Consider the following 144179-nt stretch of genomic DNA (forward strand, 5'->3'; position numbering starts at 1 on the left):
TGTCTTACAAATAAAAGAGGCTATTTATCAAATTAGTAATGCACACCAAATGACAACATTAATGCCAAGCCTAATGTCCGCACAATTCTTTTCGACATTACTGACTGTGCATAAAACTCCTTTTATATATTAATGATCTCCTAATTATCTGAATTACATTCTAGTGTCAATGTCTTTCAATATTAATCACTATATATCTAAATATCTATATATATCTATATATATCTATATCTATATCTATATATATATATAATATAGAGAGCGAGAGAGAGTTAAAAAGAGTATAATAAAATTTGTATGTTAATGATCTCTGGTGTCCGTGTATTTCATTATGAATCAGTATAATAAAAAATGATTTACAACAACTACTACTGTTAACAAATAAGCATTTAAGAATCACATCCATTCTAACAAAATCTGGACACCTTATACTATTTACTAGGTCTATGTATGGTATCCAATGTAAGGTAACTAAATGAATATGATTTATATCTCCAAATATTATTTGTATTCTGGAAATGTCCCTAGAAGCTTTTTAGGCATGAATTATCTTTGAAATGTAACTGGGAACTTTTTTCCACTGGAATTCATAATAGAAACCTAACCTAATCAAGGCCATTAAAAAAAATGTTTTTGTAACATTTAATTCAATATGACTCTAATGACATATGAGATATATGGTAATTATGTAAAATTACATATTTCCATATAGTGTCCATTGTTCCAATTAGATTAAGTAGTATTCATGTTTTGACTTTAAACATATGGTCATAAACGATATACTCCATTATATAATTTTATTTAACCCTGGTGTTTTAGACCATACTTCCACTTTATAAACTGAAAAGCCCTCCCTTCGCTTTATATACACATCATCAATATGTGCGATTCCCATTGTAAAGTGCTACAGAAATGTTTTGCACTGTAAATAATTAATAAATAATAATATAATTTATTGAAAAGCTTTTTGATTGAAGTTTCAAAATTTTATTAAACAACATTAAACAACCCAATCACACAAACCAACAGCTAAAAGGCATGTAAAAAATGTGTACATTGATATGACAAAACATTGATTATAATGAAAATAATGGTCGCAAAAAACAGAAATGCAGAATTGTAATAATATAACTTCAAGTTTAACAAGTATTGCTAAAAAAAAGGCAAAATGCTGGAATACCTTTCATGGAGACTGGTGAAAAGTAAGCACTAATTATCAATGTCCCACAGAGCTTACAGTCTAGTTTTTGGGACAGGTCAAGAGATTTTTGTACGATTGCAAGTAATTGAAAATAGCTTTTATCCACCAAACTAGATGAGTTACTAAAGGAACTGCCTTGTCTCTCTGTGTCAAAGTTACTGGTATTGATATCATGCCATAGACTACAAGTTTGGTTACTGTGCAGAATTATAGTTGAACTGATCTAACGTCTCCACTGACAGCTATCATTACAAGTGGGAAATCATATTCGCCTAGGTATTTCATGCTACACATGAGCTCCTATCTAATTTATTTCAATGACGCTGGGTCACGATAACATTTGTCTTAAAATTCAGAAGCTGTATGTCGTATGTATGTTTTTAAGAACATTCAACGAAGCAAGGGATCAACGCGCACCCAGAAAATATCTTATAATAATAATATATTATATAGTGGTGGCTAAGCAATATATGGCCATATAGTGTGTGGGAATCCATAATATTCATGCCTCAGATAAGTGCATGTATGTACATATTGGTAATTTCAGCAGCACCCTAAAACATGAATTTATGTGGATTTTTAGGATGTGTTTCACTTTTTGTATTTTTATTTCTAGTTTTCTAGAAATCCAGTTACATGTACATAATATTAAATTATCAAAAACGTTAATACCAGGGCCATAAGTTTTGCCTATTTTATCCCATTGATAAAAGGGTGTGTCTCCAGTACCCCTATCCTGCATAAATTTGGTTGCTAACAAAGGAAAAAACATCATAGCGGCCAGAGCCGGCCTTAGGTGTTCTGGCGCCCTGTGCGAACTACTCCTCTGGCGCCCCCCCTCACTACCCCCCTCTGCCCCTTCAAACTATCCCCCCCTCTGCCCCTTCAAACTACCCCCCCTCTGTCCCTTCAAACTACCCCCCCCGCCCCTTCAAACTACCCCCCTGCCCCTTCAAACTAGCCCCCCTCTGCCCCTTCAAACTACCCCCCCCCTCTGCCCCTTCAAACTACCCCCCCTCTGCCCCTTCAAACTACCCCCCCATCTGCCCCTTCAAACTACCCCCCCATCTGCTCCTTCAAACTACCCCCCCGCCCCTTCAAACTAGCCCCCCTCTGCCCCTTCAAACAAAGGCCGGCCCTGATAGCGGCACCCCCTACCAGCTCAGGGCCAAGCTAGACAGGTATGTATAGCCAAAATCAGTGTATTAAACTAAATTTGCATTCTATGTTCATTTATACTATCCAAAACATTATAATATAGCCCTTAATAAATGGTACTTATATCCATATTAAACATCTAATAAAAGCCTGATGGGACACAGTCATACCTGTACTGCATATGCCACAGATCATATGAACACTGAGATTGTTTTTCCTGATTTTGATTGCAGATTTGTTCTACAACCTCATTAATCTAGTTAGTAAATCAGTACAGACTGATTTTTAATCATTAAGTGATCTCCTCGGTTACAATATGGATGGTCAGGCTGCAGTACAGAGGGTATCAAAGGGTTATATCTGCCAAAAACCAGTAACAAATTCTCCTCATCCTTTTAAATAGCAACATGCTATTTTCTGTTGTTTTGGACACTACGCTTCACATATTTGTGGGAGGACTGTGATGATGACCATTAATTTCCTATGTCCGAGAATCTATACTCCCGAAAATGACAAAATAGAAAACAATTTCTATATTGCAAGACATAACCATGAAAAAAAAATCAGTGGCAGCTACAGAGTGGAAGTTAACAACTGGTTTGAAATGCTATTAGCATACTAGAAGGAGAAAATAGATGAAATGAACTGTGGAATGAAGCAAAAGATATCATCCTGAAATCAGCATGATGCATCTGGGACTGGGAAATAGGACAAAAAAGCAGGAATTATGACAAATAAGCTGTTGGACGTTATAAAAAAGGGTTGAGATGCTGTACCGCTGCATTCCAATAACATTGATTGAGGTGCATAACAGTTGGTGAGATAACACAAAGACATTATGCAGAACGCTTTATAGAGAAAAAGAAGAAATGAAGAACATTTACTTATTTATGCTTATTTCAAACTAAGCTTTACAGCTCCAACCGATATATTATTAAAAATAAAAAAGGTAAATTATAGACAACATCAAGCCTTCTGAAGTTTTCGAGAGAAAGGCCATCCACGTATTTTGCTTTTTTTCATGCAAGATTTTTTTGTATCCTTATTATGTGAAGATGCAGAACATGCTGTTGCTTTATAGAGTTGCATGATAATTATAGACACCAATTTAACACAATCGCGGCTTCAGCTTTAATGTCAAAATGCTATTTATTATAGTTCAGCGTGATATAATTACTGTTTGTTTCCTTTAATAATGTAACAAATTATGTATATTTATAAAAGAGTACAATGTATTCATTTGATAGAGCAATGTGGACGATAGTCATTATCATAAACCCTGTCCTACTTTTCTGTTATACTCTGTAAGGTAGACGTAAGTATGATTACCACAAACTTAAGTTTCGTTCCTTAGACCCAAATCAGTTTACTGGGAAGCGTAGCAGGCAACTTAAGACAAGGCGTTTGTGGCTGAGACTTTAAAATAAGACTGCCCGTTTTCATGATTAGTGGATGTCTGGTGCTAAAGAAGGGATTTTAGGAAAATCTGCATCTAGCAGTTGACTATATGTGTTGAAAAGACAAATCTGGAAATAAATTTGAGGACATACAAGCTTATTTTACATCTCTTTGTTGACAGGTCTTGTGGAAGTTCCTGATGCCCACCGCAAGGTTTAGCTGCCATCCTTTCTTTTCAAGAACCATGTATGTTTAATGTGTGTCCGTGTCCCAAAATACATATATATATATATCCACAACCTATTTTCCCGGAGATCTATTATAAGACTTAACCTGCTGTTCTTCAGTAGGGTCTGCGGAGCACTGCAAGAAGCCACTCTGATAGAGGTCCCCATGGTCCATTAAACTGGGCCAACTGACAAATAATCACATTTTCACAGTAAAACATCAAATAAATTGCAATATGTTTTTTCAGGTATTTACAGCCAAAGGTTTATAGCAAGATGAACATATTTACTAGCTATATCACCATTAGTATAAATAATTTAAGTCAACATTTAGTGGATCTCATTTTAATGTGTGGTAACACATAGACAGCCTATGTCGGACAGAGCATATGACACATATTTATACAACATATTTCATAATGTTAACTCACAATGTATTTATTTTCAAAACAATTGTGTAAACATGTTTTCTGTTATTCATTTTTGCATAAAAAATCTAATTAATCAACAAATTAGAAACAATTGAGACCTTTAAATAATTTTGTGAGGTGCTCCCAAAGATGGCCTAAAGTTTAAAAGCCTAAAATTGTAGAGTCCTAAAGAATTAAATGTCTCTTGCAGTGCTTTTGTCTTCTTCAAATTAAGTGTGTGTAATTTTCTAGGGGTTATGTTCTATAAGATATTGGACTATACTTCAGTGAAGCTGAAATCTATGGCAAAAAGTGGCAAAAACAGCATAATTTTATATTCTGAAACACTGTCTTCTCACCTCAATAAAACAAAGGCAACAAAAATTGTCTTCTACTACGAGAGGAATAATTTAATAAGAAAGTAGAATGCATTTAACGAGGAGTAATAATCATGCAGACGCTGAGAAAAAGATGTTTAGATGACTGCTTAAGATGTTTTTTTTATATGCCTTTTCCATTTTGCAAACCCATTACAAGGGTTCATTCAGAATGCTGAACTGGAAACTGCAGTATATGGCAAAGTGACAGATCTGTTTTTTTTTGTTTTTTTTGAATAGTCTTTATTTCCCATCTTTTTTAAAACAAAGTGACAGATCTGTTTTAAAGTTTCAGTTAAGTATGAAGAAGGCGCAAATGCAAAGGTTTATGTTCTTAGAAATCATTTGGACATTTGGCTGATTTCAGTTACCTATATATGAAAAGTTTTTTCTTTTTTTTTTTTTTACTCATATGCAGTATTTTAGATATATATATCATATTATTATTATATATATTATATATTATATTATATATATCATATTACACATTTGCATTTAAGCAGCTATCACATCTCCTACAGAATTTGATACAATGCACTTTCCTTTTTTATTTTTTTATTACCTTTTAATGTGTATGTCAATATTACAATGACTCTGGATCTCTCTGGTGTCAGTATTCTTCAGCTTAATTACCTGGTAATTTATCTTCATCATTAAGACTGAATATCCACGCAATTAAACACATTAGCTGTCTAAGTCATTATCATTTTTATGAAAGAGTTGAAATTACTCCTCACAAACTGATCGCTATTTGACCCTTTGTTATTTGTTTAATGTCTGTACTGATCATCAGCTTAACCTTGTCATTAAAACAAACGCAGCCTATTTTTGGTTTTGGAAATGAATCTCCTGCAGCCAGTACACAAATGTATATCTGCATCGCTATATATATAAAACAATAAATAATAATAATAGTCATAATACATTTATATAAAGCATCTTTTTCTGCAGTAAATATGTTAATTGAACCAACTTTTAGGATAGTCTAGCAAAAGTCCCACCAAAGACTTCTTCAGGGTGTCGAAGAGTACATTCTGCCTATGCCCAACCAAGGACATGTCATGAATAGGAAGATGCCATGAGCATACGGCAGAAACAAAAGCGTATTTCTATAGGTTTGTTCCTGCCTCTCCCTCATGGTCAGTGCTGACAATTGTAAATGTTTTATATTCAATTATATTCAAATAGAAACCCCTATATTACCCCGCCACTCCAAAGCTCAGACATGAGACCATTCTTCCATCTCTGTATGACCCCCATTGACTTTCATGTCACGCCTGAAACTAGAAAATGTATTCATCTGCCTTCCAGCGTGCGGTAGAGACCAGAAATGTTATTAAAAATAACCTCTGTTGCCTCCCATGAAAAAGCAAATATTTTGAATATCTTCAAATATCTTTGAATGTTAGATACAGTGCTGTACACCGTATTTTTGTAGGCACAATAGGCTACTGACTTGGCTAGGGTGTCCATCTCAAACATTGGGCAGACAATGGAGATATTATGCATAAGGTAAGGAGGGCTCCAATAATTTCATCGGTTACGTTACATAAATTAAAATGTTTAGGGAAACTTGTTCCTTACTAGACTTGTGCAAATGAAACAACAAAATGATTGGGACAAATTTTGTCGATGTTGGTCCATTTGTTTTCACACAATGAATTTGGTGGCCTTTCTCCATTCGGAAATTAAATTTGTTGTCACTCACACTCTTGGTTTTGTAAATTTGTATAGATTAACAAAATGGCAAATATCGCTAAAGTTAAAATATGTACAAATCCGAAAGCACCACTCTATTACTTACCTATAATAATACAATAAGACATACAGATAGCTAATGGTAGTTGTCTGTAAACATTCTCATAGTATTTAATCCCGCTACAAGTACTTTGCCCTTGTCTACTACACAGGATAACTGTCTAACTTTATAAATTAAAGATTTCAGAGAAGATTAAGGGCTGTAGTGAGTACAATGGAGGCAAATATTATTGCTTTAGTTGGCTTCTCTGTAATTTATTGGGCTGGATTCAATGCCAGAAATAAATCACAAGAAATTCTACAGTAATCCCCCGTAGACTGCAATGGGAAAATGTAGAATTAAAAACAGGTTTGTTGAGCCTTATTCGTTACCTGAGATGAAGTGTATCACAGTTTTATCTCATTATTTCCATTGTAGTCTATCGAAAGATTGTTATTCAATTAAATGTGTTAGATTTATTTCCAACATAAATCCACCATATTGTCTTTACTATTCTTCATTAGTTCAATTGTCCTACATCTTATAAATGGGAAAATAAGGGAAATGCTTTCCCTTACCAGTTATCAAACTCACCACTTATTTAATCATACCTTTATGAGGGTGGTGAATAAATCAAACAGCCTCTTAGCAAATACTATAAGCTAAAACAGTGTATTTACAGTGTTTGGGACCGACATATGGCTATCCTGAAAATACAATTAGACCAAGGACTGATTAAGGTTTGAGTCTCTACATCAGGAAAAATGCTCAGACTAGATGGGCCGAATGGTTCTTATGTGAGGTCAAATTCTATCTTTCTAAGCTGCAACCAAAGTCCTACTACAAGTAAAAGGTTGATTTGACTACTGTCATGGTGGGACTGCTTATCCTTACTCATCATTCATCCAATATCACCACTTTTGACCAGTCCAGACATTGACTGCCAATATCTGCAAGAGGAAATGAAAAATCATCACATTCGCTTGCAAAGCCTTCACCAATACTATTTCCAGATATGTCTCAAACCATTCCCTTCACACTACTTGTGATTTACTCCATTCTGCATCACCAAATACCCTTCCGCAAAACTGTAGCTATGTTGCTAACAACTTATGGAATCTTGTACATCTTTTACATTTAAGCATTCCATAAAACACCAACTTTTAGGGGAGTCTATCATATCACTAATCCTTAACCTTATTACCAATTCTATATAAGGTTCCAATTTCCCTTTAGATTTTAAAGGCCCTTTGTACTTTATGTCTCCGTTAATAACATAGTTTAGAGCTGCTTCGTCTGTTGGCACTATATAAATAATTGTACCTAGAACAAAGTTTTAGGGAGAAAGTAATCACATGAGTCAATTATAAGGACAAGGAAAGAGGGCATCCCAAAATTATATAGATACAAAGACAGAAATGGACAGAATAAGTAAAGTGGGCCACAATGCAGTCTGTACTATATAAGTATTATTGAAGGAACTGTAGTTTTCTGAAGGATGATGCTCTTTGTACCTATACAAACACTGCTCTAAGTTGTTGTAAGGCAAATGACACTTTCCCAGTAGATAGCACAGATAGAACAACCTTCTGGGCAAACAAAGATTTGTTGTTGTCTCCATACAATCATGCCACTGAAAAAAACTAAATATATATATAAAAAAGATGCCAAAATCCCAGAGTATTGCAGTATGCAGTGATACCTTTTTTTATTGGATTAACATAATAATAAAAAAGACAAGCTTATATATTATACATATACATATATATATATATATATATATATATATATATATATGTGTGTGTAATATTGTGTAGAATACGCAGTGACAGACCTCGCGCTCCCTAATGTTGGGGCGGCTAGAGGGGGATTTTGGTCTCCCAACTGCTCATTGGGCACCCGCTGAGCAGGGCTGGTGGGGAGATCACACTCTTGAAGCTGATAATTCAAGCATGCATGGCGATAAAAGCGTATCTAGATACACATGACATATGATTAAATAAGGCAGACAATATGGACCAAATGGTTCTTATTTGCTGACAAATTCCGTTTCTGCGATTCTAAGTTATTCACTTTAGCAGCTGCCTCCTGAGGTAAAATATGTTGTGTTTAAGGATAGTGACTCTGTGATAGGTACAACCTTCATTCATGCACAAAGTCAAGGAAAGTTTGAGTAAAAAACAGCTATAACCTCCATGCCTGATGATAAAACAGGACAATAGTATCCAATAAAGAAAACAAAAGAAAACAAAAGAAACAAAATGTACTCAAACATTATCTCAGCAATAGACTGATAGTTTGTGAATAGTTAATTGTGATGAAATGTTTCATGTCCCTAATTCAATTTCACAATGTAATCTAAATGACATTATGTGATGGGGTTATTCTCGTTTGCTTGTTTTGTACAAGATGCAGATTACAAAACATGACTTTATACAACCTTTCCAGGTCTTATGAGGTTAAATTATTTCTCAAATTATCTGCATTAGAAATAAGGTAATTTTATCATCACCAATTAAAAATCTTTATAAATTAGGACTGTTATAAAACAATTAAGCATCACAAATGTAATGTCTCGGGGAGGGAAATCCTAAAGGAAAATCTTCTTATTAAAACTGAAATTTTAATTTCCATTAAATAGAGAATAAGACTTTAACAGAAGATAGGTTGACAAATTATTCCTTAATGTCAGGTGAGCTTATTTGAAATGAGATAATATATCTGCATCATGCCTAGATCAGTAAATGCACATCTCTTCTCACTAATTAATCTAATCCAGTCATCTTGATTATTACCTCGCGGACTACATTTTTCAAGAAAAGCCTATTCTAGCAGCCTACACTCTACGTTTATTACTGCGCAGCAAAGGATAATTAGCCTGTGTATAAAAAAAAGATACAGAAGATACAAATTACTATTTTGGATATTTACTAAATAAGGTAATATATGTGTAAATATTGGAGGAGCGTAAGTCCTGTAAGATTCTAAAGATTATCAACAATTAACTTAACCCTCCAGCCTATACTTACATCCTACCACCTTCTGAAAGTAAAGATCCAACATAGTAAATACAGTAAGGGAATTTAAACAATCATGAGACAAGCATATGGCTATCCATATGGCTATGCTGGATCTAAGACAAGACCAAGCACTGATTAAGGTTTGAGCCTTTAGAGGAATTACAAATCGGCAGACTCGATGGACTGAATGGTTCATATCTGCTGTCAAAGTCTGTTTCAACAGGCTAAATACACAAAATAAGTTTATGAAGTTCGGGAATAAGATGACACATGGATTAAATAAAAATAAATGTATGTTAAGTAACATGTTTTTCTTTCCTTAACACCCATGTGATGCACAACAGCAGGGTTGAGTAGAGTTGATTTACCAAGTAAGGGTAATATCTTCCTAGTGGCGTGGAGGACCTTACTGCCAAATACAATGTTACCAGAAGCATCAAGATTTAATGTATAATATATGATGAAAGTGTACAGATTCACCCAGGTGGTTGTTTGACAAATTTGACTCCCCATGACTGAGTTTTTTTTATAATGAAGCTAACATACAACCAATGAGGAAATAGGCACCCCTCTCTTCTTTTAATGATGCTATTCAGTCTTAACTGATAATATTCTGAGATAATATTCTACCTTCGGGACAGTAGATGGCACAAGCACCTGCAGTTGGGTAATGAGCAGGTTTGGCTCATGGTTAAAAAAGTGTCAAAAAACGGGCAATACAAAGTGAAATGCTAACTGTGCGGTCTGCTGCTGTTTTATGGTTCTTGTGCTGGACCCAAGTATCCCATAGGCCTGAGGCTGGTAAAAAATTTGGAGCTGGCCTTGGGTTGAGGATATGTCTGGAAGCGCCACCAATTTGCTGGAGTTCACCGGAGGTCATGTCTCTGTCATGTTGTCCACAGAGAAGCAGATGAATGAGGGTGTGAGAAAGCATAAAAGAGCATGAATGAGGGTAAATGACAACTAATTTTGTTTCCGGATGTAAAAAGCCCCCTCCATCTTCATCTGAAATTAACGGGGTGGAAATGGAATATGTTGTACGAAAACTAATGGACCGAAAAATCAAATGGAAAACCTGTTTGTTTTTGGTCTACTGTCCACTTTTGAGATTGAATGTAATGGACGGATGAATCAAAAAAGAGCACTGGAGACAATGTTCAGTGACCAGGTACAAGGTTGAAAATGTGGTTTCCACCATTGAGGCAATGTCCTCAAAGGAACAGAGTGTCAAGTGAAGCAGGGATAAAAAAAAAAAAAAGGACTTCGTTTTCAAAGTGGACAAATACAGAAAGGGACATGTCATATTAGGTCCTGGTCAGAGGGGACTATCATGATGTTCAAGCCCACAACTGGAAATACTTGCCAGAAGGACTGGAAACATGTTCTACCCTGGGGGATGTGCCTGCGGGTATGTCCAAGTTGAGTGCTGTGCCCTGTATTTAGATGATGTACTGCCATCTTTGCCCCCAAACAGCTTATCAATGCTAGATTTGCCCCCCAAACAGCCTGCCTGTGCTACCTTTGCCCTATACAGCTTGTTTGTGCCATTGTTGTCCCCAAACACCGTGCCTGCTCAATCTTTGCTAAACAGCTTGTTAGCACCCCAAAGCAGCCTGTCTGTGCCAAATGTGCCCTCCAAACAGCCTGCCTGTAAAAAAACTTTTTAGCAGAACACCATGAGGAGAACAGATTCCAGATCTTTAGGTACCTAGTAAGAGTGGCTATTTTTTCTACATTGAAGCAGGGTAGATGCAACCTTCGTTGACAGCCCCATAGAATTAGAAGGTCTCCTTTAGAAGCCACACCATCAGTTACAAGTTCTGAGGATCAGAAGGTCCGGACACACAGGCAGAGGGAAGGGTGGCGCTTAAGATACTATGACCAGGTCCAAGTACCAGACTCTCCTTGGCTAGCTTGGGGTGATGAAGATTACTGAAGTCCAGAGTGTCATTGCCAGTCTCAGAAAAGGCATCTATCATAACCAGGAACAATCAAATCCTTGTTCACAAGTTCTTGAACTTGAAAAGCAGAAACCACAAATTGAGGAGAGGGGTCTCATCTGAAGATCCATACCTTGTCACCTTGGGCAGGAATTCTGGAGGAAGAGAAAAGGAGACTCAAAATGTGCTCGCTAATAGATAGGGTTTACAGTTCAGTAGGCGACTGCTACAAGGACCTTGGTGATGACGTAGGGAGCTGATGCAGGAACAAATGGTAGTGCCTGAAATTGAAAATGTCTCAGTTCCTGAGGAGCAGGAATGGGCCACTCTGAGAAACTGCAGGTGGTCTTGATGAAAAGGGATAAGGAGAAAGGCATTTGAAATGTCTAACAGAGCCACGTAGACGTCTGAAAACAGCATAAGCAGGGTAGATTTCACCGTCCCCATCTTGTGTAAGAGAAGCAGTGATTCAGAAACCTAGAGGTCTACGAAGAGCCTGCTTCCCTGAATCCTTTGGAACCTCGAAGGCCTGGGAATGCAACCCCCCCCTTGATTTTTCTTGCTCTTTTGGATATATTTACCTCCCTCTCTGGATTCTTCCACTCCTTAATGACTTTTGCCAGCATCTCATGAACTGGAAAGGACTCTGGGATTATCCTCTTTTGCTTCCATTTTAGAGTCACTAGTCTCTGCACAGATTAACTTGCCCACATCTTTCACAGGAAAGTAAGATCGTTCAACAATTTCACCTTCTTTGTCAGATGAGAGATCCTCATAAGACAGCAACTTGAGGATGGTTCCCTGACATAGGCCTCAAAGTTTTACCAGGAACCTTACCAGCATTTAAATTTGATACCAGATTGAGACTGGCTCTGAACATAAGAACAGGGAAAGTCAGCATTGGCAGGAAAGTAAAATGGACTTTATACACTTAACCCTTGATTATTTGGGATATAAACATTGTATAACATTTTCGTTGAATGAGTGATAAAGTATCTTTTATAATAAATACAGCAGAAAAAAAGGAACTTCACTCAAGAAGAGGTTTGATTGCTTTATTGATATTAAAATATTATCTAGATATTAAACATTGAAACTGTACTGTTGGAAATAACACCTATTAAGGAATAAATCCCATAAATATTATGAAACAAAATGAGACTTTAAAGTCACATATAACTTATTCTCCCAAAGCACACATTAAATAGAAATGCAAGTACACTGGTGTAAGTTTGGCACAGAACCATCAAAACAGATGACCATAATACTGCCCGACTAAAATTTAAATTTTTGCTTATACTAAAGAAAAAAAAAGAAAAAAAAAAAAAAAAACACAAAACAAATCTTATGGGAAGATATTAATACAAATTTTAACATTTAATCCTCTATTTTCACAACCCTACCACCCTCATTAAAAAAAGTAAAAGATGTGAACTACAGTATAGTTGTATTGCATAATTTTTAATGAGAATCTTAGTACTGGTATATTGCATCTTGTGTTCCAGAGTATTTATACAGGATGGTGTACCAGTAAATATGTAGAGAAATGCAAGAAAAACTGCATCCCTGCTTAAAAATGCTCCATGTACGATTCTGGAGTTCCGCTTAAAAAATACACACGGTCAATATATGCAACAAAATTGCTCCGTCTACGCAGCCTTGCTCAATAAATAAAAATGGTGTCAATATTGTTTTATAAACTTGTATATAACTGTTATGTCTTTTTTATTCAAACCAAAGAACATGTCGCGGAGAGTAGACAAAGTGAATTTTGTTTTATTTCTTTCAATGATAATCAGATTGGAGAAACAGGGAGGTTCATCATCAACTGGATAAACGTTGACTCTGTCATTAGGGCTTGCATATTTCACTTACAATAAAATCCTTTTCATTACTACCTTGGTCAGAAAAAAAAAAAATACATTCTAAACCTTTAATGAAAGGCCAAACTGTTCATGATGTAATTGTCTACTTCCAAAGCGTAGCATTGTCATGCTAGTTATTAATGCAACAGTGCCATCTAGAGTATAAGATGTGAATAAGCATTGGCGTGTCAATAAATGCATCCTTTAACTAAAGCTGTGTGAACAGCCAAAGTGTTCGTTTAAGTCACATGGTTTTCAAAGTGTGAAATGAATATAACACGAGCAGGCTCTTTCCAGCATGTCCCGGGAAACAATATAACAAGCTACAGGAATCGGCTACAGGAATGCATATGCTCCTCACTGTTGGTAGTTTCCGTACTGACCCTTAAATGAAACAAAGCGAAGGTTACAGATGTGCCACACACCAAAATGTAAAACGGACTCACACTGGATTTAAAACTAACAGCATTGAGGTGGACATTACTGAAAAACAATCTTGTGATTAATCACTAACGGAATAAAAAAATCAAAAAAAAAAAAATCAGAATTTGACAGCTAAGAACGATTCTGCTCATCTAATCTACCTGTTTTTCCACGCTTGGACTTCGATTCAGTATAGGTTTTTCCCATGCATGATTAAATGCCCGTAAAGAAACCAATTAAAACCTCCACTAAGGAAAGATAGTGTACTGACTGGATACATAATTTCACAGAAGGGACTGGAAATTAAGCACAAATCTTTTAAAGCAAATACACTATAAACTGCGATAAATGTGTTAAATATTAAAAGCACAATTTTTTTTTCCATTAAAGTCTGTATTAAATATCTTTGGGTGTGTATGGATTAGTGTTTCGACAGTATGATCTAACTCAATCTTGTCCAGCTTCTAGAAAACTTAATATGTAAAGGTATTCAAAAGGTTGAAGGAGGGTGTATAAGCCCGTAAGTCATACACAGGTCCTTTGGGCTTTCTGTTAAAGCAGAAGGGACCTCTATGCAACCCTACTTCAAGCTAATCAGTTATGTAAACCACCATTGTTCTTGGTCTGACTTCCCAGATTATTATAGTAAAAGACTAATTAACTAAGAAAGACACACTGGCTTTACCTGATCATATCCATAAGGTCTCTGTTGTTGCGGCTGTGGAGGTCCTGGCTGTGTAGGTCTGTACTGCACATACTGCTGACCCTGTCCCTGTGGGTAGTTTGGGTATTGAGGCCCTGGACCACTCTGAGAAGGGCCTAAAACACAGACCAAAGTGGTAAATGTAAGCTTCAAAAACGAAAATAGCATTGTGACTAAACCAGACTGCGACATGCTACTGCAAAGTAAATCTAGATGTAAATATTTAATCAATAACCATCTTGAGTGGTCCAGTCAACAGGAACATTTAACTGATGGCTACATCCCACTTTTCAAGAGTTTGTTATGCAATTATACAGCCACTACAGCACAAAAAATTACTATCGTGCATTGTGAGTAATAGTAACATTTGACGCTTCACACAGACTGATTATTAACTCCAGCAGTGACGGTTGCAGTCTACCAACACCAAAAATTCCATAGTCTTGCTGTGAAGAAGAACCTTTCATGGGACTCGTCATGCCCCACATGACTAATGGCTACAAGTGATCTGGTTTTGAGATTATCTAAATTGAGCAAAGCTGACTTGGTCTTACCATAACCTTGCTGTTGACTTGGATATCCTTGTTGACCACTGTATTGTTGCTGTTGTGGTGGGTACGCTTGCTGCTGTGGAGGACCCTGATAAGTTTCTTGCTGCTGACCATACTGTGCATTTCCTGAAGATAACGGAGAATATATATTAATCTAATGATTACTTACCTATATAGTAACAACCAACACCAAAACAGAAAATAAAAAACAAGCAGAAAAATAAAGCTTAATAAGCAGAACAAAAACAGAAAAAAAACCAACAAGGAATTCAGCTCGCAAACTTCAAGCTAGTTTTAGGAGTTTGAAAGTCTGAAGTGCAGCTCTGTAACCTCAGCGTACCCAGCAAATGAGCAATACGTTTATTGGAACCACAGTCCAACGACCATGGTTTGTAAATTAAAGAGAATTGAGACAGAAGTTTAAAGACAGATGGAAAAGCACAGACTAGCTACAAAATATCAGCAAGCTGGTTTCTTCAGACAAAATTGTGTGCATGTAACTCAGTGGAATAAGGGGATCTGTTGGCTGGAGTTATTTTCTGCTGAAAACGATAAAACAAATAATCAAAATAGGTTGAAGCATCTGTGAGCGATATCTTATGTCTGAGCCCTGCTTCTAAAAGCATAAAAGGAGAAATAAAACACCTATAGTTATGTATGGATTTATTTTTTAAAGCCTTTATTAGGGTTGCAAGGAAGGAAATAAAAAAAGCCTGATATGTGAGTGTGTGTGAATGTGTGTGAGTGTGTGAATGTGTGTGTGAATGTGTGTGTGAATATGTGTGAAGGTATATAGATACCTCCTTCGTAGTAATGTTGTGAGGAATCCTCATAAGGCCTATCGTAGCCTTGTTCAGGATACGACGGTTGCTGATAACCGTAATCATTATGACCTACATCAATTTGACAAGAAACAGGAAGAAATGTTAATGGCCTTTTGACGGAGATGCATAGAACTAGTTTTAATTCTCTCAGCATTAAGCGTTAAGAATTGCACATCTGATCGATTTAGAAGCAGCAGCATACAGCAATTTGTGAAGCAAATTACAGATGATAACCACTTCCTGCCTCCATATAAAACTAGATTAAGTTCTAGTACATACAGGGATATCGAGCGCTATAATGGGCCTTTACACAAAAAAAAAGAAGAAAAGAGGAACCCTGTTTTTTTCCCCCCCTTTTCTTTTAATACATACAGCCCCAAGGAGTCCGATATCTATATTTAAAAGAAATGTATTTTAAGACACTCTAAAACTACATTGTATCCTTTCAACACAGACACTTAGAACACATTTTATCTGCTGTGTGTTGGGTCTGTAGAAGTAAAGCCGATACAGACCTTTTAGTTACCCATTTTCTGTGCGACACCCAACTCAGCGCTGTTTTACTAAACAATCTCACAAATCAGACCCCCTACTCGGCTTAGCGGAAGCCAATTAAACAAGTTAGTGTACAAAGGCTGCAAACTATCTAAACAATGGTTCTCTTAACCGATATCTGATTTAAGAAACATTTTGTGACTTTTGAACGGGCACGCATGCTCTTTTTTTTTTTTATTAATTGGCAAAGGAAAGTTTGCTTATAGGATCCAGACTTTAAAAAAAACAAAGCAGCGACTCCTGGACATCTACCTTAGTGTCAAGAGTGTTTGTTATCTATAACTCCCATTGTTCCATATTGCTATGGAATTTGATAGCGCTATATAAAAATAAATAATTACAGCTGCTGAAAAGAATGGATTGACTAGAGACTCAGGTTATTTTTCAAGATGCGGGTCTAGGGTAAACAGTGATTATCCCTTTAATGAAAACCACTTAGGGCACAGCACACACACACACGTCATAAATTTGCAATATTCTTATATGAACAATATCACACTTTGACACCTGACACGAAGCAGGACAGGCTTCTGTAACAGGCATGTCACCTTGGCAATTATCAGTCACGCCAAGTGGGTCTTTAGGCGAACATGCAACCATAGCCAACAATGGCACTACGATTGGACCTTTGCCTTAAGCCCTACAGAGCATGACTGTCACGTCGATCATGTATACAGAGAATGAGTGCAACAAATCTTTTCATGCACTACCTAATGTCACGGAAGCCAGCAAGTGACCCCAGAAAGGAAAAGTAGGTTACTGGATTGCCATACATATTTTATTCAAAATGTGGGAATTTTAACATTGAAAATGAATACACATTACTGCACTCGTAGTAATATCCTATCTCGATTTGAGCTAAAGCTGTATTTTCAAATGTTTTAGTTATGTTCACATGCGTAGTTAAAAGGCCATAATAATCCTAAGCACAGCATCACAACCTGAAGAACGATCAGAACTTGCAATTACAAAACATCACGCCATTGGAAAAAATTACCAAACCCTGGGTGCACAGGAATCTTTGATGATGGTGTCTATGATTTTTTACACAGATTACCTTCTAGGTCTTAGATTACAGAAACATTCCTATAATGATTTAAGCGAAACAGAAGACCCTTTCACTCATACATGCTTTTAAAACCACAGGCTAACGTTCTGATCACAGGAAGAACTCAAACGTATCTCTCAAGAAGTATCAAGGAAACGATTTGAGGTGATGGATGGAATCTATTCTTCGTTTTACCCAAATATCCCTGTAGCACCCTGGCATATCAGAGGTCTGCCATACCATTAAAAGGGGGAAAAGGGATGCTATGGATGGGCCCAGACATTGTTCGGTTATGGCAGCGGACCGCTGCCCATCTTTGTCCTGTGAAAACATCCTGGAGCATATAAACTTGTGGTGCGACCTCAGACCTTTCTTGATCACCAGCCATATGTAAATGTGGTGAAATTGTTCTTTGTTGATGAGTGGCTGTATAGCTAGATTTGCATCTTGTTCAAACTGACATTATATGGCACGCATCACAAGAACAGCTATTTTTGAGTGAGGATGTCAGATTACGATCTACAAAATATCAATATTATAAAATGGTTTATTAAAAGGTGTAAAGTTTCAAAACAGAAGCTGCCCAAGCAACAAATGAATGGAAACCAGTAGATTAGAAGTAAAAATTGGTGTAATGCAAGGCTTAACACCAGAAAGTAATTCATGGGTGTCTGCTTCAAGTAATGATTTAGATTGCTAGTTACTTCAAATCTTACATTAAAAACAATGAATCTGGGCTGTATGTTTTAAATAACTGAGCCGCTGTTTCCCTGTGAAGACCATAGAGATGAGTCTAAGGAAACAAACATTTACATCAAGATCCTTAATACAAAGCTTGCATACGGGTATAAGTAAAACAGTTAACATTCTATAACAGACACTAAGCATGATATCAAGATGTTGATGAATGTAACTGAATTAAGCAGCAGGTCTTCTGCCTGTAGGAAAATGAGCTCTCTCATACTCTTTCTGGTTGCCAGCTTCTGGAAGGAGTATCAACCCGCTAAATCCTATCCCTAATCTCGACTGCTGTATTTCCCGAATACCGAGCCACTCTCCTCCTCAGAGGATTGAATATATTCAATACTATTACCTTATGTTTAAACTTTAAGCTACCAATAGTGATTTGGAGTCACTGGCGCTGCCGTTTTTACCGAAAGGTAAAGACTCATATTTCCTTTTGCTTGATTCGGTTCATGTGTTATGGAAACATTTGAAATTTACCATCAGGGTAGTACTGCTGATTCATGCCTTCTGGAGGACCTTGCCCACCATGACTGTACTGCTCACCATAATAGTCATCTTGGCCAGAGTACTGCTGGGGTGGACCTGAAAAACCACAACCGAGGAAGACATTTTTTTCTTTTATTGTCCAGGTCTGATGAAGCGGAAGCTGATGAAGTTTAGTTAGCCATGAATTTAAGCCCTCAACCCTAATTTAATTTAATATATGTCAGTGTGTTTATAAGTTAAAGTATTTCCATAGGAAATAATTTAGAAATTTTAATTCAGGCACAAATTACTGCAGATTATACAGTTAAAGAACCACTACAATTCAGCCTTTACTACACCTGAAATATAAAGAAATACAAAAGCTTGTTTTAAATACCTTGCTGTGGTGGTCTGTATGGAGGAATTTGTCTTTGAGCCATCATGTGATTTCCTTGATTCACTTGCCCCATCATTGCCATCGGTGGCTGTTGTCCCTGGTAATGTGGTCCAGCACCTTGAGGCATGTTATATTGCTGTGATGGAGGCTGTTGGTGCATTATTGGACCTAAAATTTTTAGAAACAAACTGTTAAGATCGTTTAAAATCATCCAAGAAGAAGGAACATGAACACAAAGAAGGTATCAATTCATCTTACCATTAATGCTCACTTGTAAAATGTACTGACCTTGATTTGGCTGCATGTTCATACTAGGCCTTGGCCCATAATTGCCCATTGACTGGCCTTGACTCATGGTCATTTGGTTCTGGACTGGCATATTCTGGGAAGATGGTACTGAGTGGTTGTAGCCTCCCATTGAGCCATGATTATTAGGTGGTATGGGCATTGAGCTGTTTGTCATACTGTGTTGATTTGGTCCAGGCCCTTGCATAGGAATGTGGTTTGGTCCTAGAATTAAAAATTAGGAAAAGGTATAAACCTAAGAAAAAATATTTTACGTTACCATAATGTGAATGGATCTCCAATTAAAGGTAAAACTAATTGATGAAAAGGTGGTTGTGTAGGAATGGAATTGGGGATCACTGACTAAGCCAAGGTCCTCAAACGGGAAATCCCTTCAAATTTTATTTTTTGAGCATTGAATACAGTATAAATCTGTAGATCTGGACACTGCCATCGTAGGCAGTCACGTGATATTTTGAAACACTTTTCACTCTCAAACAACGGAAGTTGTAACGAAGCTATGCTTAACCAATTAAATCCTTGCCTTCGTAGATTTTTCAGCGTACATCTGGAAGATTAAAGGGGAACCCCCACTGTACTTATATATGCATTTGTCATAGCCCTGAGGTTTTAAGGAATATCTTTGTAATCGTTGTCTCAAAAAAGCCACATACATATAGTAATTATAATTCATTTCTCTCTCCCGTGAGTACTCATCGACCTATAAACCTCTGTTTGAGAAGCATCTTAGAAATCGGAATACTCTGGCTTCATGTGTGCTGCTACCATGATCAGCTCAAGAAATACTACCCTTTTCTATATTGTTTACTACAAGGCAGTATGTCTTTTTATGATATTAACACTACAATATTGGAAGATATATTACATAAAGAAATCATTAGGCTATAAAAAAACCTTTATATTAGATTGCACCTTATCACTACTTTTACGATAAGGAGTCAGGGTGTCTGTCTAGTAGACTGGAGTAAGAATCAATATTTGTGAAAACATATTTTTAATGATACAGGCAAACATTGTGGGAGCTTCTCTTTTAAAATGTACAGAATTCAATTTAGAAGGTTGTGGGGAAATACAAGTTACACAAAGTAGATTGGCCTGTCCCTCCCTCCATAGTCTGGGGGTGCTGGTGGTACCGGCTTATTGCACCCGAAACAATATATGATTTTGAGATGTTTTTTTCCGTGTTCACCGAGAACGGCAGGTATTCATTGCAGCCATTATTGCAACTCGGGCATCAGAACCAAGCCCTTATAATCTGGCAGCGAAAGAGTGAGGAGGAAATAAAACCCATACCTCTGTGCCCTTAAGGATTAGTTTTCCTTGAGCTAAGGGCCAGTCTCTCTACAAAAGGGCTTTTGAAAGCCAGCTGTACTATGCGGCTTCACACAGGCTAAATTTAGACAGTTCTGTTCATCACGGCAATGCTGTGTGTCAGCCACGTCAAAGCCCAAGGGTGGAAAGATAAACACTGAATACAGGTCACATATCCGAGAAGCTAACAAACTGTAAGAGAGCTCGCACTCCAGGGTATTCAAGGCAGTTTTGTCATCAACAATCTAGTATCCCCTGAGCCTTCATTTTGCTTGGTTGCTAAGCAACGTTAGCGTTAATACCTTAGAGAAGGAAATCTTACCAGGCATCTGGCCGTTCATCTGGCTCTGCATGTGTGGTGCAGACGGACCCCCTCCTACCATCCCTTCCGAAGGCATGTTGTGAGCTCGAGGAGCTTGCGGAGGGCCGCTCTGGTTCATACCTGCCGGACCCATAGGCATATTCTGTGTGGGTAGCTGAAGGACAATCATAATAATACATTTAGTGGCGAGAATAAAACTCAAAATCAATACCTCGGCGGTGTTAAAATCGAAGGATAAAAAATGTGTCTTTGCAGACTTGGCTCACTTCCCACAATCTTAAAAAGTAACCATAGTTGCGTTGCTTAGTGTGACAACACTTCTTTGTTTTTAATTCAACTTACGTCGGCTTCACAGATGCCTAAATGTTATAAAATATTTACTGACCAAATAATGTACTAGTCTAAACTACAGAGCAGGCGATCCAACAGATAGATCACAGCAGCTACAGAACTACAATTCCCATGATCAACAGCCCCTTTAAGGTGACTATTATTGTAGCATTGTGTTACTTGCAGCCCCAGGGCATATTCCATTATCAGCGCCGCCCCGACTGATCTGCCCTGCATTGTTATCACCTCAATCCCCCCCCCCCAAACCTTCATGACACCACCTTTTTGGCTCTTCTCTCTGTCTCTACCATTTACTTATCTTAGCCTTTTAATCCATTTGATCTTGGATGGGTCCCTATCCTACTCTTCCCTTCACCTTAAATTGTACACATCCTAAGTGCAAACCACTTTCCTCCTCACTAGCCGGAAAACATGGTTGGATATGGTTACATTTATTGTGTTTAGATAGCTGGATGGCTACAAACACTGGAACTCCACTTGGCTGCTACTTCCACCATCTTTCTCAGACATTCAACCCCCATGTGCAAGAAGCGATAGACCCGCTGTGGCTGTAATAACCCAAATTCCCAGGTTTGTTGTGAAATACTATTCCTATCACACACAGCTAGTTAATGAAGATCTTAATAAACCACAAATGTTGACGTCACCCTTCGTGCTCCACATCAAAAGCATGCGTACCAATGCTAGTATATGCATATTACACATGGTGGAAACTAAACATTTGCTAGGGGTCAATAGGGGTCATGATACACAACATAGCAAACTCTATTATGTGCTTTGAAAGTATGTGGAATGCTAAATTACACTATATTTGGGTATTGTTTAAAAATTAAGAGTGCAGAGGTTTTTTTTCCCATATGTTGAAGCAGAATAATAAAAAAAAATAGTAGTATTTCATTAAAAGGTGCTGCCCCAAATACCAATAAAACATCACATACAATAGTGGGAATCAGAAAGAAAATCATGACAATGCAAATCCGGTTTGTTCCCACTAGACATAACTCACAATGTCCCATTAAATATTTACTCACTGCTGGTAATAAAGGCTGCATATTTTGATTGGAGTCGGCTATTGTGGCCAAGTAAACCAGGTTTGTGTGTAACATCTGTTGATACCTATGAAGGAAAAAGAAAAATGCTTATCACTGGATGACAATTTCATATTACGAAAGCAACCATTCCAAAAGCATTTAACCTTTTAAGTATTACACACAAATACTATAAAAATCATAGATTTGGGATAGCTTTATGCCTGTCCTATGCATTTTTAAATTCCATCACTGTATTAGCCTTTACCACTTCTGATATGAGCCAGTTCCATTTATCTACTACCCTCTCTGAGTAATAAAAAAAAAAAAAACAACAAAAAAAACCCAACAACTTATGAGACAGCATTTTGTCCATAAACAGAATATAGTTCAAACTTTGAAAATTGTATTGTTTATATACCACCAGCGATTTACACATTGCATCTTGCAATGCACATAAACAAGGGGTATGACAAAACTAGAATTGACAGACTAAGACAAACCGCTACAATAGGTAAAGAGGGCTCTGCTCGTAGGCTTACAATCCTGATAGAATTGGGTTAGGAGAAACATAAGGTGTGGAGAAAGGCGAGAGGTGGTGTGGGGGTTGTATTAGCAGGACAAAGTTCTAGATACATAGATGGTATGCTTCTCTGAAGAAGTGGGTTCTGGAAGTGAGTTCCAGAGCTATGGGGCAGCACGTGTGAAGTCTCGTAAGAGGCTATGAGTGAGGAGGGCCTTAGCCCATGGTTAAAACGTAAAGATCAAGTAGGGGAGTATTTTGTTATGAGGGCAGAAATGTATGGAGGAGAAGTGTTATGGAGGGATTTATGTTGGTAAGGATTTAAAATGTAATTCTTAAGGTAATAAAGAGCTAGTGGAGGGCTTCACAAAGTGGGGAAGCAGATGAAGAGCACTGTGTAGATTGCAGAGGAGAGAGAGGGCTTCTTCGGTGAGGAATGTGCGGATGCGAGAGATTAAAAAAAAAAAATTGAAAGCAGCAGGATGTGGTGAGGGACTGAATATGAGGGATGAAGGAGAGATTTGAGTCAATGACCCCAAAGCATCAGGCCTGGTTAGCAGGAGAGATACTCAGTCGTGTTGCTAATGGCGATAGAGAATTCAGGTACTGGGGTGGAGATGGGAGGGAAGAGAACGATGTCAGTTTTAGAATTTTAGATTTGAGTATCATCTGCATATAGATGATAATGGAAGCCAAATGCGTTGATTTGTTTTCCCAGCAATTGAAGTATAATTAATTGAAGTATGATCTCCTTCTATCCGCTCCTCTGATTTCTAGCTCTTACACACGCTTACAAGATTTCTCCAGGGCTGCCCCTATCCTTTAGAATGCCCTCCCCTGGTCCATCCTTCTCTCCCCCTGCCTTCGGTCCTTCAAAAAATCCCTCAAGACCCACTTCATTAAGGACTCTTGTAATATTGCACAATAACACCCCCCCATATTCCTTTAGCTCACCTCTCCTAGACCCTCTTACGCAATACTTTTACTAGTGTGTTTGGTCCATCCCTTACACCGGCACTTTTACCTATTGTGTAATACAACCCTAACGCCCTCTAGATTGTAAGCTCGTTTGAGCAGGGCCCTCCTCACCTGTTGCCTCTGTAATTCAAACTGTGATGTTACATACTACTTGTTATGTCCTGTCTACCCATTGTACAGCACTACGGAATTTGATGGCGCTATATAAAACAATAAATAATAATAGAGACCAGCAGAGGATCAAGGACTGATCCTTGGTGGACACCAACAGAAAGTAGAAGAGATGAAGATGTCTTGCCATAGAAGAAACAGTTAGACAGATATGAGGAGATTCAGGAGAGAGCTGTATCTTTTATACCTATAGAAAAAAGTGAGTCATGATGAAGGGTGTTATGGACAGTATCAAAAGTAGCAGAAAGATCCAGGAGTATTCTGAAGGGAGAAACAACCTTTGGCAGAGAGCAAGCCATTGGATATTTTGTTTTCGGTAGTGTTATGGGGTCTGGGAACAGACTTTAGAGGGTCAAGAAGGGAGTTTGATGAGAGAAAGTTAGTACACAATCCGTTCAAGCAACTTATAGGTAAAAGGAAGAAGAGCGATAGGGTAGTTAGTCAGCCAGGTGAGATTTTTTTTTAGAATTGTGAAGGTTGTAGGTAAATGTGGTGAAGCGTGGTCTTACCACCACAGCAACCAAACCATAGAACTGGTGCACTGCTGCACCAGAATCGTTTTTTTGAACATAACCACCAATAAAGGTACTGCAAAAGCCCAATATTGAAAACTGTTGCTGTTTCGTGGGGCAAATTCCCATCAAATATTTATACATGAGATACATTACTATACATAGAGTGATTGGATGTTTTGTTTTTTTGACCAATCTAATTAGCGGGATTCAAACATTTTGTTGCAAACTCATTTGTTACCGCAATCCTAGTTTTGCACATGTTATCCCCTGTTTGCTCCCCCAAAAGTGCTCCTGAGCATGTTGGTAGAACTGTGCAAGTAAATAATAAATCACAAAGCTACTTTTCATTGGAATATTTAATTCAAACATTTGAGAAAAATTACACTTCGACCACTATATTTTAGCCGGTACTTACTGTGAACATTCAGAGGTTTTTCCTTTGTTCTGGTAATCCATTATACACTGTATTAAATGATTATTTTCATCCAACATCTAAGGAAAAAATAATATTCATGTTAAATTAGGAAATGTGAGCAATCTTCTAGTTTATAAATGCTGAGTGGGATAGGTGCTACGTAATTTTTTTTAGTATTTAAGGAAATGGGTGTGAAATCCCTCTAAAAAACAAACGCTTGAAAAAAGGCAATTGCTTTGTTTTTCGGCAGCACGGCTCCTGATGGTCTGTTGCCCCCCTGAGATATTATATCCTCATTTCACAGGTGCACAAAGCCCTAGCTAGGGCTTCAAATTAGTACTGAGTGGCATCTGCTGAGGATACGGCCAAGACGTTATCAAAAGCAGTGTCCTATCTAATGGTGAGGAGCAATGGAGGCAAGTGGGATATCCTTAGCACAAAGAATACAAATAAGATAGGCCTAGGGTCAACAATTCAGACAATATGATAAGTGTATGCGTGAATAGTCGATTCCCTTTTGTGAGTTAAAGTATCTGACACTCTTCTGATCTGCAACATATGCAATGTGTAGATGTCCTGGAACAAAAATGGCCAGTGTGTTGAGCCTGAGCGACCTTGTGGCACTGAAGGTATGAGCAGTGCAGGCCTGTTACTGTGCTTTGGCACACGATAAGGATGGGGCACCTGGTTCTATGGGTTGGCAATAGGTGGGCGTCTCATAAGAAGATGAGCCTGATGACTTATGGCATTCCTGATGCACAAGGAAGGTGTGGACCATACCATTATGAATGCGGGATACAAGACCCGGGGGGTGGCGCGTATAGGGCAGGGGCACATAGCCTTGTACATGCGGGCAGCACCGATTTCCTAGTTTCCATTTCTTTGTATTACCTTCTGTATGGCGGCTGGCGTGATCTCGCCCTTCCCCCGCTGCCTTGGAGCCGCAAAAGCCACCGACATGATTCTGCACATAAACCTAAAGACTTGAATAGAAGAAGCAAATCACAAATAACTAAATGACTTGGTTAAAAGAACTGAAGCCTATCCGCGCGTACACACTGCGAGATTCTCGGGACAGACCAAGCTGACAAATAACGGGGGGGATATCGCAGGAAATCAGAAACCACCACTAAGTGAAATTATTTAGATTTGCTGTATTTTTTATTCACTGAGAGTTTCCTGTGATTTCATAGAATAAAGCGCTTTGTAAGAAACACCTATTATAAATAAAGCTACACAGACTTTCCATCTCTAAAACCACCCACCCCCGTAACAGCTGGACGTAGTTTCGCCCTATGACGATCCCATAATCCTTTGTGTAACGCGAGCGGCGGATAACTTGGTGCAGTTTACTACGGAGGTGTTGTTCGTGCGTAATGGTCGTGTTTGTTTTAATTTATATGTTAGCATTAGAGGTTAGTACAGTTACACGCTTCATCGACCTGCTGCCAAGCCGCTCTAGTAATATCACGTGTAAGTTAATGTAGCTTCCGTCTCTCTCTTCTAAAAGTGGTACAACCCACCGGTCATATCACGATGACTTTCGCGCACTTCATGTTTTAAGAAAAAGAGGGGGTTGAGCCATGGCATTTACAGCTCACCAAGCCTGAAAATGAATATAATTATTGTCTCCCTGTACATTTTCCATTACATTTCGTATTCGAACGTACGATACGGTATTATAGTAAGAAGTTGTTTCGCGTGATGCAAGAACACACCCACCCACACCTTTTTGAGGAAAGGAACAGTCCAAACAATAGGCACCCTCTCACATGAGGTCATTTATCACGTGCCTTAGAATGTTTTGTGATTTTTTTTTTTTATTTGTTTTGGGGTGGGGGGGGATTTGGTGATAAAAGTGTAATAAGTGAGTGTTGATATGTTAGCTTGCGATCGATCCATTGACTTTAACCTCTTAAGGACCGGGCTTATTTTTTCTTTTTGTACCCTGTGGGACTGAGGCTGTTGTAACACTTTTGCGGCGCTTGTGTTCAGCTTTAATTTTCTCCTCACCCATTTAGTGTACCCACACACGTTACATATTGTTTTTTTCAGAGCAAGATGGGCTTTCTTCAGATACCATTATTTTGATCATATCGTCTTATTTACTATTAAAAAAAAGAATAAAACATGGTGAAGTTTACTCAACTACAAAAGGAAGTAAAAAAAAAAAAAACTAGCTATATAGATCCTACTATTTGTCCTGAGTTTAGAAATACCCAATGTTTTAATGTTTTTTTTGCTGTTTTTTGTAAGTTATAGGGCAATAAGTACAAGTAGCGTTTTATGATTTCCAAAACTTTTTTTTTTCCAAATCTGGTCATTCTGCCTCCATTTCCTCTTTGGAACATCTTTGAAGCCGGTTAACTCAATTTAACCCAGTCAAACCATATATTTTTAAAAACTAGACACCCCAGGGTATTTCAAATGCTGTTATCTTAACCCTTTCCATGCACTAATTATACAACCACACTTTGTCAAACTTTGTAATAGTAATTTGTTTTTAATTATTTTCCTCACAAATTGTAATTTAGCTAAAATTATACAGGTCCTGGTATATGTCACTGTCAAACACCCCAATGTGTTCAGCAACATCTCCTGAGTACGGTGATACCCCACATGCATGGGTTTGTCAGATTGTTTGGCTGGTAAAAGGCTACTTTTGGGACATGCATAATGTATAGTTAAATCAATGAGATTTCCTGAGTTATATCCCTGATTAATATATGCAAAGTACAGGGCTACCTCAGCCCTCTATGAACAAGAAACCCCCTGAAGAGGTCTACATAATGTTCAACAATCTGCCACTAGGTGGCATTAAACTTCTCATGACCACATAGACATTCCAGTTTTTTTTAATTATCTTTTTAATTTTATTATTTTTTATACACAAAAAATGGTTAGAGGTCCTCTTAGGGACCTCCTGAACATGCCAGTGATATCACAATGACATCACAGCTCACATTATTATGTTTTATTATTTATATTATTTTAATGATTTTTTTACTATTATTTTTTAAATTAATAAACTTTTTTCCTGCTTTTCTGTTTCCTCCCCGTGATCCCCCTGCACCGATCACACTGTGATCTCTATGCAGGTACTCACAGACGTGCATAGAGATCGCAGCGTCTGTGCCTCATCGGAGGACAAGATATCCCCTGCAGGGGATATCCTGTCCTCCGATGACCTTCCGGGTTATGTCAGCAGTGACGCAACCCGGAAGGGAATGCCCGATCTTGTGATCAGGCATTTGAAATGTAACAGCTTCTTAATAGGCGATTTTTGGACGTCCCGGTACGTCTATAAGGGATCGAAGGGGTTAATGACAAAGCCCGTACGTGTACGGGCTCAAAATGCATTGTTTTCAATGGGTTTAGGGACTGCCCATTGTCCTTAAGGGGTTAAGTTCATAGAAGAAAAGGCAAGATGCCCTGTTGGACGTACCAATGTGTCCAAGGGAAAATACAGCGGTACTCAGCAATTCATGCCGTGACTGGCTGGTTCTCGCTTCAGGGGACCAATCAGGGGGCAGTAGTCATGTGATTGCTGTGCAGTTGCTCTCCCTCTTCCATCTTCGTAAAAAGGAGAGAGAGACAGATAGCTTTCAAGTGTGCTGTATAAAAGGAAATCTACCCCCATCTTTTAACTGCCATTTAACCCTTTAGGGATCCCACCTCTCCCAGATCCCTAAATAAAGAGTTTCAACCCTTTAGGGACCAGGCTGTAATTTTCTTCCTTCTGATTTAGTGTACCCACACAAATTATATATATATTGTTTCTTTCACGACAAGGGCTTTATTTAGATAACATTATTTTGATCATATCTTTTCATTTACTGTAAAAAATGTGATGAGAAACTGAAAAACTTTTTTTTGCAAGTAGAAGTAGCATAATGCTATTTCAATTTTCTTCTTCAAATATGGCCTATTTCAAGCATCTTTAAAACCACCTATTTAAATTACCTTCATATATTTTTGAAAGACCCCATGATATTACAAATTGTGGTATTACTTAGGCATAGCTCTCTCTCACTGTATCAAAACAATACAGAAGCTTGCACAAAGGGACACTTGTGTAGAAGTTATCTACATACAAGTGGCACAATTTGTTCATAAGGGGGGCTATTAGGTCCCAAACAATAGTGGCACTGGTTCCCAGAAGTTCTGGGCACCCTGAAGGGTCAAGGTGGCTATCCTTCCCCTCGTACACCCAGTCTTACTCTCACAAACATTGCTTTCTTCGCTCAAACTGTGTTGCTGTAATGCTTCGATGTCGTATACAGTTTACATTGGTACACTATTGACATTATAGGGGAATAATGAATGAACCAATATATGGCAAAGCTCTGGTATTTAGGCTATGAAAAAAGTGAATAGAATATGTAAAGTGCTGCGAACATAGCATTATTCATACACACAGCAAGATTAACAGACTATATATAACCAGATATGGTAATCAGCATCTTCAAGAACTGCAAAGGTAGGTTTCAGGATTAAACAGAACACACACACATATCATTTTCTTGTTGCTCGTTTAGGCAATACGACAAACTTTTAGTTGGTAAAATATATCAATCTATACTATACTAGAACACCCAGCAACTACCATCTTTATGAAATTCTATGGCTCAACAATTGAAGTCTGAAGCCTGTTGCTGAGTGATAGAGCCAGCCGGGTCCTGCGTGTAGTACAGCATGTCTTTCTGTCAGTGAAGTTGGTAAAGGTGGAAGAGGTCTCAGGATACGGAATGATAACAGTCCATAGCTTCATTCGAACAGTTCCTTCATCAACAGTATTAATGGATGATAAGCAGACAAAAAAAAAACCCTGACTCTTGAGGAAGGTTTTGGACGTCTCCAGCAATACCAAGGAGTAGCCTCTCAGGTGTATGGGCCAAGCATGGACGTTCCCGGGTGTTTCCCCTCACATCCGGGTATCACCCAGTCGGTGACCGGCTCACGCATATAAAGCACGCATACCGCAGGAGTCATTATCTCTGTGCGGTTGCTCCTCCCTCCCAGGTAAAATGTCATCCGTAGCCAATGGGAGATGCACACACATTAAAACTGTGCATGTGCTGCACTCGCATGGCTATATAAACATGGCTGCCAGCGTAGCACGTTGGGTTGCGACTAGTTCCTATCCGGTAGAAGGACCATGTCCTTTACAGGGATAGGAAATAGCTTGCTCAGTGTGTGTGAGCTATTTTCTATACACCAAAATGACCTTTTGCCCCCTAGTGGTCAGGTCCTGTACAGGGATAGGAACTATCCAACTCATGTAAAGAGAGCTAGTTTCTATCCCTGTAAAGGACCTTTTGCTCCATCGGGGCCAGGTCCTGTTAACGGATAGGAACTAGATGGTTCATGGTGAGCATTCTAGTTTCCATCCAGCTAAAGGACTTTTATACCTTCAGCTAACAATGGATAACAATCCCTAGGATACCCTATAACAATCCCTAGTTCCTATACTGCAAAGGGACTCATATCTCCAGCTCACGCAGGTCCCTTACAGGGATAGGAACTAGATGGTTCATAGTGAGAAATCTAGTTTCCATCCAGCTAAAGGACTTTCATACCAAGGATAACAATCCCTAGTTCTTATACTGCAAAGGAACTCATATCTCTTGCTCACGCAGGTCCCTTACAGGGATAGGAACTAGACGGTTTACGGTGAAACATCTAGTTTCTATCCAGCTAAATGACTTTCATACCTCCAGCTCACACAGGTCCCTTACAGGAATAGGAACTAGACAGTTCATAGTGAGAAATCTTGTTTCCATGGTCAAAAAGGCAAGAAACAAAAAGGCAGAAACATTGTCTATTAGATTTTATTTAATCTAACGCGGTTTCATAACACACCCATAGATATTCCTAATAATAATTGTTGTGTTAATGGGTACCGACGTGCCCTTTTTATAACTCCAATTGTCTTCCGTCTGTCCTGGATTCGCACCTTAACCCTGTGTGGTCCCTAATCACCTGAGCAGGAGAAAGACACAGCCAATGGAGCCTTTCTTGGATATTCTCCCTTGTGTATGGCAGTCCGACGCACACAGCTGAGCTGTTCCCACTACCTTTGCACTTGTCCGCTGCACAATACTCCGTGGGCAACAGTTTATGCCTGGCTCCTATTCCAAAAAGCCGCCACCATGAGGACGTAATCTATTAATCTACCCATGTCACTAAAAAGTTAATGTTTTGTGAGTGGTTGAGATAGACTGTAGAAGAAGAAAACAGTATAAACATCTAATTAAAGAAAACAAACAAACAAACAAACAAAAAAACTGGAACAGAGAGAGACAAAGCGAGACACAGTCACTGGCACAGAGAGAGACAGCAAGACACACTCACTGGCACAGAGAGAGAGAGAGAGAGAGAGATAGACTCACTGGCACAGAGAGAGAGAGACTCACTGGCACAGAGGGAGAGAGAGAGAGAGACACATACACTCACTGGCAGAGAGAGGCACATACACTCACTGGCACAGAGAGAGAGAGAGAGAGAGACACACTCACTCACTGGCACAGAGACAGAGACACACACACTGGCACAGAGAGAGACACTCGCTGGCACAGAGAGAGAGACACACATGCTGAGAGAGAGAGAGACTCACTGTGAATTATTTCACAGATTCAAGTTTTCTTCTGCCTCCATAATATTCTGTATTTTCAGGGGTTCTGTTAAAGCTTCATCCTCACATCCCATGTTATTGGAAAAAGAAACAACAGCACAGCCCATTTGAAGTCATTTGCAGTTTGCACGTCCCGCGCTGCTGCTTCTTCTTTTTCATGTAGTTCTTTGTACCATGTGACCAAACAGTCACATGGTCTGCTGACATCACCAGAGTCCTTCTACTGGGTAGGAACTAGCCGCTACCTAGCACGTTGGTGTTTTTAGGGTTGACTTGACGGTGTAAGTGGCTGGTAGTTTGTGTAAAGTGGCGGCTAAATGTTTACTGCATATATATTATACACAACCGGCCCGTGATGTGATTTATTTACGGTTACTCTGCGTTGCACCTTGCCTGACACTGTGAAGCACACACTATAATCACAGCCGCGTGCCCTCCTGGCTTCTGAGTCTTTCTTACTCAGCAGGCGTCAGATATGCCGGCCGAGTCGATAGTTATCTGCCGTTGTCCAGGATGCAAGCCAACCAAGCCACGTCTACAGCTCCGTCTGTGCTGAGCCAGACCCTGCCGGCGAACCATGGAGGTCCGGGGGGTTCAGCTGTGCTTCCCAAAGGCTGCCCAGCAGCGGCAAGCTCTGATCCCACTGCCGCAGCTGCTAAAGCGCCCGTGACTGTCAGCCTAGTCCCTGCATCCCAGCCAGTTGTGCCTTCAGCGCCTGTGGGCACCAAATTGACGCCTGTGACTAGTCACGCATCTATAGTGACTAGTGGTCCTAGGGTGACAGCGCCACAGCAAGTGCCCCCCCCTAAGGCATCCCAGACAGCGACAATACAGCTACCTGCCAATTTCCAGATCCCTCCAGGTAAGTACTGCGTGTTTTCTTTCAATCACTTCGTGCTCAATAAAATGGACTTACTTTATCATTTCATTTTGTTTCCTGAGCTTTTTTTGTTAATACAAATAACTTTATTGAAGGTGGAAGGCACCCCCTATATGTATGTGGTTTATATATATGCCTTTAGAAGTTATAATAGGAGGTAAGTATAGCAGATATTACAGTGCAGGTACCTGTATATGGTAACCGTTATATAGAGTATATCCAAGGAATACTTTCATTTCTTTGTGAACGCAATAAGCTTCTGCGGTAGAATGAGTTCAGCTGCCCTGCCTAATGTGTAATTAAATCAGTGAGATTTATTCAGTCTACTCGCACATTGAATTATGCATTATACAGGGCTGGTTTAGCCAATTGAAAGCGCTGCTTTAATGATAATATTAAAGAGTTGCTTTGGTGTCTCTGGCGGGATATTCAACAAATGCATATTAAGGTAGTTTGTAAGTACTTTAGGATGCATTCAGGAAACATAGGAGAAAAAAAAACAAATGACTGCTTACCTTCAGGAGAAGCTGCAGCAGAACACCACCTCCACAGTCTGACATTTCATTCTATTGGTTCCACCTAGCAACCCAGTAGTAGAACTGACTGGCGGTAAGTATGTCACCTGGCATCTTCTGCATGCAAAATGTAAATGTATTTGCAGACCGCGTGGAAATTTAAAGGGACCGTTCAGCTATCATGTACAATAAAGCATATACGTTGGCTGTCCGTTTAACTTTGCTCTTAATGTCTTGCAAATGCATGGATGGATGAAGCTGCAGCTTCTAAATGCATGTAATTAATTGCAGGAAACCGCTCTTTCTGTTGTAGAGGCAGCAGGGGACGATAAGCGGGACAGAATTCATTTTCTATGTCCAATAATTAATGCATGCAGGAAAAAAAAAAATACATGAGCCGCAGTGGTCCTTTAACCCCTTCAGTCCCCTTAGGATTTACCTGTATGGTCTTAAAACCTGTGGCAAGGAGCCCATTATGACGGACAGGTACGTCCTGACTTTGACACCTCCCTGCTGCTACATGGGAGGTCAGGATGTTTACCAACAGCCTGAACTCTCCTCTGTCTGCAGAAGCATCAATAGCTTCCTGCCAACTGATGGTGTGCAAGCGCCGGTATACTGTTGTTCAAGTGATGCCTGATCTCATGATTGGCCATTCCCTTTCCGGTAAGTGTCACTACTTCCACCACCAGACGTCCACTTATGGACAGGAGAGCCTCCCCCTGCTGGCTGATCACGATTATTGCAATCAGCCAATGAGGGATATGGAGACGTGCTTGCTGATCACATTGTGACCAGCACAAACAGATCAGGGGGAAAAGTGGGAGAAAAATAGTTATTGGGTTTGTTGTATTCATTTATATCATTCATTCAAATTGTTTCCATGCAGTTATGACATCATGAACTGCGGTGGTTTCTTTGTACATAAACACTCAGTACTGGTCGATCTGCTCATTTCTGAGTGTTTGAAATATCAGGAGGTTTACAGAAACAATCACACCTCAGCTTTGGTTTAGAGTTCTCTGTGCTGTATCATCTTGTTATGCTGCACTTCTCCTGGGTGAATGAATAAACCTTTAAAAAGGAGCCTATTACATCATTTACTACCAATTGCTTCATGTACCGTAAAGGCTTATCATCAGTTTGACATTTACTGTCACTGAAAAATCTCTTGAGCGTGACAGATTTAATTCGCATTATTCATGCTGTTTAAGTCAAAGGTTTATAATGCAGTGTCTGATGAGTAATGTCACCGATGTTGATTGTGACTTCCTTTATACTATAAGCCAAATATTGTTATCGTAAACAAGTGGTTTAACATTTAGTGTGTAGATTTGTATACATATCAAATTATATGGCTGTGAGCTGATGGAATGTGTGAAAGGAAGTCTCTTCTCATGCCTTTTCCCCACCCCAAACTCTTATTGGTTATTTGGCATGTTCTGCTATTGTTTATACTCTGTTTCCTTTACCCTGATTGGGGAGTTTATTTCCTTCTCTGTTTACTGGATTGGTTGTTTATTTGGAACCCTAAAACCGGTCATGATATCATTGTCCTGAACTGTATATATACTATACATTTTGGTCGATAAATGAAGTTCCTGGGTGTAATCCCCATAGATTAGTCGCGGATGCCTGCAAAAGCATTTTACTGTTGGGTGCTTTCAGCAGATCCAGAAAAAGAACTCGGGCTCCAGCTGCTATGATGGTTGAGGGACCGAAAAACCCAAAAGGGTCCGGTAAAACCTGGCAACCATCTTTACAGTGTGGTGGCAGAAAACATACATTGAATCATGTGATTTATATATAATATGGTATATATTTGATGAAATGCCTATTGCACCAAGGTGCCAGAAACAGTTGGAGTCCGTCAGTTTGAACGGCATATATTATTTATATACGAGGGACATTCGAAAAGTTTCCGCACTTTTTTTTAAACTCTTTATTTCAAAATCACTTTTCTACTTAGACACCTTCCTTTGTGATGCAATTTTTCCAATGTCGTACCAACTTTTTCCCAGAAGATGGTCAACATCAACTTTCCTGCCAACAGTTGCTTCTTGAATTTCTTTGCTACAGGAGATCATGGATGCTTCCACTGCATACTCTGCCACTTGCTTTCAGGTTCATAATGGTGAACCCACGTTTCATCACCAGTGACTATCTTCTGCAGAAAATCATCACCTTCTTCACGATAACGGGCCATGTGTCGGGCTCACAATAACGGGCTCCTCTGTCAGCTGCTTAGGCACCCACCTGGCACACACTTTACTGAACTTAATGCTGTCAGGAATCAGGGCAGAGGCAGATCCAACACTCACACTCAGCTTTCCTCCAACCTCTTCAACTGTTATTCTTTTATTTTCACGAATCAGTTCCAGGGTTCTTTCTTCATTCTTCGTGGTCCTGGCTGTAGCTGGACACCCGGAGCACTTTGCATCCATCACACCAGTACGGCCATTTTCAAACTTTTCAATCCACTCATAGACGACTCTACGAGAGAGAACTTTATCCCCATACTGAGCACACATGCGAAGATGAATTTGTGCTCCCGGCACACCTTCTGCCCACAAAAAGCGTAAAAAGTGTATGACAGAACACAGTTCCCCTTTGGTGCAATTTATAAGTTTCGCAGCCATCTTCACCCCATGGTGAAAACTCTCATACTAAACTGCAAGGGCAACTGGCTTGCCAGTCAGAACTAAGACACGACTAATTACTACTCCCCTCCGCCTTCACTGTTTCAAATGAAAATATAAAACTTTTTGAACGTCCCTCGTATTTTTTTATATATATATATTTACACACACTTTGGGGTTGTTGGAAATGGGAGACCAACCAATGCGTATTGGATAAAAAGTCACACAATTTTGATTTGGAATATATGGATATGAGTAACTTGGAAATAGCACTGCCTATTAATGCTGCATTTAATTATAATGTAATCATATATTATGCTAGATGAGATAAGTGTGTTTTAAGTCAGTTTGCCCCATGAGTAAACATTCTGAATAGCTGCAGTGATGTCATCAAATTGTAGTTACCGGAACTTCCTGTTTAAAAGGTAAAATGATCTGCACCAGATAATGTAAATGTTATTAAAATCGATAAACAGGCTTTATTTTTCACAGCTATGTAATACTACATATTTGTGTAAGCCATGTAGATATTCCCAAAAGCACGGACCACTCACTGTAGACATGGCAATGTCCAGATACTTAGTAAACTACCTGCTTTATTCCTCTGTTTGTTTGACAGAATAGTTTTTCTGCTTTTTTTTTTACACATTTTTTTATTTTCAAGAAAAAGAGAAGTTTACAGCATTGTGGTATATGGAGAGTAGACAGAGAAACGGAATTAGGGAGATAATGATTTACAATACCTTCATCAATGCATGCAATATTAGCTCAATACTCACTGAAACCCAGTCTGTGGCCTGTGAACGTACCCTGACAGAGTAGTTTTAACCAAAATGGAAGCTTATTGACTTAAAATTGGTTGGGCCCACTCAATGCCTGAAATTGAGAGCTATTTTCTTTACCGTAACATGAATTGCATTTGTTTGTAATGTCCTAAAATCAGTAACGATCTGGTAACTGTAGGGCAACTTTTCATATAAGGGTTGTATCAAAATCACGCGTTCACGTGCTAATATTTTTCATTGTACGTTTATTATAATATATATATATATATAATATAAAAAAAAGAACAAGATGGAGAATTTAGTTATGAGTGAACAGTTCTCCGAAATATTTCCCGGTTAGATTAACAATAAATTGTATGACACAGTGGAGCTGTTTGCTGATTGAGATGTCTTTCTAGATGGTTCTACTGCTACAGTTTATTTTGTTTAATCACAGGTACGGTCCTCATCAGGAGTGGAAATGGACAACTTATGCTGGTGTCTCAACAAGCATTGGCCCGAGCCCAAGCGCAAGTGCAAAATTCTAATGCAAAGAACGCCATACCTGCAAATACTCCAACTGTACAGATACGTGCCGTTCAGGTAACCTAACTCTGCTTTTCTCTGACTGAATGTTTGTGTATTTCCAAAGAGGCAGATTTTCCTGTAGTGTGTGGCATAATATGTGCATGGTTACTGTTCCCCTCAGTCAATAACTGACATACATATCAATGGAAACTATTCTTCATTAGTTTGAACTATTCTTCACTAGCCATGGAGGAAAGTTTAATAAACAAACCTTCTTGTCATCCCCATCTGTCTAAGTGTTGTGAATGTTTTATTTTTTTTTACAAGAATTCCAAGCCTCAGCTGCTATCAAACACCACAGTGAAATCTATACCGACTCCAGTCCCTACCGCCTCCCTGACTCTGACCACTGTTCAAAGAAGTTCTGCTTCACAGGTATGTTTCTTTAACGTTGGCAGGTTATATATAATACAGGAAAACTACTGTAAAATAATAGTCGTTTTTCCTATTAGTACACAAGAGTTTTTGCCTTATACGTGTGCACCACATTTTGTATAATGTGTGCATGTGTGTTTATGTAGATAGAAGATGGTAAATGATGAGCTTTGTGATACATGACCATACTTTATTTTACTAAAACGGGAAGAATATCCTTCGTGACTTCTTGGAAAAGTCCGTGAATCAAAAACTTTTAAATTATTGTGTGTACACCAGAATACTCTTTCTTGCTTAAAAAAAGAGAGATTACCCCTTGTATGTCTCTTGTATGTCTCTTTTTTAGAGTAAATAAATTCAGTTCAGCTAATCATTCCCCGTTTCCCCTATAGATTTTGTGGCCTTTTTTCGTACTGTTTTCTAGTCGCATATAGATTATAGTGGCATTGCTTATCAGTGTTGGTCTTTTTGAGGCATTTGAAACATCTGTTATGTATTTTCAGCATTGACACCAAAAGGCTACTTTTCAAACCTATAAACTTTGACTCCTGAAGCATGTTTGCTTCAGCATTTTTTGTCAGCATTTTTGTGTTAAATGTAATGTTTCTTTCTTTCCTGTCAGTCTTTAGCTTCAACAAGTGGTGCAGTCAAGGTCTCTTCATCCCTTGGTTGTAGAGCAAATACAACAGTGTCTACACCTACAATTGTCAAAATCTGCACACCTCCTACCCCTCAGACAACGGCTATCAGCCATGGAAATTCTGCAGTTATCATTCGAGCTCCGGCTCCAGAAGTCAAATCTGTATCAACTGGCTCTTTTGTGGCTACGCCAGCAACAACTTCAACCACCATGGTGATCCCAGCTACTTCAGTGATGGTGCCTGGCAGTTCACCTATAACCGTTTTACCAATAAGAACGCCTACACCTCTAGCTGCTTCTGCAACAGTCAATGCTTGCACCTCCATTATGTCAGCAAGTACTGTAACTATTTCCCCGACTTCAGTAACAAGTATGCTTCCTCCAGATAAAACCTTTACCTCTTCCAGTACTGCTGCTGTCAAATCTCTCGGCCCATCGTTGGTTCAGACAGCTGTGACTAGTTCCTCAGCAGTCAAGTTAACGCCGGTTACCCCCGCAGCTACCCAGCAAGGAAAATCGAACCCCCTAATTTTATCGGCTCCTGTCAAAGCCCCTCTTATTGTTACATCTTCAGTGTGTAGTAATAAAGTTGTTGCACCTGTTACAGTACAAATGTCTACAACTGCTTCATCTGGAACCCCTAATGTGATGGTTTGCAAAGCAGAACCTCCAAAAGTGACAGCAAACGTGCAGCCTTCGAATGCAACAGTAAGTTAAACACTGTCAATTTGTTGTCTGCAATACATTCCAAAAACTAAGCAATTCTTGCTTTTAGGGTATAGCTTTTCTTTGTTTTGGTAACAATACGCCCAGGGTTACTGGGACCTAGGTGCATGATTTTTGGCAAGGTTTTAATATTGAGCCTGTTATTATATTACCCCACTCGTTCCTGCACACATATTGGGTCTTAATCATTAAAGGACTAATGCAACCCTTCATGTTATCCTTTGAGTCGCAACAGTTTTGAAAACTTATAAGTAAATGGTGTTAAAGAGATAAACAGTGGTAATGTATTTGTGAATGAGCAGCAACTGTTAGGTTCCATAGAAATGTTTTTAGTACTTTAGTTGATGCCCTGACACCCTGTAGCAAAATTTGTAGATGTTAAATGCATCTAAGCACCAAATAAGTTTGAAACATCTGATCTTTTCTTCTAGGATGTATTGGACAATGTGAAGAAATGTAAGAACTTCCTTGCAACCCTAATAAAACTGGCATCAAGTGGACCACAGTCCCCTACTATGGGACAAAATGTGAAGAACCTTGTCAAGAATTTGCTTGTAAGGTTTGATACAATCTGTCTTCATATAATGAACAGCATGCTGCAAAAAGTTACCGTGCTGCTTGATGGCTTTATATATACTACTTCTCCTTGCAGCCTCAAGAGTCTTATTTTACTGATGCTATATATGAGCAACTTTTATTTTTTTGCTGAATTTATGGAAAGATGGAGATTCAAAATGGCAATTTTATTCTACTTGGTGTCATCTTCCACTCTCCAAGGATACCCTATGTGGCTAAGAACCATATTGTTGTGTTAGAGTGCAGTTTCCTATGTACCCAATAGCTTCAATGGAGGGAATAGCTCGAGTAGAATGCTCTCAGTTTAGGGCTATTAAATTACCTCAACCCTCCCTTAAATGCAAAATGTTTTCTTTAAAGTATTTTATATGCATGTATTGAGTTCATTGAGTGGTTTGACCAGATTAGCATATTGTCAGAATGACTTATTCTTTTTAGTTAAAACTTTTTTCTACCCTTTTGCGTTTTAATTTTAGGATTCAAAAATGGAAACTGAAGAGTTTACTACGAAACTGTATAAAGAACTTAAGTCTTCACCACAACCTTATCTGGTGCCTTTTTTGAAGGTACGTGTTTTTGTTTTCCACTCAATGGACCAATATTTGAAACAAAAGAAGAAAATATTAATATTCACAGCTACAAATACTCCAAAAGTCCAAAGTCTCCTCAATTTGATGAATTAACACAGGTGAACCAAAAATGTGCACCATGTGATTTGGGGAAAAACTATACCTAAAAAACAAATAAAAATAATTGCCACAAACTATATATACCCTTAAAGAACCCCCCCCCCTCGAGCATTTTAGAGACACACCACTAACCTTCCTTGTCCCATCTCAACCACACAACTAACTGGAACACCCCTGAAGTTTATTGTCAGGCATGTTTTGGGATGAATGCTGCACTATAGGCTACCTGCAACAAGAAAGAAAACATAAAAAAAGAAAGATATATGAATGTCTAACTTTTACTGAGCACATACACCGATCAGCCGTAACATTATGACCACTGACAGGTGAAGTGAATAACACTGATGATCTTGTTGTCATGGCACCTATCAGTGGGTGGGATGTATTAGCCAGCAAGTGAACATTTTGTCCTCAAAGTTGATGTGTTAGAAGCAAGGAAAATGGGCAAGCGTAAGGATCTGAGTGACTTTTGACAAGGGCCAAATTGTGATGGCTAGACGACTGGGTCAGAGCATCTCCAAAACTGCATCTCCAAAACTCCAAGGAAGGAAAAGCAGTGAACCGGCGACAGGGGCAGCCAAGGCTTATTGATGCACGTGAGGGACGAAGGGTGGCCTGTGTGGTCAAAACCATCAGACGAGCTGCTGTAACTCAAATTACCGAAGAAGTTAATGCTGAAGGTAGAAAGGTGTCAGAACACACATTGCATCGCAGTTTGTTGCGTATGGGGTTTCATGGCTGTAAAGGCCACTGTTCACTGTCAGTTAGGAAACAAGAATATTCTGAACTGTCCTTCAGCACGTTTTTCTTTAATATACTATACTTTCAAATATATAGATGAAAACTATTTTTTGGTAAATGAAATTATTTTGTTTATGGTTTTTAATTATGTACAAGTGATATGTATCCATCTGAGTTCATTATATGTTTTGTCTTATTATTGATGCAGAAAAGCTTGCCTGCCCTACGGCGTCTTATGCCAAATTCACAGGAATTTATTTTAGAATGTGGGCAACAGACACCACCATCATCAGTGACTGGGTCTAACCCTCCATCGTTTGTAAAGATTACTGCAACACCTCCTGTGCATACCATAAAACAAGTTGGTACAACTACACTCAGGGTTCAACAAACAACTTCAATGCCCACTCAGCCAGTAAACACCTTGAAGACTGTGAACATAAAACAGTTGGTAAGAGAAAGAATACTGCACTCTTATTACATTATTATATATTTATACAGTATATAAAGCAAACTTTATCCATGCACTCCTAACAATAGGGGCATGAAAGCGCCTGGCGGCGCTAACAGTGGCATCCTCTCTCGATCCTCTCATCGGGGGAGAGGACGTCACTGCAAGCGCTGCCAATTTGCCTTAATGTGAAATGAGGGCAAAATGACGGAAAAGCGGTGGTTGGCAGAAGCAGAAATGGTGGTATAGAAGGTAAGGAAACATTTAGAGAGAGAGAGAGAGAATGTGGACATGAATTTTTGATAAAAATTCTGAGCTTTTTGCTTGGTTTCGTCCAATTTGTGGTGGGTCTCCCCTCGTTTTTGGGGCTTCATACGAATAACCTAATTTAACAAATTTCGGTAAATTTGCAATTCGTACGAATTCCGAAACATAAGTCTAATGGTTAGGTGTCTACATACTCTTGGCCATATAATGTGTAAAGGAATACATTGGTCATTTGATGGCAGCAAAATATCATATAGTTGCACAGAAAAAAAGCCGCAGTCTGTCATCCTCAACAAACGTATCACATCGAGATTTATCAGTGTGTGAATTTGCTCTGAGATGTTGATAGGTGGAGTAGATTACAGTTTGACACAACTATATAGATAACAGATGGACAGCCATAAATGAATGCATTCTTGTTAGAAAATACAAAAAAATAGAAAACCACCAGCTATAGAAACAGAGAGAATTCTAATGTTACAATCAGTGGAAATGTCTGTGGTTTATAAAGTTCTGTACAGCGTACTGAGTAACTGAAAAAGAGACAATACAAAGTCTGTTTGTGTTCTGGTTTAAATTATAATACATATAACTTTAATACAAATTCCAATTTTTTATTTAATTTTAAATGAGGGCATTTTCTTGGCTTTTTTTGTCATCCTCTGACATAGATAATTGTTTGAGAATGTATTTAAAGCTAAATAAGTGGCCCAATTTTATAAATCCTGTGCGATTAAAAGAACAATCACGAAAAAGCATTCTTTGATTTCTCGGATTTAATTCCATGTGAAATAAAACTGCACAAAAAAACCTTGCAGATTTTACTGCTTGACATTTGAATAAACTGCAGTAATGATGAATCGTGAGACGTTCATGACTTGCGGTAGGATAGGCCTGCGTGTCTCAAGGGATTAGGGCCATCTGGACAAGTTTATGTTGTTAGATATTAATGTAAACAACTGGTGAGATTTCTCGTTGTCATATCAAGACAAAAGTATGCTTGAGGTTTCACGAGCGTGATGTGTGTAAACTGCGGACTAGACACACTTGCCACTAGCAGTTTTGGTTGATTGAACATGTTGATGGTTGCCTTTCCGTTTGCAAACTGAAGCATGAAGGGACCAGCTTTTTCTTTGCCTTCTAACTTTTTACGCCACTTCTTCAGGTAGTCCAGCAGCCAAATAGAGGCGTTGTGCAGCACGTGGCCGCACTGCCGCAGTCTTCGATCCTTACAGGTCAGAAACCCGGAGAAAGAAAAATCACCGTGAGCTCTCTTCTCCAGGCTGGCCGGTTGCCACCAGGTATGTGCTAAAAGCCAAGAAAAACAACACGTGCTACTTTCATCTATTTTTTTGCCCTATGGTAATTGCTTTTCCATTTAGAAGACATTTTCTATTTTCTTGCATGTTTACAAAAAAAAACTTGTTTTGTGTATCTTGTAATAGTTCTTTTAATTACATTTTCTTTAAGACTTTTGCAATCCTGAGTTACAGTTACAAGAATTGGTTACATGGCCGGTCTGCATTGCTGATTATGGGTACTGGGATGTGTATTGTAACAATGGCACATGATGTGCAGGGTCTCTTAGCCACATGGGACGGCATCAGCTTCTGCTTTTTTATGCTGATGAATATCCCATTTAGCACATCGGGTAGATCCACAACGAGATCTTTAGAAGTGCTACTTGCCTGCAGTTATTACAAAAACATATCCGACTGTGTCTTCGCTAGAGCCATGATATATGGGTTTTTTTAAGCAAACTTTACACCCCCAGCAGCGATTAGTTGGAGCTTTATTAGGAAGAGTTATTGTCTCACCATGGTCATCCTTGGTAAAAGTATGAGTGGAATTATAGTGCCTTTTTTAGTGTACTTGGATGTCTTTTAAATGCACAGTCGCTAATTAATTGGATATGTTTCCTCTTGTTTTCTCTCTCTCAGGTTCTGTTGTGAAACAAATCACCCTGCCAGGAAATAAAGTTATTTCCCTTCAAGCATCTCCTCTACCCATAAAAGAAAATGGCACGACATGCTTCAGGTAATGAAAATAACATGAGCTATCTAAATGATGAGGGTCGTGTGAAAGAAGCAGAATAAGCATTTTGTATTCATGATTCTTCCTTTGATTAGTTTGTCAGTGTAATGCTGTTCTTTGCGATAAACACCATTGGACAGATTTTCTGGGGCAAAGTTCTTAAGCGTACAGAAAAACTGTGAAATGTTACTGCTTATAGGCCACATAGTGGGCACTCAACATAAGAACAGGTATGATTTTCTAATTTTGTAATGTATATGGAAATTCGTTTTATGCACTTCTGCACGTTTTGGGTGATTGACAGAACTGTAAATTTATATTTTTTATTAGGATGTTTATTTGCAAGCTTGAATATATCTTTGTTAATCGGACAATACAATTGTTATTTTACGTTAAAAGATGCTGAATTTATCTGGAAGTGGTAAGATATAGGGGTTTTGTAGTGAAGATTGTAAGGTGCAAAGGAGAACAGCAGATATGTATCAATAATGTATGCTCATTATGCTTATGGTTGAATCTTCATTATAATTAGTGGTAAATAGTGGTCCAGAAAGAAGGTGCCAAGGTTACAGAAAGGTCAAACCTTGTACAAAACCTACCAGAGTTGGTCTTTCATAATAGTATATCATTATCTAGGTGAGAAGTGCGATGCTCCAGACCTACAGCTTACCTACACCTGCTGAGAATTACGAGGTGCAGCTTTTAGTCGAATCTTTGTAGAACACATTGTTGATGCTTAATTTTCAGCTATGGTGAACTGTCTGTTAACGCAGAGAAAGTAACAATTATATATCTATAATACAAACACACAGAGTATATAAGGATAGTCAGTTAAAGGGAATAAACTACAACCACAATATATTGATATATGCATACATTTGTGAAAGATTAAATATATATAATTACAATGTTAACGAAATGTACAGATGTCCGAAAAAGAGAAGGCACCCTAACAAAACAAATGAAAACGCAGCTGAGAGTTTTGAGTTTTCGTTTGCATTTTGTTGCTTTTTTACTCTCACTCATGCTCTTTCTCAATTTCTCCATACCTTCTGCAGACCACTTCTGTGTCCGTGTCTTCTCTTGCCTCATCCTCTGTCTTCTTTCTTTGTTCGCTTCTCCCCGGTATCGGTTCAGTTAACCTTGCCCCTCGGAGCTTTTCCACAAAAGAATAGAGCCTGATTGAAGGACCGGGTTCAAGGCTGTCCCCCCTGTGTCCCTGCCTTTTTGGTCAGAGAAGCCAGAAAAATGCAGATGAATTTGCGGAGAAGGAGAGTTGCAGAAAGGCTTCTCTTTCTCTGCAGATGCCGCTGCATTATTCTGTCTCCAGGAGTACTTCCATTAAAAGAGCCAGGGTCACAGGGACAGCCTCTCCCCTGTTCCTCCAGTCTGGGGAGACAGTGTGTGAGGAGGCTCTGCCCTTTTGCGTAAGTGGTCCGGGAGGCCAGATCAAGACAACCACCTGAGATTCAGGAAACTGACACAGAAGTGGTCGGCGGATAAGGTAGGGAGACTCAGAGAGAGAGAGAGAGAGAGAGAGAGAGAGAGAGAGTGTGTGAGAGAACACGAGTGAGATTGAGTGGCAACAAATATTGTTTCTAAATGAACAAAGAAAAACCTCCAAATTTCATCCGAACCGAAAGTCCAAAAACAAAAATTTCTCTGAATCGTTTATGGTTCATTCGCACAAGCTTCTTCCTGCAGACTGATTGATTGTAATGGTGCTTGGCATGAGCGGCAGACACTGTTATACAAGTAATGCCAGATCACGCAAGCAGTAGGCGAGTCCTGACACCCACCAGAAGCTCACTGGAGTAAAGGAGAGACTCATGTAGACCCTGTACGGATCTCGGATTGCTCCCCAGTGCATGTCTATAGAGCCTTACTTGCTGATCACAGTGTGATCAGCACTGGCAGATAAGGGGGAGGAGATGGAGAAACAAAGTTATTAAAATATAAGTAATATAGGGTAAGATGTAAAAGGTGGATGTGGCCCTATTGAAGCATAAAAATATGCATGTGGGATATGACTAATCAGGAGATGTTGCTGAACATAAATTGGGTCATTGTTTAGATGTGGCACCTACAACACAGAAGAATTTTTTTTTATTTTAGATTTTTTTTTTCTGTTATCACTAATAATTATGTTTTATGTATATATGATTTTAAAAGAAGACCCGACAAAACAATGTATACTTTGTGCAGGTTCATCAAATATGGGAAAGAAGAATCATGGTTTAAAAATGACAAAAAAACCTCCTGTTCCTTTAGCTATGAGAAAGCCCTGGTCCTGAACGAGGTTAGAGGCAATGTAAGTAAGTTGAGGTGGTAGATAAATGGAACAGCCTCCCAGCACAAGAAGCTAATACAGTAAGGGAATTTAGAAAATGTGTCAAAGTGCATAAAGATATCCTGAATCTAAGACAAGAGCAAGAACTGATTAAGGTCTGATTCTTTGAATCAGGAAAAATGGGTAGACTATGTGATCCAAGTGGTTCATATTTGCTGTAGTATGTTTCTATGATTTAATATCAGGCTTGTATTAGCCAAAACAGGCGAATTTGTGATTTACTGAAGAATTCATTGGTTTGCTAAACCACTAGAGGGTGCCAGAGGCTCATGTTATTATCCAACACATGACTGGGCAGCTCATTCATTTTTATATCCCCATCAGGGTGGCTTCAATTAGGTGCAGTACCTAATTTAACACAGGTTCCCGAGGGGCTTAGTGCAGCATTAGAACATTAAAATAAGACAATAATACCTACATCTTATTAGACTAATTTAAATTCAGTGGATTCGCGGGGGAATATGCTCTTTCATCCTTTTATTCGGAAATGTTTTATGGCACAAACATGCAATAAAATATGATTGCAAATTCCCAGCTCCCCCATAGCGGTCTGGAGACAGATGAGAGAATCTGGATTGTTGCACCTTGGCAGAGTGTGTCAGAGCCGAAAGAGTTAACATACAGCTGTATAATGGTTTTAAGAACTGTTGCCGCTAACCCAGGAGCCACACAGTATGCAAAAAAAAGTCACTTTTTTCCACTGAGAAATAAAAAAGCACCTTTATGCATATTTTTTATTTTATGTAGATGCGTTCCATTAGCATGGTTTGGAAAAAGGTACATTTTAACAGGCCTAGGGTAATGTTTATACTTTTAAAACTGGAAATGCCACACTCGAGTGGCACAATTATTTCCAGTCTGCACATATAACTGCTACGGCCTATTAAATTCCAGACTAAAAGTTGTTTGTTTGGAAGTTGCGATTACTTCTGCCGGGTAAAAAGAAACAGGGCCCCCCCCCCCAAGAAGCTCAATCTTTTCCTCCATAATTTTCCACGAAGGGTGTTGCCATACTTTGTCCTCTTTTATGTCTTGCTTTAGGGCCTTTGAGAAGTTTTTTTTCTTGGTATAAAAAGAAAGCACTTTGGAAAACCAGAGTACCAAAAATGATAATATGGAAAGATGAGTTATTCCACCAAAAAAATATCTCATCCCATTTTACTATTTTGTTTAATAACATGCTGAAAGCACAGCGCTACCAAAATAGTCAGAAGTTCGTCTTGTAGCTAATGTTGACGAGACGTTGACCCATAGAACATTGCAGTCATGAAAAGTGCGGTTAATGGTAACTGCGATATTGATGTCTGTTTTCTGACATTGCGAAGGTGTTTTACACAAATACAAACACGCACAGTTATGTTTGAGCTTGAAGTTGTAGGTCCGCTATGAGGTTTCTTCATCAAAATATTAGTTGCACATTAGTCGGCATTACGGATTTAATCTCATGGAGGTGACGATTGAGGATGAGCCCTGCGGAGCTTGTCCTGCAAGAGCAACGCAACTTAATTGATCTTGAAATTGGTGCGATAATATCTTAGCTCTAGCAGTGCGGTATTTTTACGGACATTTTCACCTGGGTTTGCCCTTCATGATGTAAAATGAGATTAGAGCTGAAACAACGAATCGATAAAATCGATAATAATCGATAACGGAAATCATCGATAACGATTTCCGTTATCGATTAATCGAGTGATCAATTCGTTGTTGGAGCACTCGGCTCCTTTTACTTACCTCCGCGAGCGTTCCCCGCTTCTGCTACACGCTCTGCAGTCTCCGCCTTCTAGCTACGTGACGGATGTGACGCGTTCCGGAGGTAAGTATTCTTCATGTCTATGTGCACGGATCGCACAGAGCCACTCGCACAGAGCGAATCGCTCTGTGCGAATGGAGCCACTCGCACAGAGCGGTTCGCTCTGTGCGAGTGGCTCCACTCGCACAGAGCGGTTCGCTCTGTGCGAGTGGCTCCACTCGCACAGAGCGGTTCGCTCTGTGCGAGTGGCTCCACTCGCACAGAGCGGTTCGCTCTGTGCGAGTGGCTCCATTCGCACAGAGCGGTTCGCTCTGTGCGAGTGGCTCCATTCGCACAGAGCGGTTCGCTCTGTGCGAGTGGCTCCATTCGCACAGAGCGGTTCGCTCTGTGCGAGTGGCTCCATTCGCACAGAGCGGTTCGCTCTGTGCGAGTGGCTCCATTCGCACAGAGCGGTTCGTGAGTGTGGGTGCAGGGCAGAGTGGGGGTGGGGGTGCAGGGCAGAGTGGGGGTGGGGGTGCAGGGCAGAGTGGGGGTGGGGGTGCAGGGCAGAGTGGGGGTGGGGGGTGCAGGGCAGGAGACTGGGTGCAGGGCAGAGTGGGGGTGGGGATGCAGGGTGTGAGTGTGGGTGCAGAGCAGAGTGGGAGACTGGGTGCAGGGCAGAGTGGGGGTGGGGATGCAGGGCAGGGTGTGAGTGTGGGTGCAGGGCAGAGTGGGTGCAGGGCAGAGTGTGAGTGTGGGGGCAGGGCAGAATGTGGGGGCAGGGCTGGGTGCAGGGCAGAGTTAGAGACTGGGTGCAGGGGCACAGTGCAAAGTGCTGGGTGCAAAGTGCCAGTGCTGGGTGCAAAGTGCCAGGGCTGGGTGCAAAGTGCTGGGTGCAAAGTGCCAGGGCTGGGTGCAAAGTGCAAAGTGCTGGTGCAAAGTGCTGAATGCTGGGTGCAAAGTGCTGGATGCAAAGTGCCAGGGCTGGGGCAAAGTGCTGGGTGCAAAGTGCTGGGTGCAAAGTGCCAGGGCTGGGTGCAAAGTGCTGGGTGCAAAGTGCTGGGTGCAAAGTGCTGGGTGCAAAGTGCAAAGTGCTGGGGCAAAGTTTCTTGAACAGTAATAGTCCACCTCTTTTCAGAATGTTTGGGGTTATTTTGTTTCATAAATATTGTGTTTGGGTTCTTGTACTTTGAAAATATTGTTTTTTATTACATCATAACAAAATAAGAATGTTAATGTAAATTTTAAGTTGTTTTTTAACATCCAGTTCATTAAATTCTTTTAAATAAACGAAAAATTTGCATATTGTTTTTTTTTATCCGATTAATCGATTAATCGAAAAAATAATCGGCCGATTAATCGATTATTAAAATAATCGTTAGTTGCAGCCCTAAATGAGATTAAATATTTCAGCGCAACTCACCTCTTATTAAACCCTAAGATGTAGGCCTTGACTAGTGGAATCAGTAGCAGAAAAGGTAGCCTTGTGTTAATGCATAAGACAATTCTGTTTTGTTATTTTTTTTATTAATTGGGAAAGATTTTATCTTTTTTTTAAATTGTGATCACTTTTTTTTATGTGGAACTTTTATTCCTAGCTTTTGTTCGTAGCTATTGCCTGTTTTTTTTTTCTTGTGCATAGACTTAAGAGTTTTCTTTTTCCAGCTACTCCTTAAACACCAATTAGTTGGAGGGAAAAAATCTTTGCCAAACTTCTAGTAATACATTTACCACATACCAAGTCTTCTTTATTTGGTATCCTAGAGATGTGAGGTCTTTTCTTCTGGCATCTATGTTCATGACCATAATGACTACATTGAGAAGAACAGTCTTTTTTCAATCGTGTTTGAATGGGTAAAGATGTTTTGTCCTTTTTTACTTTTTGTGATTTTTTTAATGTATAATTCAAATGTAATATATCTTGATGTATTTGGCTTGGAAAGATCCCATTTGTAGATCAATTAATTTGGCGGCTTCAAAGACATATGAGTGGCCCTGCTCATTTATTAGGGTTTCCTGTGAGGAGGCACTGAGGCTAATTAATAGCTTTTTTATGTGAAATGTAAGGAAGTTAATGGAAATGCCTTTAAGGGAGAATTCCGTATTTCTTGAAAAGAAGTCATCCATTTTTATGTGTAGAGAGAGCTTTTCACTGTGGCCTAAAGGACTATATCCCTAGGTCATAACAAGGTTGGAAGACTTATTTCTGTGTTTTCACCACCCACTAAGTACTCTTTCTGTATTGTTCTGCTTATCTATAAATGTTTGTATTTATGTGTATATGTTTACATATACATACATAGTGTAGTAGTATATATTTATTTATAAATACTATGGATATGTTTTAAGCAAACTTGAAAAATGTTACGTTGTACATTGTAATGTAGAAAGTACGTTTTTTATCATTTAACCAAATGATGTAAAGTGAGTGAACAGGAGAAAAATCTAAATCAGATCAATATTTGGTGTGACCACCCTTTCAAAACAGCATCAGTTAGGAGTTTGGTGTAATTGCTAATCATATACAGGTGCTAATGAGCATCAATATAATACGTAGGCTGAAAGACAATCATTACCTACAGCCGAAACAGCTGTGTAGGGGGAATTAATCTGAAAAACATGGTGAGGTTGCAGAGGACTGTTTAACCCCTTCCGTACCGGCTTTCTCGGACTGTGTCTTCCCTTGAAGACCGCAGTTTTATTTAAATATTTTAATTCCGTGCTCATGATTCTCTTCAAAGCGATCACGTGCACGGAATTGAGGGGGAGTGGCTGCTACGAATCGCTTGGGACACGCTTGGTCAGTAGCAGCCGCCCCTCGCAATCCCAGCATCCATAGCGACGCTGGATCGCGCATCATCGATGACGTACCTGGTATGTCCTGGTCTGTGGGTGAAACCCAACCAGGAAGTACCAGGTACGTCATCGGTACGTAAGGGATTAATATTAAAAAAAATCATACACCATTGCAAGATTGAGCGCAGCAACAAGAACCAAGGTGTAGTTATACTGCATCAGCAAGGTCTCTCACAGGCAAACAAGGGTTTCCAGATGTCCAAGCTCTTGAAGAGCTACGAAGAAATGGGCAATGTTGAGGACCATAGACACAGTGGTTGGCCAAGAAATCTTAGTGAAAGCATCATGCTTGCTTCCCATCGCAGTCGGAAAATGTCCAGTAGTGCCAGCTCAGCATCGGCATCTGGTCAGAAATGGTCTTCATGAAGCCATACCTCTAATGTGGAAACAACGCAAAGCGACTTAACTATCCATGAGAATACAGGAACTGGGGTGCAGAAAAATGACATTAGGTTCTCTGAACTGATGCGTCAAAATTAAAGATTTGGCTGTAGCAGTTTGTTTGCTGAAAGGCTGGAGAGCACTACAAGAATGAGTGTTTCCATGTTAAATATTAAAAGTAAGCTATGTCTATTTTTTTTTGAAAGCATGGTTATAGCATTTTTTCACACCTGTCTAAAACTTTTACATTGTACTATATACACTGCCATAAAATTGACCACCTGCCTGATGGGAAAAAAAAAAGATTCATCAGACCAGGCCATCTTCTTCCTTTGCTCTGTGGTCCAGTGGTACGGTCACGTGCCCATTGTAGGTGCTTTCGGCAGTGGACAGGGGTCAGCATGGACACCCTGACTGGTCTGCGGCTATGTGGCCCCATATGCAACAAACTGTGATGCACTCTGTCTTCTGACACCTTTCTGTCAGAACCAGCATTAACTTTTTCAGCAATTTGAGCTACAGCAGCTCGTCTGTTGGATTTGACCACACTGGCAAGCCTTTGCCCCCCACATGCATCAATGACCCTTGGCCGCCCATGATCTTGTCGCCGGTTCACTGCTTTTCCTAGCTTGGATCACTTTTGATAGGTACTGACTACTGCAGATCGGGAACACCCCACAAGAGCTGCAATTTTGAAGATGCTCTTACCCAGTAGTCTAGCCATCACAGCCTTATCAAAGTCTCAGATCGTTATGCTTGCCCATTTTTCCTGCTTCTAATACATCAACTTTGAGGCCGAAATGTTCACTTGCTGCCTAATATATCCCACCCGCTGACAGGTGCCATGATAACAAGATTATGAGTATGTATGTGTGTATATAAATACATATAGACATAGATTGATGAACTAAAGCAGATCACTGACAATCTTGGATATATCAACTTTGGCTTCACAAAAACTGCTAAATAGGAATGGTGAAAACATGTTGCAGCATTTCTCAGATGCGATAATCTCATAATACATGGCTGAGTGGAATATTATATTTTGAAAGTTGTCCGCTTCCTCTCTTCCCAGGCCCAGGTTTTTAAAGTTTTAGCCTTCTGTGGCTTTGATCCACATGTAGTCATCTTTAGACATTATATCTGTTGCCTGACTTATGTGCCAAAAGCAAAGGACCTAACTTCTGTGAATAGCATAAATCCTGCAGGGTCCATCAGTCAGAAAAATAGAGTGGTTATGTGGGCATAAAAAAAACTTATGGAAATCGATTAGCACTCTTACATATACCTTGCAGGCTAACTTGCCTAAAATAAAAATAAAAAAAATAAAACTGCAGTACATAATGTGCATCTTAATGACATCTGACATTTTGTAGCCAGTAGTGATCTGCAAGTAATTTGATTTGTTTCTTTTTTCCTTTTTGTTCTGTTAGCCTAGAATACTCTTTCCCTTGATAGTAATTTTTTTCTTCTGCTTCATGTATGAAAACAGACTTTGTTTGTGTGTCCACATTACATGTGCCTAGTTACATAAAAGGATCTTTAATAGATGTAGTGTTTTCCAAAAAAACATGCTGTTGACTACGACTAAACAAAATTAACACTTATGTTGTGTTTTAGACTTTAGTTGGTCTGTAACAATGAATTTAAGATTATTTTAGCCTCGGTGATGGCATAATCTTCATTTTATTAAATACAATAATAACAAAGAAGAGGAAGAGGAGTGACAGTGGGGAAATTATATATATAGATGTTGATCATTCATTGGCTATGTTCTTCTGTTGTTTTGAGTTTCTTTGCTGCTATTGGTGGTACAGTAAAGAAAGTTTATGCAAATTATGAAACCTCCTGTCTTGTGGTAAAATTCACGCATACCTTTTGAGATATCTCCCGGACATTACATTGGAGTGAAAATGAAATTCTACCATTTTCATATAGCATTTCTAGAGTCCTTCAATTTCAACAGAAAGCAATTTAGGACCAGAACTTCATTTAAAGTTGACTACTGGAACCAACTGAGAACCGGTATTCTTGTCACCAGTTAATCAATGCAATTAGCACTAAAACCAGCCTCCAAAAATGCACATTAGAACTTGAGCTGAATAAGACCCTAATGAATGTTTGCTTGATTTGCATTTTTGTGTTTAAAATACTACAACCTGAAGTTTAGGTAAATTAATGTAGGTAATTATTAACATACCAGATGACCTGGATTTGTATTCTATAGTTTATTGGCTGAAAACATGAAGCCAAATGATTTGATTAAAATTGTCCAGATTTCCTTTCCTTCTGTGTTTTTCAGCTATATATATATATATAATATATATATATACACACCTTGTTCATGTGCATATGGTTCACTGAGAAGCCTGGACCCAACATCCAGAGATTGTAATAATTATCTGTTTTTCTAAATGTTTCTGAAGGCCGAAAAGTAGGGTAACTTTCAAAAGTTAGAAGCTCTGTGATGTTTTAAATACAATCAAAATTAGATGTGCACAGCTAATAAATATATTCTATATTAGTTGTGTATGAATACATTAAGGATATATCAGAATAGTGATTTCTGTTTCTAATCAGACAACAGGACCATTGTGTCGTACATTGCATTATGTTATGCAGCCATGTTGTAAAGGTGAGGATTGTAGGATCAGGGAGAGTCGACACCATACATTATGAAAGTCCAACGCCAATGAGCTTTTGCTGCAGAAAGAGCTTGGCTGGCGCTGTATAATGCATAGTTAAATCAGTGAGACGTCTTCAAAGTGTTCTCTCCCATTTAATAATAACCTCACCTGAAACCTGATAGTGCTGGCCCTTCATATTGAGTTGTGAAGAGAGAGAATTAAAACCATAGCAGACTCTCCTGTCATCTCTCCCTTTAATGAATAAACACCCTTTCTGTCCAAAACAGATGGGCAATCCAATCATATTTTCACACTGCACTTGCAGTGGGTGACCCTCATTTTCACTCACTACTTATACCAATTTAGAGGAAAACCAACAGATCTTATTCCTAGAGCTGTAGAACCATGGTGTGTCAGATGATCGTCGGCTTTAGGCTGGGTAACGTTACATGTTTTTTGTGAAGTTTGAGTACTTATTGGGCACTTGTTTCTCAGAAATAAGAAATGATTCCAAATTTAATCACATTTAATTTTTTTATATCTTTGTACTTTGCATCATTGGTACATAGAAGTGCTTAAGTTTTCTCAGACGCAAAGTGAATTCCAAGTGTACTGTAAAATTCTTAAAAACATTGTATTTCAGGTTCTCAAAATAAGATTTTTGTTTCTTAATTTGTTTGTAGAGAGGAGGATGATATTAATGATGTTACTTCTATGGCTGGTGTTAACATCAATGAAGAAAATGCCTGCATCTTGGCAACTAATTCACAGTTTGTGGGTGCAGTGATTCGGTCATGCCACGATGAGCCTTTCCTTTTTATATCCGCTCTGCAAAACCGAATCCTAGACATAGGTAAGGCAAAGCACAGTGGATGTGCTAAAGTTATTTTTAAAAGCTTTCATCCGAGGTTTATTTGTTATAGTTGCAAGAAACGTATTTTCTTCTATTTATTTCCCTCTCTCGTCTATGGCGTTGTATCTCTGTAGGGCATTTTCCTCTTAGATTTCTGGCTCGCAAGTATAAGACCGTATAAAACATTATCAGTATTTCTTAAAGCGCATCATAATGCTCAAGCACATCATTAAATAACAAAGCACATTAAGCCACTTATGTGTATTAGCTAACTTTTTTTTGGACTAAAGATGTTTCTATTTCTTTAGATGTATGTCATAATTATTGTATTCTGTTTCTAAAAGATGAAATGTGAGAATGTGTATTTTTATCCACTGGCCATGAACACAACATTTCTAATTCAAATGTTGATTGTTACAGTAGCTGTGTGTTATTGTTTTAAAATTCTCTTCTGTCAAGACAATATTTTTTGTATACTTAATATTGGTGTCCTAAAAGTGACCTTGCAAGCTGATATATTCTGAAGGCCTTACGAAACACTGCCTATACTTCGCGAAGCTTCAGGCTACGTTTTATTAATGCAATGTATAATATCTTTGATGTTGTGACTTTAGTAGGAAATTGTAATCTTAAAGCCTCTATTCTTAATGGGTATGACTTCTAGAGGGAACAGAATACCTGCTGTGCTAATTATTTCAATTATCCCATCCTGCTAAAATATGTAATGGATTTTCCCTGCTTTCACAGGTAAGAGGCATGACATTAAGGAACTTAGCTCTGATGTTATGAACTTGGTCTCCCATGCAACGCAAGAAAGATTACGAGGGCTGATTGAAAAACTAACAGTGGCAGCGCAGCACAGGTCTATGAACTACAAGGTGAAACAAAATTCTTGGTACTGAGCATTAACCAAATCGGTTGTCTGGACATGAGCGTTGTATACTTCAGTTTTAATGGTGGCACTATGTATCATATGTATGTAAAGATTGCTTCCAAGAATCTCATATTAAAACAGGTATACCAAGTGGCCAGGGCCGGACTGGGACTGAAAAGCAGCCCTGGAAAAATTTGGAGACCAGCCCCATATAGTTTATCTCACGGTGAAGCTCTTATACCCACACGCACCCCTTATACACACCCGAGTCACACTATGTGCCATTCTTTTTATCTCATTATTTGTATTAAAATGCCAGAAAGCAAAAGTGTTGAAAGGCCCTAATAAATGAAATACATTACACATAATGGGATCAAAACATTTACTACTGCGAACATTTTTAGATGAAAGAGTTCCATTTTAATCAGTGGAACAAAACACTGATCACATTATCCTTCACGAAATTCTGGTAAGAAACTTTTATTTCTTTATTAATTCATGTAGACTATTTTTTTCCATATTTAATAAAAGCTATGATTGAGACATGTTTGGTTTTTATTTCCTTTCATTTGACAACCTACCCCCGAGTTATGCACCTCTGCCCCCAGGCTTGCCACTCTGCCATATAGGGGGTTAAAAGGCATATCATGGGACAGAGTGGCATATAGGGGGTATAAGGCATTTCTGGAGGCAGAGTGGCATAAAGGGGGTTAAAAGGCATATCATGGGGCACTCTGCCTACAGAAAAGCCTTATGCCCCCTATATGCCACTCTGCCTCCCCAATATGCTTTAGACCCTCCTATATGCCCCTCTGCCCCATGACATCCCTTTTCACTCCCTTTATGCCACTCTGCCTCCAGATACGCCGTTGACCCCCTATATGTCACTCTGCATCCAGAAATGCCTTATACCCCTATATGCCACTCTGGCATATAGGGGGTTAAAAGGCATATCATGGGACAGAGTGGCATATAGGGGGGTATAAGGCATTTCTGGAGGCAGAGTGGCATAAAGGGGGTGAAAAGGCATATCATGGGGCACTCTGCCTCCAGAAAAGCCAAATACCCTCCTATATGCCACTCTGCCTCCCTGATATGCCTCAACCCTCCTATATGCCACTCTGTCCCATGATATGCCTTCTAACCCCCTATATGCCACTCTGCCATATAGGGGGTTAAAAGGCATACCATGGGACAGAGTGGCATATAGGGGGTATAAGGCATTTCTGGAGGCAGAGTGGCATGAAGGGGGTTAAAAGGCATATCATGGGGCACTCTGCCTCCAGAAAAGCCTTATGCCCCCTATATGCCACTCTGCCTCCCCGATATGCTTTATACCCTCCTATATGCTCCTCTGCCCCATGATATACCTTTTAACCCCCTTTATGCCACTCTGCCTCCAGATATCCCTTTTGACCCCCTATATGTCACTCTGCATCCAGAAATGCCTTATACCCCTATATGCAACTCTGGCATATAGGGGGTTAAAAGGCATATCAGGGGACAGAGTGGCATATAGGGGGGTATAAGGCATTTCTGGAGGCTGAGTGGCATATAGTGGGACACACTTACATACACACACATGCCGATTTTTTTTGTTTTTTAACAAATACAAAAAACATTATACAGTACAAAAAATACATTTTTTTACTCACCTTCTACTTCTCTTGACTTCCTGGTAGCTGCACACTGTTCTCCTCTTGACATCCGGTGCTGCAGCAGTCTGAGTGCGAGGGGGCGGAGCTTCCACCTCACGCTGCTCCCATCACTATGCAGCCATCAGACTGCTGGGAATGTAATCTAAACGGCCGGTGCGTGCTGATGCCGCCGGCCGGAGCTACTTTAACACTTTTTTTTTTATTTATATGGTAAGCTGGATCGGCTTGCCATATAAACTAAAAAAAAAAGTATTAAAGCAGAGCCGGCCGGCGGCATCAGCACGCATCGGCCGTTCAGATTACATTCCCAGCAATCTGATGGCCGCAAAGTGATGGGAGCAGCGTGAGGGGTAAAAGGTCAGTGTGAGGGGGCGGAGCTTTCACCCCTCACACTGCTCCCATCACTAGACGGCCATCGCACACGGCTGCTGGGTGCTGATGCCGGCCGCATCAGCACCCAGCGGCCGCTTTGATTAGATTTCGGGCAGCCTGGGGGGCAGCTCAGCCGCTGTCTTCATGGCCGCCCAGCCCACGGACCTTCCGGCCCACCGGGAAATTTCCCGGTATCCCGGTGGGCCAGTCCGGCCCTGCAAGTGGCTTGTATAAATGGAAGCTGTGGGCCTTATTCACATATTGTGAAAAACACTGTTGGTAAAAGGGATTGCGGTTTGAACTCTCTCACTTCTCATTATATTATAAGTGTGAAGGACTGGGCTGGCCCTGTATAATGTATAAACAGGGAAAAAAAGAAATGTCGGTGCGCTAAGCTAGTCACAGGCTCAAAAAATACAAATGTATAATACGAGGCCTACCAAACAGGTGTAAGCATGCTGCAAGAAACAGTGTATTGGCTGTACAATGTATACAAAAAACAAAAACTGTCTGCGCTTCTTACCCTAATAAAGTTGGCAACAAATATATAAACATAATATAAATGAGAGGTTTTGGTTATATGAATTGGCCAAAGCTTAATTAAGCTCACCCGCCACGTCAAGGCACACTCTCGATAGGGTGAGAACCTACTCTCAACTCCTACATAGTGGACACACAAAGCAGTCTATATTGCTACCAAAACCTTATTAATGTATTGGGGGAGGTGCAATTAAACTTCCTCCCTATTAACCCCTGGACAGCAAGCTGCAACCAGACTGATGAGAAGCCAACAACCTCAAATATGTGCAAACAGGGAAAAAAAGATATGTCGGTGCGCTAAGCTAGTCACAGGCTCAAATAATACAAATGTATAATACGAGCCTGTGACTAGCTTAGCGCACCGACATTTCTTTTTTTCCCTGTTTGCACATATTTGAGGTTGTTGGCTCCTCATCAGTCTGGTTGCAGCTTGCTGTCCAGGGGTTAATAGGGAGGAGGTTTAATTGCACCTCCCCCAATACATTAATAAGGTTTTGGTAGCAGTATAGACTGCTTTGTGTGTCCACTACGTAGGAGGTGAGAGTAGGTTCTCACCCTATTGAGAGTGTGCCTTGACGTGGCGGGTGAGCTTAATTATGCTTTGGCCAATTCATATAACCAAAACCTCTCATTTATATTATGTTTATATATTTGTTGCCAACTTTATTAGGGTAAGAAGCGCAGACAGTTTTTCCTGTATAATGTATACTGCAGTGTGTAAGGAGACTGACTAAATCTGGAATGTAAACTTTCTTTGCTATCTCTCTTAGCAATGGTAGAGAGAGAGTGCATCTTCCAATGAAGGGCAGAGACAACACTTAAAATGCCCCAAACATCTGCACTACCTTCATTTGAGAGTCTGATGGCTAAGAGCAGAGGGAGCTTTCCCATTTGATGGACCACTTCTTCCTTTGAGCCCCCCACCCCTGCATGTACAGGATGACATCACATGTAGTGGATGGAGTTTCCCATTCCATGTTACTGTGGAACAGGTTCCCGTTTTCTCAGCCAGAGGCTGCTGGCTCCTCTTTCTCACAGATGAGATTGTCTTCTCCCAGATGGTTACTCTTCCTGAATGTTTCCATCCGAAGAGGAGTAGCTTTCTTCCCCCTTCTTAACCAGATCCTGGCTCCTATGAAATTACCTCCAGAGGAGGAAGCAGAGATTCATGAGGAGATACTATTCCATGTTCAAGGAGAGGATAAACTGATAACCTTGAAGATCAGCAGACCGATGTGTTTGCAATTGTTTGATATCCATGAGAGCAGAGTATATTAGTGTATTGTTTGAAGAAAAGGTCAACAGCTTATATAATAAAGACAATTTTTAACACCCTTCTTTGCTCATATTTGCCAAAGCTGCCAATATTTGTAGATGGCACTGTACTATCCTCTTAGTAAAACAAAAAGTTAAATTACCTTGTAGAAGAGTGCCTATTAGGTTTTCCAATGCCTTTGTGTTTCAAAGATGCAAGAAGAATTCTTCGAGAGAGATCCAATCAACCCCTTTCCAGCATAAGACATCTACCGTGTCTAAGTCAAAGACTAAGATCGACCAGCCCAAATTGTGACACCATGTGGCGTGTATTGGAAAAGGTCCTTCTCAATCTGGACGATTGGTTGAACACATTGTTTAAGTCATGACGGTTGTGCAGGGCTTTGGATGGCTTGCCGGTTTGTGGAAGTTTTTATTCTGTCTGAGGATGCTATTCCCGTGTCTGGGAATGTTCTGTTCTCTTCAACATATTATGGTCCTTCTAAGTCTGATAAATTGCTGCAGGCTAGCAGTTCCCTGGGCCACAGTCTTGAAGATTTCTAAAGGACCAATCCTGGATGTTTTTTTGGAGTCTCCTATCCTTGCAGACTCTGTTACCCTTACATCTTTCTTGCCCAAAATCTTTTCAGTCTTTCATATTTGTGCCAACTCTTTGCCCTTTCCATCTAATGAGAAGAAGTGGGTGCAGAATTCCTTGGATGTCAAAAAACGTCTTTTTTTTTTTTTTTTGCTTGTTTGCTTATTATTTTCCTGAGGAAGAGAAGTTGCTATCTTCCAATCTATTACCAGAGGGTAAGGAAAGGAAATACATTTCCAAGTTAGAATTCACCATTTTCCCTAAACAAATGTGTGATTCCTAATGTAAGGGCCATAATTAATAATACCAAGAAACCAAAACCATTATTTTTTTTTTTTAACTTGAATGATGGAATTAGTATATTAGCCCTTTCAAGTTGTAATTTGGTACTTGGTTTCTAATGTCATTAGATTTGAGTGGCCAGTGCATATGTGCATATAGAAGTATGTGTGAAGGCATGTGCTAACTGGTTGTGTTCCAGAAGAAAACTAGAAGAAGAAAGTCTGCCCGTTTGTATGGTCTTCACCGGTACTTTGGCTAATGCAATACTCTTGAGAGAGTCAACTCTTCTGCATCGTTGTTTTCTTGTCCTATATTTGTCAGGTGTGTATTTATCAATTAAAATTGTTAATATCTTTGCTTCCAGCAATCTGATCGATATCTCCAGTCTAGTGATGTTCGAGCACAACTTAAGTTTCTGGAACAGCTTGAGCAGTTAGAGAAACAGCGTAAAAATGAAGAGGAGCGAGAAATGTTGCTCAGAGCAGCTAAGGTAAGACAAACCATTTGAGTTCACGTAGAGACTTCCTGAGATATCGTCACACACACACACCATAGGGTTTTTGTGAACTCAAAATTGAACTCTTTCCTTTCCTCTTTTCACTTTTGAATTTAGCAGTTTAAAGTTTAAAACTATGTTCATTTTTGTAGACCAAGGGTTATCTTAGCTTTGTATGTGACCAGCTCTGTGTGAATGCAGAGAATCATGTTTATATTTACAAGGAAATACAAAAAATCTTATGGTAATGCTTAACCCCTTAATGACAAAGCCCGTACATGTACGGGCTCAAAATGCATTGTTTTCAATGGGTTTAGGGACCGCCCCTTGTCCTTAAGGGGTTAAGAATACAGAGGCTTTTTATTTTTGGCATATCTGTAAGTAATCGTGGGGTTCTAATCCGTTTTTCTGACAGTAAATGGTTTTGTACTAAGAATCTTTGTTACAAACTATAGAAGTGGGACGCCATGCACACCCTATATTTAGCAACTTGTTTTGCATTTGATCAGATATAAGTATGTCTCTTTCCACGTATTCAGTGTCTGAAGGTTAAAAGTAAGAACATTAAAAAAGCTCCAGCATTTCAAATATGTGACGGCCTTAACCCAAAATTCAATTGTTTTCTTTTTCCTATCTTTGCGTGTTTTTTTTGTGGCGGATTATAGCTTAATCATGTTATTACTATGCTACATATGCCACTGCAAGTACTAAAGAAAAGGTCATGTCATAGCTTGACCGGAGTGACAGCCCTGGCATCTCATTCAGCTTGGTGTTCCTCCAGGCTAGAACTCAAACAGTCGACCTATATGGAAAATAAGGATGAAAATGCATGAAGGAAGTCTTAGAAATCATGAAATGAGGCACCTCCCCCCCTCCAGCAAAGTTTTTTAATCACTGGAGAAAATTGTTATGCATTAAATATTTAAAGGTTGCTGCATGTTTAAGAATGTAGTAATTTCTTTTTTTTCCCTTTCTTAAATTCTAATTCTTTGCACGATAGCCTGCAGTGGCAAAGGTTCGATCTGTAATAATATTCATCCTTTGTCTTAAACAGAGTCGTTCAAACAAGGAGGACCCGGAACAATTGAGATTGAAGCAAAAGGCCAAAGAGGTAAGATTCGAAAAGAAGTTTAGAAGATTCTGTTCCCCCTTTTTTGGTTCCTTTCCTATTTAATTTCAAGCTAAAAACTGCAATTTTTGCAGGTACCATCGGTGCTTTTGTAATGCATTGCAGAAAATCTGTAGATGCAGAGGGCTTATGGGAAAGATGGAAACAATCTCTTGGCATTTAGGTCAGAGTTTAGTGTGCAGATGCATACCATTTAAACAGGCCTTAGGGTAGGACAGGAACTGCTAGAGGCAAGGGTAGCATTTCAAATGAGTCTTTTCAGTCAAGGGACAAATAACTTTTTTTTAAAGATTCTTTGTAACTCTTATATTATTTAAGTTCCGTGTTTTGGGGGGGGGCATTGTTGGAGGGGAGACCAAATCTGTTACTTTTTTTCCCGTAAAGCTAAAATAAGGAGGAAAGAAGAAGTACCTTAGATTTTAGCATCTGGGTCTGTACAATAGGCTACATTTTTCCAGGGTAATTGTTCGTTTTGTAAATCTGATACTGCTTATAATTCTTTGGCTGAGAGGCGGTGCTGGGATTTCGTTTTAAATGGAAAATGCCTAGGGCTTTTAATTTTCTGAGCCCAGCAGTTTTGAGCTGTGAGATGGAGCCCTTGTTTTCGCTCAGTTCATGTTTAGCTGCAGGGGTTTTAGTTTATAGCTTAGGCTGGTTAAGCTTTTACTCCCAGAGGCCTCTGCATAGCAACTGTACAAATCAACAAATACATTCATTTATGTCTGCAGCCTTTCACTTGGTAGCTGATTTTTTTTTTTTTTGTAACATTTCCCAATATCCATTTCCTGACTTTTGTAGCCTAAGAGAAAAAAAGCCGCACTAATTAGAGCTTATTTTAATTGAGCCTTAATATTGAAGCTTGCTAGAATTGGCCCAGAGCTACTGGGAACAGAATGGAATGAAAGAACCTCAGGGTGGAGAGAGGTGTGTGTGATATATATATATTTTGTTCTTTCACTTGACCTACAGTTTCGTTCTCCTCCTGAATAAATCATCAAGCCTGTTCACATTTCTGATTAAGGATCTGACAGCAGATGATAATAAAGACAATTGAGGTGTGAGACGAGTGATATGGAGCTGAAGAAATTGGTTTCTATAGTTACTAGACTGATTTCATGCAATTTTGAGGATCTTTGTTCTAAATGAGTCACGTACTTTACGAGCAAACCTTTTTTTTTTTTCTCCCACCTTTTCTTTATACTGCGCTTCTTGGTCTATGAAATTTGTTGTTGCAAAATGCTACTGCGGTTGTCTTCAAGGTGGCTGCCACGGGTTGTTTGTTTAAAAGAAAAACTTGATATCACTATTAATAGTGAAGGCTAAGGGTGCAACAAAGAGAACTTCCAGGGAGCTGCTTATTGGCGGGCAGAGATTTGGAAGATTTTGGAAAATGACCGTTAAGATGTTTAGTTATTCTGGCGTCGCGAGTAACACACAATACCCTTTTCCCTTTACAAAGTTTGTAGAAATCCAACTAGTCTGGTCTTTTGTAATGATGTGTGAAGCATGCCTATGTACCTGTAACTCCAGGCCCGGACTCTGGCACACCAGGAATGTGCCGCACACTTTCCTTTTCTACTGGTTGAGCGGTATACCCGGCGCGTCAACGTGCAGCTGCATACGGTGTATAAACGTATCATGTGGTTATGCATATCGGCTGGTAGCCACACATACATCATTTAGCAGCCTTAAAATGCCAGGGATGTTTTTCTTCCACAGTCAGCCCTAATACTCTTAACAGGGTAGATTCTCTGGACACCACCATGCACAGAGCATGTAGCCAGCGGTTTATAGACCTTTTGTGTTGACCGAGGACAGCTCTGCATTAAAAGGCACGCCATACCTTTAAGGCACAGAGCGCCGGCATGATATCACTTCCAGGTGCTCTGTGTCTTAAAGCCGCACAGCCTTCCCTTGCACAGCAAAGATTTCCCTTGTAGCCGGCCCGTTCAGCAGCATCCCAGTTTTGTAGCCGGGGACTGCTGGCCGCTAGACCTGCCACTCTACACCTAGTCCGTCTAGGCCAGGATACGTCACTGCATGTTGCCCCTTTTTGCACACCTTGCTTACAAACGTGATATAAGATGGAAAGGGACTTCGGGTGGAAAATGAGGAACAGTGCCTTAGCTTGCCTACAAATGAGTACCAATAGATCCTGTCGCTCTGCTACAACATTAACAATACCATTACAGCTGGGAGAAATATATGAGCTTTTTTGAGACTGCCCTGTGAGGTGGATACTAAGAGGATAGGCTGGTTTTTAGCGTTTACAGCTACAATAAGTAGGGAGAATCGAAAGAATAAGGATTTCCAAGTCATTGATGCAACACAGGTGAAATCCTGAAGAGTATGTACATGCAACAACATCACGCTATTGGTGTTTTTTACTTCTATTCTGCATACCGCAGACCGATGTACAAATCTCATTCTCTATAGTCTAGCTCTTTAAAAAATACTTTATTATAGAAATATTTCTTATACAGATGCAGCAGCTGGAACTCGAACAAATGCAATACCGAGAAGCCAATCTTACTGCTTTAGCTGCAATTGGACCAAGACGAAAGCGACCCTTAGATTCAAGCATTATAAACGGACTGGAGGTAAATATATTTAATTGTAATCATATCATTTGTAAAAGTGGAAAAAGTGAAACTGCTTCAAAGGGCCAGGCCCACACACTCCATGACCTTGAAAAATGTAATTCTTGTATTGGAAGCGCCGAGTGTATAATTATTATCACTATTAATCCCATTGCTTCCCAGCAGATTTGATGCAATATGTGTCTGTTTTGGGAACAGGGTAAAAACACCAAACTCCCATATACAATATGTAGAAGATTAAGATTTTTAGTTTAACATTTCCATTGTCTTCTATTATTCCTTATTCTCAAGCCCATTAATAGCTTGCTTAAACATTATATAGTCTAAAATGTATATATTTTGTCCAGACTTTATATTACTGTCATGGATAAAACCATTCTTGTGCTTTCGACTGTCAGGCACAAGTATCTGATACTTCCCCCTTTGTAGATTTCAGAAGTTTGAAGGACATCGCTCCTTGCTTTCTGAATCTCCCTTGGGGGTTCGTTCATTAATAATGTTGCCTAAGGCTTCTGCTGCTTCCTGCGGATCTGACCTCCTTTTCAACCCAGCACTGGCAGCTGTATAGCATTACTATAATTTCCCCTGGATCACACAGGGCTGTCATATAAACGACCCAACCTTGTGCTGTTATGTCTAAAGGGACAATGAGACTCCTTTATTCTTTGACCTGTAGAGCCAACTTTTTTTAAATACACCAGACATAAAGTAGCCAGGCAAATATAAAATGTTGCTTTTTCTAATAGCAAATGGAATCGTGTTTAGGCTTTCCGCAAATAAACAAAAAAATCAGACTTTATGTAACTTCTTACTGTTAAGGTTTGTCATTTGGAAAACAAATCCATTGCACAGGTCTCCATGTATGTATGGATCCAGAATAAATGCGCTGTTCCACATACATGTTATTAATGTCTAGCATAAGAAAATACATTGACTCAAATCTATCATTTTATTAATGCCTCTGAAGATGTAATCACAACTCATACATCTTTAAGAAGCTTTTTCAATGGTAACAACCTATTAATTCCTGCTTTTGTGTAACATGAAAGTTAATCATTCCCTGCAAGATTAACCAGAGTCTAATGTCTGACATGACCATGGCTCATGATGATAGGAAGAAGCCCTCTTTGTTGAGATTTTTAACCAAGTACATCTGTATGGGCGCGTTCTAGGACGTATCTGTCCGTCATGCGGTTTGCCAAGTCTGGGGTTACAAGACAGCTCGACACATTTACTTAAGTTGGTTTTAAGATTTCTGTTTTGTGTTTATTTTTCCAGGACCTGCATACGTCTGGATCTTCTGTTTTTGGCCTGTCAAAGCCCTTACTTGTCCAGAGGATAACTCGTGTTAGTCTCAGGGATTTAGTATTCTGTATGGAACAAGAAAAGGAAACTAGATATTCTTTATCGCTGTATCGTGCTCTTCTGAAATGAACATTCAGTAATGGTATTGCCAAAGAAATATTGAAATATTGACCTACGTTCTTGCACTATCCTGAAAAATGTTTCAGGAAATATATCCTTCCAGGAAAGCATTTTTTGTTTACAGAGTTTTTTTCTTATAGAATTAAACACACATTATAGCAAAAGAAGCTTGTTTTTTGTTTCTTAAATGTATGTAGCCTGGGGATGTCCGAACGCAGCTTGCTTACACTTTCCCTGATTAATGGCTGGTTAAAATTGAAAATTACCAGTAGGCAGTAATGCATAGGTATGGTATAGGCCATTGGGATTTTTTTTTTGCTGTTATTTTCAGAAAAACTACAAGAAGCAGATTTGTGACTGCATTGGACTGGGTCTCCTGTCAAGTAACAGAGGAAAAAAAAGGTCTGAATCAACGAGAATATCAAAGTATATTAGTAAATCTGATGCATACAGTAATGTCACAGACACACACATACACACCCATATAGATATATATATATAGGTTGTGTGTGTGCTATTTTTTGTTCAGCTTTAATGAATGTTCTGTGCCACCACTAATGCCAGGTCAATCCTATGTATGGGGGACAAGTGTTTCTTAAGGGCACTTACACACATTACCTTTTGCCTTAGGCTAAATTAATATTTAGCAAAATGATAAAAATGCTGCAGGCACGAAAAATTATTATTTGATTACTTTGCACCATAATTATTATTTATTAACCTGGAAACCTTTGTATTGGTTTTTGTATATAACCCCCTAGGCAATAGGTGTCAATAGACTACTGGATATTGCTTCAGTGGCAAAAAAAAAAGTTTTTGAGCCATGTCTTTAATTGCTTTTTTCTTAAGTGTTTTGCATTATTTCCATGTTTGGTCACTGATAATTGTTTAAAATAATTAAAACAGTTATTTCATTTTATGATGTGTCAGTTTTTAGTGGAATGTTGTTTAGCGTTGCATAATACATTTATTTCATTTTGTCGTAGTTGCGGTTTTACTTAAATTTCCCTTGTTAGTTGGATTTTGCAAGTGCTTGCGACTCCTCAGTAAACCAACCACGGAAAGTTGTGAGCTCTCCTTTAATCCAAATGCAGTCTTTTGCTTGAAATATTTATTTCCATAAGAAATCATTCTACTTTTAGCAGCGTTAATGGGAATATATTAGTTTTCTATACACTTATTTCTTAACGGGCTTCCTTGTGATGAGCATTTAGGTCGTATCCTGAAACGTATATCCAGCAACGGTAACCTAGATAAACTTCACAAGAAAATGATGTGCGCAATGAAAGGAAAAGCACAACTTTCAAACCAGTGTGGAATCCATCTGAAGAAGTGACCTCCATGGTCCCAGGAGCTTATGTAACGCTACATCTTTTTCTGTGTTGGCCCAATAAAAGGTTACATGGGAACTTGGCAGAAACCAAGATGCAGGCAGTTCTAAATCTTTCTACGCAATAGCACTAAACTGAAAGTTTAAGGATGCTGTAGACTCGAGAATGTTGTCCACAAACTTGGCCTGCAAAGTCAAGGTGAATATCTGGAGATTAATTATTTTAGTATACTTCTGTTGGGTCAACAGAGTTCTGGTTGAACAAAAAATGCAGCAATCTGGGTATTTTTAAATTAGTCACACTTTCTTCACATACTTCATACAGTTTTGCACTTAACTTTAACTGTAGTTCAGAGTATTAGGAAAAATACATTTTTCAAAGGACATAAATTCACCTTCAAATGAATGTATTTATCCAGTGGCAATGCATGGACCATCCTATTCTATGCATTTTCTCTGTCCAGCTCCTTAACCTTTGTTAAGCCAAGCACATCTCCTGCTTACTAGTACAAAGGATGATGTACTCACCGCCTGTTGGCCTGGATGAGATTTCCAGGGGTCTGTGAGTCCCTGTGTGCATGTGTATAGAGTGTTCCTGACAGGTATTTGCTGCTTAAAGCATCCAACAACTGGCTCCAACAAGGTGTTTGTTTGTTTGTTTTTTTGTTTGTTTTTTTTTTTTTACAAATTTTAACAGTGGAAAAGTGCATGTTAAATTACCTCAATATACATTTTTCAATGGTGAGGCTGTATGAAATGTTACATTGTTCCTTCAATAAGAGTAGTGAGAAAGTATATGGATTTTGGAAACAGTGCCTTCTTCCAAAGGGTCTGTGTGTAAGCGTGCAGCTGCAGAGAGCAGAGCTGTCATTATGCATAAATGGGGTTTGCATAAAAATACATATGCTTTAAAAGGTACCAACAAAGCCAGTTTTGTAAGAGAAAATATAATCTGGATTGTTTTGTAAGACTTTAGAGGCGTTGGAGTTTTGCCGTCATACATGTGATTGGATGCTTCTTCGGTGACTTCCATGGGAGTGCAGCTGACCCTGTGCACGTAGTGAACATATTAATCCTCTGGTTTCAGTAGAAGGCAGTCAAGCGAGGACTTCGAGGCAAATGTCTTGTTTTCTAACTCCAGTGACTAAGGAATGCCTGCACATCAAAATGCATTGGGGACTGGGTAAAAATGACATGTATTAAAAATACAAATACAATTTGAGACTAAACTGTTGCTTTCTAATACTTTTCTGGGCGCAGGCAAAGCTGATCCTGCTCTCTAGCAGAAGATCGAAGCAGCAGCAGCTTGTTAGATCTGTTTATTTCCCGTTACTATATAGGATGTGAAGAGGGTCAAGAGGGGCATATTTCTTTGGACACTAAATAAAAAAATAAAAAAAAGCCAATTCAAATCCTGACGCAGTAGAATTAGATGTGATGGCCTCGCAAACAAAAAAAAACAATAAAAGTAGCATTGTAGCTAATTTCAAATAAGTAACACAAGGGCAACATGGATCCAGACAAGTGATAATTTTGTCCCTGGCTAAATGCCAGTAACACTGGTTTAATCTAGCAGGACCATGAGTTAACGGTGTATTTCTGCTGTCATGGGTGTTCCGTTATCGTGCCATAGTAATCTTAGCGATCCTCGTCAAGTTTTGTCTAAGATCTGGAAAAGGTCACCACGTGTCTAGTAACAAAACCTTTGCTCCTGAATTTGAAATACATAACAGATATTGGTTTTTAGTTCTCTCCAACATCATGTTTAGGTAAGTTAACAGTGTTTACTTTATTGTAGCCCCTCACCTCACTTCACCTACTTTTTATTTTATTGACCTACATATGTTGAATTACTTTTTGGTAGATGGAGCATCTTGCTACCGTGTTTCCCCGATAGTAAGACACCCCCGATAGTAAGACGTATCGGGGGTTTCAGAGGGGTCGGCTAATATAAGCCGTACCCCGAAAGTAAGACATATGTCTTACTTTCGGGGAAACACGGGGGATTTGCCGGGTCCGCCACTCTAAGGGGCCGGGAAGTCCCCACCAAGGCCGGCCTTACGTGTCTGCGGCCGCACAGGATTTAAATTAAAACATCGGGGTTTTTTTTTAACTTTATTTAACATCCTCCATGTTAAATAAAGTTTTTTTAACTTTATTTAACATGGAGGATGTTAAATAAAGTTGAAAAAAAACCCCCGATGTTTTTATTTAAACCCTGTGCGGCCGCAGACCCCTAAGGCCGGCCCCTTAGAGCAGGGCCGACCTTTGGGGTGTGCGACCGCACAGGGCGCCACACTCCAGGGGGTGCCAACCTGCGGCACCCGGCACCCCTCCAGAGACGGACAGTAATGTCCGCCGCTGGAGGAGCAGGCTCGCAAGGGAGCGGTATCGGAGGTCTTTAACAGACCTCCGGCTCCCTTGAGTGATTTTAAGCCGGGTTCAACCCGGCTTAAAATCACTCAAGGGAGCCGGAGGTCTGTTAATGACCTCTGATACCGCTCCCTTGTGATCTGCGCGGCAACAGCTGTTGTGCGCCGGGGTTTCTTGTCAGATCCCGGCGCACAACACTGAAGCCGCGCCCACCGCTGTCCGTGCCCTCTGAACCAGGAAGAAGACAGAACTGAAGAAGAGGAGCGAAGAGGAGGAAAAGAAGCTGAAAGAAGAAAGGAAAGGTAGGAAAGAATTAAGTGAGAGTGGATTGGTGTATATGTGTGTGGATTGGTGTATGTGTGTGTGGATTGGTGTATATGTGTGTGGATTGGTGTATATGTGTGTGGATTGGTGTATATGTGTGTGTGGATTGGTGTATATGTGTGTGTGGATTGGTGTATGTGTGTGTGGATTGGTGTATATGTGTGTGGATTGGTGTATGTGTGTGTGGATTGGTGTATATGTGTGTGGATTGGTGTATATGTGTGTGGATTGGTGTATATGTGTGTGGATTGGTGTATATGTGTGTGGATTGGTGTATATGTGTGTGGATTGGTGTATATGTGTGTGGATTGGTATATGTGTGTGGATTAGTGTATATGTGTGTGGATTGGTATACGTGTGGATTGGTAGGTGTGTTGATTGGTAAGTGTGTGAGAGTGATGGGTGTTATGCTGTACCATTTCCAATGTCTTTTTCATGATCTAATTATGCTCTAAAAGTACATCATAACTCCCATCACTCTCAATTTTTTCCCAATATAAGACATACCCCGAAAGTAAGACATAGTGGGGCTTTTAGGGATAAAAAGAAAGTAAGACACTGTCTTACTTTCGGGGAAACACGGTAGTTATTAGTCTAATAGTTTTAGGCATTGGGTGGATGACATTTATCAATTTTTTTTTTTTTTTTTTTTTTTAAGCCCCGAGTTCAGTGACTTCACTGTGAAAAAAATGACAAGTGCCATAGGGCCGCGGTGGACACCAGGTCCCCTTCATTTTGTTCGGGGGTCGCACTCCCTTTGGGGTCTACTCACTTTTGTTGCCAAGGTTTAGACATTTATGGCTGTGTGTTGAGTTATTTTGAGGTGACAGCATATTTACACTGTTATACAGGCTGTACACTCACTACTTTACATCGTAGCAGAGTCATTTCTGCAGTGTTGTCACATGAAAAGATATTATAAAATATTTACAAAAATGTGAGGGGTGTACTCACTTTTGTGAGATACTGTACATCTGTGTTAAAAGGTACACTCCAGCCATTATATGCACTCCAATGCATATGGTAGCAGAGTGTCATCTTTTACCCTATATAGAGTACACATAAGCAGATACCCCATCCCCTCTACTGGTTTGCATGGGATGTCCGGGGGATCTGATAAGACGTGATACACCAGAAAACACCACCACTTATTTCAATATGAACACTTCCCTAACCGTGATTGGCTGCTTCTAGACGAATCTCAAAGGAAGGGGTGGAGCAGTGCAGGTTTTAAAAAAACAGCTTTTTAAAGTAATAAGTATTTTTATACATTGATCATTGGTGAGGCTGTCCCTTTAAACTCCTCACAAAAAAGTCACTGAGTATATGGCCCCCTTTTTTGGTACTACATATATAGTTACAAATAGTGGACTCGGAATACTGCTCATGAGATTTAATTTACTTTGAGATGCATATACACTTAATGATTAAAGTATTAAAAGTGTATATCGCGTATGTTTTAATTGTATTAAAATGCCTATATGTTATTTTTTATCTGCGATAAAAGATTTGCGCTTCAATTTTTGATCGTTTTGTGACTCAGCATTCAGCGATCATTCCCTTCCTGACTGGCCCCTCGTTAACACTTTTTGAATCTGTGTAACATATCTTATAACTGGTGCATTAGACAGAAGAAAATACGGATGCATACTCACTTTGTAAAAATGAAATTTAAGTTACACTTTCTAACATACCATCTGGTTCATTTGGGGACCATAAAGGCCCAGGCTGGCCATCTGGCACACATGACATGTAGCGGCCTTTACCTTTACCACTCAGATCTGGTCCTTCAGTAGGTGGCCACATGTTTCAAGAGTGTAAGAATGGCGTGCCGCTGCACGTATGCAGCTGGCTTTAAAGGGCCGGGGCTTTTTATCCCTAGTCGGGCCCTGGTACCATCATCACACAAAAAACAGACATTGCAATACCTACCTTTGCTCCGGTTTATTTCAGGTTGGATAACCTTTTGAAATGTTACACGTGTTTCAGAAGTGGTCATATCTTAAAGGATATGTAGCTACCTTTAACTATTCAGTGATAGAAATATTTTAATAAAATAGGATAGTGTAAATCAAAGGATCATTTACAGAAAGACAATGAATATAAATCTGTACAAAGTCTGTTGCTCCTCAAATAAGACATACCGATTGAACCCCTATAAAAATGATCAAGACCACACAACTACTTTCTGGCAGCAAGGAGTACAATTTTATAACGTATACAAAAGTCAAGTAAAGAATCTGTCTGTCTTGAATAAAAATTATAACGGGAACATGGAAGATATTTCTTATAACAGATGATTTTGCAAGATACATATTGAGTTTCAACCAAAATATTAAACATGTTTAGTGTGGATTTTAAGGCGGCAGCCCCTCAGAAACAACATTTTCTTCCAGGAATTACACTGGGCTTTTACGTCGCATCAGAGTTAACGCGTTGGTCATGTATGTCAATCATTCAGTCTTGAACAAAAAACATGTATACAATGCAAGAAGGAAAAAACCATACTTTTCAGGTGAATTTGGAAGTGCTGGTCACAAGAAAACTCCACTGACAGTTCTTATTTGTCTAAATTCTGTGGTGTGGGTCCTTTAAAATATTTTCTACAAAGATTCGGAATGCAGGAATGTTTTATGATCAATATAGTGTTACATCCAATATCTAAATATTGTCCTTAAAACGGAACACTTCATTCTGCTAAATTATGATCTGCAAGATGTTCTGTTCTGTGATGAATAGAGGGGCTTGAGATCTTTTTCCACTCTCGGCAAATAGTACGATATGATGCCAAAGAAAATATATATATGTAAAGAACAGTGGAAATCAGCTCGGTGATAGACAAGCTACCAGCACTTGTTAGCTGAGCATCATGGGAGATGTCTTAGAGCAGCTGAAGGACCTCATTGCCAGCCATGGTTTCATCTATTAATTGAAAAAGGGCAGTCCTCTTAGATGCCTATTAAAGTATTTTGGATTTCTTATTTTCATAATGATGGCTGTTGCTTAAATATCCTTATTTATTAAATTACTAAGTGCTGAAATTTTTATTTTAATTTAAATTCTTATTTGCACTAATACCATTACAATATCAATGGTTACCCCAAAACTTACACCTGGAAGGATAGCTTTAAAAAAAAAAAAAAAAAAAGGAACATAACAGAAATGTGGATTAAACACACTTGATTTCAATTCAGCAGATAAATATTAGACTTGAGTTCTGATACAGAACCCAAGAGGCCATGGTACAATATATATATATATATATATTTGTTTTATAATAAAAAGGAATTACTGGTGACATGGCACACTTACGATTTTGACTAGCAAACTTTCACTCCAGATTTTGTCCATGACTATCACATGTAGTAGCGTCTAAAGGCTCTATAGTCACTACTCATTTTCATAAGTTAAAAGTGGCTGTTCTGGTTTTGTTTGATGAAAAAAGGGTAATTTTAGAGGTGTTTGGTTTTGTTAATGTATCCCAAAATGATTATATCCAGATCATGAATGCCTCCAACTAAAGAAATGCATCTGGCAGTGAAACAACGCTGATTTCATATATGTTCCTTGGTTTGAAGTCTTCTCCCTCCGGGGGCATGCAACCCTCTAACAGCTCATCTTGAAAGTAAAAGGCTTTAAGCCAATAAATCTAACCTCCCTGATCATTTTGGACTGCCCTTTTCAATTTTAGTTGAAGAATAAAAAATGTAGTGGTTACTTTGAGCCTTTAAGCCCTTCAACTATAGAAGGATTTTTTCCAGCGGCTAAAACTCGATGTTCAGAATAATAACTGTGAACATAGGTTTTATTATGGTATATATTCATGTGAATGTACAATATCATGTGAATAATGTGTGGTGACCATCACAGTAGCGTACCATGATTTTACATATTCTATATTTCCCTATGTTCAAAAACATCCCGTAGAGTGTTTTCCTGGTGCTGCAGTAGAATTCCAGCAATGAATGTCTTTTGAGGTGACTAAAATGCCTTAATTGGTGTTGATTCCAGGACGTTTGTGTACCATCGCCCTATGAACTGTCCCATTTTGCATAAGAAAATAGTCAATTTAATCTAACGGCTCCTGTTTTATTCGAATGACGGAAGGTGCGCGAGATGTCCTTTTCAGTTCTCGTCTTAGTACATATTCGCTAAACATGGAAGAGTCAACTCCTCCACCACATGAGCCTACAATCTCAAAGCCACGCTGCTGCAACCTTTCCAGCACCTAAGGGGACAAAGGAAGAGTAAACATTTATTTTACTTGCTCTGTAATTAGAATGTTCATAACATAAGATATTACTAGACTGTTTCATGGTTATGACATTATATACCAATAGCATGTAGCAATATATACTTTTTAGAGTTTATTTTATGTATTAACGTGGTACAGTAATGATAAGACACCATGGGGGGATAACCGTTTTTCATACCTTTCAGTAGACTTCAGTAGACAAATGGACCAAAAACAATTTGGACAACTGTTTGTTTTTGGTCCATTTGTTTTGGGACAATGGAATTCCATTTCCTTCCCATTCACTTCTGATGAAAATGGGGGCGAGGCCTTTTACATTCAAAAACAATTTGTTGTCATTTACTCTCATGCTCTTTCACACTCTCATTCACACTCTCGGAATGCCTCCCTACTCTCTCCACTTCCTGGTCCCTGTCTCTGTGCCATGCAGTTCTGCTTCTTATGTGCGTCTTCTTCTTGTTCTATCTTCTTCTTTCATCCGCCGCTCCAAAAAGTGTTTGTTCTTTGTCCGCTTCTCAAAAGCAGAGCTGCGCAGCGCAGAGACAAGGAGACAGGGTGTAAACGAACCAATGAAATTTAAAGGAATATTCTGAACTCTTTGCTTAGTATTTTGTTTGTTTCGCTGGGGGTCTCTCCTTGACAAAATATGCAAATTTCATAAAAAAAATTGCAACTTGTAGGAATAAAAATGTCTAAAGTGCTACCACTTCACAGAGTTACAGATGAGCTTGATCAGATCTAAGCAGAACAAGGCTCACATCGCCCCTATTTTTACAGTTCATTTTACTGTATACACATCAGTACAGTCATTCGTTAGTTATTGGAGTTAGAAAATGAGACTTCTGTCCTCCCAGTGGCTGCCCCTAGTGAACGCAGGAAGCACTAACACTCCCATTCTAGCTGCTACACTTGCTGATTTCAGTGCTCAGCTCCCATTGACTTCAATGGTTGCGCTACCGAGCAAAAACAGCAAGTATGTTTCCTGCTTATACATCCTGGTTTCAGCAGAGACAGCCAGAGGATGAGTAAAATGAGTTAACTATAGAATGATTGCACCGATGTGGAAAATGCATTGGAGTCTGCCCAAAATGGCCGCCCACATGGATTAAAAATAAAAACACAATTTTGGACAATTAGGCTGCCCACGCAATAGAATTTCGCATGACATTCATGGCATTACAGCAGGATAATCCTATTTTCTCCCTTATGTTTAGAAAAATATGGTCCAGTTATTCTAATTAGTTATATCAAATAATCGAAGCAATATGTTTACTAAATACTTATCTACTGAAACACTTGAAACTTGCGGCTTGACGTATAATTGCTGTCGCAGTGGACGTTTAGCACTTTGAGGAAGAAGTCTAATGGGGAGCAGGATGTCTGCATCTCCTGTGCGGATGTGTTACCTTTCTTAACGCACAAAACAGATTTACTCGTGAAGTCACCCAGACTGAGAGCAAGTCTACCGGACAACCATGTAATTCTAAGGAAAATGTATAGAGCCGAGATGGAATGAAAATAAAACAATAGCTCTCAGAATTACTTCTGCGGTATGCTACTACACTAGTTGTACAGATATAAAAAAGCTTATAAATGTGTTAGAATTGCAGTAGTAATCGCATGCACTTTGTTGTCAATTATGTCATGGGTATACAGAAATGTTATCTCTAATACCAAGGATCACTGGAAAAGTAACAATTACCTGTACTGAATTGAGGTGACAGTATCCATTAAGCGGAAACCGAATAACGTGTGTAGAGTCGTGGTTCCAGCCCGCATTGACTGAATTACACATCACGTCCCCAATTTCCGGAAAAACCTCCTCTATTAGCGACTTGTCTCCGCTCAGCGTGATCCTTTCGCCAAGGTCAGGCGCAACTCTGACTACCAAACACTCGCAGGGCCGCGAGAAACGGCCAGCCTCTTTGTCCTGTTTCCACCGTTCCAGCTCCAGGAGCATGGGCTGGAGATGAAAGTATTTTGCCTCTTCATAGAGCAGAGAGTAATCCTGAAATCACAAATGACAGAAGCCAAATGGAGTTATAAAACATTAATTTGGGGCTGTGTTAAACAAACACTGGCTGCCTCAATCTAAACCTTTCCTGAAGGCAATAAAAAAAAGACGACGATTATGCTAAGCATTGAAATATATCTTTTAAGTAAACATGCATCATTTACTTTTGTAAAAGTGTGTTAATGTGACAATCCATTTAGAACACTTTACCGCATCACACTAAAACCGGAGACTGAAGCCAAATACACGCTCACACTATACATCATAAATAAATCAAACAGTATGACATTGTGATAATCAGCTCCAAGACAGACGTGCATGGCTTGCCGCTACACCATACACAAAACGACACGTGGACTTACTTTGAAATCATCAGAGATTAGGAGTTTTGATGTGCGCAGGAAGTTTAGGATATAGCGAAACATCTGCCCATCGCGGTCAATGAAATAGTGCTGCTTTAAGCTATCCAGAACAATAGGCTCCGTACCATCGAAAAGTCTGCCAATTCTGGAATCGCAAAAAAATAGTAACTTTTAAAGCCCATGCATATCAGTGTAAACATATCAAGACAGAATTACAATCCTTTCATTGTATCATTAGACCGGCTACCAAACCTGTTAATGGCCTGTAGTCTACGTCACAGGCTCTGCATATTTTTTTATAAATAGTACAAATGGAAGAAAAAAAAAAAAAAATGACTTCTTTAAATGTAATGAGAACATTTCCAACCGGTTTGCCTAGTATTGTTTAAATACAAACTCTTGTAGTTACACTAAACTAACTTTTTTTGTTTAGTATCAATAGTTACACTTGTGGTCTAATGTCTTTATTTAATAAACGGCACCTTTATATCTTTTTGTGATTATTAAGTTGAATTTAATGGTAGTACTTCCTAGTAGAACAGATAAAAAAGGGAAAAAAATGCAGTTTTCAAAAGGATTACCGAAAACAACTTGACATTTCCTTTCATTCCTTCTGGTATGAGAATCATCATTTTTACAGTACGTTAAGAGGCTTTACCTTTATTGCTATTGACAACATTTGAATTTCAGTTATTGATGTCAGTACAAAGCCGTCACAAATGTGTGTTTTACTACACGGTTGTCACCCAATATCCGTCTGCTTTCTTGTCTCGCCTCAGAGCAGTACTGTTTAGCATCTTAATATGAAGTGCAAACATCAAAAAACTAAAGGATCACAGTGTATTAAAATAAAAGGTGACGCTCTGTGAAAGAATACAGCGCTCTATACCGTGTTGCAGGTTAACAAAAACCTGGTTTTGTCTCAATTTGCACCAAAAAAACTTCTTTTACCTAGAGATTAATCTCAGTCATGTGATATTTTTTTGGGACGGTCCCTGCTCAGACACCACGCTGAGCTGTTTCTTTATGGCAATGCTAATAAGGTCCATTCCACGATAGACCTTTGTCAGACTGGGTAATTAGACTGAGCTATTCTCTTGACTACCACAGACAGTATAATGAGCCATGGCGTTGGTACAGCGGATAGGGTTAACATAAAAGAGCTAGAACATATACAAATGGCTAAAACGCAGCTGCATGAAAACGTATTTTTAATCTAATTTTAGCAATTAAAAGAAATGTTGGGTGTTCTTTTAATAATGTAATAGTGTAACAGGGATAGAAAGGTATGGCCTCCATGTGAGAAAAAAAAACACTGCCTAATTTTCAGTACGCATGTGAGGTTCAAGATTTAACAATTTGCCTGTTATAGCAAAATGATTTACTAAAATAATTTTCCAGGTAAAGCCTGTAAGGGTACATTTGGTCTTCTGGCTACCAACAGGGCAACGAGGCTCCAATGAATTCCCTGTAAGAGCACTACTTTTAACGTTACTCCGAAATCTGCCAATTCTGACCCTCGTGTTTTCATTTTCTCTGTAGTAGAGTTTTCTTTGAGATGGGTTTTTTTGTGACATTTCTTTGACGGGCCGAGGTTATAAATAATAATATAATGAGACAGTTATGAAATAGTATAGCACTGCCCGCACCCATGTTTGTGAGAATATAGCATTTCCATTTAAGATCCGAGGCATTGTGTGCACTTGGGATTTCTCAACAATTTACAAATACTTCTACAGGAATGCTTCGAGAACAGAACACACTGTTTACTGATGGATTATGAAACCTTTAATAATTATACATCTAAACATATGACACCGCCCCTGCCTTAGAAACCCTCAACCTGGAACTCTGCACGTGCCTGTAAAGAATGTAGAAGTCATGTAAGGACACCCAGTGCTCTGCCTGCCTGCCTGCTCTCCGGCTTTGCTTACGGGCACCCAGTTGTGACTCGACAATTTGTTTTCAGTTTGCCGGGTGTCAAGAGGCCTCTTGGAAACACATGCATTATATGCTCATTACTTGACAGTAAAGAGCAAACCCAAAGAAGCTCAGATGCAGATACTGTGAAGCATGACATACAGTTTCAGACTGACAGATAAAGCGATCACAAAAAAAAATGAAAATAAAAAAAATTCCATTAAATTGGTTCAGATCAACTGGTTACCTAAGTAAAACAATTATAGTAATTTTAATTATGATATCAGGTGAATTAAACGTGTTGCAAAAAGATAATACTTTATGCTGAGATTGCCACGTTAATAGATGGCAAGCATTCATAGATAAATACAGTTTGGCAGTTTGCTTCCCCATGACCACTTTGATTATTTTTTGTTTGTTTTACAGAGAATATCAGTAAATTAAAAACACGATACACTCACAGTAACACGAATTAGTGTTTTGGTTTTTTTATAGTACCTTCCGACTTGAACTATTTTGCAGAAAGCTTAAATGTTGCTTTCACTATACTATTATTTTCCATCAGTAAAATACACTGCCAAGTTTAAATGCTTCAGAGATTGAACATTACACTAGAGGAAACTTAATCAAAACATGTTCAACACAACAACAAAACATTAGGAAAACATTTAGCTGTGAGCCTCTAGTGAATTAAAAAAGATGAACATTCTGCTCATATATAGTTCTATGTATTCTGTACCGTTTTATTAGAGCTCAAAAAAAGAAAAAAAGACGTTTTCTACCTATTCCGAATTATTATTATTATATACATAACTTGAGCTCCATTTCTAGCTTAGCATGTGCTCTGCCCACTGTAAGCGTAATTGGGGACAATGCATATGGGGGGATTCTGCAGAGATATTGCAGAGATTCTGCAGATATCCATCCATGGATATGAAGAGAGGACACCATGAAAATTTAACAGGAACATTCAGTAGCCTTGTGCAAAAGTTTCTGGTCCATTAGTTTTCAGGCAACAAAATTAGTTTCTTGCCCTTTGGTTCAGCCAAAATTATGGCCTTTTCAATTCTTTGTCACTTACCCTCATTGACTCGCACACACACACTCTGATTCATGTTGTCTCATACTCTCACTCACTCTCTCTCCCCGCGGCTCTGCCCTTAAGAATAATGAAGATGGATTAGAGGAGAAAGAGAATGGTTTCTGTGCTTCTCTGCTAATCTGTCTGCATTATTCTGGACTGGAGTACTTTTGCAAAAGGGTAGAGCCGCGGGTAACGGGTCTACCAGTTTCTTTCCAGAAGAAAGAGAAGAAGCGGAGCTGTGGGAAAGGAGACAGGGACACGGAAGAAAATTATATATATATATATATATATGTATATATGTATGTCAGTGGGTGGGATATATTAGGCAGCAAGTGAACATTACTTCCTCAAGTTTCATGTGTTAGAAGCAGGAAGCGTAAGAATCTGAGTGACTTTGACAAGGGCCAAATTGCGATGTCTTGGTATGTCCCTTTGAGCATACAAGACATTTTGGACAATGGTTGGATGAATTTGGATGGCCTTCTCGTCCAACATCAGTTGCTCTACTGGATGAACAGGCAAAAATTCCAACGGAAACACTCCAAAATCTTATGGAAAGCCTTCCAAGAAGTGCGGAAGCTGTTATAGCTGCATAGGGGGGACCAACTCCACATTCTCTTGTAGGTCTTATGGTCCCAATACTTTTGTCCATATAGTGTGTGTTCATCTTAGTTTGTCAATTTTAGGTTTGTCATGCCCTTTGAATATATGTACAGTAAATTGTTGGCACTATATAAATAAAAGATGAGTATAATAATACTTCGCACATACAGTGGAGCAAGCACCACTTTTTTCCCAAGGCCATTTGCTCTCTGGGTCATTTTGCTAGAGGTGAGGTTCACAAACTACAAGAGAAAAACTCATTCCCATCTGCAAAAAAGTCTTCATTCCCCCAAGACGTCTGACACACAGCCACTCTGGGAGCAAGAGATGGAAGTGAATTTAAACTAAGCCAGGAGGCACTGTTCAGTATGTGACATTTTGTTTTGTTGTGTCATACTGAAGGTGCAGGTCTCTAAATAGACAGTCAGACTTTGTTAATATAAACCGGTTTACAGTTCCTCACTGATATTATTCTTGACATCTGACTTAAAATTAAAACAAGTGGAGTATATGCCCTGGAACGTGTTACACAGATAGCTTGCTGGTTTTGGCTTAAAATTCTTTTTTTTTTATATTTTTTTTAATGTGAGTTTCTGGAAATCTAGCACTTTCTTTCAATCTGACTTCCAGTAAGGCAGCTCAAGATTTAATATAAAAAGCAAAAATGATATACTTTGTAAGGTACCAAAAACATGTGCAATGTGCCACACGAGTGCCGTTCTTGTTATAGCCGTAGATCCTGTGCCTGTGTCCTCTACTTTTGGAGATTTTGTTGTCTCCCCGGTCACATTTTTTCGCTCCAATCCTTTACAGTGGGGCATGTGCTCCTGACGTCTCGGTACCTATTACGCCTGACATCTCTTCCTTGCAGAATGTAGCAAGGCAGTTAATATATTTTGGGGTATCCTTCTTAGCATGTATTGTCTTTTGTTTTGGCCTCGATTAGCCTTTTGACATTAATTCCTGTTCCTACGCTACAAGTTGCGTTTATTATTTATCATTTCATAGTGAGGATGCCCCTGGCAGTCAATGCATCAGTAGGCTCAACCAAGCCGGGACCTGATTGTTATATGCGGAAGACAACATCTCTCTCTGTAAGTGGAACAGCCTCCCAGCAGACACAGAGGAGGTTAATACAGCCAGGTAATTTACACATGCAGGGGATCCAAGACAACCCTGAATCCAAGACAACACCAAAGGGCGAGTAAGGTTTCAGTCATAACAGCCAGTGGCGTACTTTGGCCAATTCCAGTAGGGCCTAGCCCTAGGGTGGCAGGTATAGGGGGCAGTAGACTCAGTGCTGCTTATCAAGGTTAATATATCACTGTTTAATGGTTCTTATTTGCCATTAAGTTCTAGGTTTCTGTGTTTCATTGGGCTTTCTCTACTCCCCTCAAACCACAGGTTCCAGGTCACGTAATGCCTGTTATAGCTATATATGATTTACTTTTTAATGTGTCAAACCAATAGAAATTTACTAAAGCAGCAAGTCAGTGGAAAACCCCCCACTCCAATTGAAAACAACAAAGCCTTGCTGAGCCGGCGCTGGAGCGGACCGGCGGTAAGTTTATCATGTGCCCGGAGAAGCGTTCAGCTGAAAATATCTCCTGCCCCCCTTAGGGTTACCACACATTATGAATCATCCCAGAGAAACATTAGAGCAGCTAAACACCAAATGAGTGTGTGTGTATATATATATAAAAATATACCGTATTTGCTCGATTATAAGACGAGGTTTTTTCCAGAGCAAATGCTCTGAAAAATACCCCTCGTCTTATAATCGGGGTCGTCTTCTAATCAGACCCCAAAAAAATGGCTGGGGCCATGCTGCTTACCGGTCGCGAGCAGCGTCTCTTCCGTTAGAAGCAGGAGGACAGGAAGCTTATAGCTTCCTCACAGAACTCTATCTCCCCCTCCCTCCTCTGGGGGCGGGGCCAGAGAAGTTGCTGGTACAGCCGGTCCCCTGCAGAAGTCTTCGAGTGAGAGATCTGCAGTTCAGGTAAGGGGGTGGGGGAGGGTTTTTGGGTAAGTATGTGTGATTAATGTGTGAAGTATGTGTGATTAATGGAATGAATGAGTATTTAAATGTTTGTGAATGTGTGTTTGTGTGTGATAGCATGGATGTGTAAGGGGGGTGGGGGTTGTAGCATGGCATAGGGAGGCTGTAATCCCACTACTATCATCCCCAGGTTCCAGCATGTACTGGCTGCCTTGGCTTGATAGGAGTGTGATTGCTGTTAGCAGCAATCACACTCCTATCAAGCCAAGGCAGCCAGTACATGCTGGGTTAAAAGGCATATCATGGGGCTGAGTGGCATATAGGGGGTTAAAATGCATTTCTGGACCTCCAGAAATGCATTTTAACCCCCTATATGCCACTCAGCCCCATGATATGCATATATACCTCCAGAAATGCATTTTAACCCCCTATATGCCACTCAGCCCCATGATATGCCTTTTAACCCCCTATATGCCAGAGTGGCATATAGGGGTATAAGGCATATCATGGGGCAGAGTGGCAAATAGGGGGGGGTATAAAGCATTTCTGGGGGCAGAGTGGCATAACTGGGGGGGGCAGGTTGGCAAATAAAAGGAAATTTAAAAAATATATTTACATGAATTAATATTTACTGGTAAAACTTTTTTTCCTATAGGGTCGTCTTATATTCAGGCTTTTTGTTTTTTTCCTAAATTAATATTTTGATTTTGGGGGGTCGTCTTATAATCGGGGTAGTCTTATAATCGAGCAAATACGGTATTTATATATATATTAATATATTCATTTTAAATAGCGGCTATTTCGTAGCTTTATTTATTATTATTATTATATTTATATAGATACACTACAATTCAAAAGTTTGGGGTCTTCCCCAAACTGCCTCCACAATTTTGGAAGCATAGCATTGTCCAAAATGTCTTGCCATGCTGACAGGGATATACCAAGACATTTTGGACAATGCTTTGTTTATATTTTCAAAGAAAGAATACAATTAATAAAGCAAAAAAAAAAAGTACTTTCATATCTCTACAAACCAAGGTTTTTCTCCATACCCAACATGCTTTCGTTCACCTGTATACTTTCAAGATTATATCTCTGTCAAGCTAGTCTATGAGAGGCTTTGATTAAAGACCACATCTCATGATGGAGACATGAAATACTGTAGGGCACTGTCTTAGAGGATCATTTTTTATATTTGCATTGACTGCTCACTTTGCTCTAAGACAGGAAAGATTTTCATTTGTTATCCAGGCTACAGGACCCCTAAATCCTCTTCTGGCATTTTGAGGAAAAAAAATCAATTTTGGGATAAGTATGAGCAAAGAGCCTCGTTTAAAAAACTTCAGTTTCTATTGCAATACCATGCAGAAACATACAAAATCTAATAATATATGTAATATTTGTTGTGACATCCCAAATCATAGAGAGGAAAATCTGTTATTCCGTGTTAAATTAGCAAAAAGGTGTAAGCAAACCTAATTCCAACACTTCAAACACAAAGCTTGTCTTCCAGTTTGTATTGAAATCCACAGGTTAGTGCTTCCTGATGACACAAATTAATACAGGTAAATATAGTCTGAACTAGATGTTATTTCCCTGCATGCAGAGTTTTTAATTTTTTTATCAAACTGGAGCACTGGGCGACCAAGTGGCTGGTGAGCTTTAATGTTGACAAATGCAAAGCTATGCATTTTGGAAAAGAAGTATATTTATAAATTATACCTTAAATCATGTTGTGTTAGCCAAATCATTAAATGAAAAGGACTTGGGAATAATTGTAGAGAATAAACTAACCTACACTGCTCAATGTGAGGCAGATGTTGCAAATATCACGTATAGGATGAATGCTCAACTACTAAATACCAGGACCGGTCGTCGACCAAATAGTGCCCCAGGCAGTAAGCCCCTTTTGCCGTCCCTGCACAAACACTCCATGTTTTTTTATACATTTAAAATGCCAATGTAAGCCTAGATCTTTTGTGCATGCCTCCCATGCCTCCCCCACACACTCTGCGAACACATCTGTTGCACCTCTGTCAGACACCAGGCCGACATTGGGTGCATTTTCTATTGTGACTGCCTACGCCCTCCTGGTTGAGGAACCCCAAGGCAACTGCCTGACTTTCCTGGCACTAAGATGAGCCCTGCTAAATACATGCCGTGTGAATACACATAAATCACAGGTTGTGAAAGTTCCTTTCAACACATTCCAAATCCATACAGTTTGCTGGCCGAATTTAATCAGCAATTCAGAATTCCTGCAGATGGACAGTCTGCAAATATCCATTACATGGATATACACACACACACCTGTCGCCCGGAGCGTAAAACCCCAAATGATCTGAGTTTGTTTCATTGTGCAACTTGACATAGGTGCCAAAGTTGCTTAGTAACTGCACTGTAATATAAGGGCAGTCAAACAAGACCTCGCGTAGTGCCAAAGGTTTTTCATAAACACACTCCTGTAACCAAGACAGCGCCTACCTTCTGTTGGGAGTACAGATACGGGTCACCTTTATTCACAGAAAGGGTATTTGTTAAGACCTGCACTGTAATTATTTCTGTTTAGGAAACTTTCCACAGGGAATACATTATTATTTTTTTCCTATACACTAAGAATTAACTTGGTTTATATATATATATAAAAAAATGTAACGTGAGGCTCTTATCAGCAGTGAAAGGGGGATCTTTTTTGGAGAACTGTGAAGCAAACCAGGAAACTATTATTTTCTTAAAAGATGAAATAAATCTGTGATTTGTGACCCGCACAAACCTATTTACCCAGAGTTACCAGTCTGTGCCCAATACTAAATTGGGCACAGAAAGACAGCATCTAGCAAACCTATTACTACAATAAATAATCTTTTATTATGATATCTTATTAATAATAATAACCATGTCTTCTAGTAAAATGTTTGTTTTTATACATTTGTTTATTATATGTGTACTTCAGGATTCATTTCAAAATCTTGACTCTTACTTTCAAAGCCTTTCACAGCGGTTCTCCTACTTACATCTCCTCATTCAATTATGAAGTTCTGTTGGGCTTCCTAATGGCATGACATGGGCTTTAAAGAATCATTTCAACATATGATCAATCTTTTTATGGTGGTGGTTTTTGGACAATCTGAGATTCTGAGCAAAAATACATTTTTATCACTCCATCAGGGCAAGGTTTACACTATCCAGACAATAGTAATTTCTCACAAGACTGTAACAATAGTACAGGATGAATTCTGCGTACTGTTGGCATGCTTACCTGGAATCAGGGTACTTTGTGAGAGTCGCCAGGCTGCTGGTATACATGTGTCCACCAACATCGATGTGGACGGGTGCGTTGGACTTGGTGAGCTGTGCAGGGGTAGGAATGCCTTGATTGTTCAAAGGAGATGCAGGTGATCTGGTGATCAGAGGTCTGGACATATTGGGCCGGGTGTCCTAAAAAAATATACACATGCATGGTGATTGCCATCATCTCATTAGTCAAAGGCAAATAACACCATAAGACAGTAAAGAGTAAATGTATGTGAATATTACATATGCACTGGCCATCCCGCATGCTGGGCCACTTACTGACAACTCCCTATGCTCACCAGATTTGCTGCTTCAGCCGCTGGCTGGTTATGCCCGGCCGCACGCTACGCGAGCATAAAAACATAAAGTCCCATGGGCTGCCTCATTATCCCCAGTCCACCCCTGCCTATAGATATTATATACATGGTATTACATTCAGTTAAAAGGCCATCACTTTCATTGTGTTGTGTGTTATAATGGATATCACTGCATTAACATCCTTAATTTGATTGAGAGGGGGGAAAGGGCTGACACGTTCAATCGTTTCTATAAGAGATGATCCAAAAAAAAGATAATGCAATAAAATCGCACAAATACCATTTGCATTGTTTTTCCCTCTTACACCATATTATCTGATGTTTTTCTTTAACCAATATTTCATTTGCCAAAAATAAATCGACAGAGCTGACAAGTCCTCTTTATCTAGTTAAGTAGTCAAAGTTGCCACACAACTTATTTGGATTGTGAATCCCTCATATGTGGCCCTGTTTTTTTTTCTCTTTCACTTAATAGGATTTAATTAACAAAAAAGATAATAAGGATTCTCAATTCATACTTTTTTAAAGTTTAAAGTAAAATTCTATGTAATTACGCTTAGAGAAGCAGCATTTGTTGTGTAGGAGATGGGTTGTGCTAACCATATCTGCTGCCACATGATATACTTACTGACGATCAGCTCCAGTGCAGCTCACTAAGTGATCTTGGGTAGGTTCTAACAAGCATGTGTGCAGAAAGTACCTCCTAAACTCCTGATCCCCTTGGATGACCCAGGGATGTGAAAAATCAATGAAGATCCGTGGTGATCTCCATTGCAGCTCTAACCTGGTGCTGATGTGAACACCTGAAATGTTGGGAGTTATGCTATAAGTCAAGTATAACAAGTGACGTATCCTGGCCCTGGGCAACAGGTCTACAGGGGCGACAGTGAACAATCTGATGGTTACAGGGGAGATCCTTAACTGGCCTATTTACACTATGTCAGCTGTGTTGGCTTAGCACAACCTCCATAGGGTTCATTAAAAGGTGCTGCACATTACGTCATATCCCGGCATGCAGAGCCATTTTTGTACCTGGACTGGTGGCGCTGCTCTGGTTTAAGGTACATACCTCACAGGGTACAACTTTTGCTCTGCTACATGCCAGACGGGCTGAGAATCTGAAGGATATTTTTGTCAATTGTTAAGAAAACATCAAACACTTAAAGAATACATATGATGAATGATATATGATACACATCAGGGTTCAACTTAAAATGAATATACCCGTTTACTGGTACTTATTACAACATAACCTCTGCAATTAAATTTGGTATTTTGGCAACAACATTGCTTGGGCCAAGGACAAGTGTGTGTCATTTGCTGTTGTATCTTGGCCCATTGTACAAGCAACTAATAAAATGCTTACAGAAGAACAGGCATCAACTGAATATGAGGGTCTTCAAATGACTGCCCTCTGTGTATTACACAGATACGAGATGAATCCAGCTGTAAAAGGCAAACACCTGCCCCAGGAAACTATTTTCTCAGGATGCACATTAATATGCAGCTGGATTTGGAGTACTTTTGGCACCGGCCATCATCTCATCTCAAGACCTGATTACAAATGATATCTACACATTGACAGCCTGTGTATAAAATGTATACAGAAGCAGCTCCGGCAAGCTTCAGGTTTGATAGAGCCTGGCATGCCACAGAGCCTAGATGAGTGCAAAAAACGGACACACAGGGAGTCCGAAATCATTACTAACATCATGGGATTAAATATCCCACATCAATTAGCGCCATTAATCCTAAAAAAAAGACCCAAAGATTTATTCAAGTCCAGATAATGTGGTACCTGTAGTGTCCTTCCTAAAATAAAGTGCCGATTTTATTAACTTTACTCATTTTGCCCACATTGACATAATTTCAATCAATACTGATACTGTTCATTTAATTTGGAACCTTAAAAGATTTGGGTGTGTGAACGTGATAAGTTAAAAAGTCACATATTCTGCATTTTTTACACGAAATCACATCCTTGCCAAAAGTAGTCCATATCTACGTCATTGTAAGAAAGACAACACCAGTATACCACCAGGACTTCGGCACGAGGAAAGACAAGCAGATTCTTTTAGTCCCGCACTTCTTGACCTAATTGTACAAAATGGTTTACAACGGAATATCTGAGAAATGTCTTCCTACCATTACGAGGTGCTAAAGCTCAACACTGAGCTCTCTTCCACCCACCATTTGTTGAACACACCGCTACGACCACCTTTATCACCGTTGACTTGAGACTATCTGCTTATCATCTTTGAAATGCAGTGTGAACATTATTGGTACTGCTGGAAAAATAACCAAAATCAATAAATGATTACAGCTAGGTATTTTTTTTTTGTTCATAAATCCTTTATAACTTCCATAAATGTATTGGCAAAAGCCTCTGGCTGGCAGCCCTGAAATCAATACAATCCATTAGATATCCCCATTTTACTGGCTCACAGTTCAATTGCCCGGCAAAGAATTATTATCAAAAGAAGATTCTGTCTCATCTGTAGTTTTATTGCACAAGTCAGGGCAGGTTTTTATTTACAATTTATAGTTCAAAAGACTTGGCTTTCAAGCGGATATTAAGTACGAGTCACCCAGTACCGGAAAAGCAATTACTGATTGAAAAAAATAACAGGACAATTGCATGAAAAAAATGATAGGCTTTGAGTGGCACAAAATTTCCAAAGGTCTGTGTTTAGTAAAAGGCTAACAGTTAAAATTCAATGAAAGTCCATCAGAGTTTTTAACTTTCTCCAGACATCCTTATCTGTTAGTTTGAACCAGTGGCCGATACTCCGGTACACTCTTATAAGAAGCTCATGTGCTGTGCCACGATTGCTCTGGGATCGTGGTGGCATTTGAAAGTGACTCTTACCAAGCTAAATAATAGCGATATCATGACACCAAGAATAAGAATGTTCTCTGTCAACGAGTGGGTCTTAAAAAAAAAATTCAATAAATACTCGGCTGCTTGGATTGATGTATCGTAGATACTAAACACTCTCAAGAAGAAGTGAGAACAGATAATAGAACGTCCGCAAAACAAAAGGCATTAACTGAAATAAAGAATGCTAGAAATCACCCCCTGCTATGCGTGATACAGTAGAATTGTTTACCTAGGGTTATAAAAATGTTACAAAATATAATTTGCAAGCTAAAGTAGGAAGAAAAAAGGATATAAGGGACTTAACATATCAAGTTGGGTGGGTTGTTCTTGGAACTCCGTTTTGGGTGCAAGTGTTGGATAGTCTTTACTGCTTTCAACATTTCATAGATATAACAATCATAAAAATAATCAGCAGACGTGTTTGTTTTGGTCACCTGTCATACATAGGAGTGTTTGTGGTGAGCCAAAATATCAACACATTTGGCAATTTTCCAGGAACTGGTGCTTGATGTGCCCTACAAAGTAATAACTAATTCATCAAAGCTACGCTCTTAGGGATTTTTCGCACTGGCCACAGGTCAGCTTTCAGACAGAAAAATCATCCAATTACTGTAGAAGCCTCCAACAGGGCTGGAATAGACAGCAGTAAAACACCAACGGATGGGTTTTACAAGAAGAGGTGAATAACACGACTAGGCTTTCTAAAGGTACAAAGTCACTAAAGAGGGTTGAAGTCTCAACTCGCTGACTCCACCAAGCATTATGTGAAATACTCTGCTACAAAAGGGCTGAGTTGGCCCTGTATATTGCATAGCACAATAAATAAGGAGAAATCTCACTGATTGAAATATGTATTAAAATGGGCCAGCCAAGCCCTTTTGCAGGAGTAGCTCTTCATAATGTATACTATTACATACCAAGGGCAGATCCAGAGCTTGACCTTGGAAGGGGCACTCCCACTAACACAAACGCCTATGACCCTGTTGTCAGTTCATCACATTGTCTGACCCTGCCTCCTCCTGGAAGTTAGGGAGATAAAGAGGTGCCAAAAGTTCCTCTTTATCCCTACTCCCAGAGCATGCCCCGTCTATCTCAAGGAGGGACCCCTTGCGGATCCGCCAATGTTACATACATTTCAGGTGGCCACGTACAAGTTGCAATACCTGAGATCTCTATTGATTTTACACCTTCCAGGGCTTGTCCGAGGAGACTGTATCTTCTCAAAAGGCCCATGTTAACCACTGATAGCAAAAGCAGTACAGTGGAGCAGCTGCCCAGGACAGCGCCTAAAAATGGGGACTGCTGAGAATTAGAATGTTGAAATCTTTAACTGTCCTGAAAATTCACACGTTAGCCCATTAACACTCCACAAACGTCTGTCCAGCCATAGAGACAGATAATAGGACACTGCAGAAATTACATTTAAAAACAACATAGATTAAAGGTAAATTATAGTTACCAATGAATTCCCTTATAGGCAGAAATTAAGTCCATACCTGTGATCAAGGGTATGTTTAAAAATATATAAAACAACTTTTACACGCTGCAGTTGCCTTGATCTTTTTTGCAGTCAGATTAAAATTAACTTCACGGCATGCTGAAATCTAGCTAGAAAAAAATAACAGACAAAATAGAGAGGTAGCCACCGAGTGAAAATGGTTCTGAATAGCTAACGGTATGCAGACAATTATATACGGATCAGTAGAATGGCGTATTATCCTCGTATTGCATTCTAGTGATAGGAACGACTCCTTTCATGCTAAATTAAGTAATAAAAGCGTAAGATTGGGTGAAGATCTTAGCTTTGAGTATATTTATTCTACTACCCAAGTGCAGCTCTAGGTACATTCCAAGCATACCTCACTGTGCAGAAATATACCTACAAACAATTCTAAAGTGTCTAAAGAATTATTTTTTTTAAGCAAAAATGCTTATGTACCTAGTTCATTCAAATCTTTATTGTGTTAAAGTGCTCCAAGAAGGACGGGAGTGTTTGGCATATAATATACTGTACACCAAAAAGCCGTTTACAAAAAGTTAGGAAAAACCAACAAGGGGGCGCATCAAACTTTAGCATCTGGGTTACACCACTGAGCATGTCGAAAATACACTATACTTGCACGCATGCCAGCGCCTTGTGTATTGTGGTTACAAGCGCCATGTTCCAAAATATCTTTTGCGGAAACAAAACACAGCATAATAGCATCTGCGCAGAACGGCGTACACAATGCATTGGAAATGATTTAAGGCAAGGGAAAACAGCCCTTCTGCGGACTATAGGAGCTTGTATAATGAATGATTCTGGTATAAAGTTCAAAAGTGTAACCAATGGAATGGTTCAATGACCCGGCACACTCCATTGGCCACAATGGGAATAAAATACCTTGGCACTATGACCTACTATAATGCTTCAAAAGCCAAGATGGATCATCCTAGAACAGGGCTCAACAAAATGAAGTGTAAGCTAGAGAAATCTGGGAGCAAGCTCAATAATTTCTAGGAGCCAGAGACCAATATAAAATGGCACACAAGGTTAGGGTCCAGGTGTGACATGTCCTGTTCTTTCCCTTGCAGAAAAATGTAAATATAATCTTTTTCTGCAAAAAATAAAAAACTAGGCTTTATTGGGTTATGCCAAGCCTTATGATCATGCATATGGCGCATGCACTGCTATATATTCATGTTTATGCATGTACAATGCTTCTCATCATTAAAATATAGGATAGGTGGAAAGACCATAAGCGAGACTTATTCCAAAGGAACCGCACATGGGAAGGAAGCACGGGGTGTGTGGTCTGAGTCAATAGATCTCAAATAATTATCTAAGGAAGCAGAACGGCTCCAAGACTTTTAAGACGAGCTATGTAAAACCACAATGGGAGAAGGTCTGCGGTAAATATGACTAATGGCGTGAATAACATCCTAGAACCTGTCCTAAAAGCTGTATGGTTAGTATAATCCATGCGTTACTCTGGTACAGGCAAGTTGTAACAGAAAACCTTGAACCATGCCTTGTACTGCAGAGGAACATACTGATGGCTTAGCCACAAGCTTTGCTATACCCTAAATTCCATGTGGGAAGTCTGGTTAAAGGGTTTAGTCCGGCATTTAGGAGAACGGAAAGTAAAAAAAATAAAATATGAAACAAAACATGAGGTTATACAAGCAAAATTTATATTTTATGCCTTTGTTGCCAACTTTTTGGGGAGAGAAAAATACAAATTGTGTGGAGCTGATATGACCTTTACACGTGAAATCAAAACGAATATGGAAATTGAAATCCCCAATTTCCCATTAGAGACTCAGTAACTATAGTAACCAATCCACGGATGATTAAAAATGCGCCACCGGCAGCTACACACACCTCCATTTTTCAATTCACAGAACTGCAGTAAAAAAAAGATATACCGTCTAATATTAGGCTAGTTTTACACCGAAGTCTGTATAGCAATTGTAGTCCTGCCAACGTATGCCCTGCTGGCTAGCTGCCCCGAGCAATGTCTAAGGAGGGAAGTCCCAAAAAACCATAAAAAAAAAAAAAAAAAATGGTGGATGTTTCCCTTTAAAGTTCTATGCATAACGACTCATGGACATTGTCCATTCCCATTCTACTGGTAAGAAGCACACTCCACATGTGCAAATGAAGAAGAGTCTTGATGGGTTGTGGGCAGCTGAAGATGATTCTGTAGATACATGCTGGCTCATATGACAATTCCCCAAAACTATAACATAGTTCTGTGCATATTTGGTTCATTACTTTGGGTCGGACAGGTTTACTTTCTTCTGAGCTGACATTCTGACTTCCACAGGCCTGGCAGGCATCTCCAGCAGTAATATATAAACCTCGAGTGACATCATTTTGGGACTGTGATGATTCTTTGAATTTAAAGTATCTATTAATCATCAACTTCCACGCAGTAAAATTTTGAACAAGCAAGAGGACCGTAGTCATACCTAGAGCTGGAAAATATATCTGGAGCGTTTCCCGTGTTGCAGCACTGCTGCCGCACCGACTGCCACTGAGCTGCCCAGAAGAGCAGGACAGACCAGTGACCCAGCGCTAGTAGAGCTCATATGGAGCAGAATCTAGATCAAATGAAGATAAGCCAAGGACAGGTGAATCGGGTGGGACAGTCACGCCACTAAATACTTAAATACTCAAACTCTGAAGTATGGGAATATACTTTCTTGAATTAAGTAAGGTCCCAGCAGAAGTGGTAAAGGGTAAAACAGTGAGGGAATTTAAATATGCATGGGTTAGGCATACGGCTTTTCTAAATCTAAGACCATACTGTCTCTTCTCTTTTGTAGCCCCACCAGTTTAATCTATGATGTGCTAAGATCATCATCAGCCCTCAAGGCGATTTGAAATGAATATCTTCTAACATAGCACACCAAGATACCAAACAGACATTTAAGTGTGCCTATAATCTTCTAAAAGTATCACTTTACTGGGACATCCACACCCTTATTTCACCCATATGGAAGCCGGTGTGTCCAGACAGCTTTAGGAAAGCACAAAAAAACCAAAATCAGATCTCAGGACAAGTTTGGCTTAAGGGGGCTCTATTTACCCTGCTGAATACCCCAAACCTTTTCCCGAAATAACAATACACTCATGTAAAATTTTTGTTGGACTGATTTTGCCGGGAACACTAAAAAATGTCATGTGACACAAAAACAGGCACTGATAGGTTATTGCCATAGAAACTTCAAATGCTTCTTAAAGAATTGTGTGTTTTGCGTGATTAAACTTTCAGAAAAATAAACCATCCTTGCTAAGGTTTATTTGGTAACATACTAGAGAATGCAGTTAATGTGGTCTCTAGGCGGCCACCCATAAAAAGCACATCTTCACAGTATCAGTTATGTCCTACATTTCGGTTGTGACTTGTGTTTTCAAACCACTAAATTCATTATACTTGAACCCTAACCCATATGCATTTGCCCCTTTCCCCACCTAAATGCCCTGCAGGAGACGTGTTGGATGTGCTTCAGGCAGGGGTCTGTTCAAGCAGCCAAACAATGGCAAGAACTGTCAGACACGGAGAACGAGGGCAGCTGGGGCAGCTGCTGCTCCTGTGTCAGATGCGCACTTTATTATTTTTTTTTGGAAGAATGCATATTAAAGTACTCACACTATAATATACTTTCTTCTACAGTGGGGGTGTCAGGGTCATTAAATTGTGCCTTTAAATCAGTAAAATAAGATGTATCAACTTACCTAAGTTCACTGTTGGTATACAAGGATTAGTAAAACGTGCATTGGTGCACAAATCTAATCAAACGGGCCCAAAACTGATCTCAAATTATCAATAGACTGAAAGTGCCATCATTGCGTGCACCCGTACTAAGGTTAAGCCACACATCATACTGCCAAAAAAGCAAGGTATGAAAAGGTACTTAAAGAGTTAAAAACAGCTGCACGTTAAGATTCCTAAACACTACGCATTTGTACAAAAGACGTTCAGATCAAATTAAGGAACCGCTGGCCGATGATTTGCTTTAGTTTCTTTAGACTTAAGAGGTGCCGGGGGGGATTATTGACGTCAGAAAAAGAGAGGAAGAGGAAAAAAAAAGAAACAAACAAGAAGGAGACAGTCACTGACCTCTGATGTCAAACGAGGTGAACAGCAAACCTCGGTGAACTGTCACATGTCTGCTCCTGCACCAATCAAATCACTCAATCGAGAAACGCAAAGCCTGTGATTAACCGAAGCCACCCACTCCATGGGAACATTTTGTGGGGGGAGCCTTTCAGACAGCGGGGGGTTTACCTGCCTTCTGTGTCTTACACTCTATGAATGGACTAGGAATGTATACACAGTGCATTTCTCCACCGCACGTCTCTTCTTCTTCTTCCATAAACACATGGAAAGAAGGGTTAACACACAATTAAGTTTTACTAGCGAAAGGACAGGGTGGATTGGGCAGAGTTTGTGACTAGCTGGGAGGTTTGCTGGTCCTCTGCCAGGAACATTAACATCACCAAACCAGTTATTAGATTATAATGCAGGTATAATCAGGACCGAGCATGTCCTCAACTCTTTGCTAACTATATCCCTGTTAAATACAGCAGAAGGCGGTGCGTCAGAGTAAGCAGACCGCGTATTTACTACCATATTAATTAACCTCAGATCATGTGTACCAGCGTGTATATCCAAGAAGAATACACAGCTCATGTGTCTAAGTACGGCGGTATCACAAATACACACCACACATCAGTACTGAGTACCTGAACTACCATTCCCATCGCCATTTAGAAACCGACATGCTGAGGGTGATGGGAGTTGTGGCTTAACAACACCTGGAAGCAACTCATCCCCTAGTCCTGAAACAACGTCCACACGCTGCAGCACCAACTTTCTATTTACTTTTTGATTTCATTCTTCCAGATGGATACAAACATAGGGGAAGGTTTAGCTATGTATTCCCATACTGGCCAAAAGAACATACTGCCTCATCGGGGAACTCCGAGGCTTAGAAACGTATGCGACTGTACATATTCTACAAATATATTAGCCGCTGAAAGATATTGCAAGCTAGACGTTAAACTCCATACATGACCGTAAAGACGCCAATGAAGCACCAAGAAGCGGGCACATGTTTGGAGCACGACGTATGCAGTCATTACAGCCCAGCGTCCCCTTTAAATTATTGCTTGGGTAACGCAAACCCCAGACTGCAGCTTCTCCTAAAAGCGCGTATATATGTTTTTCTTTCTCCAGGTAGCAAATGTATTAATGCACTTAAATTGCTTTAAACAAACTAGTAATACCTGCTGAACCCCAAATACAGGTGTCCATTTTGCAAATGCATGAGGGGGGTTCTGCACCCCCCCATATGCATTTGCCCATCCCCCACTTCTTGTGATATACCTACCTATATTACAGTACATGCAGAGTACCTTAATATGTATTCTCTCTCAGACAGGGTGTCAGGGACATTAGACTAACATGGTTGGCCAGCACTTAGTAGACATCACTTCCTCGCTCATTAACTTGTGCATTAAAAATGTTTAAGGAACCGTTGAGTGAAATATTTTTTTACATATTTTTGATACGACTGCTTTTGTTCAGAACGGATTGCTTGTGTACCAAATGCACACAGTGCCGGCCATATCATGAAGGTAATCTGGGTGGCTGCCTCCATACGGCTCTTTCCTAGTTCAACAATGAAGTGCGTGGAGAAGAGAGGCCCTGAAAGGTATAGTGCACTCTTGGCCAACAAAAGTAAACTTTAACCAAATCACTGAAGTCAATACAGACTGTTCTGCCGAATAATAAAAAATAATATGCCTAACTGCCCCTTTAAATCCAAGAACATATACATATATACATATATATATATATATATATATACATATACATACACACACACACATTATATATTATATATATATATATATACGCAGATACATATGTGTGTATATATAAATATTCATATATAAATGCCTGATTAGTGTGCAAGAAAATACATGTTACAGATATAAATAATAATAACAATAACATAATAATAGAGTGATGTGTTGTTATCCCATCAGAGCATCAGACCATGCATTGAGCTCTCATAAACACAAAGTCCCCTACGCAAGAGCCTGGCAACCACAGAAACACTTAATAATATGTAAGAGAGTTATTGGGTTTCCATGCAAACTTTGCTTATTATTAACCACTCACTCTTAAAACTGATTGACCCCCTTCCGGGAATCTCCCCCCAACGGCAGCAATCATCTAAGCCGAATACACCAGATAAAAGGAAAAAAACATAAAGCATAGGGCTGGAACCACGTTAGCATGTACTGAACTGGTGGCAAACATGTTCTGGTTTTGCATGATTTCGTTTTTTTGGACCTGTTTTTATAAGGGCTCTGATCACAAGTCGCTAGAATGGTATTAAACGTGGGGGGGCAGATGATATACTTTAGCAACCACATATAACAAAAAAAAGCTAACTTGACTGTTCTTTAGAACAGGTGGATGGTTCAACTTTAAAGGGGGACTACAGCAATTATGTGTACTTTAAACGTAGATGATAGTATGTACTAAAGGACACTCAACAAAGTACTAATAAGCATTCTCCATTGGGGCTGTATGGGACAGTATACTACCCCTTTAACCACACCAAGTACCTACAAGGAATACACACCTAACTTCAAGCAGGTGATCAGCGGTGAGTAACTCTTTCATACTGATACTAATTGAAGTGTTGCATAATCATATTAATTTGTATTCTATAAATTGATTGTTTCATCAAAAAAAGTTCTGTGTTTACAAAATGAACACACACAATCGCCTCCCAGATCAGGGCCGCCCCTACTCATCAGTGTAATAGAGGTTGTTGGGGGTGAAATAATGACCAGGCCACCATTTTTTAAGGGCCTGTCAGGTCAGCACTCCTCGCAAGCATTATTTCCGCTTGCCAGGCATGAGAAAGCAGAATGTGTTACTTTGCCCAGACGTACAACGGGTACATGATCAGACATGATAATCCGGCACCTTCATGTGTTCTAACCTAAAGCAAAGTGACAGACCTGTCCCCGTCATCAGCGGTGGCACACGATGAAGCCTCTCACCTGGTCATACACCAATATTTCAGCTATCATCACGCTGCTTTGGGATACACAAAGTTAATTAATCAGTTAATTATTTGACAGAACCCAGAACTATTAACAGCGACCGGTTACTGCGATAACTTGGAACACGTATACAAATGCAAACAGCAAGGCTGGAGCTCCTTTCGTCGAATTTGTTTTATTACCTGAACAGGGGGCACCACTTGAGGGGACGTAACTGCGGGTGAGGCTGCGAGCGCCTTGTGACCATTGGATTCTGGGCAAGATGGCTGAGGGTCGCTCTTGACCGAAACCACCAGCACACAGTCTGAAGGATCAGTAGGCCTGAGACATAGTCTTTTCGGAGACTGAGAAGTGATGTCCCCGGCCGAATACATGGACTGGGTCGAGTCATACAGAGGACGCTTGTGTGCCTCGTTCTTAGGTTCCTGCAGCCCACCTCTTGGCTTAGGGAGGATAAAAGTATTGCCAGGTGCAACCTGCCTGTGTCTGGACCCATTCATGTTGTCCAGGAAGAAAGGTGGTCCTAGCTTGGTACCGATGCCAGCGATGCTGTTTAGGGTGGCCACAGACACGGCGCCGATGCAATGATTAGTATATGTTTTGGACAGCTTGGCGGCCTTTGATAACATCTGCATGCGGGTACCCAACAAGTTCTTGCCAATGGCTTTATTTTCGTACCATGTAACATCAGACTCGCAGCAATGGTCCCGTGGCCTTTGAAAGAAGGCTTTGCAAAGCGGGTTGCGCTTGGCCAGGTACTTGACAAAACTGGCATACGGGCAGAACTCTGTGCCAGTCTCGTACATGCGCGGCAGGTTCTCCTCGTCGCTTTCCGCGGCGACACCCCCGCCGCCCGGACCACCGCGTTTCTTCCCCCAGGACGAGGAGCGTGACTTGTGGTAAGGTCCCAGCGCTTTGAAGTAGACGAACCTCCTACCATCCTCATCCATGGCCAGGCCAAAAGAGTCCTCTTCCAGCTCTCTCTGGTTCTCCCTCCCCCTGGTGCAGAAGTACATACAGGTCTCAAACCAGACCTTATTGAGGAGTCCGAAGGGGCTGCACACGCTGAACACGCACGATGTGTAGAGCTTCCTCAGGTCGGCTCTGGTGATGGCCTGCTTCTGCACCACCGGGCCGGCCCCCTGCTCCTCCAGCTTGCGTATAACCGCAGCCAGCGTTAAGTTCGCGCTGCGTAACTCCGGGTCCTTGGTGAGGTCCAGGGTGCGGCAGTAGGGGGGCTCGTTCAGGTAGCGGTTGAGGGACGAGCGGATGCTGATGAGGGATGACTTGCTGTACAGCTGGCCGCTCTTGGAGCGCGCCTCGGCATAGAAGGAGCGCAGCACCCGGCACAGCGCCTCCTTGTCCATGCTCTCGAAGTCCGGGCTCTGCGACTTCTCACTCAGGTACTCCCGGAAGATGCGCACCGCGTAGCGGGTGGCCAGGCGGGTATTCTCGCTGAGCCGGGCTCGCTCGGGCCGCTCGGAAGGGGACCCCAGGCAGCCTCCCCCGTCACCCGCCCCCCCTGCGCCCCCCAACTGCAGCAGCAAAGGCTCCATGTCCGTCGCCACCATCCCGGAGCGCAGGCCGGGCACCATGGTAGGGCGCTGGGCAGAGGGGTGGGGGAGCAGCGCGCTTGCACGCTCACCTAGGCGGGTGAAAGGAGACTCCAGCAGAGAGCCGTCCTCAGGGTCCCACTCCAGCTGCATCTCATCATCCTCCAGCTCGTCCTCCTCGTCCAGCAGCAGCAGCTCGTCCTCCTCCTCCTCTTCCCCGGTAATCTGGACCTCCTGAATCTCATCATCCTCATCCTCCTCTTCTTCTTCTTCCTCCCCGGCGCTGCCCGGCTGCAGGCGGTGCTGTGCCGCCCGGGGGTCAGGCTCTGCGGTGCCCGGGTTGCAGTCCCCGCTGACAGGCATCCTCGCCATATTGCCTTTCTATTCCACTCCGGCTGTTCTGTATACGAGACTGTGCCGCCTCGCCGCCGTGTCTCTGCCAGTCCCAGGGCCCGGGCGCATGCGCTATATTGGACCGCGACTGCCTGGGTGTAATGACCTTCACAGACCGGGGGGGAGGGGACGAGGAGGCGGCACAGGAGACACCGGCGAACAGCCAGTGCCCGGGGAGGCGGCGGGTACTGTGTGCGCAGCCAGGAGGCGAGCCGATTAGCCGGGGATGGAGAGGGATCAGGCTGTACTCGGTATGGGTGTGCGGAGGGAGGTAGTGTGTGCTCCACAGCACAACGCACACTAACAGGGCTCTAATCCCGCACTCACATCCATTAAAGAACTATGCCAGGCGATGGGAGGGGGCAGGGAAGTGAGTGCGTACTCATGCTGTGTACACACAGGCAGTCCTCGGGGTTACAACAGTCTGGAGCTGACTCCTGCCTATTCTACACTGCTGTCATCTCATCTAAGACTCCCAATTGGTGCCTTTGCTGTCAGTATGTTACAGTTGATATCCCTGCTTGAATGCAGGTGACTCAAGAATATCTTTACATAAAGTCAAGGTTCCCATGTACTAGAGCCATATGGTGAGTCACTACATAGAATCTTTACAATGGGCTTTTCAAGGGTTAATATTTCAAGAGTTTCAGAGAAAGTTCCCAGGTATGAGAATCAGGTAAGATCGGGGCATGTCGCTCAGGGTTACCTGGGATCATAGAGCCTGGCACCGAGTACACTAGCGAACATTTGGTGCCTCTATTGTTAGGCGGACGCGTATCACACCTGGCACGTTAGGAGTTATGTATTTACGGGCAAAGTTATAAAGTAACTAGCATGATTAGCACGGATCCTAATGAAACGGTAGAAAAGGTTACTTTATCCCAAAAGTATTGTTTTTAGACATATGGTAACAGCATCACTGGGCTATCGCCAGCCCTAACCAGCATACACTAACACCGCAGGGTCCATGGGGGGCCGTTACCTCTGATTATCTATATTATGCAAATTCAACCCTTGAGCATATCTAAGCGTACTTATTAAAAGCAGAATTTGTCAGTCCAATCAAGCATTTAGGACAACAACAAAAAAAAGATGTCAAAGTCACTGCAAGGTGCATACATGCAATCAAATGAAACACTAAAGAAAACATCTTCTCTAGACAACCTGGGGTAGATTTATCAAATTATATATATCATTATTAATATTAATACTATTATTAATACTATTCAGCTCGCATGCCATATTTGTCAAACGGTAGCATGCCCTGCTTGCCATCCTACTACCTCTGCCAATTGTATACACAGTTATACACATTTAACAAATAAATTGTTAAATATATGTGTGACACAATTATTGGCACCCTTTTAGTAAATACTTTGTTCACCCCAAAGGTTTTCTATGGGGTTCATGTTAGGGGACTGGGGTGGCCACAGTATGACTTTGATTTTATGGTCAATAAACCATTTTTGTGTTGATTTTAATGTATGTGTCGGATCACTGTCCAACCACGTTACTTTTTAAACTTCCTGGCAGAGGCAGTTAGGTGTTCATTTAATATCTGTTGATATTTGATAGAGTCCATGATGCCATGTATCCTAACACAATGTCCAGCCCCAAAACATTAAAGAGCCACCACCATATTTAACCATTAGCTTTGGTACTTTTCCATACGTGTGCTCCAAACTCACCTCTGGTGTTTATTGCCAAAAAGCTCTATTTTGGTTTCCTCTGACCATAGAACCCGATCCCATTTAAAGTTTTAACAGTGTCTGGCAAACTGAAAACGGTTGAGTTGTTTTTTAGATGAGTGCAGAGGCTTTTTACTTGATCCCTTCCAAACAACTGTTGGTGATGTAGGCGATGTCAGATTGTAGATTAAGACTTTCTGGCCCCAAGACACAAGTATCTTCTACAATTCTCCAGCTGTGATCCTTGGAGATGTTTTGGCCACTTGAACCATCCTCTTCACAGTGCGTTTGGATAATATGGACACCTGTCTTCTTCCAGGTTGATTCATAACATTTGCTGTTGACTGAAACTTTTTAAATTATTGCCCTGATGGTAAAAAAATGGGCATTTCCAATACTTTTGCTATGTTCTTATAGCCACTTACCATTTCGTGAAGCGCAACAGCCTTTTGCCGCACATCACAGCTCTATTCCTTGGTCTTGAATCACTAAGGGAATTTGCCCTATATGTTACCTAATATTTATACCGCTGTGAAACAGGAAGTCATGGTTGAACAATTTCCTGTTACCATACCTGGGAACTTCTGGGCTCCGGCTACCCGGAGCCTTCCCTGGCAGGACGCGGCCAGGAATGCACACAGGCGTCGCTGGGCGGTCCCGCTGACGATGACGGGAAATACCCCCATTTAAAGGAAAAATGGGCGGGAGAGGGGCGTGTCAAGAGCCTGCTCCTGCGACCCGGAGGATTGTGAAGGAGCAGCGCTCACCCGGCAATCTCTGGGTCAAACCCGGAGAGTTCCCAGGTATGCTGATGGGATTTCTAATCCATAAGAGATCAGATCATTTTAAACTATGCATTTATGTAAATGTATCTGGGTTTTTTCCCCAATATGGGTTTTTTTTCTGCATGCTGGCTGGCTGATCTCAGAATTGATCAGCTGACACCATGCTGCCACTTTAACTTTTTTCTACCATACATTGCTATGCTCCATGACCTAATACCCATCTAAAGGCAGCGATCTGAACATTTTTTACAGCTGAAGGAGAAGCTACTAATGTCAGGGTCACTTCCCTTCTCCGGGCAGGCGAGTTACAACTAGCATTTTAGGGCCTATATACAGAACACTCAAAGCTCCGTACCCATACTTCCTAAGCGTCCCAGTTTTATTCTTTATCCTGCTGTCCTGCCTGGGGGTGAAATCCCACGCTCCTGATTTCATTCTTTCATTTATGCAACATCAGTGAATGACTGCTGCACATGGACACTCCACCTCCCAAGCTCTGCCCCCCCCCAGCATCCCAAATCTCTGGGGGTAGAACTTGGGAGGTGTGTGTACCCTATGGTTATGGTTTTCAATCTGTAATATAGTAAAGCTTGGGGGTGTTTCTACACCGCCACCACTCTGCAAGCTATACAACTCCCTTGAAGAACAGACTGATTACAGTTATATCCATCATTGCTACAGAAACCTAGTGCTTGAAGTTTTTTTTGGCATTCCACAGTATTTCCAATGACGCATGCGCCGCCCACTCGTAAAGGTAGCCCCATAAGCTATATGCTCCTACACACACGCACTGGCCTCAATCCAATAAACTGGACTACATCTAGTCATAGTCAGAAAATACACAATGGTCGTTCTGTACCCCGTATGTATTTAGAAATTCAATGCCCCTGCCTCAGCCAAAACGCATGTAAGCAGGAAGCCACCGTATCACCTAATCATATCACAACGTGCGCAGTGAGAGCGGGAAAACCACTTAACCATCAACTAGAGGCTCATCAATGAGTAAAGAATGCTGATGTATTTTGGTCACTTTTTTCCCCAAATAATAATAAAAATAATAACTAGGCAACAGCGTGAGCAATGCCGGATAAACGATAGAGAAATCATCCAGAAAGTGTGTCCAGAAATCACATCAATTCTCGGCGCACGGTGTCAGTGAGGGAGGATGACTGCCACAGGTCACGGGACCTAATCGGTCCGACACTAAGGGAGCTACAGGCCGCAACAAACAAACAGGAGGGAAATGAAGGACGCAGTAAATACTGCGTTTAGGGAAGGCTCCGGGTAGCCGGAGTGAAGAAGTTCCCAGGTATGGCAATACCCCATTGACAGAGTGAACTCTTGTATATACCTAAAAGTAGATCTGTGACTTTCCCCGAAGCCTACATCTTATAATGTAATAAATATAATGTTGGTGGTTGATAAATGGAACAGCCTCCAAGCAGAAGTAATAGAGTCTAAAACAGTGATGCAATTTATACATGCATGGAATAGGTATAAAGCTATCTTGAATCTAAGATGAGACCAAGGACCGAGGTAAGCGACGCACATGCAGCTGGCCATCAACCAGGAGGATGAAATGTTCCATTCCTGCCTAATATATCCCAGCGACTGACAGGTGCCATGATAACAACATTATCAGTGTTATTAACTTCACCTGTCAGTGGTCGTAATGTTATGGCTGATCGGTGTTCATAACACAGAAAAACTAAAATAGTTATAAATTTTGTTATCCAGAGTGACGCAATAAGCCAAATTTCCATAATAAAAAAACCCCCTCATGTTAATAATTTTCATTAGTGCGCTTTACGTGACCAACTGCAAGTATATAGAAGTTTTTATAATACGCATTATGCCAGTGATTCACTACAGAGGCATGCCCCTACAAATATCTTGTTTTGTCACAGTGAGTTTTTCCTGGAGTTTGTGGCAAGTTGTGGAAAGTTGATACAATTTCAATCATTGACTTTCCATAATAAAGGGCCAACACAGGTGGTTTAGCTTGATTTAAGGGGACAGTTTAATGTAACCGGCACACTCATTAAAAAAAGAATGTATATAAAAGTACTACGTGGGTACCTTAATATGCATCTTCAAAATAAGTTAAAAAAAAACACACATCTCACCTAGAATTTGCAGCCCTATTGCCACTGATGGGCATTGAAATCAATGGAAGTGCTTGCTGCTCATGTGCACAGGGGTCTGGGGGGGGCAGGGGCAAAAATGCATTGGGGAATTTTGCAGAATTGCAAAAGCAATGCCACAAACTACCCTGCTATCATATGCGTTAAAATCATCTGTTGGCCTTGGAATGCTGGATGTAGCTATAACAACACAGCTTTTAACATAACTAAATTCTTTTATTTCAACGATATATGTGTCCAGCAATCACTGTGATTGTTTTAAAGATATTGTTTAAAAGCTCAGCTGGTGAAAGTTAAGATCTGTCAGAACCAGCATTATCTAATCAATTTTTGTCCTGAAGTTCTCCCCCAACCTTTACAAATGTTGCCTGAACCAATCAACAATAATGAGTACCTTACCCATAGGGAAGATATAACTTAATGTGGAAGAATAATCATCAGAGCCCTGAGAACAGAAAAGCAACATGGTTGCCTCAATGGTACACACTTTAGGTTTCTAATACATGCCAAAGCCTGGATCACGCACACTGGGCAAATGCCAGGCATCCGAGTCCTTCATTGGGCAGAGAGCCGTGTTTATCAGCTGGTGCCCTTAAATGCTAGGGTTGGTTTTCATCCGTAGTCCATTTCTGTTCATATATAGCTTGTTTTTTTATATAGCAAACATTTCTCCTTATTTGGTATGAATTTAAACAAAAACATGGTATCACAGAGCCCAGAGTAGACCAGGCAACCCAGTGCAGGAACATGACTCTGTTGAGCAAGAATTTATAAAGATATTCAGGGTGGGGCACGAAAATCTAATCCATGTTCCTGCGTACCTATAGGGAAGGTATGTGTTGTATATACTCAAGGGTATATTGGCAGCATATTAATATGTATGACTCAAAATGTACAAGTACTAATTGGGTTGTGTTTTATAATAAAGTGCAACGCTGATACAAGAGTCAGTTTCTCCTGTTGAGCAAAGTAACGCCCAAATGAACTTGAAAGGTTGGAGTTTAGTATGCAAAATGCCTAGTTATCCATTATTATCACAAAATACTCCATAATGCAATGGAGACTATCCAGAGCACAGAGAGACAGAGCAGATGAATTAGTTAAAGTCAATAACTATCTGGATCTTCCATTTAAACCTCAAAATCCCACTGTACTACTGAATGAATATATTGCCTTAAATATAAAGCTTTCAAGTCTTACTAGTTAATGTTCCCCTACGCTAAAACTTTAATTCTGTGATTCTGGTACCTTCCGTGCATCTGGATACTGTCTCTTCTATTCACAGCTGTATCGCCTCCAAGGCACTCACAGTGATGGGCCCTTGATAAATCTGTGCCTTTGGCTCCCCAATTAACGGATCTGATGTTGCTGTCATAAGATCTCCTTGGTGGTCACTCCTGCTTATATGAAGGGCCTGGCCATGGATCAGTCAGATTGCGACCTATGACAAGGTCCTTTATTCATGTTGAGGTGGTTCTTAGCAGGATACTAAGATTTCTCCTGGAAACTAGGCCTACATTGTTTGCAGCCATGTGCCTTGTTATGGTTACTACATCTTGACAGCAGAGGGTATTCTTTGAGGTGCCATGATGGCTCATATGGACAGCACACAAGCAGTGCTCAGTCACATATATGGTCTGTGTACATCTCACGTGTTACAATAAATATACAGTGTTCCCATTGTACAGGGCTGTGAAATATGATGGTGCTATGTGAAGCAATAACTAATAATAATAATATGCCAGAAAACACAATGGCTTTCTTAGGTTTGCCTAATTTGTTGGGCATTGACAGAAGTCTGAATACATAGTTTTTTTTACCAAATTGGTAAAAGCAGGAAAAGTCTTGGAAATGTGTTTATGGTATGTAGGGCGACATCATAGTTAAAACGTGTCACACCGCAAAAAGGGATTGTAGTTTATCGATACCTAGGGTTTCACATTACTTAACCCTAAATTCCTGATCTGCTATACAACAGAAATGGTCATATTTAGCATACAGAATTGTATGTTGTGGACGGTAAATTATTGTTTAATCTGCCTATTACAAAAAAGCAGGAATTAATAAAATCAGCAAATAAAAAAATAAAAAATTACATTGAGAGAAATCCAGTATACACAATTGTAGGTATCTTTCTTCAGAGGGTTTTACATCCTGATTCCTAACATCTAATGGGCTCCATCTCCACATGCTAAACACAGACATCCCCATTGGCTGATAAATGATCGGCCCAGTAATTGCACTTGTACTTCCAATTTTGATGGTAATTGTTATTGTATGTGTGTAAACTTTATTTCCCCTCTGGGTCAGTACCACTACATGCTTTCTAATATATCCGTGCTTTCCTGCAGGGTTCTGATCTGGCTCAAGAAACATGATCTGAAAGTAGAACAGTCCTATACAGTTACATTTTCTGCTAGAAAACAATACTGCCAAATATTTGAATCAATAAATGTGACAACATTGGTTATTAGAAGATGTTTTGTAAAGAAAGGTAGTTGATCAGCAATATTTCCAAATGTGGTTTACTAGTTTATAATTTCTTGTGGTTTGGAAAAAAACATCAAACAATTACTGCTTGTTATACAGTATATATTAAAATGAAAGGTAGTGCACTGGAGATGGGCGAGCTGGCCCTGTCACAGCATGAATCAAATCAAGACCCATGTACCAGTCCTGACTCACCAACCATATAAATGGAAGTACGGAGGTACATGATGACCAAAACGGTAAAAGGTTATGGATTAGACCGCTCTGTTTTTGAAGTGAGCCTAGCCAATCCATACTATCTGCCAGTTATTCCCTGTATGCACAGCCATTGCTACCATACAGGCAAACTAGGTAGCACACTAAGGTTTTCTTCCATGTTAGAAAGAAAATGCGTAAGTAGTGTTTTACTGTGACATAGTTCAGCTACAGCGCTGGAACACCTGAATGTACATCTATTTTTACACATTTTGCACATGCATAAGTAACACAATGGGACTACACACTCTATGAATTAAAGGAACAAAAAAAGGCTCTGGCGATGGAAGATATCCAGCCTACAGGCCTCTATACAACCCCTGTTTTCACATTTGGGATACCATTCAAATGCCAAGTGGGAAATTACATATCTTCTATCAAAAGACAGCATGGAGATGTTTATCTCCCAGAAATCACACATGTACTAAACGCGAGATTTTAATAGACAGAGAGAATTTTCTCTATATAACGTGAGATTTAACACACATTACATCCATATCTTAGCTCTAAAGCAGTGTACATCAGTTCTCGAAGCTTCAATAAATATCCCATGTAAAATATCATGTTACAATCAGTGGTGTTTTTTGGCTGGTACTAACCCTGACTGTCCCCTCATTACTTGCCTTTGGGGCCTCAATCCTTTTTTTTTTGCTATGCATCAAGGTGTGACGTTCTATCCCAGCGTTCTATTGTACAACATGGTATGGGACTTGTGCCAGCTATGCACAGGCTTACAAAGTGTAACTGAACTGCTTGCAAGGGAGAGCTTTGATCTCCTCCACAAGTGGGCCAGTCCGGTACTGCTCGAAGAATTTCTCTTGCCGCTGGTGTGTGCATGTTACGGTTTGTATGTGTGTATAGTGTATATTGTTAGCATGTGTGTCAGCGTGAGCATGCAAGTCAGCATATGGTGTTAGAGTGTGTGTGTATATGTTAGTGTATTTTATTAGCTTTAGTATTTGCTTCAGAATGTGTTAGCGTATGGTGTTAAAGTAAGTTTGAATGAGTTTGCAAGATGGTATGTGCGTGTGATTTAGTACAGGGGGGGTACTGAAGTACTGCACCTAGGTACCACTAACCCTAGGCTCAGCTAAGCTCTCAGCTCCCACTGACTACAATAGGAGTGTTATTGAGCATGTGCACTTAAGTAAGATCCTGCTTGCAGTAGACACAGCCAAGGGAAAATAAAAAAAGAGACAGAAGCCTCATTTTCTAACTTAAAATACTAAATCTATGTACTAATATGAATGCACTAAAATGCATTCAAGCTTGTGCAAAATGGACTACACCACTCCTGAGTTTAGATTGCTGAGCTTTAAACCAAACTATCTGTGCAATAGCTGGGGGAGGTGTTCCCATCTGTTACAGTGTTACATACACCTGATCCAGCTAAGGGGATGAAAAAAACAGTCCTTAGATCCTGTCATCTCTGAAGTTTTCATTCGATTGAATTAACCTCCAGAAACAGACTATCCATTTTTGTGTTGTTTTATTACCTTTGTGCTGTTGATGTTTTGCCAGTGCTAACACTACTTTACCTTTGTAGACATATGTCTCGTGTGGGGGTATCTTACATACAATAAATATTTACTTGCTTGTCTTAAGCTTGCCTTTATTCTCTCTTCTTCATAAAACAGCGATTACTTTTCATCAACACAAGTACAAACAGAGGTAGCTTGTTTACCCAGACTCAAAATTTCTCCCCTTAGGCCGAGTTCAGTTTGTCTAGCACGATGGCACTCTTAATGGTAGTGGTTTCAGATGCGGCCAGCAGTCACCTTCATCAGTTGCATTTCATTGTGACTAGGGTGTGGAAAAGGCCTTGGGTGGCAGGCTGCCCACAATGGATCTCTTCTCCTTTTGTACCGAGCTCTGCAATTTACACTATCATGCTGCTGTACAAGTCAAGAAATGGCAAAATATCCTGGCCCTTAGGGACATAAGCGACTGTGGTCTGTGCTGGTCAAGGAGCGCTGCGGGAGCCCTCCGTCAAGGAGCGCTGCGGGAGCCCTCCATCAAGTTAATAATCATTGAAGGCTCAGAAAAAAATTCATTGAATTGGGACTGGTGGGTACCTAGGGTAGCAACTACCATGAAAAGTGTTGTTTTACACATTCATATCTTTCATAACTAAATGCAACATAAGATAAATAAATCATTGTACTGCTGAATACCCAATAATTGTGTAAAATTGCATGCCATCCATACTTTTTACTGAGAGCACTAAATGACAGCAAGGGTTATTTGTTTAACATAGCACAGAGTACTTTTCATATTTTGTCTAAGTGGAACAGTACCTTTAATACAGGAAGCGTGTTTGGTGGAATCTTTGAATCGAGATGTTGAATTGATAAAAATCCAACACCAGCATTATCACAGAGAAGGCAGATTTGCCATGAACTCTATGTATAATAGGATAACACACTATACACAGGACGATTAAACATGAGATGACATTAAATATTCCTCCTGTAATATTAAAATCTGGACCTCCGACAGTCGATTAAAGAATTTTGATTTACAATACAGTTTGATTTTGTTTTACTTTTAAAACATACATTCATCAATCATGTGTAATACAAGGACACATAACATCAATCAAAATGTAGCAGTCAAAAAGTAGGATATAGTATTGCTGATAAATCCCATTTTCTAACCAGACATTCCAGAAAATGAATCTAAACAAAAGAATATATTCAAATGTTTTAAATGTAACAGGGCCCTCTAGAGCGAGAGAACATTCTGTCTTTTGCTGCAGGCACAATTAATACACCAAAGATACTGCAGTCAATTTGAGAAAGTGGCACTTTCATTTCAGCAAGTCTATTCCACGGTGATTTAAAAATTTTAAATCATGTATGTTAACATAAAAGCAGTTAATTAAATACGTTAATCACTGAAAATGGAAAACTGCAGAAAAATATGATTAACAAACAAAACTAAATTATAAATACGACAAGAATAAATCACAATCCAAAAACCGGTATAAATGTATCAAACTGGTATAAAGGCAACTTCACCTATTGTGAGTGGTGGGCTAGCCAGTTCACTGAGACGCATTTACCATCGCCTCATACTCTGCGTTCTCCATCCTCCAATGGAGCGGCGAGATAAGACGCCATGTCTTAAAAATGCTCAGTGCCTTTGAATGGAGTGTAATTGGGCTGGTTGGGTAGATCAGAGATCTGTAACCGGCCCACTGAGCAGCAACACACTAGGGGAAAGAGGGCAATCTGGCCAGGTTTTGCAGCGGGGTGCTGATGCCCCTGGACCTGCCACCCTAAGTCCAGGCCAAAATACGTCGCTCCTCACCCACCAGATTTTGAGTGTTCTTACTGGTGACCACATGCACCAAAATACTAAACAGGAGCAGCCGATGCAAACTTGGCTCACACTCTACCAGTCTGAGCTAATTGTTGGGTCCAAGCCTGCTTTTAAGGTTTATTTAATACATCAAGAGTTTGCATGAGAGTTGCAGTGTCAACTTACAAAATTCAATATGCCATATAAAAGGCTACTTCTGGTGGGATTCTCCTGCAAGAAGATCCACGCATAATACTTAGTTAAATCAATGACATTTCTTAAAGGACAGCAGAGCCCTTCTTCCAGAAAAAAGTTACTGTGGTTGATCTTTCTTAAAGCATAGAGCAATCAGGGAGTTGGAACTGCAACTCTCTTGGAAACTTGTGCTTCAGCACTACAGCTGATATGAACTAAAAATCCCATCATGCTTATCCAGCCAAATAGTAATTTAAAGTAGAAAACCAGGAGCGATTAAGTTGCTATGGTTAAGGCTGACTGAGCATCACCCAACTTATATTATGCAGCTGCAGGAGCACACTTTTCGTATTCATGCACGTGTCAGTAGTAGGTGTTTAACTGGGTTATTTTGGATGTATGGCTCATTAACAAACATTAAGTTCAACACAATGATCTATTAAACACAGATAACAGAATGTCAAGACCGTCATGCGCTCAATTCATTTTTGCTAGGGGTGTGTGAATGAGAGCGACTGCTGAGAAGGTAAAAAGCATTTTGTTCCTTTTTAATTTGCTAAAACAACCCAAGCATGCTTGGCACCCAGAGGGTATTGTCAAATAAAGTTGCATCTCTTACTCTGCAAAAGTACTTGATTGAAATCAGATACTGATTTCTTATGGGGATATGTGTGATAACCACTTGGTCTGTACCTGATACCCTTTGTTAAGGTTTCAATTCACATTCTACCCAATCGTCAAATTCTGGCTGCTATGGCAGGCTTGTCTATATGGTGGCATATGATCTGGATGTTACCTTAAAGGGCTCTTGCATGATGCTCACTTTACATATAAAAACAAGGGGAAAAAAAACATGTTTTGGATTATGATTTAAGATTTATTTGGGTTCAGCTACCACACAGCACTTTAGAATACAACCTGAGTTTACAAACAGATAAGAAGGACATCTTTATGCCACTCTTGTTATCCACAAAACAAAACTTAAGAGATCTCATAATGTCATCTCATTAATTCCACCATGCATTATGTAAGGGCCATCTTGGCACATCTTGCAAAACATACAATTGACCTTGCATCATGTTTGGCTGAATTAATGGATGGACCTCAGTGAATCTGGTGTTGGAAAGGTTGACATCAAGTTGGGTCCCATTTGATAAAGCTGTTGAGTGGACAAAGTCATCAAGTCAATGAACAACTTGGGTTTGGTAAATTGGTCACATCAAGTGAAAACAGCCATAATATACAAGTACTGTAGGCTGTCAACCTTGTGTTCAAGTACAGGTTCCTTGTGTGGATCCAGATATATATACACTATAAGTATTATATTCATAGACTATTAGAGTCGAATAATAACTTACTATTATTATACCCTAATAAAAACTTAATAAGACTTGGATAAGCAACATAAACCTTCTAGGTGATTTAAGACGAAATGGTCAGTTTCAATAATTTAGATCCTCAGTTGAGAAAAAAAGGGAAATAATGCACATTCATTTCAAAAATGAACATTAAAAAGATAAAGCAGGGAAGTGGCCCCCATCAGTTCAACAGTGTCATCTGATGCATAATATTTGCAGTATAGAATGATGGCGAGAGCCCTTTCTAGCACAGTTGTGGACCATTCTGGATTTTACACAATATCCATAAACTGCCATTTTCTCCTTCACCTCATTCCTTTTCATTGTATACCATTCAACTAAAATATACAATTCATGGCTTTGACTTATAAAACTATAAACTTAACCCATCGTATTAGAAGTGCTATTTTTTAATACGCAGTTTGCTATTCTCACTTTTACATCTTAATTTTAATAATTATTATTGAATTTTACTTTAGATTACTAAAAATACACCACTCATAAAAATAGCTAAATTAGTATTTATAAAGCAATCAATATCAATTTTACAACGAATGTATTCCCCATGAAGTTTTACAGACCAGGGTAAGTGACACCTAAACATGCAAATTTACAAGGTTTTACAATAGTACAGAGCTTTGCAAAGAGAGGAATTATAGTGCAAAGTGCTAAACAGGCAGCAGAAGCATGCACTTAGTTGCCATGGTGACAGCACCCCAGTCTCCCCCAACAAAAGTTGAGGGGAAATATGACACAGATTAGTAAAGATGTTGTAGACCTTCTTGTTATTAAAACACACAAATATAATGAAAATACTAGAAAAAAGCTATATGAATGGTGAAGAAACTGTAAACACAGCTATTTACTTCTAAACAACCCAAGCACTTATCTTAAAAGAAATGAGTGTTATGCAGTTAGTATGCATAGCTGATGTACATGTAATATCTTAATAAATCTAAAATTCACTTTTTTTTCTGCATCACTCCTGGGTTTCTACAACATGAATGGTTACACACATCTGCCAAAGCAGACAGGGCAAAGCAATCACTTTGATCAATCTCCCAGCAGACATGAACCCATCGCCCCCTACAGGCCAAGCGAAGCAACTGCAAGACCATTTTCCCTTTATGCTCGGTCCCTTTTTGGTGCGATCTGGTATGCGCAAAAACCCGAAATTTAATACAAAATGAAACACTATAGAGAAAATAAGCGATGATTATAAGTGTAATTCGGGAGTTCTACAATGAGGCTTGAAAATAATAAAGAAGAAAGCTACTCCTCCTATCAAATGACTGTAAAATGAGGCAAAACCCCTCGGGCAAAATCCGCAGCAGCACAATGGCGCCCTTCATAACAACGGGATCAGAGGCTTAAGGTGAAATGGGAGGGAAGGAATATAAAGGAAGCCAAACACAAGTAAAAAGAAAATATATATAAGTCATGCACGGGGTGTTTAGGGGTTCATTAGGCGCACTGGGAGAGGGGGAATACAGCGGGTCCGGAGCGAGCGGGTGAATGCACTGGGGTCACGTAGGCGACCCTCCAGCACCCTCTCTCTTGCCCCGGCGTTCAGTGCCAGCCAAGGCCATCCGTGTTCCCGAGCTGCGCTCCTGCTCGCGTTCCACCAATAGAACGTTGGTGCACAGCCTGCCGCCCCCTCCACCCCAAGGCTTGCTACATTGTAACCCACGAGCCAGGACACGGCACACATCGGACCGGCAGATCGGTGAAGCCGATACACCAGCCAGCTCCCCCGATCACCGCTACACACAACGCGCCTCGCAAACACACCGATCGCTGTCTTTTCCCCCGTGTGAGTGAATCAAGGAAGTGCTCAAGATAGAAACAGGGAGGAAAAAAAAAAAGATTTACCAGGAACCTGGCACATGCGTAAAAGCAAGTTGCGCCCTAAACTCCCCAGCCATACCATCCTTAGCAAATAATAGCAAAGCCGATCTTACCTGAAACATGGAAACACAAAAGTCTGTTTTCCAACTTCCCCCTTCTCTCCTGTTTTTTTCCCCCTTTTTCTCCTCTTTCTCTTCCTCTCGATTTCTTCTAGCGATCTGCTCTGCTCGCTACACCACAGAGAAATGCAATAGCTTGGCTAAGGTAGACAGAACAAAATACAGAGAATAGTTGCTTCAGGGCTTTGAAACCCCTCAAGGCAAGGATCAGGATACAATTAGCTCATGCCTCTACCTCCAGTCTAAATCAATCTCCAGAATAGAGAATAAAATGAAATTAAATTACTAGATCTGACTGTAGACCCTGCTATTCTGGCATAATAATCCATACATAGATGTATATTTTTTGTTGTTGTTAACATATAAGGGTGTTTTGTTTGTGATTTTTATTTTCCCTGTGTGTGAGTGGAGAAGGCAGCCTCTCTCCAGCCTCCAACTTGCTTATTACTCTCCCCTTGCACAGAAAAGCTGATTTTAATCGTTGTGATTAGTTTTGATGTAACGTTTCCTGAGGCCATTTCTGCAAATGGATGGAGTGTTTCTTGCCAGAAGAGAGAAAAGCAGCAGATGATGATAATTATAAGGATTGTTGGTTGTTTCTCTCTCTCTCTTTTTTATTTATTATTTGGATATGTCTCCCTCCACTCTCCCAAGTTGACCTGACATTGTCACTGTGCTAAGGTCGTAAAACTTGTTGATAAGGATCACCTCTTGTCTGATCAAAGCATGCCTGATCCTTTGGCTATCATATATATATATATATATATATATATATATATATATATATTATAATTATTCCCATGGCTTTAGAACTTCAACAATGGTGTAGAGAAAGGAAATAAGCAAAAGAGGCTCTTTTACCCCAAATCAAGTCTAAATCAATCCCTGGGGGCGATGCATAAACCCATTTGAAATGTTCAACCATGCAGAATTACAAAAGGAGATGGAAGAAGTCCCACGCGGTTTATTATTTTTTTGTTTATTTTAAAATATGGGAGAGATACAAACCACTATATTGAACGGCTATGTATTTAAAAGTCTTTGAATAGTTAACATACCTCCCAAGTGTCCCTTTTCAGAATGGGCAGTCCCTCATTTTGCACTTTCCATCCCTCTCTTCTATGATATCAAAATGTTTTGCGGGGATGAGTGTAGCCTGATATTCTACAGTCCTACTGTGTATAGAAATAGCATGAATGTTTTTTTAATTAAATTATGTAAATTAATGACATTATACTTCTAAATTCTGTACTCAGTTACAGTGTACAGCGCTGTGGAATATGGTGGTGCAATATCTTAATAATAATAATAAACACCTAGCGATCAGAAAATCACATAAGCCTTGGTCAAACCACAGCCATCTAAAACAATGGTGGCCATCTTTGGCCATTTGACCTAAACTTTCAGAAGAAAGTTTGATTTAAAACACTTTTATAGCTTTCCTGTGATGAAGGGGAGATATCAAGTAATTCCACCATCAGTAATAAATGTGGAGCATTGAAACCCCTCTAAATTTAATTTATTTCATTGTTTCTAGTAACGGCAATTGTTATGTCTCACGAGATATTTCCTCATTTTTTTACATTGGAATTTTAAATATTTAAGATTCACCTTTAATTACTATATTAAATATCATCTATAATTATATTATCCTGTAAATAGCTTAAAAAATAAATATTTTTAAAAAATGAGATGCATGGGAATATATACACATTATTAAGATTAGGATAATTATGTGTTGTACATTAAATAGCATGAAAGCTGTAACCACGATTGGAAAAAAATACACCTAAAATATAGCAACACCTTTTAGTGGTTAAACCACAATGCAAGGTTTGATTATTTGACAAAACAATTTACCCTGTAAACCACGTTGACATTTAAATGAGGATTTACAAGCATGTTGTCTATACAGGTTTTGATAGCAACTGGATCAGGATTGAGATCACATATCAGATGAGAGTAACAACTACTATATAACAAAAAAGTGAAACAATGCTTAAAGTCGTGAAATGTATCAAATTAATATATAACCCTTTTAATTAATATTATTGTGCTGGAATGCAACACCATTATCTGGTACTTAGATTAAAAACATTTAGTAGAAGGAAACCAGCTTCAGAGATTAATTTAAGATGTGGTCTTCTTCAGGGATTGAGACCTATGGTTTGTTGGTGCCACTTAGAGTTGAAACTGTCTGGTTTGAAGCAGGTTTGCAAGAGCTAGGTGTTAAATCGGGTTCAAGCCAGTAGTCACAGAACAGGCAACAGTCATGGGAGAAAAAAAACCCCTGGTCTTTGGGTTAACTATGAGATATATAGACTCAAAAAACCCCACACATCTGAATCAATCATAAACTGAGTTGATGAGCCAGTTAGAGTTCATATGGTCCTTTGCTTACCAGGTGGAAGAGCCTATGATCCCAGATGGAGACACAGGGATCTATCCAGTAAATATAGGTGTGGTTTTAACTCCTTGAATTCACTATCTATTGTGAAAGTCTAACCTATGTAAGCTTCTGCTGCAGAAAGAGCTGTCCCTGTATAATTATTACCCATTGAACTATGCATTATATAGGGCTAGCTCAACTCCTCTTGCTGAAGAAGCCTGTCGGCATTGACCCTTCCTAAGGAATAGTGAAGTGAGAGATGAAACCACACCTACCTCGCAAACAACCCTGCCAACTCTCATTTTAGTGAATAGAGCCCTAAGAGAATATCCAAAATATGTATTTTGCAGCAAAAGAAATAAACAATAATGCCCTTCATGTAAAAGAAACATTTTTGATCTATACTTTGCTAGCAATTTTGTCAGTACAATGACAGACAGGGAAGTGGGATGTATGCTCACCAGTTGTAGGGTTTCTCGGTTTTACCTCTGATTAAGCAATTAAAGGGGGGTATCATTAACTGGTGTTTCTTGCTATCCTAAAAGCCTTATGTGAACCCTGGAGGACTGGAGTTTCAAATACCTACTTCAAAGAACTGTGCCTCAGCTTTCTTGTTGTAGGAAAAAAAAGGTTCGCATCTCCAGTCGCGTGAAAATAAAACCCTAGTTAGTAAACATGAAAAGATCAGTTGAATTAAACCAATCTATCCCTAACTGCATCAATCAAGATGCAAACCCAAGTAGCTTTATCATAGTGTGTTAGAATTAAGGGTTATACAGTAAAGCAAATGAGAAGATCTGCAACCCCTAATGGAAAAAAATAATTTGCTGTAAAAACAGCTTATAGGAATAATTGCCTCATTTCAGGTGTCAAATGCTAGGCCTCACTTATAAAGTTACAGTACTTTCAGGTACTGGTTCCGTTGTATTGTATGTTCAAATTGAAACATGATTAGCCAGTATGGTACACAAGGCATGCTCTCTAAATACAAAGCAAAGAATTTAAGAAGGGGAGATGTTAGTAAGTTCTACTTGACTTAGAGGGGTGGTAGATAAATGGAACAGCCTCCCATCAGAGGTTGTAGAGGCCGATACAGTAAGGGAATTTAAACGTGCATGGCACAGGCATAAATATATCCTGAATCTAAGAGAAGATCAAAGACGGGATAAGATCTGAATTCTCTACATGAGGAAATATGGACAGAGTAGATGGGCAAATAGGTCCTTAGCTGCTGTCAAATTCTTCCAAATTGGATGTTCAGTGACAGGTTACTGACTATAATATTATCAGTAGATCTAACAAGCACACAACTACAGGAAGATCCAGAGAAAGTCTTCCAGGAGAATGCTGCTAAGTCTTAGACCAAATCCAGGTGGCCTAGTTATAAACCAAAATAGTAACCACTCAGTAGTCCTGTCACTCACACATTCACCAAAATGGAGATCAGAATTTATCCATGTAGGCAATTAATGGCTGCCTAAAGTTCCTCTTAATCCTGACGCTGGGGAGAAACTGCCCCAATACCCTAATTTTCACCACTCCCCTGTGACATTCTGACAAAATGTGTAACAATGAGAGACAGACAGAGTCCAAAGGGTATCTGTCATATATCTTGGATTATTAAAGGGTATCTGTCATTATGTTAGATTTGTGAAGGGTACTTTGCTGCAAAAAAAGTATTTGCCTCTTCCTGATTTCTTCTATTTTTACATAATTGTCACATTTGAATGTTACAGATCATCCAACTAATTTTAATATAAGTCAAAGATAACCTGAGTAAACACAAAATAAAGCTTTTAAATGATCACTTCAACCGCAATCAAATGTTATTGCGATAGCTGGCAAAGAGACTTTTACATTGTTGTGGAGGAATTTTGGCCCGCTCTTCTTGGCAGAAATGTTTTAATTCAGCCATATTGGACGGTTTTTGAGTATGAACTGCCTTTTTAAGGTCCTGCCGCAGCATCTTAATCGAATTTAAGTTAGGAATTTAACTAGGCCACAAAACCTTCATTTTGTTTCTCTTGAGCTATTAAGAAGTGGATTTGCTTGTGTGCTTTGGATCATTGTCCTGCTGCATAACCCAACCGCGCTTCAGCTCTAGATCACAAACTGATGGGCGGACATTCTCTTTCAGTATTTTCTAGTAGCGATCAGAATCATGGTCCCATAAACTATGTCTAGTCGTCCTTGTCCTGAAGCAGCAAAGCAGCCCGAGACCATTATATTACCACCAGCGTGTTTGACTGTTGGTATGATGTTCTTATGTTGATGTTGTGTTAGCTTTACACCAGATATAACGCAACCACATGTCTTCCAAAAAGTTTAACTTTTGACTCATCGCTTCACAGAATATTGCGAAACTTTGCTCAAAGACATTTGGGATGGAGTCTAGTTTGACCCACAAACAAATTTTCTAGAGCCAAATGTTACAGCGACAAATCAACAAAACACTAGACCAGAAACACTTGGAGCTCAGCCAAACAGGATGCATGATTCAGGAAGAGGAACTCCCTTCAATGGTCCAAAACGAGGAAAACCAGTGTCAACAGGAACAGACTCTACCAACTGCACAAGGAAATACTCAATCTCAGAATCAGGAATCCACATTCATGGCTCCAAATAAAAGAGCGGACGAGAGACTTCCGGAAACCTAGCATACCTGGGAACTTTGTGGTTCTGGTTACCCGGAGCTCTGCTTGCGGGATGCAAACAGGAAGTCCTTTTGATGTGGTGGGATACACCGGTATTAAAGGAGGAAATGGGCGGGGAGTGGGGTGTGTCATAACGGTGCTCCCACGACCCAGAGTTTTCTGGAGACAAACAAGATAAACGTATGGACTACTGTATATAATGCTACGTATTTAATATCCAGGGTTAAGAAAAATCTTAATTAGATATTTTTTTATATTATTTATTATATTCATGAAAATATGTATTTGTTTATAGGAAGGAAGAGACCAGGTATAGGCATCACATAATAGTATTATATTAGCAGGAGTGATGTCATCAAGTGGGAGGAGTTTAGGTTGGTTGCTGTTACGTACAGTATGTTGGAATGCGCTGTACTGTTAGGCTGCAGAAACTTACAAGAGCTCCAAGTAAATAAACACAGTTATTCAATCAAACTTGTGTTGCACATTATAGTTATGAATTTATGTATTTACAAATGAAAAAGAAAAAAAACTATGTGTTTTTTTTATCACTAAAACTTAAGACTTAATACCCAAATCAGCCCAAAAGAATGATTCTCCTGCTCCTCAGAAGTAATGTTGTTGTTAGACATGGCTACATGTCTATTCTTTATTAAAGTGTTTAACCATAAATACGAGGTATGCATTGTATAATTTATTCAGAGCATTATTATGCATAAACACGGACTACTCTGCACTTAGACTCTAGCCTAACTAAGCAATTCTGCATTCTGTTCAGAAACTTTTCACTGCCTCTGAAAAAAAATTGTCAAGATCCACTAAACGTCTTTGTTCTGAACCCATGCTTTATAGAATGTGATGACACATATGAAAGATTTGTTCCTTCTAGTCTGCCCTTTTTATGCTTCTGTAACCCCGGACTTTTTGTGGTCCTTGGCCATAGCTTATAGATAGTCTATCAGCTGCATGTTTAAATTTACTAACCATCTCTCTTGGAAGGCCGTGCCACTTGTGCATCCCGTCTTGTTCACATCTAGCAACCCCTCACTTCTGGGCATACACAACACTTATTCTTCTACCAAAAATTCTTATACATGTTACCAACACGCGACGAGAAGGAAAGCCTCCAGCTGGCTCCACACGGCAGGTCCACAAGATGCCCTCAAAAAAAGGAGAACAGGAGGAACAGAAGAATGCTTGATGACTGGCCACGGTACAATTTCTTACAAGATGCACAAATTATAATCTTGGTAAATGATGGCAAAATGTAACATTTATTTGAAATGATTACATCTATTTGTAAATATGTACATTTTCTGCTGTTGTACCCTGATTTTGTTCATTTTCTATTTTTTCCCTTTGCTTTTTTGTGCTATTTAATCACATGTGCAGTGTCCCCAGGCTCAGTATACCTCCAAGCAAAATTTTCAACTATATGCACACTATGTGAGTTCTATTAATGTCACATAAATGGATTCAACTGGGAAACCATACCCTGCACAGGAGGAGGTGAAAATCTGGTGTTTCAGCAACACACTGCTCAGAATTCAATAAGCGATGATACATGTCTGCTTATAAGAGAATCTAAAATTACTGTGCTATTCCACTCAACATTGTTTTTACACCACGTTAAATTGACTCTATAAAGAGCACTGGAGTTCCATCACGTTCACTCATATCTTCAAGGGAGTAAACACACATGGATTGTGAAAGGCCACTTTAAGACACACTTAAACAGTAAATTGCAAAAGCCAGAACTGAGCCCAAATTAACTCAAATGTAGCAATCTGAGGAACATTTACATTTAACCCTTCAGTTTCAGTTATATTCAAATTTGTAATAATAAAATTAAGTGAGAGGTAAACCTTCTCAGTGTGGACCTCCAGGTCACATTTGATGTCATGCATGACGACCCAAAGTGGCTTGTGGCAGAGATCATTAACCACCAGCGTCATTACCAACACCTCTGGAGCCACCGGAGCAACTGGAGTACTTCAAGCAGTACCTCCTCCAATTGTGAACCCCAGAAGTCCAACCACAGGCCCGCCAGGGAAACCTATTATCACTCCACTCCAGAACCACTCCAGACATTTCAAACCCTCTGGCCAGGCACTGTAGTCAAAATTATAACACAAACCCCAGACTCTGGCGGGCCTGTACATAGGAAATCATTCAAATAATGTATTATGGATAGTATCCTTGACCCCTCCTTTATAACTCACTCCAAAAAGGAACTAAAAACTGAATAATGACAGGAAATTTAACAACCATAGGAAGCCATTTATTAACAAACTAAACACTCTCCCAAAGACAACCCAAAAGATGAAAGTACTCTGGATGAATTGGAAGAAAACAGAATGCCGACTTTATATCACTTCCTATATGCAAAATTCTTTGTCAATGTCATCACCGTGCCCGCCTTTAGGGTAAGAACGGTGGTGAATAAGTGGAAATTTGCCTTGCTATTTTTGGGGGCTACCCATGACGGAGAAACACACAAATTATGTGGAATGAAAAGGCCAGCAACACACCCCAATCTTACCTCTTTAAACATTTTCTCCTGAACTACAAAGGGAAACCCCAAAGCTGATATCTAGCTGGTGAGTCTTTAAAAGGGATTTTGAATCCCTCCTGAAACCAGATTCAAGCAGGGACACTACATCCTTTTTCCTAGCGGAAAAAACTAAGAGATAGGGTGAGAAACAGAGTAACCAGAACATTCATGCTTGTAGCAGCATGATGCTCCCCATTTGCCAGCAATAACCTTTCCTGTTGGTAGCCGATACTGCCCCTGAGGCACCACAGGCACCCCCTCGTTAGGACTGCCCTGCAGCCCTAACTGGAGCAGTAACTATAAGCCATAGGGCTATGTATTTGTGATCCCACCTTATGGAAGGGCCAACAGATTTCTCTGATGAAATTGCTCATCATACCTAACCCATGCCTGGCCCCCTGACACCCTGCACTCTCAGCATATGGAGCAGCCATGTAATTCCTACAGTTGTGCCCTGCCTTCCCCATCATGTTTCAGCCATGGATGTGAAGAGTTCAAGAGTTGACTGACAAGGGATCCGCCATCTGGACATGTGACAGGGCTCCGTACATCGCCCATGGGAGAGCAGCCCCTGGACCTCCCTTTCTGGACAAGTTTGGAGTCTGCAGCATCCACATGATGGGCAGCCACCCTGGAAGTGTCATGCATGGACCCCTTTTGCACTGTGTGGTCAGTTGAGGAGCCCCAAGATGGTGACCTCCTTACATCACTTCTAGATCTGCGTCCCCAAGACCGGACATGACACAGCAGAGAACACTGCCTACTCCTCACCTCACGCGGATCCTCTGCGTGCCACATGGCACTCTCGTCAACCAGACCAGATCAAGTCTTCAAGCCTCATCAAGAGTGCCTCGACCAGTTATAAGGTTTAGGAGGCCAATAATTTTTTTCGCATGGGTGATACAGGTTTTGATGAACACTTTACCTTAAATAAATGAAAGGATTATTTAAAAGCTGCAGTTTGTGTGATCTGATACATTTTAATTGACAAATATGGAAAAATAGTAGAAATCGAGACAGGGGAAATGTTCACAGCACTGTAGCTATTTTGTTATGTAGGGGCTTTTGTGTTATAGCTATGCATTCAACATTATCATGACTAGATTCTTCTGGAGAAGTAAGATGTTAAAAAGGTAATGTATGCACTGTTGTGATGATACAGTAACCTCTATCTTGATAACTTGCAGCTCACATAAAGTTACAATAAAAATTGTGGAATAGCAAATATTTACACGGTCATTAATGTCATTTAGGAACTTTGTAAAGTATGAATTTTCTTTGAACTCTGATGAATGGCATCCCTGTTTTTGCACGTGAGAATTATTCCATATGTGACTATGCTACTGGCCTGAAACAAAAGCAGATGATGCATTCCTTTCAGCTTGACCTTCCTTTCAAAGCTTCCCCTAGAGTTATGACTTTGATACCTTTTTTTGGAATACTAGCAAGAAAAGAAATCAATGCTAATATGAATTAATTGTGGAATAATACACACTGGAAGCAAATTAACAATTTAGAGTAGTTCATGTAGTATGCAAGCTTGTTTTTGGGCTATGACAATCATTAATCTTCAAGTGGTATTGGACTACTAGCCCCATCACTCTTTAGACTTTGTTAATTTAATGCTCCATTATACAAGCTGTAATGTGGCACCAACATCCTGAACAGCTCAGTTGTTTTAAAAAGAGGATCTACTTAATCAAGAGGAAGATTATGCTTAGGGAATTTGCTTTAAAAAAAAAATAAAAAAAAATGATAATGTCAAGAAGGGTAAATGGATTCACAAATTAGGCTTATTTGACTTGAGGTATGATAATGAATAGCAATTAGTTTTGTAAATCTGATTTTATTGGGATTTTCCATAATAAACATAATAGAAATGATCAGGAACAGAATAAAAGCTCACATTTTCAAAAACAATCTTTGACAAGTGTGACCTTGGCTGAGTGTTTATATGTCATAACTTTATATGTCAACCAATCAGAGACATTCGGTTTAACAATGGCATAACCACCAAATGTCAGGTGTCTTAAACCAGTACACGTGTTTTGGGGTGTGTGGCTAGAGATTAGAAGGGGTGTGGCTGGCCCTGGCTGACCACCACCCACCAAAGAGCCAAGCCAGCTGCGAATAATTGTAGTCATGTGGGACTTCCCTGGTCCGGTCAAGAAAGATCAGACGATCTCTCAAGCTACCCCATGATCCCCACTGTCCCCAAAAGTGGAACAGCAAGAGAGCTATGCATTGGTAGGGTACTGGGCCTCAATTCTAAGAGTTTGTGACATAGTAATCTGATGTTTCCATCTGGCTTATGTTATTTGTAAAACCCCTAACAGGTAGAAGTACTAAACCAGGCACTTCCATCTCAACTTCAACCTGATGAGGCTTCCCTGAATCACCTGTGCACTTGTAAGGTGTTACCTTGCCAGTGCACTTTGAGCCTGTGTTCCTGTGGATTATCCCTCACTGTATGTGATCCTTGTTTGTGCCTATGTTCCTGCTACCTCTATTTATTGCTCTCCCATAGGATCATGATCTTCCTACTCTTTAATTTGTAGTATGCAGCTCCTATCCAGACTATTACTGCTGCTGCTTGAGTGGTACCCTGTCTTGTGTTAATTCTAGTAGCTACGTGCCTGATATTTGAGAAGGTTCCCTCTAGCTGTCTCTTGTGGTTTATGGACCCTATATGGAGTTTGACATTCCTGCATTCATACACCGAACTGTGTAACCGTAGCCACCACTTTTCAATATGCATTTATCCTATTCACAAATACACAGAAAAAAAATAATTATTCATTAAATATAGAAGTGTTATTCAACTGCAGTAGAATTGAACTAGCTAGATCCTATATGGCGGTGTACCCCAAGCAAAATTATTAGAGCTGATGTATTGTTTAGGAGCCCCAAGCCAATCCCCATGACCTGTCAACATGCGTCCTCTGTTGCTGGGACATGACATCAAAAGTACATGTGGTATGATGGAAGAGTGATATGGAGACTGACCCATTTAGCAGAAAAACAACGCTAATGACCCATTAAGGAGTGACGCACTGGTGAGCATCACATAAGAGGGTGATGTATCCCACTTTGTGCCCCCCCCCCGAGGCTTGAGACATCAGCCTGGGTAAGAATACACTGCTTGGTAGGATCACACCATATCCTTGTTACCTTGTCTTTTTTCCACAACTGAGCTCCAAAAACGTGTGGTTTGCAACAAAGCCATGAAACTTAGTGTTCGTAGAGCTTGCTATTTCAGTCACCTACTTAACCTAATAAATTGTAGTATAGCAGTTATAGTGCTGACAGAATAAACAGTTTTTACAAATAACCCTTGTAATGCTGGCACAATTAAGTCTGGTGATAAAAATCTGCATTTACACCGTCTTTGGGCTCCTCTGTACATGTGTTATATGTTGTGTGCATCAATTTAAGACACGCTAAACTTTTGCAGACACCATTTTTTTACTTATGTAAATAGTGTAAATAGTGATGGCATGATATCATAGCCTACATAATCTATATATCCCACATGTCTCGTTTCCTTTTTTTTTTTATTTTTCATGCACAGTACTTGGCATCCTGGGACATTTGGAGGGACAACCTGACCAAACCTCCATAACAGAACTATATCCTATAACATGACCTGTCCTCTGTGTATTTTCTAGCCCACGATGTCGCTTCAAAATATATCATCATTATTTTAAGTAAAGCATGGCGATAATCTTTAAAGCAGCCGTTAACATCTTCACCATATACAGAATATAACTGTTATGTTTATTAACATTACGTGCCTTTTAGTCATTGATATTGATGGATATTACACTAAAGCCTGAAACGCGAAGGAAAGGAGATTTTGAAGCTTTTCTTCATAAAGCATCTTGTCGATTCTAATAACAAGGACTGACTTTACATGTCAGTATATTTCCACGCCAGTTTTGTTGTGTAAGCCATTAACCAGAGAGCAGGATTTCCCTCAGGGTATTGCTATAAGAAAACAGCAGATGGCTAAGCCCTCAGGCAGATTCCCTTTCTCTTACTCACCCTTTGGAAATAACTGAAAATTACATTGCTATTTGTCTAGCGCACAAATGCGTACATATCACACTACTAAAGATACTGGAAGGCACCTATATAATTGTATAATTGTATTTCACTGTAAAAGGCAGAACACCTTTAAAACATTTTTTCTCCCTCGATGCTTCATGCATTGTTTCGGGATTTTTATAGCAATGTTGTTGTTTGTATTTAAACAACTGTGACACATGATTCACCGATTTGTATATTTTAGTGCAAGATATAGTTAGTATACTGATTTAAAGGTAAACTCCAACCATCATATACGATAGCTGAGTGTTTCCTGATGATAACGTTTTGCATTCAACTGCATAGAGGAATTCATCAAAGTCTTCCCTATGAATGTGGACTTTTTTCAAGCTCATTGCCTTGCAGGAGATACGTTCTATCAAAGGTTCCTCCGACACAGCATAGCAACGTGTGTGCACAAGATACTCACCACCAGCCTGCACTGTGAGCTCCAGGGGGTCCAATGAGACCCCCCATATGCATGTACAGAAATTGCACTCATTGGTTGAAATAGGAGCACTTTCTAACCAGTGTTGGACTGAAGGAAAGGCATGGAGAACTTCAGAGTTGCAGCTTTTCACCAAGGCAAGTATTATTATTTATTGATTTATGCAGTACCATCATATACCGCAGTGCTGTACAATGGGTTAGCAGGACATAGTAAGGAATGAATCACATAACAATATGGACTTACACGAACAAAAGTTAAGAAGGGCAATGCGCAAATGATTTTAAAATCTAGACTGTTGCACGTAATGGAATGCATAGTAAAGTGAAAGTGTTGTAGAGGTGGCGTTATAAAATATATGCAAGTTGTCCTGGGCCCTGCCTTTTTGGGGCCCTGCAATACCACTGTTTACTGCGCTCTCACATGCTTGTGGTCTTTCCAGGTATGAGTGTATTGGATATATGAGCGTGAGGGAGAGTACGAGCCCCATATGACCCTAATGGCAAAAGGAAACCACAAATATTTATTTGCCTGGACACTATATATATGTGCATATAAATGTGCTGAACGCATCATGTTCAGAATGCTTTTGGTAATAATTGCCTGTGGCTCTAGGGCCCTCAGAATTCCAAAATGATCAGTTTCTGTATAATTAGGTTGTTAAAGGGCCAAAATAATACTATGGATTGGATGGTACTTTCCTTACTCTATGATGTAAAATGCTGCAGTCTTTGCGTAACAAAAAGTATTCTGGCTCATAAAAACATGCATTGGCTTTCAAATGTGAAACTGACGATACCAACCATTGAAGAGCTAAAAGCCTTGTTGCAGGTGAGCTGGACACAGAAACACAAATCCCTACCATATAAGATGATTCTAAACTCAAGACAAATACCGTATTGGCTCGGATATAGGCCGCCCCCGTATATAGGCCGCACCCTAAAAGTTTGGTGCTTTTTTAAAGAAAAAGTTTTTTTTCTTTAAAAAAGCACCAAAAAAACATGCTGCCACTCTGTTCCCCCCCCCGAGATATGCTGCCGCTGTCCTCCCTCCCCGCGATACGCTGCCGCTGTCCTCCCTCCCCGCGATATGCTGCCGCTGTCCTCCCTCCCCGCGATACGCTGCCGCTGTCGCTGTCCTCCCTCCCCGCAATACGCTGCCGCTGTCCTCCCTCCCCGCGATACGCTGCCGCTGTCCTCCCTCCCCGCGATACGCTGCCGCTGTCCTCCCTCCCCGTGATACGCTGCCGCTGTCCTCCTCTGCCCCCCCCCTCCTCGACTTACCGGAGCAGACTCCCGGGTGTCTTGCGGGGCCGGCGAGGGACATCTATGCAATACGCGTATGCAACTTCCGGTACCGGTACCGGAAGTTGCATGCGCGTATTGCGTAGATGTCTCCCGCCGGCCCCGCAAGACACCCGGGAGTCTGCTCCGGTAAGTCGGGGGTGGGCAGAGGTAAAACGCTTAGATAACCTCCCGTGCCGGCACCCCCCCCGTGGGAAGTGCTGGCAGGGGAGGCTGTCTGAGCGTATCGGGGAGAAGGATGCAGGTCCCCTGCACCGCTGCGGGGGATCTGTATCTTAACCCCGCTGCCTGCCCGGCGCCCGGGACTGCACCCCCACTTTAAAAACTTAAAGTGGGGGAAAAAAGTGCGGCCTATATTCGAGCCAATACGGTAAGTGAATATTTTTTTCACTTACATTAGCTGTGCAGAATTAATGATGGGTAAAACTAAAAATAAAATGTTTTTGTTTTGTTTCTCAATTGTTCAAACCATAACTCCTTAAGGGGATTGAATAACTATAGTAAAAACCTTGTTTTCCATTACAACAATGTTAATCAACAAGATCAAATATAGGTGTTGAAATATTACATTGTAGATACAGTGTAGTCTTGTAGAAGAAAGCAGACTTTAACAGACCAGACCCAGTGGGGGGTCAAAGGATATGTATGAATCCACATGTGAGACTTAGGCCTAATTGAGTAAATATATGGGGCAATAACTTGAGTTAAAATTTGTATGTTTGAACAGAATGTCCTGATCATAAGAAGAAATGGAAACAGCTCACAATGAATCAAGGATCCAAAGAGATTGAGATTAGGGGCGCACTAAGAGTTATATTTCTTGTCAGCTGACATTTTATTTAAAACAAACAGGGCAATATTCATGGGAAATAAAAACAAAAGTGTTGAAGAGGAGTTAAGGGATAGAGAAAAACAATACACAGTAAGTTGGCTTTGGTATAAAAACAACAGTTGGAGAAGACAATGAATTTAATAATTTGAATCGACTTTAAAAATTAGTACATTCAAATAATTTCCTACAGCCCTTGTATTAATACCGCATGAATATACTGTATACTCCCCCATTCTTGTATTAAACTAATATATTTTCCAATATATTATGTAAAGGGAATATTTACCATAAAATTGTGAATGTTAAGAATACTCTATGACAATGTAGAAACTTTTTACCCCTTTAACTATAATCTAATCTAAACTAATTAGTTACCATATATTGTGAATTGGAAGAATTGGACAAACAGAAGACGTTGACTCTGGGCTACTTATCACACCAGGCATCTCATTTCATGGTCTCAACTTATTATTGCCTGTTACTTCCCGAGCAAAATTCACAAAGTAATTCAGGTATTTTCATTTATCGCTTGTTTTTGCTTCTCTATTGTAAAATAGAGGATTCTGTCTTTAATAATAGTTTATTGCGATATCTGTTTAATAGTAGTGCATACATGAAAAATGTAAAATATTAATAACTGATACAATGTTATGTAAGAGATTTTGTTCTAATATGCATTCAAGAATATTTAAGAAAGCATAAGCTTAAAATATAATTTAAGATCATTCTAAAATCAGCCTAAAAAACAATCGAATTTTTTTTCCTAAGACTCAAAGTAGAAGGCCTTTATCAGCACAGCTTAGAAGACATCTGCCGTATATCCAGCAGTAAAATAATATGCCCCCAGCTCAACCGTATCATTGCTGTCTGGGCTGCATATGAATGAGGAAAAACAAAGTAAAAGAAATATCTAAAAGCTAAACTCTGCTGCTGTCAATATTTGATGCCTGCAGACATTCTGGAAATCAGCTAGAAATTAAAACTGCCATTAACATGGTTTCCTTACAAGGAATCTCATAAAAACTAAATGCTGATTGTTCTAAAAGATAAAACAAACAAAAGAAAGAATAATCATATATATGGTGTTTTAGCTCCATCTGTCCCAATTAAGGAAAACAATTTGCATACTGGTCAAAATCCATAGTGGCAATATAGGGGCAACATACTTGAGTTGATGATTTGTACCAATACAAAGCACCTTTTTGTTCTGTCTGAAATGTTTTCATTATTTTAGCAGTCTAGTGTCATGACATTTTATAAGATGTAAGTCACAGATTGTTAAAACACTCAGTTGGTTTTCTTCTGATGGCTGCTTGACTGTGTCTTTCATGATGGAACCTGGTGGTACCTCAAACCCGGCATCCACACACAACTATGACAGGCTAAGGTGTTTATAGTTTCAGAGATAAAGAACAGTTTAAGTTAAATATTAATAAACCCAGGACTTTGCAATAGTAAAGCAAAAGTAAACACAGAATATAAAATAGTATTCAACTTATCTTGGAATGGTCCATATATTGTAAGCTCTTTCATTGCTCACTTGAAGCGGCTATAAGTAGCTAATCAAATTGATCTATGCCAAATAGCGCTATATTTTTCTAATTCCCAGTTGACAAGGGTCTTGTTATATATAAAACTAATCCAGTATCAATAAACATCTTGTCCTGAAGACAATTTTGTTGAACATGAGGTTTGTCCTATGATGATTGAATGTGATGGCACGCCACACAGAAGGTATACCAAGTGATTGATCTTCAGGGCAAGTGACAGAAGAGAGGAAGTACAAAATTAGAATCACGAGAATCTGACATTAAGTTATTCAAAGAAGATTGCAAGACAGAAGTAGGGTGACAAAACCAGAACAAGCTGATTAAAAGTGCTATTGCGTTGTTCTGCTAGGTCTAATTAACTGTAATCATTATGGCTGTGAGCTGACATGAAGGTGGAATGTATTTAAAAATATCCACCAGTGAATGACCTTTGGAGACTTGAAAGGGGAATGTAAAGGGACACATACAATGATATCCTGAACTGAGGTCAATGATCCAATATGGTCTGTCTAATTGGTAAGCCAGGTAGACAGTCTGTCGTCGTTTTCTATGTTTGCCTTTATCTATGTTGGGAACGTGTTACCCGCAGTCCTTCGCATTGCACAGACCTGGGTCCCGATAATGGTTAATAAATCTGTTCCGTCTGTTTTGTCATTTGAGGCTGATGTTATATCTCTACTAAACCTCTTCAGCTCCAGGCAGAGTATGTTAGCATATCTAATCTCTGCTCAACAACTCTTTCCTAACATTGATTTGATACTAGATAGAAATCATGTAAGCTGACATTAGTTTAAGATTTTTTAGAAATATAGCTTTTCTGTTTAATTTGATTAAAGTTTGGTGGAAATGTAATACTATATATAATGTCACATTTTAACAATGGAATTTAATGTAATGCATTTTTTTATCATTGTATTTTCAGTGTATCCTGTACATGTGTAAGACCATTACTTTTGTAAAGGGGTTGGTAGCTTAAATCACTTAAAAAATGCATTGTGATATTTCAGTTAGATATATATTTTTTATATTTATAACTATTTTGCGATTTCTAACGTCTTCAATTTTTTCTTAACAATGAACACCTAAACATTTCCACAGTTGCCTGTATAGCATCTGCAGGTGACTTTTACAATTGCCAAGTACATTTATGATGACCCTTGCTTGTAGAGTGTGGTTGAATAATTGGTAGTGGCACACGGGAATAAATCACCTATTTTTTTTGCTTTAGTGTGCATGTAATTTTAATTAATTCAACAGTTTGGCATCACATTCTCTCCTATCCTTAGTCTCCAATGATATGGTTATGACTGGTTCAAAATTACTTTTTATATTATATCTTAGAAAACAGATTTGTGCAGAATAACAATATCAACTACTTCTTCTTCAGAGTTTAGATTTCTATTTTTATCATGCATTCATTCAGATTGATGTCCCTGAGTTTAAAGAGTGTAAGTAGACAATTTAATCACAAATGAGAAGCAATAATGTACAAGATAAAGCTTTACACTAAATTTAAAGTTTTAGGCTTTACCTCTCATACGATGCATGGTCGTGAACTCGTGACTTATTCTGAATTCTACAACAGGCTATATTTTACCACCAACTGGGTATTGGGTCTCCTAAGCTTGGGGGTGGACTTTACATAGTCTGCACAAACACTGCTGTACTGAACGGAATTAACTTTTAATAGGTTTATCTTATGGGAACACCCTAGGTTACCTCCTAAGTCCCCTGACTAACTGGGTTATATTGACAGGACCCAACAAGCATTATAACACTTTATTTACTAAATGTGTTCCTGTATTTGTAAAACGATGCTAACATGGACTCAATAGGATCTTAATTTATCTTTGATTTATCAACAAGGGCCATTGCATTATATAAAAAGGAACATAATTCCCAAGAGTGGAGTCATTTTCCCACACGTAGAAACATTCTGATGGCAGAAATGAACTGAATGGTCCATCCAGTCTGCCTTATAAAAAGCTTAATAGTTCTTCAGGATATCTTTGTACATCCATCCCTTTTTTTAATTAATTGACTGCACTACTTCCACTGGCTGTTCCACGTATTGTTTACCTTTTATTTACTACCACCTAATTTTGAATTGTGCCCTTGTACTCTTTTTTTAATTCATGTTTGTTTTCTTTAACACACAACTCTTCCTATATGTCACTGACAAACAACAACCCAATATGTGCTCAGCAACATCTCCCACGTACAGTGATACCATCCATGCATAGGTTAGTCAGGTTATTTGGGGGTTAAAAGGTCACATTTGGGAGGTGCGCATTTTTTTTACTTAATTTTGACATCTGTGCCCATGTCCTATTTTGAACATCTTTGAACCCGGCCAATTCAATCTACTCCATCAAACCATACTTTTAAGGAAGATACAGTGCTAATTTTAGCACTTGCTCATAAACTTTTTCTTAATGTTTTTATTGTTTTTTTGTTAGTTTGTTGGAACTGGATGGTTCACCGGACATACTTGCCAACAGTTCTGATTTTGTCTCTTGACTGAGCCGAGGAGAATCAGTGCAGCTTGTGGGAAGGCCACTGCCACTGAAGAGATCAGCGTTGGCCCTCCAACAAGCTGTATTCAAAATGCAATATAGTACGTGATAAAACACAGTGTTGTCTGTGCACACAGAAAAAGGATAGGTGTGAATATAAATATAAATACCAGAGTTCTTTGGGTGGTGCTGTGCCCTGCTCCCACGGGTGTAGGGCTCGCGCCAGAAAAAAACAGCTTTATGTGTTATCCATTGTGTGTTATCGATTACAAATATTTATTGATGCCAAAATGAAAATAAATAAAAATCGTTAGCTAAAAGTATAATAGATTAAAAGCCTTTAAATGTCCATAAAAAGTGTTTACAAATCCATAACACTTAAAGTGAAAAAATGTCTCCTATGGAATTTTAAAGGCTTTTTATGATAAGGTAAACACGTTTCCAAGGAGACTTGGAATTATATCTCTTCGTATTTAATAAGAACTGATCTAATAAGGACAACAGCTTTTTTTACACTACCGCTGGTATTTATATTTATATTCACGCCTATCCTTTTTCTGTGTGCACAGACAACACTGTGTTTTATCACGTACTATATTGTAGATTATTCCTATCACAAGTAGTGAGACTAGTGAAGTTGTTTTTGCTGCACCACATTTTCATCAACTGTGTTTATAGGAGTGCGCTTACACACACCTAATCTTGTTCTTTCCGTAGTGTATCCAAAATGCACATGCACACCTTCTTTCTCCTGTCCAGGCTTCCTTGAGTGGTAAGGGTTTAATTTAATTTGTTGATGGTTTGGGAGGAATCCAGGAAACAATAAAAATGCATTGTCTCAGACAGTGTCTCAGAGTTCAATTATATTGGATAAACAGTTATGCCAAATTTTGAAAAAAATTAAATAAATATTTATGACCTTAATGTACCTGAACAAATTGAACAAATTCCAACTTGACAGCAATGCCTCATTTTTAAATGTGTTGCAATATATGAAGTGTCAATACTCATCAGTGTCTCTCAGAGTCAGGCTCCTTTTGATTCACGGTCCACTTCCAGATAAAAGAGGAGAACGCCTAGCTCTTCCAGCTCGGCTCTTGCATTTGATAGTTCAGCCAACTCTACTTCTGAAGGTGCTTGGTTCTTTTGGCTTGTTCTTAAAGCTTACTACTTACATTCTAATAGATTATATGTAACATTAGTTTCCTTACATGAACTTTGCTATTTTGATTGCTTATAACACCAATGATTAATTTGGTCCCCCATATTTGAGGATTGTGGAATCAGCCGTATTTGTTGTTCTAACATTTTTAACAGTATTGTTTCATATAGGGAAAATACTATCTGCCACCTAGTGCCAGTAAACCATATTAATCGTCTTTTTGGAAACATTCTTAATATTATAAAACTGCTTTAGCGTTCCGGCTCTTCACATATTTATGTTGAAGAATAAAACCTAAATATAGGAAACATTTAAAAATTAAATAATAATAAAATAAGGGATACAGGAATAAATGTGTCATTGAGGCTTAAAACACTATATTTAACATTGTAGAACATCTTGGTTTTCAGGTTTCAGCCTGACACATTAGAAGTCATGAAAGTTGTTATGGTCCTATATTGTCTTCTATTTGCAGTCCACTTATCTCCAAAGTAACATAAGGAGTGAAAGATGGATACCATCCTTCCATACTCACAGCAGTAATTCATTTGCTGGGACTCTCATGACAAGTAGACATATTGTATGTCCTGAGTAACAGCTGTCCTGGTCAGTGTCTTCGTTTATGGGACCTTTGACAACTTTACAAGCAAAAAGCCAATGTTGGAGACCGGCATTTTGCAGGTGGAGATTATTGTGGCAACAGCATGCTGTTACCTGTGGAGTGTGGCCAGAGTGTGACATGATGACACAACATCACCATTTAATGTAGACATACTGTTGGCTACTTGAGTGACCAAAACACAAACTACTGACACTATTTATCAAGTTCTTCCCTTTCAGCATAAAGTTAGAGCAGATAGGGGGCCATTAACTTCAGTGCCGAATTATCTCAAAAGGGATTGCAAAAGGTCAAAAACTTAATATGCCCTTCTATTGCATGTAGTCCTTCATTCACAGATGGTTAGGTTCATTGAACTCACAATATCAGGACATCTTTAGAGCTGAATGTTCTTAAGGTTCTTAAGGTATTTAACACTAGCAAGAACTTATCACATCTGGAGGAGCGGGAAATTTCTACTATGATACGAATGATTTAATATTTCTGACAGTATTTCAGAAGGATGTAAAAAAATATCTGTGTGATCTAATGCCATATCAGGAGAGCACACATAAACAGACCAGCACTACCATCAGGTTCCCCGATGAATGTAGCTCTTTGGGATTAGAGACAATGATTTGGATTTACACTACAAACATACAACTGATCTCAAAAACCACAGACAGCATGAAATGCATAGAAACTCACTGTCCAATCCTAGAAACAATTTTAGATATCGGAATTCTTAGAACAGACAGATACTATCATCCATTCCTATTTATTTAGCAATTTCTCTGACCAAGAACCACTTTCTATTATGATCACTAAGCGTAATTCATTTTGAATGGCTTAGTCGGAGAGTATGTATGTCTTCCTTTTGTGCATGATTTTATCTTTTATATCTGACAGTTTTCTCTAATGTGATCAGAAACAATATTTTTACAATAATATGAAGCTTCCTACTGTGAAGACACCACATAGCTTGTATAATTTGTCACGTACCATAAAGGTTTGCACATATATACACTAGAATAAGCATTTTTCCTTTTATTACATTTCAATTCAATACATTTTCATTAGATTAACAAACCATTTGGGCCTTCGTTGCACACAATCACTACAATCCCTCTGGAATGTATAGGCTATTAATATTACTCATTCAATTCAAATCAACCATATCAATGGGTGGACCACAGTGATTTTCAACCAGATGCCTGGATTGAAGAACAGCTAACATCTGGCCGAATTGTGTGGCTGAATTGGCATTATTATGGGCGTTTTTAGCAAAAAAAAAACAAGTGGAAACCTAGCCTTAATGCGGCACGCACTACGCAGCAGCTTTGTTGCCAGGATTTTAAAGGTCCGTACGAGCAACTCTATTGGTCGCCAGCAGGGGGCTTGTTTGCCATCAACCGATTAAGTGCCGGTGCACTCTGGCATTTTTTGCAAGGAAATCTTGGCGTTTTTCTCCAATAGAAGTCTACGGGAGAGAAAAAAAACGCCATGAAAAAGCCATGTGGGTTTTTTGCCTTGGTGTTTTTTATGGCGTTTTTTCCGCAGTTACAATGCAGAGGATGGACCCAGTATCTGTGTGTCCTAGGAGAAATAGGCTGGAAACAAATAGTTTCACACAAAACAAAGTTCATATCGAATTTTACACCATTTGCAACAAACATGCCATTACAAACAAACATACCCGACGCATCAACTGGATCCTGCGTGCCAAAAGCAACAGCAAACAATTTGCACCATCATTTGGGGCCAATGTTCCTAGAGGAGCAGACATTCAGAATAAAGCATGCCTTACAAACCACAGAAAAGAGACAAAATGGTCCCCCGGGGCGTGTTTAAGTAGAACTCTACCAAGGAAATGACATCAGGAGGGGGCAGATACTTGCCATTTATCCTAATCCCTTTTAGCTGGGTGAAAATTCCAACGTGTAAAGGCTGGAGAAACTGCCTAAGGTCAAAAAAGCAATTTCCACAGAAAGGCTAAAATGCCAGAAAAAACGCCAAAACGCAGGTAAATGCAGTGGCAGTTTTCTTGGCGTTTTTCATCAAGAAAATTACGCAGGACAAAAACCCAAGTGGAAACCTAGCCTAACCCTGTCTTAACCCCTTTTCCAAAAACGAAGAAAGAATGTACGCGAACCGAACACAGGAAGATTTTTTCCCCCATGAAGACGAACACAAAGACGAACACGAAGAGTTGGCCGGTTCCCAAGTTATACAATACATGTCACTGCCATAATCCCAGAAAATAAGATGTGTTATTTTAGCCAATCTACTAGCAAAATGTTGCTAAAATTCATTTGTTTGTCATCTGTCCCCTTCCTTCATAGTTCTTGGACAGTTGCCAGTTATTAAGAAGATTATATTAACATTTTAAAACTGGTAGTTTTTCTGTACACCAGGAGATTTTTCCTTTTATTTAATGTAAGGAAGTTTTACTTAATGTCAGGAAGATGTCACTAAAAAGGTGATGGAATAGTGGAAAAGCATCCCAACAGTAGTAGTAATGGTATACTGCAGTGAGGGAATTTAAACATGCAGGGCAAAGGCATATGTCTACTGAAACTAAGACAAGACCAATGACTGGCTTATGTTTGAGCCTTTATAGCAGATAAAACAGGCAGCCTAAATGGGCTGAATGGGTCGTTGCTGCCATCAAAAAGAAAAATGGAAAAAATCCAGGGATACTTTGCTACCATATTTCCATAATACTGGGTACTGGAGCAGGGGGACAAATGTTATGAAATAAATACTTATTAATATGAAAATGGAAATTAACCATTTCAGTGCCTGTAAGGAATGCTGTGCATTCGTTTACCTCTACAGACATACAAGGGTTATATTTTAATTTAAGAAAGCTTCTATTGCAGGCACTGTGTACACTACACACCCCTCCCCCTCCCCTCTCTACTGTATTTTCTGTTTCTTCTCTGCAGCTGTACACTCTCTCTCATACACTGATTTAACTAAAAACTCAACTAAAAAAAATCAGAAATGATTTTAGGCCCTGTGCACAAGTTTAGTTTATACTTCTGTGATGTGTCAGGATCACATAGCAATATTTTTTCATCAGCAAAGCAATATTTTCTTAAAAAAATATATAAAACTGGTAGGAAAGAATCATGAAAGGGCAGGTATAACCTATAATACCTCGGGATACTAAAAAGAACAAAAGAGATAAATACCCAAACACAGAATTTTTTATCAACGTCTTTGCATTGCAGTCTATGTAAACATGGGATGGTGTGTTTTAAGTAATTGACAGCTCCCAACTTTTTCCACTTCTCAATCTCAGTAGGTTATCCAGCCCCCAGGAGATGGCCCAAAAATTCAGGCATAATTATAAGAATCAAATATACTATGTTTATTTCATCTTCACCAAAGATATTTAGTGTTCCTGAAAGGCATGTGAATAACTTATCTATCCCTCTAGAGCTTGCTGTACACAGTGGAATATATACATATATTTGTTTTTCGCCAATGTGAAGGGTTATATGCTTTGTATTTGTATTTTTATTGACTTCCTGAAAGCTTTGTTTTTTCTTTGCTGTCTGCTTTTTTTTACACTTTTATTCTGTGACCCTCTAACCGTAATAAATATGTATTCTAAGTAAAAGAACACTGAAATGACTCACCAGTTGTTTCACAGCAAATAATGCACTTAAAATAAACCTGTTGTTGTAGGTGTATATGATGACATTCAACATATCCCACACAATTTTGGCATTCATAAATTCACATAAAGGAACTGATGAACTGCAAAATGTATATGTGTTATTGTATACCTATTCTTCATGTTAACGTGGTATCAGTATGAGGTGATTAAAATAATAATAAACAAACTGTAGAAAAAAGCAAACTTTTGGCAATAAACTCCTTGGATCTTCTTGATTTTTTAAATACTCTTAGCCATGTCTATACATCTTAATAATTGTAATATTTAATCTGTTTACCAATATTATAATTTATTCTACTTAGTTTATATAGAATTAATATCTATATATTATTTATTTATTTATTTATTTTGCTTTTAGAGATTAAAGCTTCTCCACCATCCAATTAAAGCCACTTCAATAAGTACATTTATTTCTAACCCTTTTGTGCAAAACCCTCTACAGTTAATGAGGGACCCCTTATAAAGTATGGAACATTTTATTTGGAGCAGGAATTGGATAACATTTTTTTCACCCTCTGAGGTGCCAGGGTAAAATGCCCAAGTTATCTGTCATAGTGTTTGGGAACAACACAGGGCGACTGTTTAATTCTGTGAATACCCAAATTGCTTGTTTTTTGTTAACCTCACCTTATGGTTGTCCTTAGTGAAAATACATCAGTTCCATCTTTGCATGCAAATCATATTGTATCTTGGAAGTGAACATGGATGTTAACTAGTCATTCTCTATACTTAAGTATGTTTGACTAGATAGTAGACTTTTGGTGCAAATGGACCAAAAACAATTTAGACACATTCTTTCATTTCCTTTTTGGTCCATTCATTTCCAGAATTTAGTTTCCTGCCTTTTCAGTTTGTAAGAAATTAGGAGGACTATTTTCATTCTGAAATGAAATTCATGGTCACTTACCCTCATTCACACTTTCTAATGCTTTCTCACACTCTCACTCATGCTCTCTCACACTCTCATTCACTTTCTCTAACACTTTCATTCACTCTCAAAGTCTTCCTCCCAACCACTTCCATGTCCCTATCTCCTTTCCTGCAGCTCTGGTTCTTCTCTTGCCTCTTCTTCTTTGTCCATTTCTTCCTGTGTCCCTTTTCTTTGTTGGCTTACTTTTGTAAAATGGAGAGGTTGCCCTCTTGGCTCTGCCCTTTCCTGGAAGTGCTTCTATATGCCAGAATTGTGGAGAAAGAAAGTTGCAGAAACGCTTCTCTTTCACTGTGAATCTGTTTTCATTATTCTTGCCTCCCAGAGTACTTCTGCAAAAGAGTCCATTAAAGAGTCTACAAGTCTACTTAGACAAGGTTATGGGCAAGGTTATAGTATACAAAAATATATGGGCATTTATTGTAAAGTCTTACAGACAACAAATTTTTCCCACCTCTGTTTCTTTTCCCTCCACCATTTTCCCCATACAGTTTTATCTCCATTTTATACACTAAAAATAAAAATACATAATATTCTAGAAACTTCATCATGTTCACTCCCCTTTCTCTTTCCTAGACGTCTTATGTAAGAAAGAAGAGATCTAAGCCTCTGTAGCTATAGCACAGCAAGATGACAGGATCCTTTCTGTGATTCTATGATGGTTTTTCTAATTGATCCATTTCGGTTAATGTGTTCTGAACATGCACGTTGTGTTGTCTGTGAAATGTGTTTTGGGCTGCTTCACTACTGGGTCATTTGGCTGTATTTGCCTCTGGCCTTAATGTTACCAGACCTCTTATGGCGTGACTCCATGGTCATATTGGAGGACCTAATAAAAAATGTTTCTAAGAAGTGACCTCATGACATAATATGCCATCATTTTTCATCATACAGTGCACAGGCTTGTGCTAGATATTTTTTTGACTTGCACTTGAAATGATGGTGTGTGGGAAAAATATACATTTATTATTAATAATCTTGTTATTTAATGTATTTCACTGTGACTTGTCAATGCATCATTACACAAAAACTTGTGCCCCTTGAGTTACTATCTCAAGCAGAGGGATTTACTCCTAGCAGAAGATGCCCCCCTTCCAGACAACACACTGCCGTTAAATCCTTAACCACCAGATATATTTAAACTGCTTTTCACATGCCATCCTATGCATATACACAAAAGATATTTTGCTTTTGTTCAAGGTGCAAGCAAAAGAGTTAATGTATAAACCTTGTGTATAATTTATACAATAAACAAAGTCACATGCTTCCCTATAATTTAGATGTAAGCAAATGTTGATTTATTCAGGAAGGCTAGAGCCAACAGCACAGCCCACGGCCTCAAATTGTGAATTAAACTAGGACAGGAGCAGGCTAGTCTATAATAACATTTGTATAATTTTATTTTTGCCCTTGGCTCAGTTCATTTCCTCTTACAGTAGACACATGAAATTGGCTCTTCAGCCACCTAAGCTGATGCTCAAAAGGAAAAAAAGAGAGGCTAAAAATGCTAAATATTGTCTTTGAGGTTGCCTTTTTAATCAGCGAGACATCAATTCCTGGGTCAGTTGTGACAATAAGTATCTGCTCTTTTTAACCTGGATATATATATATATATATATATATATATATATATATATATATATATATTCTGCTTTCACTGATAGAACTTTTCGAACTAGGATTCTTAAACAGATGCAAATGTTTAGCTGTTTTTATTCTTCTGTTTTGGCCCCAGGGGACCAAGTTTAGTGATTTGCTCCTCTACCCTTTCAGCACTGAAGTAAAAGACCATATGAAAGCTGCTACGCTATGTAGTAAATCTGAAAGGCATCACAGTGACAAATAAGTTCTATTGGGCAAATGTAGCTAATAAATACCTCATCAGCATCTCTCATAAAACTTTCATTAGCCTGCAACCTGATGGCTATTAAAAGGAAACACATTAAAATGCTGAATGTTTTTTTTGTTTGTTTTTTTAAAACTTTTTCCTTATAAACAAAAAAAAAATACAATTGTTAATTATTACGAGCAGCGTTTTCAAGCATTGTGGTGTCAAAGCACACATACAAAACATAAAAGCAATGCTTTCTGAGGGTAGCTATTGCAATTGGTACACAGCTGCCAACAATCTGGAATTTGCAGAGTCAGTCCTGACTGCTGGGCGTATGTGTTTGCTGTCCCAGAAAATGTCTTATACGTTGAGAGTTATTTTGTGTGGCTAGTGCTTTTATAGGAAAATATGCTGATTGCCCGTACATCAATCTGGCAACAGGGCTTGATCCATATACAGCAATCTGAAAAGCACAAAGTCCAAAGCATTTCTAGATTAAACAGAAAATTATATTTATCACCAAGGATCACACAAATGGGAGTAAGCATGAGTGAAATTGTGGTGTTTGTGTGTGGGGGGTTATGATTTGGGGGTGGGGGGGGTTAGTGTCTATTAGGCCATGACCATTTGCATGCCACACAATGCCATATAAATGTTGTAGTGCCCCCTTAGAATTAAGCTCTGGGTGTACTAACTCTTATATAGCAAGGCTGTTGGTTTTAAAATTAGAAAATATTGAATGTGAACCAGAATGAGTTTTCTTAATAGGAAAGTCTGTTATTCAAAGAATCTGGCAAGCAAATTTCACCATACTATCACCTCTATTGTACTGCCAATTGTTCTTGATGAAATCTTGTTCTGTTTTAGAGCTTTAACCAAGGTAACTTTTTTCATAAGCAACTACTTGAGTGAAAAACAATTTCAAACTATTTATTTGTTTAGTCTTTTCTGTGGCTACAGGCACCTGCTCACCAAAAACATGCAAAAGAAAAAAATAGAATATAATCTTTTGACTATACAAGTTATTCCTTCAGGGTTTTGTTGACTAACACAACTTACATCACTATGAAATAACTAAGCTGGGCCCTTTATGGTGGAAAGTTGGCTTTGACCGTCAACTCAGCTGCATTTCCACTTTTTAAAGACACCAATATTTCGATTTGCTAACTTATGAACCCCAACCAGCACCATATTACTCCTTCTATTATCACTTAGCTTGCCTGTTTCATACCAATTTCATAACTTTTTAAAGTTCTAACTTTTTTTTAATAAATGGATAAATAGAGATGAAATAAAAATCCCTGCATTCTAGTATATAATAACAAAATGAAATTGGCAACTAAATACAAATGGCAATGTAGTTAGAGATAAGGAAAAATTGGAGCGTGAACAATAAAGTAAATGGAGAATATAACAGAGAACGGGAAAAAAATAAAGTATCAAGAATGAGCTGAAGGCTGTTGTGTGGATACCATAGACTTAAAAACGAGCAAAGGTAGAATGATGTCCCAGAGCCACAGTGTCCACCTTGAATACTCCAAGATTGTTGTGGAATAGAGACTTAAGTTTTGAATGTTTTATATAGCTTTTGTCACGACACAGCGTACAGAGGAGACACCGTAGTCAGGTAGGACTGGCAAAGGATGGTCCAGAGAGCTGAGGTCAGGATACCGGAGAGCAGGATGGTCGAGGAGCAAGCCGAGGTCAGGATACCAGATATCAGGATAGTCGAGGAGTAAGCCGAGGTCAGGATACCAGAGATCAGAGTAGTCGTGGAACAAGCCGAGGTCAATAACAGGAACAACAGGAACCAACAAGAACGCGTACTGGGAAGGCACTACCGAGATAGGCACGACCATCAGAAGGCAAGGTCTGAGTGTTAGAGCGTCTCTTAAATAGGTCCAGGAGTTTAGGCACTTAATTAGGGATTTCCCGCCAAATTCTCAAACTGCGGATACGTCACTTCCTGCGCGGCCATCTTGTGTGTGGCGTTCACGTAATCTCCCAATATAGGGCGATGCAGTATCGGCTGGCGCCACTAGGTGGCGTGAAGACGAACGTGTCCGGACACCAGAGCTGGACCTGTACTCTGGTTGAAGGTGCTGGGAACGCGGCGTGGATGAGGTAAGTCCTTCTCCAAGTTGCAGCAGCTGCCTCCGCTGTGCAAAAGCGGGGGGTCTCCCCCTTCTTCGCGGCGGCTGCGTCTGCTGTGCAGAAGCGGGGGGTCTCCCCCTTCTGCGCGGTGGCTGCGGCTGTGGTTGCCGTGCTGAAGCGGGGGGTCTCCCCCTACCTCGCAGCGGCTGCTGCTGCTGCTCAGAAGCGGGGGGTCTCCCTCTTCTTCGCGGCAGCTGCGGCTGCCGGACCGAAGCAGGAGGTCTCCCCCTACCTCTTGGCGGCTGCCGTTGCCGGCCGGGGGAACCGGAGGATCTCCCTGTCGGTAGCGTGACAGCTTTTACTTATTGGTTAGCTTTTGACACACAGTTAAAATGGGCCCTAAAGATTTCTGTTTCTGCCCAATTGCTCAGTTGAAGGAGGAAATCTTCAGACCTTCTGACTTTCTGCACAGTGTGAGATGTCATTTTAGCCATAGGCTTGAGAGCGTAAAGTACAAAACCTCTACTAATGATAAAGTCTCTCGTCCACCAATTTCTTTTGTTTGTACCCCATACTGTAGTCTGTGCCACAGACTGATCGAAGTGTAAAGGAAAGTTATTGCTGGTTATACACTAGAGCCTCACTAGAACCATTGGTTGGTTCTGCTGTTATATTTTATATCTTTAACATTATCTTTCTTCTTATTTTTGTTGGTGAATGTGGGCTATTATTTTTATAACTGGACCCCAATTCTGTCTCAAGTCTCCTCAGTCTGCAGAACCAGTCGAAACCTTCATGACATATATCATGTTTTGAACTGGAAAACATTTCATACCTTTTCACATACGAAATATAAAGTATTATTGTTGTTCTGCTAAGTTGGAGTTTACCATAGCCCCACTCCATATATTCAACCCACGTCGCACACTTATCATTTTATTTCTTGGTCTGCCCAAACTTTCCTGCTTCACACTCACCAGATGTGGAAGAAACCTTTTTGTACCCGCAGGTCCATGTTAACCTGCAGTCGATGCTTTAGAAAAAAAGACACTAGACAAATGATATATTCAATGGTTGGTCTATCAGACATGGACCAAATTAACTTATTCAAGAGAATTGTAAGGACAATTAACAACTATTACTATTTGTAAACTCAGATTGCAAGCAAATCCATAAATGCATAGATATCCAGCTCTTAGAGAAAATGCAGTGTTTAGTTGAAGACGATACCTTTTTATTTGGTCAAAAACAGAAATACAGCTCTCAATGTATAAGACATTTTCTGGACCTCAGAGGTATCTTCTCTAGATGAAATTCATCTTCTTCAATGCATTACTTACTATCCCAAGATGAGAAATGTACATCTGCATTCATACAAACCAGAAAATAAGAAAAGAATGGTATCTACATTTCTATTGATCTACCAGTTTGTCTGGTTTAATGTGTTGATCAATTTTTATTCAGATGTGGAAGAAACCTTTTTGTACCCGCAGGTCCATGTTAACCTGCAGTCGATGCTTTAGAAAAAAAACACAAGGCAAGCAGAAATGATATATTCAATGGTTGGTCTATCAGACGTGGACCAAATTCACTTATTTTGCTCACTACACATATCTCATTGCAACTGCGCACAAAAAAGAGCCAAAAAAATGTATATTGCTAAATACATTAACACAATTATTTTTTTTAGCAATGTAAACACAAAATTATTTATTGTAAAAGAATACATTTAAGAATATATCATGGGACTATGGTAAACAGAATTCTCCATATTGCTATTAAAATGCTTCAAATTATTAAAAACTAAAATTTAAAAAAATACTCCTACTGTTCAGTAGAAGTAGTTATCCAGATGGACCATTATTACTGATTGGCAAAAATACAATTTTCACAACACATTAAACAGCATTTTATTTCTAATATGATGCAATGCTTATTGCAGAAAAAAAAAACCTATGTGGCAAAAAAACATCAAGATTCAGCCTTTTGTAGCATTATGAAGAGAACATGACTTTAATTATAGTAGAAGCAAAGACGAGTGAGGCTGTTCTATGAAAAGTAAAGTTAATAAAATGACTGTTGTAAACACATTTAATGTCTATTCTTCAAATAAAATACAGTTGTTATAAAATTAAAGGGATTCATTTGAAATAGAATGGCTTAAATGATTAAGTAAAACATAAGGATTGTCATAGGTTTTCCAAAAATGCCAGTTTTCAGTTTATTATGGAAGAGTATTTTGTGATATGTGATTAAGACAGATAATCTTTGAAAAATACATCAAACAGCTAAAAATGTATATTTTGCCGCACAGAGGAACATTTTTGTTTGCTGTATCTATGTACTAATGTCATCTGAGTATGCATTACTGTTTCCAGAAGACCGTAGGAAGTCATTTTCTGCACATGCTCCTGAGAGTACTTCTTGAGCAGGACTCTGAATTGGAATTGAAGGTCATGCTCAAATTGCCTGTCCAAACCCAAACATCTTACGTTCTATCATTGTTTGTTTAATACATATTTATCAAGTTAAAATATAAGGTTTACATCAATTATCTTGTGTAGCGGTTA

The 144179-nt window shown here is 39.5% G+C and overlaps 3 protein-coding genes across 6 annotated transcripts; 1 reads left to right on the plus strand and 2 right to left on the minus strand.

Moving 5' to 3' along the window:
• Positions 1 to 13229: 13229 nt before the first annotated feature.
• SS18 (SS18 subunit of BAF chromatin remodeling complex) lies at positions 13230 to 33026 on the minus strand. Of its 3 annotated transcripts, none has more exons than XM_053466403.1 (11): positions 32997 to 33026; positions 25859 to 25950; positions 24968 to 25044; positions 22369 to 22453; positions 20987 to 21140; positions 19336 to 19557; positions 19048 to 19215; positions 18663 to 18767; positions 15015 to 15137; positions 14443 to 14576; positions 13230 to 13718 (listed from the first exon to the last, which is right to left on the minus strand). In XM_053466403.1, exons 2-11 carry the CDS (start codon positions 25937 to 25939, stop codon positions 13692 to 13694), a joined length of 1176 nt encoding a protein of 391 aa, XP_053322378.1. In that variant the 5' UTR covers positions 25940 to 25950; positions 32997 to 33026; the 3' UTR covers positions 13230 to 13691. The 3 variants fall into 3 exon arrangements, with proteins under 3 accessions (XP_053322378.1, XP_053322381.1, XP_053322380.1); XM_053466406.1 differs by lacking the exon at positions 32997 to 33026 and adding an exon at positions 15812 to 15904 and having other exon boundaries at positions 25859 to 26059; XM_053466405.1 differs by lacking the exons at positions 18663 to 18767; positions 32997 to 33026 and having other exon boundaries at positions 25859 to 26058.
• Positions 32115 to 65677, plus strand: TAF4B (TATA-box binding protein associated factor 4b). The gene is made up of 15 exons (XM_053467890.1): positions 32115 to 32463; positions 36857 to 37002; positions 37255 to 37362; positions 37985 to 38710; positions 39160 to 39282; positions 39781 to 39870; positions 40943 to 41185; positions 42618 to 42753; positions 43393 to 43489; positions 54113 to 54282; positions 55030 to 55160; positions 60225 to 60350; positions 61411 to 61467; positions 63969 to 64085; positions 65364 to 65677. Exons 1-15 carry the CDS (start codon positions 32115 to 32117, stop codon positions 65517 to 65519), a joined length of 2775 nt encoding a protein of 924 aa, XP_053323865.1. The 3' UTR covers positions 65520 to 65677.
• A 7286-nt stretch (positions 65678 to 72963) lies between these two features.
• On the minus strand, positions 72964 to 113175 carry KCTD1 (potassium channel tetramerization domain containing 1). Of its 2 annotated transcripts, none has more exons than XM_053467401.1 (5): positions 112970 to 113175; positions 85034 to 85212; positions 76169 to 76313; positions 75495 to 75800; positions 72964 to 73765 (listed from the first exon to the last, which is right to left on the minus strand). In XM_053467401.1, exons 1-5 carry the CDS (start codon positions 112976 to 112978, stop codon positions 73607 to 73609), a joined length of 798 nt encoding a protein of 265 aa, XP_053323376.1. In that variant the 5' UTR covers positions 112979 to 113175; the 3' UTR covers positions 72964 to 73606. The 2 variants fall into 2 exon arrangements, with proteins under 2 accessions (XP_053323376.1, XP_053323377.1); XM_053467402.1 differs by lacking the exon at positions 112970 to 113175 and adding an exon at positions 97027 to 98857.
• Positions 113176 to 144179: the final 31004 nt, after the last annotated feature.

The sequence above is a fragment of the Spea bombifrons genome, chromosome 5 (genome assembly GCF_027358695.1).
Source record: "Spea bombifrons isolate aSpeBom1 chromosome 5, aSpeBom1.2.pri, whole genome shotgun sequence".
Classification (NCBI taxonomy): Eukaryota; Metazoa; Chordata; class Amphibia; order Anura; family Pelobatidae; genus Spea; species Spea bombifrons.

Bases quoted from the DNA above. Each gene is read 5' to 3' on its own strand.
- SS18 (XM_053466406.1), bottom strand. From the start codon at position 25,939: ATGTGCAGAATCATGTCGGTGGCTTTTGCGGCTCCAAGGCAGCGGGGG. The intron at 25,045-25,858 runs GTAATACAAAGA...TTTTTTCCTTAG, and splicing joins CGCCAGCCGCCATACAGAAG to ATGTTGGATGAAAATAATCA. The intron at 22,454-24,967 runs GTAAGTACCGGC...TTTCCTTCATAG, and splicing joins AAAACCTCTGAATGTTCACA to GTATCAACAGATGTTACACA.
- TAF4B (XM_053467890.1), top strand. From the start codon at position 32,115: ATGCAAGCCAACCAAGCCACGTCTACAGCTCCGTCTGTGCTGAGCCAG. The intron at 32,464-36,856 runs GTAAGTACTGCG...GTTTAATCACAG, and splicing joins CAATTTCCAGATCCCTCCAG to GTACGGTCCTCATCAGGAGT. The intron at 61,468-63,968 runs GTAAGATTCGAA...TTTCTTATACAG, and splicing joins TGAAGCAAAAGGCCAAAGAG to ATGCAGCAGCTGGAACTCGA.
- KCTD1 (XM_053467402.1), bottom strand. From the start codon at position 98,769: ATGGCGAGGATGCCTGTCAGCGGGGACTGCAACCCGGGCACCGCAGAG. The intron at 76,314-85,033 runs GTAAGCATGCCA...TTGCGATTCCAG, and splicing joins ACAAAGTACCCTGATTCCAG to AATTGGCAGACTTTTCGATG. The intron at 73,766-75,494 runs GTAATTGTTACT...TTGTCCCCTTAG, and splicing joins GTCACCTCAATTCAGTACAG to GTGCTGGAAAGGTTGCAGCA.